Here is a 121,967-nt window from a genome sequence, read left to right as displayed (position 1 = left end):
GTAAAGCCGCCAGTGAGTAATGGGATTAGAGTCCAGATTAACACTGTGACTTCAGATGTCCTGTAAAGAACCTCTGTGATATACATGCAGATCTATTCTACGGAAAACCAACATGTAGTGGACCTGCATTCTTCAAATTAGCCAATTGAAATTAAAATATATTTAATATGTGTCAACTGTTATTGTAACTAGATCATACAAAACTAATCTTGCATAAATTATAGTTCCTTTGTTCCTATTTTTCTGGATTCACAAGGATATTATTGGTTCTGATTCCCAAATACTTTAAAAGTTAAAACCAGGAAAGCTGCGGAGAACCCCTCAAATTTTCCACGTGTCTATCCTGACATCTAGTGGCCATTGTTGGTTATTGCATTCACTATGCGGTTTCCATTTCAACATTCATCTAAATAATAAAAAAGAATGGTAGTAATAATTATTCGTGTTTTAAAAAACTGTTATTAAAACATAGTATTTTAAAAGAAATAACTGTTCACAAATAAAACTGGAAAGAAACAAAATTATACAGTCTTATATTAAATGATGGCTTCACAGCTTTCTTGATGAAATATATAAAAAACATGCTTTTACCTGTATTTGAACCTCAACGTTTTTTTTCTTGAATTAAATATTTTATGAACTGGGAATATGGAACGATGAACACACTTATTAAGCATCGTAGCAGCAGATGGTGCTAGGATGGCACTGGTTCAACCCACTTACTTAATCCTGGTTCTGCAGCTGACAGGCAGGCTTCTTTGCTTTTACACAAGGTCCAAATTTGTGTTCTAGTTAAGCAATGAAGAGAAAAGAATTTTAACATTTGTGCCAATTATCACCTGAATTAACACTTAACTCCTGTTAAAGTATGCGTGCAACAAATTTTATATTTCATCTTGTATTTCCAATTTAAGATGAAAAGAAAGGCTGATTTTTTTAAATTGACATGTATATTTCGTGTTTTTAAATGGGCATATCTTAAAAAGTGTTCCTTCCACTTACAGATTATTGATGACATAGGTTTAAATGAGAAAATGTATTTTTTTTTTTTACACATTTCTGTAGATAATTTACACCCAAGTTACTCAAATGTGTAGTTCGTAGTTTGGTTTTAGTGAGATCTGAATAATGAATTATCCAACACGTATGCAATTAATTACTGCATAACATCAGCTTATCACCAATTCATAATCTGTTAAATCATACTTGATTACATCAACCTGTCCAAAGACTACAGGTAGAAATTTAAATTTTTTGCTATAACCACCGATGTTTAACATTTAATATCCAGGATATTTAACATCCTTGATTTTTATTTAATCAAGGATAATGCTCAACATTGTCCTTGATGTTTAAAATTATTGCCAATGTTGATCAGATGTCAACCTTCATCTCCAGAAACGTTTCCTTTTGAGTTAAACATTAGAGATAAAGTAAAAAATGCCAGCTACAGTAAACATCAGATGTAACCTTAAACATCAAGGACAATGTTAAGCACTAGAATGAAATAAAAAGTTAGATAAATCTTTATTGTCATTGTCACAAGAACAAAATTTAAAAAGTGCCATCAGTCAGAGAATATGCTTAAAAACAAAAAATAACTGTCTCACAATTCACACACAATGGACAACATTAAACATCCTGGACAACTTTAAACATTGGAGATAACATTGGGGTTAACATTGTGCCCAATGTTTCATATTGTCTCTTTTTCTGTCATCTCAAAAGAATCTTCATGTCAAATCTCCACATTCAAAGACAAACTCCAAGGATTTTCTAGCTTCATTTTAGCAGACTGTGAGAAAATCCCTGTAAAGAAATCAAAATGGTCACATTTCTTCCGGTTATAGTATTAAATGTTCATTAGAATTTTAAGTTTGCTGATCTGTGAGAATGTGCTTTTGCACCATTATGCTATGGCCACTATATTATGGCAATAACGTCTGGGACAATTTATTGTCCAGCAAAATTTAGGTTGACAACTGCCACCAAGTTTTGCTGGATGATAAATTGTCCGAGAAGTTATTGCCGTAAACGGTAATGAGACCATTTTCAACTAATACAATGGCTATGGCATAATAATGCAAGAACACATTCCCAAAGATCAAACTTTAACACCCAACTGAGAAGAAAGACGATGCTGAGTGGAGGACCAAAGGAGTCCTATTCATTCTCAAACTTAAAATTCTAATGAACATTTAACACTGGAACTGGAAGACATTTCAAATACCCTAAATAAATAAACAGAAATTACAAAATAAAACAAAGTTTTTGATCTAAATTTTTTTTTTTAAAGAACAATTCTGTTTACAGAGCACCAGATTGAAGACTTTATTCATCCAGTTTTTGGTAGAAACAGAGAAACAAATCATGTAAATGGAAACTGAGGATGGGAAGACAACAACAGGACAGGTGCAGGCTCCAAGTTCAACCCTTTAATACCCTTTCATGCATAGTGGTCACTACAGTGGACAGCTATCTAAAAGCCATTTTCTTGTGCTTCCTGTGGATTTTTATGTTATAAATGCACACAGACCACTGAAGTGGACACTAATGCATCATAAAATATACCATCAACTACTGGCCATCAGCTGCAAATGCAAGAAATTATTTTTGTTAAATACAATATGGCCGACAGACAAAAAAGCATGAGAACCGACCCGGTCCCTCCTTCTACTGTAGACGACTCTTGCAAGTAAAAAAAATATTGTGACATCAGATAACCCCTAAGGAACAATACTACTGATGTATTTTTCAAATAACAACTTTGTATTTGGACAAAATTACAATTGATCACATAAAAATAAAAAATAAATTATTTTTACAAAAAAATTTTCCTACCTTTTTTATGCCTTAAGAAAAGAATTTTAAAAAATGGCAAAAAAATTCTGACACAAAGGATCATAATTCATGCATCAGAGGGTTAACAACTCAAGAATGAAATCACTTTTCAAAAACTCACTTTTAAATATTACTTAAATTAACAGCTAAATATCTGCAGCTTTGTTTAAGGCAGATTGCTAAGAAAGTTTCAAGTCAAAATGGTGAACAATCAGGAAGCGTCACCTGGGAACACTTCCAGGGTTTCCTCCAGGAAACCTGTTGAGCCCAGCGGAAGAGCTGCTGGGGTCGTCCCTCAGCAATCTGCTGCGTGTTTGGGTTAAGAAATGTTACAGAAAGTCAGAGGTGCAGGATCAGGAACCCCGTCTATATCGCCATCTCTAAACAGGAACAATCTATGTTTATATTTCTAAGCGATCTTTGGGCTGCTCTTGGTCCTATCCCTCACCTAGGACCTGATTGCCCTGGCGGACCCGACCCAAATAGAGGCACGAAACCTCCGACAGCTCCTAGGATCACTGGGACACTCAAACCCCTCCACCACGATAAGGTGGCAGCCCACGGAGGGGAAAAATAAAGACAGAAACAGTTCCATTCTCTGACCTGAACTGATCTGGAGAGAGGCCAGAAGGTGGCGCTCTGATGTTTCTAACTAAACACGGAGTTCAGTTAGAAACTAAAACTTTCCAAACAAAAACGTTTAGAAAGAAACTCAAGTTTTTGTTTTCTCAGTTATTTTTCTCTCCATAGAAGCTACACCTGGTCTGGCGTTGTGTAGTTCCTACCTGGAGGAGGGCATTGGCAGACATGATGCTGCCATCACCTAACCTTTGTCCCTCTCCTGCAGTTAACTTTTCACTTCCATGAACACGGAAAGTTCTCCTGATCAGTTGACCTCTTTCTGACCTCAGAAACTCAGTGTGGTCACCAACCTCCTCTGACCTCAACCCTATTGAGAACCTTTGGAGTTTCCTCAAGCAGAAGCTCTGAGGGTGGAATGCAGTTCATATCAGAACAGCAGCTCTGGGAAGGTTTTCTGACATCCTGCAAATAAATTCAAGCAGAAACTATCCACAAACTCACAAGTTCACTGGATGCAAGAATTGTGCAGGTGATATCAAAGAAGGGCTCCTATGTTAACATGCAACTCGGTCTGTTAAGATGTTTTTGATTGAAATAGCTTTTGATTTTAGTACATGTGACCACTTAATGCTGCACATTCAAAGAATTCTTTATAATCCATAAAATGTTTAGAAAATCTGCTGTGCATAATAATTTGGAACAGTGCATTTTGAGTTTTTTATTTTTGAAAAAAATGTTCTCATGGGGAGCTTTGTTCAGTAAAATTTGATCTATACTGTAATAGTTCATGACTTGAAAATTATACTAACCATCATTTGCATTGACCATTCCAGAAAATCTGAGAAAATATCACTTGCATAATAATTTGGAACACAGTGTACATGCATGCTCTGCATGAGGAATTGCTCTAAAGTCAACGACTCAACACAAGCGATTTGCTGTCACCCCTTATGGTCAGGAGGAGTGGATGCTGTAAGTAATGACTCCATTCAATCTACTGGGTTTCCTCTGGTACAAACTTTTGAAACAAATTTAATAAACCAAACCTAATGCATTGATAACTTAGATCAATAGTAATCTATGACTGAATTGAAACAACTTTTTGTAAAATGCCTCGACAACAACATTGCTGTGAACTAACATTATAATTATAAGTTTTGAACGTTTTTAGTATCTACTTTTGGGGTTTTGAACGTTTTTGGTATCTACTTTTGGGGTTTTGAATGTTTTTGGTATCTACTTTTGGGGTTTTGAACATTTTTGTTTGTTTTTTTTATATTGTTTGTTGGTTGGGCTCATTTGTTAGTTTGGAAGTTGAATTTTATATATTGCCAATTCACAACAAATGTCGTCTCAATGCATTTTGAAATATTTTTTAGTTCAATCACGTTTTCCAATTGCTATTAGTTAACAGTACAATAAGCTCAGTTGACTATTAAAGAAGTTTAAAAGGTTTGTACCAAACGAAACCCAGTAGATTGTGTGGAGTCATTACTTACAGCATTCACTCCTCATGACCAGCAGGAATCGACAGCAAGTCGCTTGTGTTGAGTCGTTGACTTTACAGCAATCCCTCATACAGAGAATGCATGTAGTGACAGTGGAGAAGAAGAACTCTCCTCTATCAGGAAGAAACTTCTAGCAGAACCAGAACCGGGCTCAGTACCAGCAGCCATCTACCATGACCAACTGGAGCTGAGAGAAGACCGAGCAGACACACAACCACAGGTCAACTGATCCAGGAGAACTTTCCAAGTTCATGAACTCATGACAGCCAATGCCCTCCTCCAGGAAAAATCGACAGCCAATAAGAAGTGTAGAATCTATGAAAAGAAAAATAACTGAGAAAACAAAAACAGTTTAAATAAATAATGCAGTACACACAGAAAATTACAAACAGCAGCATAAATACACAGATATATCACAATAAACCAGTCTAAGCCTTTTCATAATCAATGCCATAACCATGGTAATACCATAATAATGCCAGAACACATTCTCAAAGACCAATAAACATTAAAGTCTAACACTGAATTTGGAAGACATTTTAAATATCTAAAATAAACAAAACAACAAATAAAATTATGAAGTCTTTAAACAAAATTGTCCATAAAAAACAAAAAAGCAATGGATAGTTGAGGCCAAAGCACCAGACTGAAGACTTATCCAGGTTTTGGAGGAAAAAATAAAAAAAGAAACTGGGCTTGTTTTGATAAATGTTTTAAGTTCAGTCACTTTCCTCTGTTGGCCAATGAAGGGCAAAATCCAAAACAAAAACAAGATGATCCAGGAGGATTCCTGAAGGACAACAGGACAGGTGCAGGTTTAAGGTCAAGCCCTTTAACAACTCGGAATGAAATTTTCACTTTTCAGAAACACACGTAAATATCCCTTAAATAACAGCAAAATGCTTACAGCATTTCTTGAGGAAGACTGCTGCCAATGATAGGGTCACTAAGGTCATCCTTCAGCAGGGGGTGGGAGGGTGAAGACCTTTTCCGTCGTTGTCGGGGCGATGAGGGCCTTTTCCTTCGGTGGTTAGAGGTCCGATTTAGGGCGAAATTTAGGATGAAAACAAGATGATCCAGGAGGATTTCTGAAGGAGGACAGGAAGACAACAGGACGGGTGCAGGTTTAAGGTCAAACCCTTTAACAACTCTGATTGAAATCGTGACTTTACAAAAACTCAAAGTAGCTCTTTAACAGCAAAATACCTGCAGCATTTCTTGAGGAAGACTGCTGCCAATGATAGGGTCACTAAGGTCATCCTTCAGCAGGGGGTGGGAGGGTGAAGACCTTTTCCGTCGTTGTTGGAGCGATGAGGGCCTTTTCCTTCAGTGGTTAGGGGTCCGGTTTAGGGCGAAATTTAGGATGAAAACAAGATGAACCAGGAGGATTTCTGAAGGAGGACAACAACAGGATGAGTACAAGTTTAACCCTTTAACAAATCAGAATGAAATTGTCACTATTCAAAACCACACGCAACTATCACTAAAATAACAGCAAAACACTTACAGCATTTCTTGAGGAAGACTGCTGCCGATGGTAGGGTCACTAAGGTCATCCTTCAGCAAGGGGTGGAAGAGTGAAGACCTTTTCTGTCGTCGTCGGGGCGATGAGTGCCTTTCCTTCGGTGGATAGGGATCCAATGAAGGGCGAAATCCAGGATGAAAACAAGATGATCCAGGAGGATTTCTGGAGGAGGACAGGAAGACAACAGGACGGGTGCAGGTTTAAGGTCAAACCCTTTAACAACTCTGATTGAAATCGTGACTTTACAAAGACTCAAAGTACCTCTAACAGCAAAATACCTGCAGCATTTCTTGAGGAAAACTTCTGAGCCCGATGGTAGAGTCACTGACGTCATCCATGAGCCAGGGTGATGAGGGCCTTTTCTGTTGATCATCGTAAGGAGCAGTTGGGGAGTAGGTGGGTCATCTAAAGGACTTGTCGAAGTTTGTGGTCTCTGTGATATAATTTTTATCGTTACCTTCTTAATACCCTTTATAATAGATTTCATACACATATTTGACCAAAGAATCTAAGATTGGTTGGCTAGTTTTCACACCTTTACCCTTCGGTCGAGTTCATTTTCACTCAAACCAGACCGAAGGGCTGACTAACCCTTTACCCGTCGATTGGGTTCATTTTCACACAAACCCCACCGAAAGGTAACTAACCCTTGGTCCGTCGGTCAAATTCATTTTCACTCAAACCTGACCGAAGGGCTTACCAACCCTTTACCCGTCGATCTGGTTTGTTTTCACTCAAACCCCACCAAAGGGTAACCCAAACCCTTTACCAGTCAGTCAAGTTCGTTTTCACACAAACCACACCGAAGGGCTGACTAACCCTTTACCCGTCGATTGGGTTCATTTACACAAAACCCACCGAAGGGTAACTAACCCTTGGCCCGTCGGTTAAATTCATTTTCACTCAAACCTGACCGAAGGGCTGACCAACCCTTTACCCGTCGATCTGGTTTGTTTTAACTCAAACCCCACCGAAGGGTAACCCAAACCCTTTACCCGTCGGTCAAGTTAATTTTCACTCAAACCTGACCGAAGGGTGACCCAAACCCTTTACCCGTCAATTGGGTTTGTTCCACATAAACCCTACCGAAGGGCAATCGTAAGCCTTTACCCGTTGGTCAAGTTCATTTTCACTCAAACCCGACCAAAGGGCTGACTAACCCTTTACCCGTCGGTCAGGTTCGTTTTCACTCAAATCCCACCGAAGGGTGACCCAAACCCATTACCCATCGATCGGGTTCGTTTCCACACAAACCCCACCGAAGGGTAACCCTAAGCCTTTAACCGTCGGTAGGGTTCGTTGTCACTCAAACCCCACCGAAGGGTGACCAAACTCTTTACCTGTTGGTCAGGTAAAAGGTTTGGGCTTGCTAAAACCTTTGGTTGGGTTTTATCACAAACCCAATCAAAGGGTAACTCTAACCCTTTACCCGTCGGTCAAGTTCATTTTCACTCGAACCCGACCGAAGGGTGACCCAAACTCTTTATCCGTCGGTCAGGTTCGTTTTCACACAAACCCCACCGAAGGGTGACCCAAACTCTTTACCTGTCGGTCAGGTAAAAGGTTTGGCCTTGCTAAAACCTTTGGTCGGGTTTTATCACAAACCCGATCAAAGGGTAACTCTAACCCTTTACCCGTCGGTCAAGTTCATTTTCACTCAAAACCGACCGAAGGGTGACCCAAACTCTTTATCCGTCGGTCAGGTTTGTTTTCACACAAACTCCACCGAAGGGTGACCCAAACTCTTTACCTGTCGGTCAGGTAAAAGGTTTGGGCTTGCTAAAACCTTTGGTCGGGTTTTATCACAAACCCAATCAAAGGGTAACTCTAACCCTTTACCCTTTGGTCGGAGTGGCTACCGGAAGTTTGTTTTCACACAAACCCATCCAAAGGGTAGCCCTAACCGTTTGGTTCTGATTTTTTTTTTACACAAGATCAGAACTCCTTCCTTTCAAATGGCGTGTTTTTCTTGCGTGGAGCATTGTATGTGGAATGGATCGACCCCTTTGATGTACTCATTTGTTACCAATTTCCTTGAACTCATCCGATGACTTCATAGCCTTGAGGAGTGGCTACCAGAAGTAGCAAACCACATTTCCTGTCATTTGATTCACACTCCAGTGCATCTTAATATCCACATTCCCTGCTTGTCTGAGGCCATCTGGTGTCTTCGGAGTCTCCAACTTGACAAAAACTGTTGTTCGGCTTAGATATCTTCCCATTCCATAATCCATGTGGTGTCGACAAGGCCTTAAATTCTCAACCATGAGCTCAAAACTATTATCCATCACCACAGACGTACTAAGGATGCATGTGGCGACAGTAGAGAAAAGATTTCCCTTTAACAGGAAGACTTTCCCAAAAAAAAACAAAAACTGCAGTTATCAAACATTGATTAAAAGTTAAGTAAGCTAAAGCACCTGCTAATTGAGTATTCATGTGGTGACAATGGAGTTGAAAAAACTTCCCTTTAACAGGAAGAATTTCCAAATAAGGTTAACACTGCACCAATTTAAATTTCTTAAGTTATACAAGTAGGCTAAGGCAATGCCTCACAATGAACATGCATGTAGTGACAGCAGAAAGGGAAAAAAACTTCCCTTTAACAGGAAGACTTTCCAAAAAATAAAAACTGGTTATCAAACATTGGTTAAAAGTCAAAAAAGCTTGAGGAATGCCTCATGTTGAGGATCCATATGGCAACAGTGGAGGAAAAAAGATCCCTTTAACAGGAAGACTGTCCCAAAAAAAAACTGCAGTTATAAAACATTGGTTAAAAGATAAGTAAGCTATAGCAATAACTCGTACTGAGGATTCCTCTGTTGACAGTGGACAAAACAAACTTCCCTTAAAGAGGAAGATTTTCCACAAAAAAAAAGGGTTAACTGCACCAATTTTTAAAATTCATTAAAAGCAAAGTAAGCTTAAGCAATGCCTCCTACAGAGGATACAATTGATGACTGGAGAGGAAAACTTCCCTTTAACAGGAAGACTTTCCACAAAAAAAAAAACAAAAAAAAAAAACAGAAAAAAGGCCAAAACTGCACCAATTATTTAAATTGGTCAGCAGTTAAGTAAGCTAAATCAATGCCTCATATTGAGGATGTATGTAGTGACAGTAGAGAGGATAAACTTCCCTTTAACAGGAAGAACCCTCCAGCAGAACCAGAAGTCAGCTCAGTATGAAAGGCAATCTGTCACTACCCCCGGGGGATTTGAAAGGACAGAGTGAAGAGAGAGAGAAAAAGAAAAAGCTGCTGCTTGAAGTATTTCTATAGAAGAAAAGAGTTAGTTGCAGTAGAAGCTCCTTTGGTGGCTTTATCTATGAGGGGGAAAAAAGCAGTTATTTGCACCAAACGGCCCTCCAGCAGCTAACTCTAGGAGAGAAACTGGGTTAAAAACATAGACTTAAACAATGAAGGACAGTTCCCAGTCGAACGTCTCTTCAGCTGAAAACCTGCAAGAGCTGGTGGGTTAGTGTTAACATTACCTCTGTGGCCTCCGGCTTGCAGCTCCAGGAGATCTCTCTGTTGTCCGTCATCGTTGTCGTCCAGAAGAAATTAAATCGCATGACGAAATTCCACGAGAAATGGTTTCGACGCAAAAATTAATCGGTTTTCACGTTTAAATTGTTGAACGTAAATGAAATTCGTTTGACTTATTAAATTATTAAAGTATGGACCCTGTCTTTGAAATATTTAGATTAAATAAACTAAATATTAAGTAGGTACAAAAATAGGTATGTATGCATGTTGAAATGTAAAGACCTTATTTTCACCCAAAACATTTGATAATATTCATCAGAAAGACAAACATTATCTTAATGCAGCTATATTAATGTCAACATAGCCACTTTAAATTACCACTGATAAGTAGGCATGTTATCAAGGTTTACTAAGCCTAAGCTCTATCACTTTCTACAGCCTCTAAAGTGTATTTGCCAAATCTTTGGCAGCCATCTTTCTTTCATATCACAACAGATTTTAAGCCAGGAACTTCAGATTGTATACATATCAGATTCTAGTTACACCTAAACCTTCGCAGGTCACAGGACCACAGCAAATGCTTTAAACAACACTGAAAAACCCAAAGACTGAAGGGTTTACAACAGCATAATCCTTCTCAGCTCATTGACTCTCAAACCAAGAGGCCTAGCGTTGGCCTTCAGCAAACATTAGCATCAGCAGCGTAGCAAAACCCGCAACAGCTCCTACCCTGAGATGTCTTCTGGACCCGCCATTGGAACAGTTCTTTGACTTAACCAACCTTTGATGGGTTGGGCAGATCCGCCAGGCACCTTGTAGCGTTTCCTCAGCTTGACGGAAGCGATCCTCAGCTTGATTGAAGCGATCCTCAGCTTGATTGTAGTATATCCATAATCGATCAACTGCCAGCGATCCTCAGCTTGATTGTAGTATATTCATAATCAATCAACTGCTAGCTCCAAGTGCCATCATATCTCCTCAGACGTTTCACCCTAGTGAAAAAAAGCATATATACTTCAGTATATTTCAAATATACTTACATTTATAAAAGTACATTTTAAGTATGCTAAGTATTACTTAGCATACATAAATATATGTATGAATATATACAAAGTTTACTAAAAGCATGCTTGTACCAATTTTGACATTATAACTTTAAACACACTTAAATATAATTGTACCGAAATACATTTTTAAGAACTATATTAAATAAAAGTATACTTTAAGTCAAGAAAATATGTATTTGCTCAAGTGTACCAATGAAACAATATGCTTTTAAAGAAATTTTGCGTATATTTTAAAATCTATGCTCAAAATAGATTTTTTTTAAATTCACTTAACGCTTACTTGAGAAGTGAACTACTAAATATACTGAAATTTTAGTATGTTTTAAATTACATAAGAATATATACTTCAGGCTAATAAAGTATGCCGTTTTAGATGCCTTAATAATTTTTTACTATTTTTGTCAAAATGGGGAAGAATAAAAACATAATAATCATTTAGTGGAACTTAATGTAATGTTTAACAAAGTAAATAAGGTGTTCATGCCTCAAAATATCAAACATTGACACTTTAGTGACAGAGGTTCTACAACAAAAACAATACTTGTCCTTAACACTAAATGTTGCAGGTATCTTCAGTTTTACATATCTCCGAATATGATCTGTTGTTTTCAGTTTTTTAACTAAAACACAGAAGCTGTCTTTATCCAATCCATTTTCAGATGTATGATGTAAGATCTATTAGTGATCCGCATTAGCTCCAGTTCACACTCCAGTTGGCGGTAGCAATTAAAATACAAAAGTGTAATTGTAGCATACTGTAATCACACTAATATATAAAATAAGTAATGCCAATACATTTAAAATACAATCTAAATATATTTTAAATGTAATTCAATCCCAAAATTGTACACTCAAAATATAATAATCAAGCACGTTTATACTACGTAGATAAAAAGCAATACACTTAAAGTATACTAAATATAACTTAAATTGTTCCAAAAAAGTACGTGAAAGTACACTTAAAGTTGTGCTTATACATTTTAAATACTATTAAAATACACTAAGCACAAAATTAGCGTTTTTCCAAAATAGCACACTTTAAGTTAACTAATCCTAAGTGAACTTGAAGTATGCCCATGATTAGTTTGACTTAAAGTATGCTTAAGTATACTAAAATTTAACATACTTACTATATTTATTTTTCGCAGGGACGCCAGCAACCAAACACACCGCCGCTGAGAGGCCGTGGTCGGGTCTCTCCTTGTGTGCTGCTCTGTTTAGACACACAAAAATGACCTCACTAAGGTCATTGGTGGAAAAAGACAAACAGCTTGGAATAAGGTTTCCGAAAAACAACTTACCGAATAACCAACGCAGCGATTTCAAACACGGCGCTCCCGCGGCCTACTTGCCATCACTGCGGCCTACTCGTAGGTCAAGTACAAGGCGCAAGCTAGGCCTCGATAAACACTGACACGATTTCATTCGGGTCCACAGAAGTTTCAGGCATAAAGCTGGGCGTCCACTCGGATTCCGCGTCGTGGGAGTTCAGAGAATATCATTTGTAATCCAGGTCCCAAAGTTCTAAGTATCAGACCGACAGTTTCGTGTCTCCATGCGGCCAGGTGCTAGCAGGATCTTTTTTTTTTTTTTTCTAAAAACGCTCTCGTAGAAACTGCGTCATATTTCTATCCAGCATGGCGCATGCGCGTCACGCTCATTAATAACAAAATGGCGCCATTCGCCACAGTTGCCAGATTTGACATTTTCCAGTATAAAAACCTGTAAAACCTGCCCAAGTGCAAAGATACAGTAGGAATCTAAACCTTTAATAAAACTCATATTAATAGCACTATATGTTTTATTCATAATCTGTCCCTAATATATTTTTAGAATAATTTAAACAGCAAAATTTTATATTTATTTTTTATAATGCAGGACTGAAGATTTTTTTTCTTTTAAGTTTTCAAAATGTAAATTTTTCTAAGAATAAGCTAAGACAGTTTTAGAAAAAATAAAGAAAATTGTAGAAAAACAGTAAAAATGTATTTATATATAAATATAACTATATCCATAGTTTTTAACACTAAAATTATATGAGAGATAAACTTGCTTTTTATATTTCATGTAATATGAAAAGCAAGTTCATACCAAACTGCTGCTCCAGTATGTCCTGACTCTTACGGAGAGTGAAGAGTGTCCAATGACAATAAATAACTTATGTAATAATTATTTAAGTTTGTCATTAATTTATTAAAACTCTTCAGTCTCCATAGATTTGTGTCTTTTGATTCGTCTTTAAATAATATAAGTTTATTCATAAATTGCTTATTTAAAGATGTTCAATAAAGTTTTATAAAATAAATTTTTCTTTAAAGAAATGCGTACAATTAAAAGAAGCAAAAAATATCCAGGCGGAGATTTTAAATTTAGGACATAAAGGGTTAATGGGTACAAATACTTTTGTAAAGAACTGTCTTAGATTACCTCCTCAGTCCAGCATGACGTAATAAATAGATTTTTTTCTTCTTATGAAAGAGATTTTTATTCTTGGTACTTTCTTTGTCCTCCACTTTTCATCTTATTTTTAAGCTCTAAACAGAAGTTGGGTAGAAAAGCACCAAAAATAATAAAATAATCCACAAAAAAACGTACAGAAAAGATTGTAAAACTATTTACACAAAACATAACTGAAAGACTTGTATGCAGTACTGTGTGTTGTTTGTTGTTATGCAAACTGTTTTGCATTACAGAAATATGTTCTCTCCTACTTCTGGTATTTCCATCAAACCCAAGAGGAATGTTACAAGCTCCTGTTAAAGCCTGAACTAAAGGCAACAACCGCAGTGTGTAAGGAGATTCTTTTAAAAGGTTAAGCATTTTCCTAAAGAACAGAACAGTCCGTCTTCAGATGTAATGTTAATGTGTTCACTTGAAGATACATTGGTGTGGTTTAGTTTTGTCACTAATAAATGTATGATTAAAAAAACACACCATGGAGATGGAGTTTGGATTCCTGTACTGCAGGATTTCACAAAATCCAAAGCTTTTAAAAGGCTTACCACAGATTTCGACATAGATTGTCAAGGCAGCAGCCTTCCCCATGATTTTGAAGCCTAATGACTCAGACTGAGAGACCATTTAGAGGCTCAGGAAACCTGTATGTGTTTTGAGTGAATTAACTGACTATGGTGTTTCTACGAGTTTCCAATTTAAACTATTTCACCGTGTTCTAATTTTCCAAGAGACTCTATTCGGAGTTATGTGGAAGTTTAAATTTCTGAAATAAGTGGCATAAAACATTACATTTTTCAGAATTTTTTGGGGGGGGAGTTTAAAATTGTCTGCAGCTCTCGCTGGAGCGGTTCGCAGCCGAGTGTGAAGCGGCCGGGATGGGGATCAGTGCCTCCAAATCCGAGGCCATGGTCTTGAGCCGGAAAAGGGTAGAGTGCCTTCTCCGGGTCAAGGGGGGTGTCCTGCCCCAGGTGGAGGAGTTCAAGTATCTCGGGATCTTGTTCACGAATGAGGGAAGAAGGGAGCGGGAGATCGACAGGCGGATTGGCGCAGCGTCTGCTGTCAAGCGGGCGCTGTACCGGTCCGTCGTGGTGAAGAGAGAGCTGAGCCAAAAAGCGAAGCTCTCGATTTACCGGTCGATCTACGTTCCCACCCTCATCTATGGTCATGAGCTTTGGGTCGTGACCGAAAGAACGAGATCGCGGATTCAAGCGGCCGAAATGGGTTTTCTCCGTAGGGTGGCTGGGCTCTCCCTTAGAGATAGGGTGAGAAGCTCAGTCATCCGGGAGGGACTCAGAGTAGAGCCGCTGCTCCTTCACATCGAGAGGAGCCAGTTGAGGCTCGGGCATCTGGTCAGGATGCCTCCTGGACGCCTCCCTGGTGAGGTGTTCCGGGCACGTCCCACCGGGAGGAGGCCCCAGGGAAGACCCAGGACACGCTGGAGGGACTATGTCTCTCGGCTGGCCTGGGAACGCCTCGGGATTCCCCCGGAAGAGCTAGAAGAAGTGGCCGGGGAGAGGGAAGTCTGGGCCTCCCTTCTGAAGCTGCTACCCCCGCGACCCGACCTCGGATAAGTGGAAGAAGATGGATGGATGGATGGATGGATGGATGGATGGATGGAGTTTAAAAATTTTGTTCATTAAATACACCAATAAAAACAAACATCTGAAAAGCAAACAAGAAAGAATAAAAATGCAAGCCCTTAAAATAGCTGTATAAACAGCTCTGGAAAAATAAGAGACCACTTAAAGTGCTCAGTTTCTCTGATTTTACTTTTCTTAAGTGTATGTTTGAGTCAAATGAACATTGTTCTTTTATTCTATGAACTACTGACATTTCTCTGGAGTTGCAAGCAAAAATTTTGTATTTATTTGCAGAAAATGAGAAATGGTCAAAATAAGGAAAAGGATGCAGAGCTTTCAGACCTCAAATAATGCAAAGAAAACAAGTTCATGTTCATTTAGAAACAACAATACTAATGTTTTAACTCCGGAAGAGTTCAGACATCAATATTTGGTGGAATAACAGGGAGGTTTTCAATGGGGTTCAGTGCAGTGGGCTCTTAGTTTTTCCAGAACTGTATACCTAATTTTAATGGAGATTTTTTTTTTTAAATAGAGATTTATCTTGTAAAGGAAATATGCACATAATAAGAGATATATAGTTTAATTTTAAAGAAAGTTAAATGATTATTTACTTAACTGTTAAAAAAGTATTAAAACATTAAACATTAAAACAAAGTATTATTTTAAAAAGCATGCATAATTTTGCAAACATAAGAAACTATTCAAAGTGAGCAGTAACTGTTTATGACATCTTCATTGAGGGGCTGGCTCAGGCACTCACAAAAGTTTTGGGGTTGTACCTTTAACAGGTTTTCTATTGTTTACTGACATGGTCCTTCAGTCAAAACGGAGTGGGCGTCTTCTAATGTTGTGTACAGTTTAACCATTGCAAGAAAATATGGTTGTACACCAACTGGTTGATACTTTGTGAACATAATAATTAAAAGGAAATATTTTAAACGTTTTGTAATGAAGAAACCCTTAGACTGAGATAAACATGAAAAATATATTGTTTATATCCAATTATATAACCCGTGTTTGACCCTTTGCTTCCACCTCAGTAGCTTCCATCTCCTACATCAGGAGTGTCAAACTCATTTTCATTTTGGGCCAAATCCAGATCCTGAATGCTCTTAACGGGCCGGTTGTGCCAGAATGTATTGATAAAACCTGTTCACAAACTGTTAAAATATCAATGAATTCTTAAAATTAAATAATATTATTGAACATCTTTTCAGTCCTTCCAGGATTTCATGATTCTTTCTGTGATATTTTGCAATAAAAATCAAAGTGTTTGTGGAACTAATTTGGAAATATTTGCGCTTATTTATGACAGTAAATGTGACTTTTTATTCCTCGCTGTTCAGATCATGGACTGTAATCTGATACCAATTAAAGCTGGGGCAGCTATTTAGGACAAGTAAGAAAGTTTTTGACAATTTTTGAAAAGATTCTGCAATAAACTCCCAATTATGTATTGGTGTAACCTGGTTGTATTTCTCTTTTGTTATAATTACAGAAAATTGTTATTTTTTTCGGTTATTCGTATTATTTCTTACCTGCCTGAAACACCTCTTAAAAGTGTCATTGTTTTAACTATGGAAGCCCCTCCTTTTTATCTCTTCTTCTGTGGTATTGTCTTTAAATTGTTTGCGCCCTCCTCGTTTGTCATGTTGTCTGTAACGCGGTTGTTTTCTGTTCGTTGTTCTCGTCAGAATAAATCGAGAAGCCATCCATATTAAAGACAAACCGTGTCACGGCCCTGATCATTTAACAAAACCAGCACAACGCAGAAAGGATCCGGTTACATTGGCGCAAAAAAAGTTTGTTGATTTTGCGTGAATTTGCACAATAATTCTCAAGAAACTGGAGGGACTGATTGACATAATTTGGCAGTAAACGGATAAAAAAACTGCATTGATTTGATTGATAACATAATATTTAAGCTCACTTATGTGCTACGGATTTGGCCCCGGGCGCTTGAGTTTGACACAGGTGTTCTACGTCATGGATAAACAAGGTAAACAATGAACCATCTTGTCACATTCGGAGTTCTGTGGCTCATCCAGGACATGAACCGCCACTAAAGGTGAGTTTGATGATTTTACAGAAAAAGTCTGGCTTGCTGCTTTAAAACCCCGGTGGATTAATCTTGTGGGAAGTGTTTAACAATCCACTCATCCTAATGATTTAATTGGAATGCAGTTTGGTCATGCTGCGTGCCATTCATAAGATTCTGTGGAGTTTCTCGGCGCAACAGCAGAAGGAGGGGCTCTCCTCTCCTCTCCTCTCCTCTTCTCTCCATTCTTTCGCCTCACGCTGATTCGGTGATTCGGATTCGGTCGCAGTCTCTCCTCGCCAAAAGAAAACAGCCTCTACAGCAGCTACCAGCCTGCAGCCACGATGTTTTTGCCGGGAAGAGGAGAGGGGTTTGTGTTTTTGGTGGCGCACGCTGCGTCCCCCTGTGGATCGTGGACATTTCGCAGCCCGGTGTTGTTTTAGGTGCTCTGGATGTCAGGGAGCACCATCGTGCATGGCTTTCATTGACCTGCATTTTCTGCTATGCATCCCTAATGGGGGAAATGTGGGTCGGAAGCTGCAAGCTGAGGTTCACCTTGCGCTGTGATGACTGATTCTTTTTTATTTATTTATTTTTGCCCACGTTTTATTAACATATTTGCTGAGAAATTATTGGCTGCACGTATTTTCCTAGCTCTCGGTTCAGCAGTTAGGGTTTTTTTTTTTCACCGTAATTTCCGCGATCTGAACATGCTTTTGTAGTTCCAGTGGCCAGCATCTTCCAAAAATAATCATCTAGGATCTGTGCGTGGTCGAGATGGATGGCTGGAGCCGGGCAGCTACGGTGGGGGACGGTGCGGTGAATTTCACAGCCGCCCGCCTCTGGCTGGATCTCCTGAACGCATCGGGCCGGTGGGACAGCAGCAGCAGTCCGCCTGCAGACGGAACCGGGCTGCAGGAGCAGCAGGAGCGCCTGGTCCGAGAGCAAGCCTACCGGGACTTCACCACCACCGTCCAGGTTCTCATCCTGATCGGGTCGCTGCTCGGTACGTCCACTTATTGCATATTCAACCATCCACAAATGATGAGAAGTGAACATTTTTCTCAAATTTGGTCATTTTAACGCCTCTTTCTTAAGCTTCTTTCTGTTACCTTACCCTGAGTCTCAATAGCGCCGTTCAGACCAACTTGCCCTGCCTTGAGGGACCTCTATCACTCCATCTCTATCGTTTATGCTTCTGGCTTTGACGTACACGCTGTTAGACGAGCAGCCAGAAGCACAAACGTTCTGGCCAACATGAAAGCTGCAAATTAATGTGTCATTTGTCACGGATGTGGTCGTGACATCGTGATTCTCTGGAGCCGAAAACACACTTGCACCAGATTGCTTGTGTGTCGCAAGAAAAGGTATGAGATTCGTCAGAGGCTGGATGTTTTGGAGAGGCCACAAAGTTCCCATTTATTGTGATGAACGCTGGTTCCATTGACTTAAAAAAATGTTGCAAAACGGAATGAAATGACATGGCTTTGGCTCAAAACCACATCAAGGTCAAAGACAAATGAATAGCTGTTGGGTTGCGAACACACCAATAAGTCAAATATGCTTTTAATTGAAAAGAAGAATAAGCTTTTCCTTGACATGACAGAGGAAATGTTTTGCACAACCATTGTTGTAATAATGTGGGAGCTACATGAATAAAAATGATTTATTTCCACCATAAACTTGTACAGACAAGGTCGCCTTCAGTAAGAGACACATGCATATTGAGCATCAGATAAAATGACAACAGTATGTTTGACAGACCATTGACTTCATTAAAGAGCTGAAGGAAACAGGAAGGCTTTGTAGCGATGTGTGAATTAATAAACCAGGACTGGAATACTCCATCAGGTCCAAAATGGGAATATTCCTCATGCCTTTCCAGTTTCCACTAAATGAAGTTAATAACTTCCCCAATCTTTGCATATTTTAAGCATTATATATATATTTTGTATGACTAGCCATGCATATTTTAAAATATAATCTTCTCTGCAGCTTCCTCACATTTTCCTCATGAATATGGATCTTGTTTTCAGAGCTGCCGGCATATAAATGACGAATCTAATATTTTCTGTAGAAACCTTCTTTAGTTTGGGCCTTTTATTACTGCTCTTCAAGTAAATTCTCCAGACAAACGTATGTTATTTTAATGCAACACTGTATTACACAGTAGAGGTGAGAAAACATTTTGTGTTTTAAATTCAGTCTCACTGTGGTAATGGCCTTCGTTTATTAAAGCCCGTCAGAGAAATAGTCCTGTTGCTCACCTTTAAATTGTGCTATCCTTCTCACCAGTTACAGATATTACATCCCACGATTTTTATTTAAGATATTCCAGCTCATGTGATGACACATCTGAATCAAAGTTTTGCAGATGTTTAACCGGTGCGTTGCAAAAATGGGGACATGTTCGGCTCGGTCGGGATTTCCCCTTTTTCTGATCCTCTTAATGGAGAGCAGAGTGTCTGCTTTGGGAATCTCAGGGTCTCTGAGGTTGTATTGTCCTCTCACTGCTATGACCTTCAGCACGCATTGAAGAAATGTGCAGTCGGTGAAGCGGCCAGGATAAGAGAATCTGAGATTTTATTTTCTAGTGCTCATTTTGACTTCTTGTTTTTGATGCATTGTTTGAAGCAATGTGGTTTCTGCTCTGATCCATCAAAGTAGAAAAAGGCACATTTCCTGATTTACTGACTCACCTGCATTCCAGTCCTCACCTGCAGATATGAGATACGAATAATGCCTGAAAGAATGAGCTCCCAGATACGAGTGGCTAAAATCAGCTTTTCCCGTTCCACATCAGGTCGCTTTCGCCCACTTTAAATGGACCAGATTCACTTGGACACTTGTGAAAGATCATCTGAATTCAGATGTTGATCAAGAACAAGTGGACTCTTCCTTTCCTGAAAACACTGCAAATAAACAGCTGAACTTCCAGTGTTTATATTAACAATTTACAGACAAAAATGTCATCTAAAGTCTTAAATCTTTATTTAGCTTGTTGTCTCACTTTTTTACATATATTTCTGAACATGCAGACATCATAAGCAGATTCTCCTTAATGTGTAATTCATATAATGATTGAGTGAGTTGAATCTTTTTCGGTTGCTTCTTCTTTTAGGCGATCCTCTGACACGTGTCAAACTCAAGGCCCTTGGGCCAAATCCGGCCCGCCGTAGCTTTCTATATGGCCCTCTAGATTCTAGACTAAACACTAATTGAGCTTAAATATTATATTATCAATCAAATCAATGCAGTTTTCATCTGTTTACTGCCAAATTATATTAACCTGTCCCTCCAGTTTTTTGAGAATTATTGTGGAAAGTCGTGCAAAATCAACAAATCTCTGCACTTTGTTTTGCGCCAATACATAATTGGGAGTTTATAGCAGATTTTTCTCAGACATTGTTAAAAATGTTTTTACTTACAGTACTAAACAGCTGCCTCAGTTTTAATTGAGGTCAGAATATAGTCCATGATCTTTACAGTGAGTAATAAAAAGTCACATTTACCGTCATAAATAAGTCAAATTACAACCACAAACACTTTGACTTTTATTGCAAATGAACCACAAAAAGAATCATGAACTCCTAGAGGAACTGAAAAGATGCTCAATAATAATACTTAATTTTAAGGATTCATAGATATTTTAACAGTTTGTGAACAGGTTTTATTAATACATTCTGGCACAACCGGCCCTTTAAGAGCATTCAGGATTTGGATTTGGCCCAAAACGAAAATGAGTTTGATGCTCCTGCTCTATGAGGAAACACTAAATGCAGAATTAAAAATCAACTTATTTACAAAAAAATGAATTTTCCTTTTATTTTTCTTGTTTCGATTAGAAGATAACCGGTTCCTACTATTTCAGGCAAATGGCTTGAGGTGATTGGTGCACACTAGTTAAGCATTAATATTGTTTGCAGGAGGAAAGCTCTTGTGTGCTTTAAAGTCTGACAATAACATAGAATAATGTTTATTGTAGCTCACTGCTCCGCATAGGGTCTCATTCATAAATGGAAAACAAAATGAAAGCAATAAACAGCCGGGAAAATAGGAGCAGTTACGGCTTGAAATGCTCTCACCATCACACTGAAGATGAAGCTTAATTTTGTACTGTCTGCTTTTAGTATTACAGCAATAAATTCAGCAATGGCTGTTCTTTAATCAGGATATATTCTAAAAATTGTTTTTGTTAATCTGTTTACAATAAGTTCTGTTTTCCTAAGACTGGTTAAAATCTCAAGCTTTGATAGAAGGTGCAAAATATTACTGAAATATCAGTGGAAAGAGTAAAAATGACCAAATGACAAACCTAAATATACAACCAAACCTACAATGGGGTTACATTGGTCTAGTTCAATCATATTTATGTAGTAGAACACTCCAAGTAGTCCAGTTTTTACAATTCAGTAAAAACAGCAGTCATCCAAACAATTATTCAAGTCAGAAATTAGAATAAAAATGTATTTAATTAAACAGGTCATCTGGCTTTATTTGTCCAAAAATGATGCAAAAATCTAACGTTATGTACAAGTTGTTGTATTTTAAAGAATAAAACAAAATAGTTAGTGAAATTAATACCATCATCCAACCATTTTATTTGTAATCTGATGTTCTAATTGTATCACTTTTTTTTATTCTGAGAGTTAATGAAAAAAGTTGTTAAAAATAAACTTATAGCATCATTGCAAAATAATCCTATAAGCATCACAACAAAAAAGTCAAGTAATGTTATAACAGTTTCTAACATTACTTGATTATCAATAATTTTATTCACTTTTAATAAAGTTTCAAGTGCTTTGATTGTTATTCTGAGATTTTTGTTAATGAAAAGTGCATTACAAATTAAATTCATCATCATCATTATTATTATTATTATCGTGCCAAATGCTTTCAGTGATAATTTATGCTGTTTCAGCCTTCTCAACAAAATGTTAAACAATAAAGTTTGTGTAGAAACAAGAAGTCTCTTTTTAACATCTTGCATGTGTATCTTTCTTTGGTGCAATTTTCTGGTGAAGTGCAGCCAGAACAGCAGACAAAGCAGCAGCTTCATTCAGAACCAAGAGAAAAAATAGGTGTGTTAGCCATCTGCTGCTAATCATTCACAAAACATTTCTGCCATGGGAAATAGAGTCATTAAGCACCACTCGGATGCAATAATAATAAAAAAGGAGCTGTTAAATGTGTTGATAATGAGTCACACATTTGGTCTTAATAGCTTGTGCTGCTACCTTTAGACACATAGAAGCTTATTAAGTCTACACCCAGAGAAAACACAAACTGTCCTTTCTGCTGATGTTGCTCCCTCTGGCTGGACTGGCATTTGACGGGTTGAAAAAACAGTCGGTTTTAGTGTTTGGTCTTTATCTCTGTTGGTGGTTGTCACGGTATTTGCCAAGTAGCAGGTGAGTATTGTAAGGCAAAGATAAGAGAGCAGGATGAAGGTTAAATTGCTGTCTGTCTGCATCAAGACGTCATTTTTGTGAGCGAGTCACTGTTGCATCGGTGTTCAGGGAGCCCTTGATGTGAGCAACCTGCAGCTGTTTGGAGCCCGTGGGATGTTCGTGTTAACGCATCAGAACAACATGTTGCTGATCCCACACAGCACTTTGCTTTGCTGTCCAAGGATATGACTTCATGTATATCAACTGGTTGATGCCAGGTTATGATGTAGAACATGGTTAAAATGAACAGGCTAGTAATGTTAAATAATGTCTCAATGTAAAGGCATTTTATTGCCGTACCAAAATATAAAACAAAAAGAAATTAACAGTAAATGCTTTATCGTTTTAATTCATTCATTAAGAAATTATGAATGCTAATTCCTTTTTTTGCTTTCCTAACGATTTCCAGTGGTGGGTTTCAGATGACGTAGCACCGACGTCATGCAATGCAAATGATGTCAGGAAGTAAACGCAGCCCGTTTACTTCTGTTGATCCAGCTTCAAAATGCCTAAAGTCTGTGTAGTGTACGGTTGGTCCAACTGCTCTAGTAGAGAGAAAGATGGACGTTATTTTTGTTCGCCAAAGCTAGTCGGTCACAAAGGAGTTAATTTTTAAAAACTTACCAGAAAAAGATGAGAAAAGTGTGTCAACAATCTGCGGCTAAAAACAGGCGGTGTGGAAACTAACAATGCCAGAGTTTCCACTTTCTAACAGGTAACGATCGCATTGTTTAAATTGCATTTTCAGATATTTTATTGGACAGTTACTGAGAAAGAAAAGCAGTCATATGCAAGCCACAGTGAGCTGTGACATATTTCCCCACTCTCTCTGGCCACGAACCATGTTTTAGTGGGGTTTCTGTAGAACCGAGTGGTTGACCTATGACCTACACTGTAGAAATGCAGAACGACTCAACATTAACATACAACTCCAGCATGAATTTGGGTTTACAGAAGAGAAATAAATGATTTACAAGTAGATCCAAGCACATAGAAATAACATGGGTTGGCTTGTTGTTAGCATTAGCAATAGCATTGTTGTCATAGACTAATTACTTAAAATAGCACAACTCACTACTCACCTGAGCAGAAACAAGTCGACAGCCGTTTAATTCTTCTTGTGATCCTAAATAGTTGTCCCAACCCGAAACTAAATCATTTTAAAGCTTTCTTCTGGCTCATTGTACAATATGAGGTCTGCAGCACCAGATATGTAGATCGCCTCGACTCCGGTTAAATCCTCAAGATTATAATAAGTTGTTTTTTTTTACCGAGACAATATGGATCATATCCTAAATATGACCTACATATGGAGATACCTCGCCTGTTCAGCCCATTTAGGATATTGGCGCGAAATTCAGACCCCATTTGAATTTCGCGCGTCATCCGGGTCAAGTCTGACACCCAGCAAAAAAGTCTAAGAACCCGTTGTAAACAGACTTTTGCAATCTGCTAAACCACAAAAATATTCACATCAAACGCTTCGTTTAACACTGATTCAGCTTAATAAATCACTTCAGGCAAACAGGAAGTCTGGTCTTTGCTCTCAACCCCTTTCTCCTTTCCTCAGGTAATGCGACCGTGCTGTGGTGCACCTGCTGCACGACTGTCTTTAAATCAGTTACCAAACGATTCATCAAGAACCTGGCGTGCTCCGGTATCTGCGCCGGACTCGTGTGCGTCCCCTTCGACGTGGCGCTGGGGGCCAGTCCCCGCTGCTGCCTGTGGCTGCACACGCTGCTGCTCTGCAAGGTCGTCAAATTCCTGCATAAACTCTTCTGCTCCGTCACCGTGCTCAGCTTCAGCGCCATCGCACTCGACAGGTACACAAAATTATTCGTTTCTTTTTAGTTTTTGCATTTTAAGTAGTTGGATAAGAGCAGGAAGGCATTGCACAGTGCTGTGAAAGTAAGATTTGCCCTTGAGCAAATCTTAACTTGATTCAGAGTGAAAGAAAAATGGCTTCCCAACCCAATCTGCACCCTAAACCTAACTGGTTTTACTAACATCTGCAGCAACAACTCCGATCAGACATTTCCGATAACCTGCAATGAGTCTTGCTGTGGCGGAATTTTGCAGAATGGTTTTAATCAGTGGTGGAGAAAGTACTCATACAATGTACTTAAGTAAAAGTACAAATACACAGACAAAAATTTACTCAAGTAAAAGTCAAAGTACCACATTATTATTTTACTTAAGTAAAAGTAAGAAAGTACAAGCTTTTAAAACTACTTAAGTATTAAAAGTAAAAGTACTTGCCGACCATAATACCTAACGGCTTATATAATGTCATTAAGTGTACCTATCGTATTTAGTTTTAATAAATCAGTAATGTACCATTTTAATGAGCAATGCTGTTACTTGCAAGTTCATGCTAGCTTATAACAATATACAGTAATCGTATTTATTTACTGCAGTCGAGTTCAACAAAAAGCTTGCTAAGATTACATAAAACTTCACTAACACAAATTAATTTAACATCGATAGCGTTTAGCAACTTAACTTACCTCAATATGTTTTTTCAAATTTGATGGTGAATTTTTGAAAGATAGAATTTCATGCTTTTGGGGAAGGCAAAGGCGGCATTGGAATCTCCAGGAAGCGTTTTTTGACCCAGTTATTTCACAGAAATGTTTTAAATAAGGCCATGGGTGGGGCAGGTCTTCTGGAGGATGACTATCCTTGGACTCCATTCTGGGAGTTAATGATTCTGCAGGTCCTGCGTACTGTGCTGCTCTTCTTGAGGGAGGGCCTAATGGTTATTTCCCGCTTTGGATTGGTTCAGCGGACTGATTCTGCTCTCGCCATTGGATACTTTCAAACTAACGAACAAATCAAAAAACTGAAATGCGTCTTGGATGTAACGAGTAACGAAACGCTATATAGAAATGTAGTGAAGTAGAAAGTACAGATACTTACTGTTAAATGTAGTGGAGTAAAAGTAGAAAGTATCCATTATTAAATCTACTTAAGTAAAGTACAGATACACGAAAATTGTACTTAAGTACAGTAACGAAGTACTTGTACTTCGTTACTTCCCACCACTGGTTTTAATTCACATTAAAAATGGTCCTAAAACCTAAGAAATGTCATAAATGAACAGATAATTACTTTCTTTATTAATTTCTGCATTTCTTTAAGTTGCAGCATGGTATGTTGCTTCCTGAGATACTGTCATTTTGATAAAAAAAAAAAAAATCTTATTTAAAGTGGACCTAAAGTACATTTTATTCTTCCATTTGAGTTTCAACTGCTTTTTTAAAAATTGTTTTTTGGCAATTAGTTCATGTTTTTTGTTGTCTACAGTTTGCCGTTACCTAGCAACCCCAGCCAAGCCCAGCTCATCGCCTAGCAACCCAAAAGTAGCAACATTTGGTTATTGAGATATTACACTCAGATTTCTACAGAATGTAATAAATCACAGTTTTGGATAGTTTTGTCCCCTTGAGGTTGCTGTAGGTAACTTTTATTAAAAAATAGATTATTTTTGTTTTTACATATTTGTTAAAACTGTGTCACTATGTCCTGACAGATAATCTATGAAAACGTTAAGTAGTTTTACATTTGCCTTTTTAAAACTTGTTTCTGAAGTTTTAATAAATTAAGTCATAATTCTGAACTTTTTTTTGATTATCTAAACAAAAGCTGTCAAACTCATTTAGTTTTGGCTGAAATCAAGATCATGAACGTTCTTAAAGGGCCGCTTGTGCCAGAATGTATTAATAAAACCTGTTCAAAAGCTGTTAAAATATCAATAAATTCTGAAAATTGAATAATATTATTGGACATCTTTTCAGTCCCTCTTGGATTTCGTGATTCTTTTTGTGACTTTTTGCAATACAAATCAAAGTATTTGCGATACTTGAGCTTGTTTATGATGGTAAATGCAGCTGTTAAATACAATTAAGAAAGTTTTTGGCCATTTTTAAGAAAAATCAGCAAAATGTTCGCAATTTGTTGATTTTGCGTGAAATTCAGTCAAAGTGTTTGTGGTTCTAGTTTGGCTTATTTATGATGGTAAATGTGACTATTACTCACTGTATAGCTCATGCACTATAATCTTACATCAATTAAAGCTGAGGCAGCTGTTTAGTACAAGTAAAAAAGTTTTTGACTATTTTTGAGAAAAAACTCCCAATTATTTATTAGCGCAAAAACGTGCTTCGATTTGTTTATTTTGTGTGAATTTCCACAATAAGTCTCAAGAACCTGGACGGACTGATTGATATAATTTGGCAGTAAACAAATAGAAACTGCATTGATTTGATTGATAACATAATATTTAATCACAGTTAGTGTTTAGTCTAGAATCTATAGGGCCACATAAAAAGCTACGGCGGGCTGGATTTGCCCCACGGGCCTTGAGTTTGACAAGTGATCTAAAATAATTAAATGTGACAAAAATGTAAAAAAAAAAAAAAAAAAAAAGGCAAAATCTGTATGGGGGCAAATGTGTCTTTACAGCATTTCTACTTACAATAAATTGTGTTTGTTCTTAAAATAAAAGCTTCTTCCTGGAGTTTCCAGCCATAACAACCTAAATGTCAACGCATAGTTGAAAAATAATGAAGGGCACCCCCTGCTTACTTCACCAAATTTGATTTGAGCTCTTCACTTTGTCCACACATGAGGCTAACATTCCCAGAGTGAATATTTTTTTGTACAATTGCAGAAGGTTAGCTGCATATTATAATGGAGTCTCAAATAAGAGCTAAAATTGTTTTTCAGGTTGTCAGAATAGTCCTTTAAGTCTCTCTCTGCACCCTGGGATTGATTCTGCATGTGTCCCAGCTTCCCTGCAGCGTTAAGTGCTGCAACCAAAAGCTGCCAAAGATAGCAGCTTCTGCCCACATAAAGTCACACACACTGTCTTTAAAATGTAACTGTGTTCTATCTCATCTGGAAAATGGAATCGCATTTGTCCTTGTTGTTGTCAGAATTGGTTACTCGAGCATCCACTTTGTTCAGCTAAATAAATAATGGTGCAGTAAACAGTTGGTCAGACCAGAAGAGGGACAGTGCAAAAAGCAAAGAAAAAGAAGTATTTTCTTGATACAAATTGATTCATGAAGGCGCATCTGTGTCATGTTTTCACTTAAGGGTTGAACCGTGATGAAAATAAAATTAAATACACGTCTAAAATTTTGATAAGTGGCCAACATATCTTTTTTATTTGCATATTGATCTGGGTTGTAAAAACACTCCTGTAACATTTGGAAAATGATGTGGAAGGACAGAATTTAGCCTGTAATGGACCTTTTTTATTTTTAGTATTCACAAAGACATGTATTTTGTTTGTTTCAGTGGAAATATGCTAAAATGTGCTGCTGAGTTTTGTGGGAACACCTCCAAAATGTTCTTCTGGTGTCGACTGCGATTTTAGATCAAGGATGTGCCACAAATCTGTGTTAAGCAGATAAACATGCTGTGAGCATATTACCTGCAGGCATAAACAAAACGTCCTGGTATCCCAGGATCAAAAATTAAGTAGGAACAGACAAAAGGGAGAGACAAGGAGCTTCATTAGCAGCAAAAACTGTTCTGCGCTCTTTTCTGCTGTTGTTAACAGCTTTTTAAAGCCTTATTATAATAAATTAACAAATGACAATAATCATTTTCAGCCCATTCATGTTACATTATAGTAATGAAGGAAAGAGTTAAGGAGCTTGCACCAACTGTGGGAAACGTCGCTAAGATGCTTACCTTACATTAGCATGCACCTATGAAAAAAAATAATCAGTTAAAACAAACTTGCACACAGTTTGCCCAAAAAAAAAATCCTTGCAGTATCCTGGCTATAGTTCTCCTCCTTTAATCACAGAAATGTATTTTTGCTGTCTTCGTCCCACTACGTTGCCCCCTGCTGGCAACCTTAGGCAAGTGTTTTGAATTCTTAAATGATTTTTTAAATCTATTCTGTGAAAACCAGTGAAAAGACTGTGTAACAATTTATTGAATTGAAGTTACTGAATTTAACATTCAATTAAATGTGAATGCAATAAAATAATGTTAATTTTAAAAGTATTAAATGTCTTTAAATCATTAAAATGCAAGCGTAGCTGATGCAAATAATATGTGTATTTGATTATTTCATGGTTCCAGTAGCATCACCATGAAAGACTGTCACGATTTTCAGAAATACACGAAGCACTAAAAATAGGTGCATAGTGGGGAGATAATGCCTTTAATAATCACAACAATAAATGTGACACATTACAGGCATGTATTAACCCATACTATTCTATTTTTATGTAAATGTAAATGTGTCAAACCTTTCAAGAGTTACTAATTTTCCTAACCTATCACTGAAAGTGTGTGACAGAGAAGCGAGAAAGAGGATTTTCACACTAACTGCTGAGGAACCAAATAAAATTGCATTTAAATCTTTTTCTTTATTCAGAAAAACAGGTTATAAAGAATCCCTGCTTTACAAAAGATAATAATTTACTCTCTTCTTTTACGTTCTAAATTCTCTGTTGAACTGAATTAGTGTTGGCTTACTTTCTGCATTGGGGTTGCAGTCAGCTGCTATATTGTTGTGCCATCGTCTCAACCTGGATTTTACTGCTTTAAAGATTGTGTTGGCTCCATAGCAACCGCAGTCAGAAAAATATCAAATACTTGATTATTTATTCTTTTGAAGGGTAATCAAGGCTACAGATATACAGCCAAGTTGAGAGTGCTGCACAGTTACTGGCTCGTTTACACATCGATGCAGGAAAATACCGAATAAAATCTACATTTGTTTTTTTCTTTTTTTCTGCTTGTGAATATTATTGGTTGTGGGACGACAGAAGAAAAGGCCTGGCCAAGCCACCAATCATGCAGGAAACAATAAAAGTTTAATTACAGATACAAGTACCTTTAAGAAAACTGCAAACTCAAGCACTTTTTGCATGAAATTAGAAAAATACAGCTTAAATCCTTCAGATATTCCTATTGGCCATCCCCTTGCAAATTAGCTGTGGCAAATCAACTCCCTCTAATAGAGCAACAACATAAATATTTCACAGAGAAATTCACCTCTTAGCCATTTTTCTAAATATTTGCAGCAAATATAATGGATTCATTCATGTTGGAGTTGTTCTGTCTTTCCTGTAAAACCACTTGAAGCTCATATATCAGTAGGAGATTGTGTGAATTTCCGCTGTGCTTGCCTAACTTCACATCAACAGGATGCATGTTGTTTCTGTTATTGATGTGGATATTTTTTAAATAGATTCACTCTTTGAAATTCCACTCTGCTTATCTGTATTTCCACATAAATCCTCTTAAGAGAGATTTTCATAAGCCGTTTTAGGCGTGACTGCAGTCAGACGACACTCGGCTCAATGAAAAGGCCTTTTTTTTCCACAGTAGAAAATGGTTTAAACCACATCAGAACCCTCAAACTACCTTCAGTTTTTAAAAAATTGGCTACACCTTTGGGACATGAAGAGACAAATCACAGTTTCTCTTAGATCATATGTGTCAAACTCGAGGCCCAGCGGCCAAATCTGGCCCAATGTAGCTTATACTTTGGGCCTCTAGACTCCAGAACACATAAATATAACCTTCAAGATAACAATTGTGTGCTTAAATATTATTTTATCAATCAAATCAAAGCAGTTTTATTTGCATACTTCCATGGACAATCAGTTTTTTGTGGAAATTCATGCAAAATCAACGCTAATACATAATTGTGACTTTATTGCACATTTTCTGCTAAAATGATCAAACCCGTTTGAGACTACTAACACCCACCTGCAGGTGGCAGTATGTCTTTCTTCTACCACATTTCTGCCACAGCGTTTTCAAGATTTAGAGACAAAAAAAACATATTTGACATCAGACATAAGTGCAAGTATTTCAAAATTCTTTGAAAAATATTTTTAAATTAGCACGACAAAATCTGTGATTTTGATTACAAAAAAATACAAAACAAACATGAAATTTTGGTTCGAAAAGATGTTTGATATTTAATTTCAGGCAGTACTTATTGAATGCAGAGACACTATTTATTAATATTTTTAACAGTTTCATCAATCCATTCTTGCATAACTGACACTTGAGGACATTTATTATCAAAATGAAAACGGAGTTTGACACTATGTGACACTACATGCAAGCTGACTCTTTGTCGTTGTGTCTGCAGGTACTACTCAGTTCTGTACCCGCTAGAGAGGAAAATCTCCGATTCCAGATCTCGAGACTTGGTCATCTACATCTGGGTCCATGCAATCGTGGCCAGCCTCCCCGTGTTTGCCGTGACCAACGTTACCGACGTCTACGTCACCTCCTCCTGCTCAGATGACCACGCCCGCTCCCTGGGTCACGTGGTCTTCGTGTTGATCTACAACGTCACCACGGTGATCTTCCCCCTGGCCCTGGTCTTCCTGTTCATGCTCCTGATCCGCAGAGCGCTCAGTGCCAGCCAGAAGAAGAAGGTGATCATCGCAGCGCTGCGGACCCCGCAGAACAGCATCTCCATCCCGTACGTGTCGCAGAGAGAGGCAGAGCTTCACGCCACCCTGCTGGCCGCCGTGCTGGCTTTCTCAGCCTGCAGCGCCCCTTACGGAGCCTTGGTGGTTTATCGTACTGTTTTTGCAGACACTGAAGAGTTACCCGTCTCACTTTATCTCACAGCCCTTTGGCTCCCCAAGGTTTCGCTTCTTACCAACCCAATCCTGCTCCTGACGGTTAACCGCTCGGCCCGTCACAGCTGCATGGATCTGCTGTTCAGGATTCACAGGCGTTACAGCCGCCGAAACGCGGTCACCACCGGCAGATTGGCGTCTATTGCGGGCGAGGGGCCAGTTGGGGAGCCAGTGGGCCTTGATACAGCTGGTCGCTCTGGGAGCCAGCTTTTGGAGATGTTTAACATTGGCCAACAGCAGATCTTTAGACCTTCTGGAGAGGAGGAAGATGAAGAGGATGTGAAGAATGAGATTCCTTCTGAAGCATCAGGAGGCAACTCGGAGCGCAAGGAAAACCAGAAGGATGGGTCAAGGCTGGGAAGCTTAAAGGGTGAAGTGAACATACCAAAGGATCCTGTTGGAGGGGTGATCATCACTAAAGAAGCCCCTGCTTCAGCTAAAGTGGCTCGGGCCTCTCCCGTTCACGCATGCGCATACACTTCCTCGTCGCAGGTGGCGCCCGCTACGCCCACAGAAGCGGAGGACTCTCCACAGTTCGGTTTTGGACCTTTTGAGCTGCCACCTCAGTGGCTTCCTGAGACCAGAAACAGCAAGAAGAGGCTGCTGCCTCCGCTGGGTAACACGCCAGAGGAGCTGATCCAGACCAAACTGCCCAGGCAGCGGTCCGAGCGGCGGATCAGCAGGAACAACAAGGTCAGCACGATTCCTGTCGTGGATCCGTGAACTGAGTCTGCACCACTGGATACAACTCAGTGCAGGCATTTAACAACAATGGCTTCATATGGTTGGCTCGAACTCTAATTTTTGACAAGATTTTTCCTTTCTTTACTCGAACTCAGACTTTCCAGTTTACTAAACCAGAGGCACTGTGGAGGAAAAACGGTTTGATATGACTTATTTGTAATGTTTTAGTCAAGTTGACAATTTTACCACAGCTTTGACTAATCCTGGTTTATAATTATAGAACATAATAAAATGTTTGAGACGACAGATGCCTTTGCAGAAATACTCATAGCACTTGAGCTTTTGAAAGATTTTTTACATTACATTCATAAACTTGACTTTATTTGACTTTTTTAATGTATCTGATGGACCAACACTAAGTAAGTACTTAATTGTTAAGTGGAATAAAAATGCTGCATGATTTTCTGTAATCTTAGGCCATCCTACTATGCAAAATTCACATTTTGCACATTTTTGTTCTTTGATTTGAGTTTTTATTGCTTCTGGTGTTTGGCAATAAGTAAACCGTTTTTGGTGTCTGGAAAGTAAGCCGTTTCAAAAACCTTCTGAAAGTAGCATGACAAATCAGCAGGCACTGCCCCGTTACTCCACAACCCTAGTGAAGTTAGTCCGTCACCTGGCAACCCCAGCGGATCTCCAGCAGATTTGGTCAGCAGTACTCTGTGCTATGGCTGCTGGAAAAGACATGTGTTTGGTTCTTGACTTACCATCCATCAACCACTGGCTGCATTATTGCTGGTTGTGCAGGAGGCTCTGCTTATGCTTTTCAAAGATGTACGGTTGTACAATTGTGCAACTGTTTGCAGCCATTTTCACATCTGAGTGTAAACGTTCAGGCTCAAATCTCAATATCTAAGAATGATTTTGTACCAAAAAATGTAATGAAAATGTTTTATATCCCATAAACCTATTCTGACACGATCAAGGAAGTATAATAGGTCACCTTTAAAGAAACAACTTGCATCTGAAAGACTTTTGATGATACATCATGTCTCATTTTCTTTGCAAGATAATTCATGCTCTCAGATTGGGTAGAGACTGAAGGTGAACAGCAGTTTTGAAGTTTTGCCACAAATTCCAAGTTGGATTTGGGCTATGACTTTGACTACGCCATTCTAACACATTAAGCCTCTCCCTGCTGGAAGGCAGAGTTGTATCATGTGGAAAGTTGTGTCTTGGTATGTTTATTGTGCCATACTGTTTCCATTTTTGGATGACTGAGTGGAACATCTGAGATGTTCAAAGACCCCTGATGGGATTTTATTTAAAGCCATTCATCATTTTCTTATGTCATGAGTTACTTTGTGTTGGTCTTTCACATAAAAAAAACAATATAGTCCTTTGAAGATTGTGGTTGTAACAGGAAAAAATGTGCAAAAGTTCAAGTGTGAGCAAGTTTGCAAGCTACTGCATAGCTGTCTGCGATTAAAAACAAGAAATCCAATCATAATGACGGATATGTAAAAATTTTGCATATCTTTCCACAAGCTATTGCAATAAAGACTCTTAAGTCTTGTAGAAAACTCTCCTGGTTTCACAGTTTGATGAGATTGTTCTCTATTTCTGAACACATCTCGAACCATTTGTAACAATTTGTCTTTTCAGTCTTCGCTGAAATATTTGAAATCTGCAATCTGATTTCTACTCTATGTTTTCTGCAGGTTCCTAATTGGAAATGTTCTCTGTCTCTACTAATATTTTACACATTATTATTGTTCATTCTTTTACTGTATGTGAGTTTTATATGCTGAAAAGTGCAGATGTGGATTATCCAAATACAGGTTTTGAATGACTCAAACCGATTCCATTTTTATTGTAGTCGCATTGGGTAAAAAGTAAGATTTATAGAAACAAGAGTGATTTAAATGCCCTGAATGTGTTCTACTGACTTCTTTTAGGTTTGCAACAATCCTCTTCTAAAAAAAAAATCAAGCAAGCAGAGACACACAAGCATCAAAAGCTCCAACTGACTCTTCTAGCTCCGTCTTCTTCGTGATGCATAATTCAATAGTATTATGCTATTATACTCAACCTTAACCTTTGTCTGAGGCAAACAGAGCTGGGCTGCACCTCAAATATTTGCAGATCAGTATCCTCTGTTGAGGATACCCACAATGCTTTGCTATGTCCACAAAGAACCTGAACGTCTGATTCATACCACCTCCAGTGGTATCAGGAAAAATGTGTCACGCCTTGCTTAAAAGAATATTGACAGCTATATGTTTTAAGCACAAAAATATGAAATTCTGATATTTATTTGGCACTTTTAGCATTGCAATAATAAAATACCTAGAAAGCAGGTTGTTGGTTTACAGTGACATAAAAACCAGTGTCATTGATTTCTCCCAGAATTTTATTCTGGGTTTGACCTAAAATTTGCCACCTGATTTCACAGATGGCTTATTCAAACATGACAACCTTTTAGTTGTGCAGTCATAAAGTGCTGAAAGAACACAAATATGTTTTCGTTTCTTAACGGCAAAGAAAACGGTTGCATTTATTCCATATTTTGTAGGAAGGAAATATTTTATGGGGACAGTCCTGATGATTTTCAACAAGATCATTGGGGCTTGACGTTTCTGTCATTGTTGTTGTTTGTCTTAAACCATGGACAAGTTTTCTAGGCTGAATTAATTTAAGTTGGTTGGCTTCCTCTTGCACAAAACACAAGAAATGGTGCAATCAAGTTGCACATGAGGGGGACATTTCTGTAAGCATTTCTGCTCTGCCAGACTCTGCAGGAAAGCAATAGCTTTTGGTTAAGAGTTTAGAGCTTACTGCCTGTGAAAAGCAGAAATCCAATGTGAATGCTGACTTTTCCCTTAATTTCATCATTTAAAAGCATCTTCTCCTTTTGGCCTGGAAGAGTGTCTCCTAATCTACTATGCAAAGAAACTCTAGAGGAAATCAGCAAAGAGGTTTGCTACAGACTCTTAGAGCGCAGGAAATTACATGGGCTGCAATCCAGACTGTGTAAGCACAGTTTAATCTTCTTTGCAGGCAGCATAAGAAAAAGCACATGAAGAATTATTGAGTAACAGAAGCACAAATCTGTATTTTGTGATCAGCATTAGGTTTTTGTAACCAAAGTAGGAATTGTTGTAGCTGGTATTCAGGTCGTGACTGTTTTTCCCTTCCATGTATTTGTTTCTATGGAAAGTCGTTGTAGTCAAGTAAGATTGTGTTTGTATTGTGGTTGCTGTCGGTGCAAAAAAAATCAATTCGGTGGTGTTATTAAACTATAAAATAAGTGACAGGGAGAGAAACTTTTTAAAAAGAATGTACCACTTGCTACTAATAAGTTTTAACGCTGATGCATTATGTCCATTTAGACTATACTGTCACCGTCTGGTAATCTTTCTTCTTTTTGCTGGAGCGTTTGTCAACTTAAAGTAGAAACGTTCTCGTTTAACACAATAAATGAACACACAGCTACGTTTTTCAAAACCATTTCTGCTTTCTACTTCTCAGCTTCTACTGCCAGGATTTGTCAGTTAGTTGGAAATATTGTTACACTGGATTACATTTGATTGTTTCATATGAATGCATAACAAAGATGCGTGTTTATTATATCTCCTCTTGTCAGAGCTCATTTTGAAGTAGATAAATCCTAATGTTATCAGGGAAATCTATTTTCAGCCGTCACTCAGGAACAGATGCAACACACACTCATGACCACTTCCCTTTTCTCTCTTTTTTTTTAAAGTAGCTATTACTCTGAATAACTGGAAGCTGGGCCTGATTTAAACAGGGTGGTTGCTAGACAACAGGTAACCCAGATGCTGTGGAGCAGCTCCTGGTGCAAACAGCTCCAGTGTTTCCCGCTGTGCTCACGTAAAGTGTCAGGGACAAAAACACAGAGTGATGGTATTGCAAATGGCAGTTTGATGGCAGATGGGAGCGGACACTTCAGCTTAGTTTTCATTTCTCCAGAGAAAGTGAAGGAAAGGGTAATTTCTGGTCCAGTTTTCTGATCTATGCAGCTGAAACTTGTGAAACGTAAAATCAAAATGTGCTTTCATTGTATCAAAATTGCTAAAATAAATCTTAAAATATGCCAATATAAAGTTGATGTGTTTATGCAGATGAATTAAGAGTTTGCTTGATGGCAGTAAAGTATTCCCATATAACCACTGCTTATGCAAAGGTAACTGACTCAAACCCTAGATGGTTTAAGAAACTCTTACAGATCGTCAGATAGTAGCTAAGCTCCAACATTTGCTGAATGTTTGTCCCCTCTGCATTGTGTTACACTGTAAAAAGAAATTAATTGAACCAACTTAAATGAATTGCTTCAATTGGTAACAAGTAGTTAAATTAAGTTTATCCAACTAAATTGATTAAGTTTTGTTTTTACTGAATTCATTAAGTGTGTTTAAAAATGACAAATTTAAGTTAGTCCTACTTTAAAAACTTTTTTTAAAAAGGTCCTTTATTAGTTTACTCCTTCAAAAAAAGAAGTAAACTAATAAAGGATCTTTTTTAAAGTTTTTTTTTGGCTTGGGTGGCCTTTATTTGAGAGTAATTAGACAGGAAAGTGGGAAATGACAAATGGGGAAAGGTCATCAGGCCAGGAATCGAACCTGCGACGGCTGCACTCTAACAAGTGTTTTTGGCTGTAGTTCATTTTATTGATTATAGAATGACTGTAGTCATATTATTGGCTACAGTAGCATAGTTTCAACACTTCTGACTTTCAGTTTCCCCAAAATTCAAGCTACTTTATGGTTCTGTTCCTTACTAGCAGATACTTAAAACACATAAACACAAAAATCAGTTTGTCTGCTTTTTTCCTGATGGCTCTGAGTGAATGCAAACCGGGACTTCAGGCTGGATGTGGTCTGCAGATGTTGCATGACTCTGCCAAGAAGTCTTTAAAGGGGAAAAAAACAGAAGAAAAACATATTGGGCGAAAGTATAATAGAAAACATCACAGCGCCTCAGACTGAAGAGCTCTTTCTCTTTGAGTGTCGGTACTTCAGCAGCAACCAGTGTGACAACTCTCAGGTCATTTTGACCCATTTTCCACCACATTTAAGAGATTTTCAATACGCTCCATTATGGAAGAAATATTTCCATCAAAATGCAATTTTGCATTCTTTTTTGCACAATGGGGATAAACAGTTGCTCAAGGTAAAATCGACATAATTTGGACACGCCAGGGCCTCAAAATTCAACTTGATGCCCCCTCACCTCATCTCTTACCAGTGATGTATTTTTACAGACACATAAAAGCAGGTTCTGATGGGCTCCTGCAGAGGTGAGGCTGAATCACTCGGTCTTACATGCCTCTCAGAAACACCTTGTTCTTTCCTCTATGCGCCCTTTAAGATTTCTCCCAATACAGCTGATTACAAGCAGGCTGTTCATGTTTGCTACCCCCCTTCAAGATATGCTCTGGATAAAAATATATAAGTACATACTTTACAAAGTTGGCTCATTTTACCTTAGGAAAACATGTCTTGCAACTGTATAAAACTGTTTTGCTTCCTGGATGAATAATGATGGTGAAATCATTTCAGAAAATGACTGAAGGTCAGGAAGACTCTCATGTTGCTCCTTTAACAGAGGAGCAACTCTAGAGGCTTTGATTGAGTTGAATTACTTTCCTTTTAATAAATATGATCAAAAATTATTTAAAAATGCGTTTCAGTTGACTGGAGGATTTTGACAAATGAGTAATTTCTTCAGCTAAAAACAAAAACAGACTTCGGACAAAGCGAGAGGATGGGTTAGCTTTTTGTCAGGAATGTCTCTTCACCTGCTTGCATCCAAAGTTTCCATGGTAACCAACCGGCTTTGACCTTACGGAGCCCCCTAATGGGTCATGGGGAGACATTTCTCTTTTGCATTCCCTTGCAATAAGCAAATACACCCAGGTCTGTTTTGTATACAGTCACAAATGTCAAGTTAAAATTTCAAATATATACACATTTAAAGAGCCTGAGTGAAAATGTGTTTATATATTCTTAACTCTGATGGAAAATCAATTTATTCACTGCATGTTTATGGCTGTTTGTGTAAGGTCGAGATGGTCCTGCACATGAAAACAGTCCTTTATTAACCATTCAGACTACCAACACAAAAAATACAATAAAAGCTGTCAGATATGACTTTATTACACCGGGAAAATAACTCAGAAATAATCCAAATAGTTTGGATGTGATGTTTCTTTCTTTCATTCTTAAGGAAAGTTTGTTTACATCTTAGAAGGGAGATGGAAATCCCATGTTTGGCCTATTTTGCTTTTGCATTTTGCACATGGGTTTGTGGTGCATTTCTGTCCTAAAAAAAGATGTAAAACTTCAGATATCTCGCAATCGAGATGGAAAAACCTCACAAAAACCTTACAATATAGCAGAAAGTACAGTCACCATAGGATAGACGTTCAGTATACAATTATGTCGCATGAACTGATCAGTACATTTTTGCGAGAGATCTCAGAAGAAGAAAAAATCCTCCATGTCCCCAATGGGGCTCCGCATCACCTCCTTGGTCAGAGTTTCTCCACAGAAACTTTATGCAGCAGAATCACAGCTTTATCCCTGCTATATTTTTTGCTCAAAAACAAAAATACAGCAGTCTCCTACTTGAGTGTGCCTGTATCCTTTTAGCTGAAATAATTCATCCCCTCATTCACTGGATGATCAACAAGTTAAAAATACCAGTTAACAGCCTCTTAGTATCTTCCAGGCATCAAAGGTGCATCAAATACAAAGCAGTGCCCAGGAATAAATATATTTTTTGCAGGACGAGAAGAAACAGAAAAATCTGGATCAACCAGATTTCTCATTCTCACAGCTTTTGTCAAAGTAGGAATGAAAAACTAATATATTTGTGGAGGAGTTCTGCTTTTCATGGAAGTGATGAGGAATGAAAGGTATGAGAAGAGCCTATACAAAACCTTCAAATCAACATGTTCTGTTTAGAGAACCACTGTGATTTACAAACTTCAGCGTGAAGCATTTGCAGCAACTATAAACAAAGCGATTCAGATAAAAACAAGTTTCTGGAAGGTTAATAGCAGAAGTTTGCTATGGCAGAGTGAGAACATGTTAAACAGAACAACTTATTGACATTTCTTGTGCTCTGCAACTTCAGCTGAGGGATTGATTTTCTCCATCTATGCTGCTGCATATGAATCCGACAAAATTCAATCTATTCGTCACCTCATATCTTTGAAAACACTTGAGGATATAATGACAAAATACTAAAAAGAAAGAAAAGAAATGCCTGTAGGGATCATAAATTGATGATTTGGAAATTGCCATGACTCATGCAGATACTTTACAGTTTGTAGAAAAACATATTCTTACCACTTGTTTCCAAGCTTTGCAACGTAAATCCGTTTTCTGTTTTAATAGGAAAATCTTTGACAGACAGTAAAGTGGTGAATGGAGAAGCAGAAAGACATACAAACAATTACCCATAATGGTGAACCAAAGAATATCCCCATGGAAACCTTTCTCTCAATTCTCAAAATGATGATGATGATGATGATAATGATGGCAGAAGCAGGAGTGGGTTGAACTCTTATGTAACTGAAAGAACATTACACTGAAAGAAATAATAATAAAAAAGTTAAAATAATTTTTTCTGCCCAGATGTAATGATGGAGAATTAATCATTTGCACAAATGAAGCTCTAAATATCTGCAGTTATGACCACATCTCTTGTTTAGAGGCTGAAACCTGACAGACTAAAACAAAAGGGCTTTTCCTCACCTGTCAGGGATATTTAGGTGACTGAGCCTCCACCTACTGGGAGGTCAGCGACCGCCTGGAGCGTCTCCTGCTCTCGGCTTCTCATGCCGGGTTTGTGGCAGAGTCGAGCAGCGGCAGCAGAATTACACATCCAGACATCAGCAGTAGGAAAAGGGCTTTGGAGAAACACAATCACACTGTTTCTGTTGTGATTGATTAGGAGTAATTTAAAGGTTGAAATCAATCAGTACCTCCAAGTATCGCCATTGTTTAGATCAGTGGTTCTCAAATGGGGGTACGCATACCCCTGGGGGTACGTGGAGGTACTGCAGGGGGTACGTGAAGCTTTTCAAAATATCTTTAAAAAATCAGTAGGCTCCTCATAATAAGTCTTGGGAAAAATTATTTTGTAAAAAGTTTGATAAAATATAAATGTGTGTTCATGCATTGAATTTTATATTCAGTATTTAGTTTCAATATCCTTTAAAATAAAACGGACCCCCCCACCAAGTTAGTTTGACCCACGGACCCAGGGCACTCGTCAACGACCTGTCGTTATCATGATTACACTGTAACTATGGAGACGTGGCTAAAGCGTAGCAGCAATGCTGCTGAAAGTACAGATAAAGTGAAAAAGAAGGCAAAACCAGAGCCGACAAAGTACAGAACGTACATGGAAAAATATGTTTTAATGGGATTTACGTCCACAATCTCTGTACCTCTTTTTTATTCCAAAAATGTTTTGCCCATGTCAGGGGGTACTTGACTAAAAATATATTTTTAAGGGGGTACATCACTGAAAAAAGTTTGAGAACCACTGGTTTAGATCACGTGTGTCAAACTCAAGGCTCGTGGGCCAAATCTGGCCCGCCGTTGCTTTTTATATTTAAATATAAAAAAATATAAAAGCTAATTATTTACTTTTACCCTCAATTTAAACGTTTTGCCGCAAATTAAGCATTTAGTTACTGAGCTGAATATTTAGTTTGAAACTGTTACATTTATACGTCAATGAATATTGTGGGGAAAACATGACTTTGATGTTAGAGAGAAAAAAATGAGTTCATTGTTCTGTTGGGTTCTATGCATCTAATTTGTGCTTTCATTCAAAAAAGCTCTGTTAATGCGCAGGTATTAACAAGTACCAAAAAAAGAAAACAAAGAAGCCTTGGCTTTTTCTTTTTTTTTTTAAATCGCAATCATCTATTTAAAAAGCTGCAGATTTTCCCGTCTTATTTACCAGAGCAGACATTTAGCCCTGAAACATGGCGGTAATTCAAATTCTTTTGCACACATGAGACTGATAGGCTTTGACATTTCATTTTCTAAATTTATCCACAGAAGAACCAGACATGAAGATAAATACTCAAGGTGTTGTATCTCTCTAAATGATTTACTGTATCTATATTTACCCACATTTGACATTATGATGAAGAAACCCCATGATAAAGGGAACTACAACGCCGTTTTGCGTTTATGTTTTTGAGCAGCCTATCACAAAAACAGACTATATTTTTATTTTCTTCAGCTGAATTTATGAAAAAATGTTTGATAATCTAAGTTTCACAGGGATTAAACTGTATTTACTGTCAAACAGTGCAATTCCCTGAGAGTCAATTGTAAAAAAAACTCAGCATTAAGCAGCTGGTAACTAAAATCCTGCATGTTTTTATACGTTTCCCTGCTTTAACACACCTGATTCAGATAATTGTAGTTCAGCAACAGACTGTTAAACAGCCAGTAATTGAAATCCTTGCAGAAGCAGGCAAACGCCTAAAATATGCATAGCATTAAGTCTAGAAGATCATTTAACTAAATTATAAAGCATCTCAAAGCTTTAACAAAATCCAGCCCTAAAAATTACTATCATGAGTCGCGATTTCTTTGTTTTCCCCCCCAGGATTGGTTACCTACAGAAGAAATACTGATCGATCAACAGGGGGCAGCAGTTACCCATAAGTAAGACCTTCCCATGCTTTAAAATGCAAAGCTTTTAAATCTTTTAATAAATATTACACTGGGCAGAAAAAGGAGGAATCTATTATATGGACTCGTATAGTACTCAAACAGAAAGGAGAGTTTTAATTTAGGTGACAACATAAGTGTTAAAAGTTCACGGATCTGATGAACATCTCCTCCTCCAGGTGCATTTCTGATCATTAAACTTACATAACTGTCATCACATGCCATATTTTTCTGTTTTTCATGTTTCCGTGACAGCTGCTATCAAAGCATCGGCGTTTTGAGGGGGTTTAAAGCAGATTCATGCGAGAAATTTGAGTGGGAGCATTGTGACTCAGAGATCAACCACCAAGCTGACAGATGCCTATCGATCTTTTTTAGCAGCCAGGCCCTCACGGACTCACTGCCAGGCATTTGATGTGTGCAGGCAGGCAGAGGCTGATGTAAGCTGCATGTTAACATGGCAGGTGGTTTTAAAATGTATTGATATAATGGGGAAATTACAGTGAAAAGTCAGTTTATGCAGAAGAAACTGACATTCAAAGTAAAATTGATGAAATCTAAAGGAAAATATTGTGGATATTAAGATTTTTTTTAAATTAAGCTTTCATATATGTGGCTCATGTTTGAAATAGACTCAAAACAAATTGATTAACCTGTATGGAAAGATGTTAGTGACAATAATTAAGCTCTCTAACGTCAACAAATCATGACAGAAGCCTAATAAAGTATTTCTGCCACACAAATTAGAGCCAAGAGATGATTTGTTGCACAAAAAGCAGGACTTTTCAGTGAAAAGAGAAATAAACAACATCCTTATCATGCATAACCTCTTTAAAAAATCCACCTGGATAATTAACTTCTGTACCAACTCATTTATTATGCTTGATTTAGCTACAGAGTCACATTGAGCATCCTCTTGCATATTAACCTCATATTAAGGGAATAAATTATGGTCTTCTTCATTAGCAAAGTCTCCTGGTCTGCAGTCATTATCACTTCACAGTGAAAACCCTGAAGGTTGTCTACAAATCTGTTTTACCAGGCAGTTAAACAGTTGAAGCTCAAGACAGTTATAGACTCTTTGCTGTAAAGGGAGGGAAAAAATAAAAGGAAGAAGAAGGTGAATAGATAAAAAGAGCAGGTCAAAAGATCAGGGCTGGACCTCTGACATGGAAACATCTTTCTGAGCCATAAAAATTGTTGCATTTCCATTAAACCAGCAATTGGCTAAATTTTTAACTTGTTACCACAGGTATCAAGTCAAAAGGTCACCCTCACCCTTAACATAATGAGCCAAAAAGCAAACTAACGCTTTCCAAAAAGATTATTTTTAAGATGAAGTAAACGTCCAGTATCTCCAAAGACAAGATGCCAAGAAGTCCAAGGGGTTTGCAAACTTTTGCAAGGCCTTACATTTACAAAAAGATTAGACAGTTTCTGTGCTGAGTCAGCCCACATGAGCATGGACATCATTTGATCCATTTCCGATGTGACCCAGAAAACAGAGCTGGCTTTGCTTTGGGCCTTGTGCATTTTTCCAAGCTCAGAAACATGGTGAGGAAATTGTGTTGTGGAAAGCAAATTCTCTTCAGAATTTAATTAGGATTTGTGGCCACACTGTAAAAAAACACATAAATTTACCAAGTTTTGTTTTCTTGTTGCTAGTGCAAACATCTCAGCACACTTTCTGCAAGAAAGAGTTTGTTTTAAGTAAATAATTTCTTAATATTGATGCAGATTATTTCACTTATAACAAAACATTTTCCCCACATTATAAGTGAAATATTCTACCAGTGGTACTAATACTTTTTCAGCAATATTAATTAATTATTGAGTTAAAACAAAGTATTATATCTTTCTTAACTTGTAAGTTAGTTTTGTTTTATTTTAAGTTAAAACTAGACAAAAAAAATACTTGTGTACTGTTTGGAAAGACTACATTTGCATTCAAAAGGAGTTTTGTCTTCATTCTATAAGTTTCCCTAATGATGCAACATTGTGCTCTAAAGAGACGGATTAAAAGTAAGATTACTTTTAACCTCTATTTTGGAGTTTTATCCCCATCTGCTGGATATAACAGCAAAACAGTGCGCTTGAAACATTGCACAGGATGACACACAGAATAGCATAGATGAGAATAGCTGGAAAATGCTGACTCAGAAAAATGCATGATGCTGATAAAAGCATAGTAAAATATTACTGATGTTTTACTTTGGGATCCAGGGTTAAAACACAGTTTGGGTATTTATAACGTTAAAAAACGGGATTCTAATACAAGTCCTGGATGCCAAAACAGAACCTTGAACTTCCGGTAAGCTTAGATTAAGAAAAATAATCACTTACTCTGCAAAATATAACCTAGACATCAACTCTATTACTATTTTAAAATATTTCAGAACTACGTTGTAAATGTGCCTCAAAACAGGTTTATTTAGATCCTGTGAGTTACACACTGCCATAAAATCAAAATAATATGGTTTATTTATATATACCAATCTCTATTTAATCTTTGCTTGTTTGCTAGAACCATAATAACACCGGTGTGATGTACTCTGCAAAAAAGTTTTACCAAGTATTTTTGGTCTAGTTTCTAGTGTAAATGTCTTAGTTTTGTCTTATTTCAAGTGTACTAACTTAAAAATAGCTCTTCAGCAAGGTATAGGAGCTTGTTTAAAGTCAATAATTCCTTAATACTGATTAATATTCCTAAGTATTGGTTCCACTAATATGAGGAAAAAATACGAAGGTATTTTCTCACACTATAAGTGAAGAAATGTCTCAATTATAAAAGACATTTCCTATTACAAATGAAAAGTCTCTTCATCTGCATTAAGGAATTATTGACTTAAAACAAGCTCCTTTATCTTGCCAAAAAGTTGCTTGTAATCTAATTTTGTCTTATTTCAAGTGCAGTAAGATATTTCTCTAGAAACTAGACTAAAAATACTTGGTAAGATTTTGTGTTTTTGCAGTATGAGCTAATAATAGTAGGTTCTGTACATGCATAACGTGGTCTAGGAATAATGAAGTATTTAGTTAGAAACATTGATACAAACGGCCTTTACTGTCCGTCAAAAGGAGAAATCAGGTGTAACATCGGATTGAAATAAGTTCTTTATCTGGCTCAACACACCTGCATGGTTCATTACTAGGTTTCTGCAGAATTTCAAGTCATGTTGAGGAGATAATTGGAACATTTGAATCAGCTGTGATGGAATAGCCCTTCAGGACATGGACCTGGACACACATGCTTTGGCATAAGGAAGTCAAAATAAACCACATACAGTAAATAGACTTAATGTATTTACTGATACAGGAGCCTTTTGTATGGATGCCCTGTGTGTGTATTCCTCATTTTAAATCTTTTCCATCAACTCCCTCTGCTCCTGGCTCCACTGCCAGTGTTCTCTTGGTTTCCTTGTAATTTTTTGGGATGCTTTCGGGTTTACAAGCATTCTCCAATCCCCAAAGTGACTCAGACCTTGTGTTCCTTCTTTGATGTTTCCAATAGTCACCTCATTGTGGAGCAAACCAGTTTTACTGTGGTCCACATAAAAAAATTAAAAAAAATCCACAATGATTCTAACAGTCTGCTTTTGTTTTGTTTTGTTGTTGTTGTTTTTTTAGTTCTGGCCGTTGCTATTGCTAACGTGCAAATTTAACTGCAAGGAACTTTGTGTCAACTTTTAAAAACAAGACAGTAGTGATACTTAAAATGGTTTTAGCATTAATTGTCTGGGTATTTACTTATTTCACATAAAAAAAAAGCAGCTTAATAGTTCTGAACCAGACTTGCAATAAAATTACTAAGTATATAAAATCCTTGAGATCAGGTCCAACCCGTCACAGAGCTAAACAGAGACACACAGGTGAAATAACCAGAGCTCATCTGGTTGATTTCTATTTTTCCATCCCTCCCTCTGTATTAAAACTCTTGGTTTTTATAGTTTTTTTTTATTATTAGGCCTTTCTCTTGTGGCTGTCTTCATCTTGGCTCTGCTCCAACCAAATAAAACGTTACGCAATGACAGAAAAATTACACTGGAATAGTTTATTCCCCCTTAACTCTAATAAGATTATTCAATTCAAAAATACTTTATTGAATTCCCACAGGGACATTAAATGTTGTAGCTCATTTAATATGTCATTGTAAATGGTGATGGCTGTGGGCAGGAAAAGTCTTCTGTAGCAGTCTGTGTTACACAAGGAGTCTCTGACTGAAGCTTTTCTGCTTTTCTCTGACAGTTTGATGAAGATGGACAGTTTTGTCCATAATTCTCTTGATTTTATGTAAAATCCTTCTTTGCACCATCATCTCTTTATTAAGTTGTTGATCCTTTTTTTCTTATAGATATAAGATTTCTATGTTAGCTCCACAAAATCATGTTTTTCTGAAGGTAATCGTGGTGTGAAAGTCAGAACCAACCCAATCCATACCAAATAAAACATGTTTTTCATTATTTAACTGAAGAAAACTTAGACTCATCCAAATGTTAATTTGTTTAATGCATTTGCTGAGTAGATGCACATGACAAAACTTAAAAAACAAATAAAAATCTTTGTGTTCGCTGCAGGAACACTCCTACATTAAAGTTTTTTTAAAAACATTTTTATTTGCTGCTGTCTACTCTTAACCCTGGCTTATTATTATTATTATTTTATTTTTTGACTATTAACTTGTTGGTTTGATGTGTTGTATCTTTATGTACTTTGAATTGCCTTTCGCTAAAAGATGCTTTAAATCACATGAGTCAAACTCGAGGCCCGGGGGCCAAATCTGGCCCGCTGTAGCTTTTTATGTGGCCCTTTAGACTCTAAATTACATCAATAATTTCCTCCAGTTTTTCACAAATCTGCAAAATTTACACAAAGTCAACAAATCTCCACTTTTTTTTTCCTGATTTCACTGCAACTTTTCTCAAAACCATTGAGTTTAAGTGACTGCAGCCTAACTTGATGTCGAGTTATAGTTCATAATTGATATAGGAAGTAATAAAAAGTCACATTTAACATCTTACATTAGCGAAAATACCATAAAATTTCCTTACAAACATTTCTAAATTGGCTAAATTGCAGATGAAAAAATCTGAAATTTAGCTTGAAAAAACTAAACCAAACACTAAAACAATCACAAAATCCTGGAGGAACAGCTATTTATTGATATTTTAACAATTTACTTGGTTTTATCAATGTATTCTGGCACAACCGGCCCTTTAAGGACATTCAGGTTTTGGACATGGCCCAAAATGAAAATGAGTTTGATGCCCTGCTATAAATAAATGAAGCTGCCTTTCCTTACACTGAATAAAAATAATGTTTTTTAAAAAACCGCTATTGATATATTCATATTCATTTGATTTATGTCCAATTTTGTAGCTTCTTGTATTTTGGTTTTCTTTGCAACAATTGCTGTGCACACAAACATTTGTTGTGTGTTTAATGGAGCTGCATCCTGCAGACACAGGAGACCGGCTGCTTCACCATGCAGCACAGACAAACCCAGGATGATTTTGGAAACGTTGACTCATGAGTTATTTCATGTTTAGATCAACACCACCTTATTTTGAAGCTTCTGCGGTTTGGAAAAACTCACCTTATTCTGTGTCAGACCTGATCATGTGAAAATGTTTGAGGGATGAAGGTCAGATTATGCCTCTTTCCACTTCTTTGTGTTTAAATTTGGCTCAGCCAAACTCGCGTGCGGGGAGAGGAATGGGTCTTCTCTCGGTTGGAAGTGTTTCGTAACACCAATAACCTATGCTTGGGCACATAAACAGGGGACAAACAAAGAGCGTCTCATGTGAAAGTGGTTTCCTGAAAGACCAGGGAGAGTCCTTGTTCTAATTAGCAGGAGCGACTTGCAGCTGGAAAATCTGAGCTCAAGCCGGCGGGCCGGCCTCACTCTGCCCGGTGAGCAGAGTGAGGTGAAGCAGCAGTAGCCACACACACGTGCAGCAACACTCAGGAAGCCAACAGGGGGGCTTCCTGCAGCACCAAATTGAAAGCAGCTGATCAGTTGCTGACACAGGACAGGTGGGTCAGATTTTAAAACAATGGTTTGGTTGAGCAAATGTTAGGTTACACTTTAGCTTAAAAAAAGAGTCAAATTAAGGTTCAGTGAAGGCACGAGTGCACCACAGGGATGTTACACTGATGCCTCCACCTGTGGATGATGTAGGACCTACAAACCTAGGACACGTTTCTGGGCCGCAGAATGTCCCAATGCACCCACTGTATGCCACACTTTCTCTGGAAGTATTTTATGAAAATATCTATTACTGTATCGACTTTAAAGCTCTGGAAAGGGCTTCAGCGCTGACGGTGGTCTCACCTCCTGCAGGAGACAGGAGTGTGTGGCGGGCCGAGCAGAGCTGTGCTAAAAGTCAGTTGTTTCTAGGCTAGTGAATTATTTTTGGTCAGCAAACCAGACTTCCTCTGCTGTGTTGCTGTTTTTAATAATAACGAAGTAAAAAAAAAATTGCATTTCTGTATCTTCCATGATAAATTGATTAAAATTTAGGCTGCCAAAATATACAAAGTTCCCACTATCCAAGTTGTAGTTTACATTTCAGTCATTTGCACTTTACAAATACAACACAACTGTGAAAACTTGCTAAGCCCGGTGGTTGGGCTCTTGGGCAGTCATTCGTCCAGCGACCTGCCATGTTTTTGAGTTAAAAAAATGTTTAAAGTTGACAGGAAATTTTAAAATATCACTTGAATATTATGTGTTATTGAAAGATTGGACGATTATTATCTCAACACCAGCTCTAAAGTCCTAAAAAATGCAAACATAAAAAACCCAGAAATAAATAAGCAATGCTAAGCCTGGTGGGGGCACGGATAAAGCCTGGTGGCCCGCCAGGCTTATAATACACGGGGGGAAACCCTGAAACTGATGTGGTTTATGTAAGTGTCTTCAAGAGTTGAACTTGCAAATAATAAATCTCGTTTGTGTTTAACATAATATAGGTGCAGCATTTTAAAAACCAAACCTTAAAAATAATTCATATATATATATCTGTGAAAAGTCAAGATCCAAAATCACAAAAAGAGCAGAATTTATTGAGTTATCTTTTTAATATTATGAAAATTGTTTGACCTTTACTGGTTAAAATAAAACATTTTATTGACTTGTAATAATAATTTTATTCAGACTAAGAGCATGCTGCATATTGTGGAATATATTTTAAAGATATTATGTTTAATGAAACCTTAAAGTTGAATTCTAAAGTTAAGGTATTATTTCCCATTTTTTTTATAGAATCTGATTTTATGTAATATTCATCTACATGTATCTGTGGAGTTTAAAGAGAATTAGTATTTTCACGATATAATGTTCTAGTGCGTAGATTTAATTTTTGATGTTGTTTAGTGGAGTTTTTTTTTTTTTTTGTGCTTCCAGTTTCACCTTCCTAACTTTATTTTGAAGAGACTTTTCCAGGAAGTCAGTTTTAGGCCTCACAGTTTGGCACACCTGATCATTGTTGCTCATCAGTGTTGTCTTTAGTTTCTGAAAACAAGTAAACTGTCATCTTCATGGGAAAGAAGCTCATATTTCTTCATTGCATTGTTTAAATAAAACCTTTTTTCTGCTAAATCTTTTACTGAAAAATGTACTCTACCTCATCTGTGTGCAGCTTAATATCAGAACAAAGTGTTCTTGCATTTACTTAAATAAACCTGTAATTTCAAAGTGCGATCCTTGGCGTACTCTGTGCCCATAGTCACAAAACCACACATTGTAAATTTCCCTTGCTTTTCTGGAGAAATGCTCTATGAAAACATAATCCTAAAAAATAAATTAACATCTTTAACTCAACATGCTTTTTCTCCACTGTGGTCATCACGCGGCCAAACTTCAAGATCAAAAACATGTAACCGATCATTTTTATGCCCTTGTTTTATTGGTTTTCCCTGCAATTTTCAGGTGTGACCCTCTGTTAATTTTGTGATTTTCTGCATCACTTGCATCCTAGTGAGCGTTTGTAAAAGGCAGTGGATTTTTTTTTGTTGCTCTCTCTGGAAGCGCAAAGTGGGTTTTCCATGATCCTAAGCAGGAAGTGCAGGAAACGTCTAGGTACAGCTGGTGAAACAACACAGCGCTGATTGTGACCTTTGACCTGCAGGATGGCAGGAATGGCTGTTTTTTTGAACTCCGCTCCACATGCATGTTGTACATGCCATTAAGTTCTCATTTGTGCTCTCTGTGCAAAAACACGTCTATTAAAGATAAATCAAGCAGGTGATAAATCTGAGACTTTGTTCCTTTTGGAAACAAAAACAGAATTTTCTATATGAATATGTGTTTCTGTGCAGTATATCCATATAAACTAGGACGTTTCTTGCAGGTATGTACAGTAGCCGGTTTTACCAGTAACAAAAACGCAGTTGACCCAGTTGACTTTAGTTTAGAACTCTCCAGATTTCATGTACTGAGCCAAGAAATAATTTCCCTGCTGGGATGAATAAACTAATTCTATTCTATTCTATTTTGAGAAAACAGTAAAGATTATTTTGACTTTAATTAAGATTTTCAACCCATCTCTATTGTGAATGCAAAGAAAATATAAAATTATTTCAAAGTGAAGCTCACAGCTTGAATATTTGTGGCAACATCCTGCAAAATCCTATTTAAAACTTACTAATAAGTGTCAGAAAAGGCATTTAGACAAACACAGAATACAAATGAAACTTGTTAAGTATGTTCTTAAGTCCTGCTTTTTATTCTAGAAAACATAAGCCAGTCTGCCTTATCTAAAGACAACTTATTTATTTTTTTAGGAATTTGCTAAATAGTTAATATCACTATTTAAAAAAAATATTTAAGCTCCGGACATGGATTAAAAAGAGAATTGGACAAAATGCTATGCAGAAATGTAAGGTGTTTAATCTGCATGCTTGAACAAAAGAAATAATGGCAACTACAAATATAAAGTCAGCAGAAATCTGAGGAAAACTTTCTATAACTGAGTAGCAAAATCTACATTTTTCATAAAAAATATTACTTGTTTTTGAACTAATGAATCCCATTTGATTCTTAAAAATAAGACATTTTTTAAAATTTCTCTACTATGTGGAACATTTTTGGACTTTAATTCTGTTCTGAGCTTTGCATCTTGCCTCCTCTACCTTCAAATACATCGAATTTGGTTAAGTTTAGGAAGATGCATGACTCAAGACCCCCTGGAAAACAGAACCAGAAAAACTGAATCCATTCATCGACTCAACCAGTTGTATGTTGATTACAACTGGTTGAAAAATGAGGTTCCACTGAAAATGATGCAAAAAATTCACTTCAATGCGTATACTTTTCGAGCTGTTAACTGTTTGGTAGCTGAGGGAAACGGTAACTCTTTGAGCAGAACTTGACCTCGGTCACCTGGGAGCCTTTTCATCACTGGGAGTCTCTCTCCAGCAGGGGGATGATAATGGGCAGCTTACAGAATGACCTGATCCCAGCGGTCATCAGCTGCTGATTAGTTAGCAGTTCTCTGTTGACCTTGGACACGTAGAGATGAAGAGCGTCTTTGCAGATCTTTGACATGTAAAGAACGGCAGAGCTGTTTGGGATTCTTATCTGCTTGTCAATGTACAAAACAAGAGCATTTATATTTTTAAATATGTCAGTCAGCTTGTTTCTATTTCTCTACTTTTATATTTTTGTTTTACATAAAAATTTATTTTTGAAATATTCCTTCTATGGATATTAAATGGGGCAATTATTTTGTTATTATTTCTGCAATAATATTTTTTTTCAAATCTCAAGCTATGTATGGATAGGGCCAGTATAAAACAAAAAAAAAAAAAAAAGAAAAACATTTCCACCAAAATAACTCAGAAATGTTCTAGAAAAAAACAAGAAAATTTCCGAATTTGATGAGTTGAAAATTTGCTTGAAAAAATTCAAAGTTTGAGATCACAGAAGTTTTCTAGAGAAAAAATTGTGGAGTTTTCAAAAGTTAAACATGTTTTTATTTTTCTGAAAATTTCTGAGATTAATCTAAAAAATCTTTTAAGTTTTTCTAGCAAAGCTTTGACTTTTTAGAATCAGAAAATTCCTTGCATTTTGTACAAAAGGTCTGAAATTAATCTAAAAATTTCTAAGTTTTTCTAGCAAAGAAAAACTTAGAAATTCCTTGTATTTTGCAATACAAATTCCTTGCATTTTGTAGAAAAGGTCTGAGATTAATCCATTTTTTTTGGTAGATATTTACTCTATTTTTCTTCGATCTGCCATGGCCCTAATACTGCCTGGAAACTGTCTGTATTTTCTTATGTTGATAGAGAAAACGTTTATTGTTTAGACACCTTGAATCAGCTGTAATAGTCACGCCACACCACTAGATGGCACTTTGCTTTTACCATATGCCATCCGACGCGAATGCACTTTAGCCGCTTAGCGTTGAGATTACTGTAAACAACGACTAATTTTTGTCTTTCCTGAAAGAAGTGCTCATGTAACACACATATTCCTTGTCATGAATTAAAGGTAAGGAGTTAAACTAAACAGGTTAAGTCGAACAACTGATGTGACGTCGGCTTCGCCCTCAAGCGGAAGTAGAGCAAACCTCCAACAAACAGCGTTATAACGGCAGAGGTAGTGGATATTTTTTCCTTATAAACTGCCACAGAGGCAGTAAGAAAATTCTCTAACAAGTCCTACATCCGGTCTGAAAAGTTATTTGAAGGAAACAACGGATAATTCAGCGCTAAAGCCCAAGTATTTTCCAGCCACAGGAAGAATGAAGGGATGTGTCGCTGGATGTGAAAGCTGCGTCGACGCATTTTGCACGTACCAAACTGGTGAGTAATGACTTAAACTATACCGGCTTTTTAAAATCTGCGTTTGGAAAATGGTTTAAAATAAACAGTGGCATTAAAAGGTGCTCAGCAGTTACTCCCGCACGTGTTTTCATGCTGCCATACAGCTACCATTGGAATTTACACACATAAAATCAAGCATAACTACCTTCACTTATTCACCTTTGTTTTGACTATCAAAATGTCATTATGGCAAAAAGTTGATGCTTACTGCCATTTACCTCTGTGCAGACGAACATAGGTAGATGTTGATCACAGTTTTAATCAACTGGACATGAAGTCGGTCGCAGGCCCTCATCCAGTTCTTGCATTATTCCACACTCCGTATGGGTTTTAAGAAATATGATAAATTAAGTTTTCTGCGTTCTATAAGTTCTGGGTAATTGCTGTTGGGGTTTCATGTTAACCACTGACAACGTTGGACCATGACTTCCTATTATTTTCCTAGAAATCTGTTACCGCAGCCATTAGCAATGATGAACCACAGCAATGTTGGTTGTTGTGACCCTGACTGGTCAGTCGCAGACAAACCTAGAATGATTGGCAGGTGGTATCATGTCAATTGTTTATGTTGCTATCTGTCTGTGCATACATAGAGTAAACCTTGGCTGTACTTTCTGCACATGTGCATCTTGACACATCCAGTGGTGTTAAAGAAAAGTTTCACTCTGAACCCTGGTTTCAAAAAATGCCGATGTGAGAGGCTCCAGTCACTGGTATTGTGTAATTTCAACAAAAACGTTACGGTTGAACTGAAGAGCTGCTGTGGGCCTTGATCTCAATTTACAATATGTATCTGGATTTCTTGACATGGTCCAGATAGCAAATGTTTGTCGCCATTTGTTTCTCAACTTTCTGCATCAATCATCTTTGACTTTTTAACATACCAGACGTTTATTGGTGATTAAATTTCATAATGGAGAGACTTTTTCAGAGGCGGAGAGAAAATGAAATGCCATATGATGCAAACCACTAAAACCACATCTGTTTCTGCAGAACCGCTGTTCAGATGTAATCATATCGCGTTGAGTGGGTCAAGGGTTTTGTTCTGCTCCTGGGACTTGCCTTGGACTCCAGGTTTGGCACAGGCAGTTTTAGATTTCCGTGTCTTGTTTCTGTAAATACTACATTTCCCATAAACAGGATTTTCTTTGGTAATAAAAATATTCTAGCCACCACTCATAAATCACATCTACAGTACAGTATGAGGAGACGTCTCACCATGCTCTCTGTTACTAGATGGTTGAGAATCAGCAAAAAAAAAAAAACTTTAAATAACAGGCAGCAACACAGAAATGTAGCTCTTGTTTAACTTAACCTATGGATGTTCAAAATCTAATTTAAAAAATCTGAATTGAACTTCGCTCTTTTGTTCAGTAGAGATCTCATCTATTGAAACACATTTGTGCAACATTTTCCAATGGGAGGATCATCATAGTGTTGGACTTTTCATCTCAATCTTCTTCTATCCTATTACTCAGCTTGTCTTGTTCACATCTATCATTGTGTGGTTTGGCTCAGCCATAAGACATGTGAGGGCCAGACTGCAACAAACAATCAGGTCTGCAGAGAGTGTTACCTACAGCTAGAACTAGCAAAAAACTCTGCAGACTCCACACATCCTGGGCACAAACTGTTGAGACTTTTACCTTTTCTTCCCTCATGCGTTCACTCGATGAACACTTAAGATCGATAGTTGCACACAGTCCATGGAGATAATGCTGTTGTTTTCTCTAATGTCTCCTGGTGTAGCTAATTAGCTTAGCTAAGGTTTCCCCTTCATGATTCATATTAAAGATGCAGGTCTTTAATTAAGGATAATTGCAGTTCTTTCATTCATAATAATATCTAAAACACACAATTTGGGATGTTTTCACACTGGATTTGCTTTTCAGACTCGCTTTGTTTGGGAACCAAAACTGCAACATTTGCTACATTCTCAGCCGGTGCGGTCCGCTTTTGCACTGCACTGCGTTAAATGAACTGCCTGCTTTCTCCCTTGCCTGTGGTGGCGCTACACCTAGAACAATTAAGTGAAACGACATAAAAAACATCTGAAGAAGACAGGAGTGCAAATTCCTTCTTCTCTAAATGAAAGCAAAAATTGAGTGGCGTCAGATTTAATTGGACTTTTTCTTAACGTTAAGATGTGATTTTTGTTTTTTGTGTGTGTTAATCATGAATTGATTTGGGTTAAATTTGTGCCATTAAAAACAACACTAGATTATTTGTAAATGAAATGTAATGAAGGCTTGATACAGCTTAATGCATACAATAAATATTGACAAAATGTTTTTATCTATCAGTGGATGGGTCTTAAGTATCGCCTCTTGGTGTTTTAATAATGTATTGCGTCCAGCTGTGTTTGAGCTTCCCCAGATCAGTACCATCCACGCCCCATAGCTAACCCTGGCCTGTAATCCTGACTCCGGTAACCTGGCCATCTGCGCCTTATTTAATGCTCCTATTTGTAACAGTAAAATCCCACTGTGACCTATGCAGACAGTACACCCTATTATTCAGCTCTCCTCACAGTAACTGTGTTTACATCCTCAAAGAGTGTGTTGTGATGTTTATGTAGCAGTACAGCTCTTGTTCAGGTCTGATTGTTAGGATAAAGTCAATGCTAACACAGCTGAAACCAAGCGTTACTGTTTATGTACAAGCTAGTGTTAGCACAGCAGCACAAGTAGAAGGTATAGGACTTGAGAAAAGCAGTTTGTAATTCTTGTTTGTTTCAAAACAATGACTCAACTGACTATTTGTACTCTCTCATGTGATTCAGGTAATTTCGCAACTATGTAGTCGCAGAGGATTATCGAAGTGGGCCTGCGAAAAGTTGTTCCAGCAATGGGGTGAGTGCTCGCGTTGTTTCCATTGGCAGTGCTGAAAAAAACTAAAAGCAGCACTAAAATAAGCTGCAGTCAAACTTGCAGCATAACAAATAAAATAACCAAAGATAAATCGAATACATTGGTCAACAGTCAAAACATTTTCTGGGGTATTTCAACTGTTTTAGGGTCATTTTGATGTGCCGAATCCAAAAATCACATTGGTTTTGCTCCAGCAACTTTCTGAAGTATGGAGCAACATGAGCATCAAAATGCATGACTTGGTCTCACATATGGATCAGTTTCCTGATAATCTGGGATCAATGAGTGATGAGCTGCAAGAAAGATGAGGATGTAATGTTCAATTTACATGTACTTGTTTACTACTCAATTTGCAGAAATCCACATTTGTAACATTTAATTAATAGACTCTGTTAGAAAACAAGTTTTTTTCTCCTAAAACCGTTTTTGGATGAGAAATATTAATGGAAATGAAATGATATGTCATCAATTTAGTCAGAAGATCGGATTTCTCTAAAACAAATTGGAATAAAAACCTGACTGAGATTGCGAAGTGATTGAGAAAATGGATGTCATTTTTGGATTCAACAGCACAAAATAGTACTAATTCAGTTGAAAAAACATAGACAACTTCCAAAAAATATTTATTTGTAACCCAGTGTAATTACAATGGATAAATGAACAAAACTTGACATGTGAATCATCTGGAAAGAAGATGATGTAGTGTGAGATCAGTTTTGGGCCAAATTCAGATCATGAATATTCTTAAAGGGCCAGTTGTGCCAGAATGTATTGATAAAACCTGTTCACAAATTGTTAAAATATCAGTGAATCCTTAAAATTAAATAATATTACTCTACATCTTTTCAGTCCCTCCAGGATTTTGTGATTTTTTTTCTAATAAAAATCAAAGTGTTTGTGGCACTAATTTGGAAATATTAGCACTTATTTATGACTTTTTATTACTCGCTATATAGATCATGGGCAATAATCTGACATCAGTTAAAGCTGACGCAGCTGTTTAGTACAAGTAAGAAAGTTTTTGACAATTTTTGAGAAAAATCTGCAATAAATTCCCAGGTTTTAGCGCAAAAATGCGCAGGGATTTGTTGAGTTTGCCTGAATTTCCACGATAATTCTCAAGGGACTGATATAATTTGGCAGCAAACAGATAAAATCTGCACTGATTTGATTGATAACATAATATTTAAGCACACTTGGTGTTTAGTCTAGAAGCTACAACGGGCCAGATTTGGCCCACGGGTCTTGAGTTTGACACGTGTACTTTAAATGTACTCCCTCTATAAACATATTTTCTGCTACAGACTTTTATTTTTCCCTGATTTGATTTACCTTGATGAGATACAAGAGGAAAGTGTGACCAGATCCAACTTGGACTCCTTAATAATTACAGTTTAATTAAACATCAGTTGAAAACGATCATGAAACTCTCCTAACATTAAGCATTTAAAGATTAATGTGGAAAAAATACCAATGTTTATAGTACAGCTATAGAAGCCTTTTAAATCTCTCATCTAATCCTGTCTGACTTTAAAACGAGCCCATATTGATTTGTCACCACTTGTCTCCTCTTATTCTATTGCTACCTTTGCAAGTTCTGGAACATATTTTTCCAAAATTATGTTTTATAAACTGACCGTTCTGTCTAGACTGACAGTAAAAGCTAAACTGTATACCAAGACGAGAAAACATTTAAATGGAAGTGGTTTTTTTTTTTTAGAAATGAATCAACAATAATTAGTTGCAGACAGACTACTAAAACATTTTCTCCTAAGAGCTACAGTGCCCTGTTTTTTTTTTTCTTCTTTTTTTTTTGACATGGTCCCCTTGCAGAACAAAGACTGGGGAAATAGTCATCTTTGGGGAATTATAGTTAATGTCTGGTATTTTTTGGCTTGGGTATTTGGCCGTTTCAGTAATAGGACTGAGTTATCCTCAAGGGCGCTGGACTTGAATTTTGTGCACATTTGGTTCTGGTTGTTCCAAAAACAATGGAAACCAGAATTTAAAATCATGATTAAAAGTGAGTAACTGATCAGCACCACATACACACACACACATAATATAATTTCTGTGATCCATTTCTGCTTTGGAAAAATATAACGACAAACAAAAACATAATTTTCATTTGTGATAAACACAGATACAGTTTCTGACCTACTTGCGTATGACCTGAATCTGTATTTGTTCTCAAAATACTCAACTTTCATCTGTTTTCATGATGGTTCTGGCATTCACTGTCGACTTTAATGAACTCTTTGCTGTTTGCATTTGTGTGGTCTTTCATGACAACAATTTGTCTGCGTTACTGGCAGCGACGACTCCAGGGACGGCGGTGGATCCCTGTCAAACATTTTGAACCACTTGGAGTTGAAATTACGACTCGAGTGTTTCACTCTGCAGTGTGTGCTGCGGTATCCCATCTGAAGCACAATGGTAATCTGTTTTTTCATGATTTCATCGGCAGAATATGATACTGAAAGATTGGCTTGTGTAGTTCTTAACAGATTAGAAAAATTTATCATAACGTTGTCCTTGTATGGTCTACTTTGGAAACTTTGTGGTCACGCAAACGGCCTCTTCTTGGAGCAGAAGCTGCCGGATATAAAGGCTTTAGTGGCATGTTTGAAAATATAGCTTTTCTTTTTTATGTAAGTTTGTGTCAAGACTGGAGGTAAAGCTTAGCTGGTAGACCTGTGATGTTTTGGTGTAAGAGGCCTTTAGATCTAGAACCCTGTTTAGTTGGCTTTAATCAAACTCTTAATTCATTTGCCTAGAAAGTCTAGAACTCTGATGTGGACCAAAACAGCGATCTCCATAAAAACCAGGTTTTGGTTCGGTTTAAGTGAACTCTGGTGCTGTTCGAATGCATATATGAATACTAAGTGGACCGGAGATTGCTCCAGAGGGAAGAAGTGGACTACAGAGCAGGGCATTCTGGTTAAATACAAACAAAACAAAGGCGCAAGTCTAGCTAGCAGGAGAAATGTTTCATGGTCGTTTGCCATAGTCTAAAAAGAAATCCTACAAAAGCCAAAATTTGATGCCACTTTAGTTTTGCGGAGACAGAACTAACGTGGAAGTGCGCTCACTGTCTTCTTCAGAGATTTTGATGTTGTTTCCTTCAGTGGTTCTTGGTACAGCGCCCCCACAGGCGAGGAGGGGAACAGGTTGTTCAAATGTTTTGGTTCATTTGACGCAATGCAGTGTGAAAGCAAACCACACCAACTGAAATGTAGCAATTGAACCAATTCTACCGGAAAATCAAGTGTGAAGACACCCTCAATCAAGCTTGCAATCTCCAATTTTCATAGAACTCTTTCTACCACAATCCAAAGTTTTTATTTTAGTTTACCTCACTGACTGGATTCAACAGGATCTGAATATATCAAAGATAAAGCTCTGTACGTTCAGCACATTAGCATCATTTGCAAAGTTTAAATTTGAACAAGTATCAAGAAATGGCACCGTCTTTATGTACTTACTCAAATTATTGTCATTCTGTGTGTGATAAATTTGACATAATGCTTTCCTAGTGGTCTACTGAGCCACAGTGCGATTTTAGATTGTGTCTTCATCTGGCTGGTGTTTTTTTGTAAAACAACAATGATCCAATTCATATTCTTGACTGACTGTCAGTACAGTCAGTGATGACACGTTTATGACCGTTTTTACCGCAAATCTGCAGAGCACTTGTCAGTCAGAACATTATGATATTGGCAACCAATATCATACTGAAGCTGCTCAAACCACTGCCTCAGTCTTCACTCATGTGCTGCAGTATTTGCAAAAACGCACAACTCTGCTTATCCAAAAGTTTTGCTGTCCTGAATCTACATACAACATTTTAAATCCTGATTGGTGTCCCTCGCTTTAAAAAACAAAAAAAATATATTTTCTTTCCAGACTGCTTCAATTTCAAAAAGGATACATAACATTTGTTGTATGGCTTTCATTTGAACTATGTGAGACTTTAAATAAATCTTTGTCTTTCGCAAGACGTTGGCCGTGTTGCCTTAAAGATGATTGTGATATTAAACTTTTTGGACAAGCATTAAAACTTAACTACAAGGCGTCTTGCGTTAAAGTTCGGCATGCCTTAGCAGAACCATTTGTTATCCATTTAAATTATAGCACATGCAAAGCACAGATATATTCAATTATAACTGTTGCCAGTGCACGCAACATCTTCTGTCTGATTTTAATTAGTTCTGTGTTGGTTTTAGTATTATTTTTTAAATTCAGTTTCAATTTACTGTGGTGTGTTTTTAGTGCTCATCTTTTCTGCTCTTTTAGATAATTGATTCTCCACTCTTCACTTCTAAGTGAAGCATCTACATAAATTTCATTGTTTACTTCCAAATTATTCAAAGTACTGGGTGCCCTTGTGCCTCTAAATTTAAAGCTTAAGACATCCCCCAAACTAATTCTCTGTTTGCTAAATGCCAGAATAATGAGAGATGGTGTTTTAATTAAGATTGTATTGATTTAAAATGATCAAGGTCATGTTTATGCAAGACATCAGGCCATCATTCGGGAGGTTACAGCTTTTCAAGACTGTTTCTTCTAAATAGAAAAACCAGATTAGGCTACATTCACACTGCAGAGAAAATGTTGACCTTTAGTCCCATGGAAAAGGGTACAACTGAAAAGGTCAAATAATGTAGATCTAGTGCTCTAAGTAGTGTAGTTGGTATCAATCCGATGAGAGAATATTTGATTTTATCCCATATGGGAAGAAAATACTTATAATAACTATCAAAGAAGAAGCAAAGAGCCACTTGGACCTGATGTACATCTCTTTCTACAACCTGTCAATTGATTTCTGACAAATTGGTCCCAATTAAACATGTCAAACGTAGCAGAACTAAATGACTTAAAATTAAGCTATATTACTTTAGAGTGATCTTTCTTTGGTGACATTTAAGAAAAACACTGCTATTTTGTACAATCTGTAAACAATTATCAGCTTCAGTAACAACATATGGCTCCCCAAATCCCCAGATGTACACCTGGCCTGTTTCAGGTTGTGTTGCCAGACTTTGGCTGAACAGACATGGTGCTAATGTGGCGTACCTCCCTGCAGCGCCTTGTTCTTTGTGTCTGCTCTGCTTCCTGCGCCTAGTTTGTCCTGTCCTGTTGTTCAGATTCCTTGCTGCGCTTGTTTCCTTTTCTAAGATTCGAACCCCAGGGTGTGATCTCTGCAGGGATCACCCAGGGATAAGCAGCATTTGGAAGTGTGGTTGTGGTTGGTGGTGAGTGAAGAGATGCTAATGAAAAGCAGGAACCCACTCACTTCCATTCACTTGACTTGGTTAGCATGGACAAGACTTTTATTCTCCAGACCGTTTGGGAAGTGTATTTTTTCCTGTGCCGTTGATTCTTAATGTTCTGCACCCAGAGATCATGCTTTGAATACATTGAGTGTCACAGGAAGACAGGAAAGTTGTTGTTAATGTCATTGCATGTATGACGACACCACAAAAGTACTGAGACTTCTCTGTTTAGTGAAGCCTTTGCAAGCTTCACACAGTGTTGCTTTCTGCTCAGGAGTGTGCACTGTACTCTATTGGACACAAATCTTTCCTATGCACGTGACAAAACCACAACCAGCAGCTGACAGTATGTAGCCACAGGGCAACACAGTGATTTCCTGCAGAATGCAGGGCCACTGCCCACTCGCTAAGTTGTTGAAATATTCTTCGTCTCAGTTCACATACGTCTCCAGGCGGAAGGCTCTGAAAGGTGAGCAGGTGTTTCTGCAACATGTACATGAAGCTGTTTAGTGGAGGAGGTCACTGGGCAAAGGAAAACGAAGGATTTATACCGATTCTACATATTTACAGAGTGTAAAGATTTATAGCTTTGACCACCTAAAAGCAGATATAGGCCCAGAATTGAGAAACACTGATGAATATGTTACAGACACACACCACTTACATAAGCAATGTTGCAGACGCTTTACACTATTTTATGGAACTAGTGTTCCTAAACACACCCTATTGCAAAGCAAAAATGGTTAAGAAATGGATTTAGGTGCATATTGTTGATTTTGAGTTGTTGATTTGTCATGAGGTTTGTAACTGGGTCTATATTAATAGATGTATATTTACACAAAATGTTTTCTTTAATGTATTTGTCCTCTTATACTTGACTGTTCTTGTGTTTTTCTGTGTCTGCTATAAGGGGTTTGGTCCTCCAGCTCCACCTTACTTTCTTCTTCTTTTGTTCAGGGTCTTCCAGGACTATTATAAATATTAAGTTATTAATTTCCTTTTCCCTTTTGTTACTTGTTCCACTGGGGAGAGGCAAGTTTTATAATCCATTGTAATCCTTTCATTTATATTGTTCAAATGTTTATTTTTCTTCTGTATTAATAGTTATTTGGATATTTTCATTTGAGTTGCTGTTACACCTTTATAACATTTGATGCATGCTAACACTATTATTTTGTATAGATCGGGTTGGAGAACTGGAGCACATGCTATGTGCTAATGCTAATATCTTCCGATTGACAGATTAAATAAATGGAGACCGCCTCCTAACACAGACTTGGTGTCTTGTGGTTTGTCCGATCACCACATAACACACACAATGCAGAAGTCCACCGGTCACACATTCACACCAAATGCGCTTTGAGCATCAGGCGTGTCTGGTTTACATTCGAAGTCTATGTGGAGGCGCGTCACAGGTCTAGCTTTGCGCGATTTGAAGCATTTTGAGCATTTGAATTTATTTAGATGAAATATGCAGGAGATGGCGGAAGAGTTTGAAGGATACGTATGCCAAGTAGTCTCCTCCTAAGGCCTGACTAGAGCGATTTTGGCACGTCCGACACATGTGTGAACAGCACACATGCACATGCTTCAAGCGACTCATCGCCCTGAGGGAAAACGTCGGGTTCATCTCGTTAGGTGACCACCGCATGGTGTATTTATGTCTCTATTTATTTATCTTTGTTAATCTGCTCTGCACACCTTCTGAAAAAAACAAACAAACAAACAGTGGTTTGGATTTGGGGAGATTGAAGGTCTTGCACTAAATGTAGCGAAACAAGCCGAGCGAAATGATCCAAAATGCCAACATGCAGTGACTGGCTGCTGACAGGAAGACACAGGAAGATGTAATTTTATATTTTGTAGATTTGTTCTAAAGAAGTATGTTTTGTTTTTTTTTCATTTTCTTGAAACCTCAGAGCTTCATTTCATTCCAGCAGTAAATCCAAATGATGCAAGTTGGTCACCCGTGTATGACTTAAAGTGCAAACACGTCTGGAGTGAACGTACCATAAGTCCAATCAAGTATCTGTGGGATGTGTGGGACAAACTTGTTCAAAGCAGGAGTTTTCCAATTCGTCATTAAAAGAAACTGTCTTGAAACTTTTAGATCCTCAGTCCAATACATATGAATCAAATGGTTAAATTTTTTTTCAACATGCCGCAATGTTCTGCAGAGCAGCGACTCAAACATTTGATTCCTTCATGTTGAAAATGAGATTCATGCCACCACACGCAGAAATCTTAATCCGTTTACAACTTTTGAATTAATTTAAGGGCTTGTTGTTAATTAATTTTTTAGATTCAAGCTTGATCAAATGCATTTCTACCTCCACAGAACCAGAACCAAACATGGAGAACTGAACATCTGGAGCAAACTTCCAGAGTTTCTTTAAACTCAAAACCCAGCTGCTTAGAGTTGCTTTTAAAACATCATAAATGAAACATTAATCAGTAATCTGACGTGTAACGTTGGCACTTGACAATTGGTGACTACTATGTATTTTTATGGTTTTATGATGTAAAGCACTCTGAACTGCCTTGTAGCTGAAATGTGCTGTACAAATAAACTTGATTGATTGATTGGATAGGGTTTGCATTGCTAGATGGAAAACTCTTACCAGCAATAGTAGATTTTTAAATGTTCTCATTTCATTCATAATCTAAATTTTACACATTTGCGTAGACATGTCTCCTAGCATTAAGAAATTACACATTCACTTCATCTCTACCACAATCTCCTTTTGTATAAGCAAATATTGTAAAAAAAAAAATGAGATGACAAGATGTCATTGTTCTGGTTTATGGATTCGCAGAGGAGGTAAAATATCATTGCAGTCTAGAGGGAAGATAAAAAGAAATAGTCTCAGTTCCAGCAGGAGCCAAGTTTGACTGTTCCCATCCTTTTCACATAGACAGTGGAGATCTGCATCGTATTAAATCCCCAGTGTAGCCTTTGTAGTTGTGCATCAGTAAGCTGCAGAGCTGGCTTGGTGTTTCCAATTTTATTTGGAAAGAAACATCTTTTGGCCATTTGAAGTGTAGATATGAAAATTTTTAGCACATGTTCTTTTAAAGCAAAAGTGTTTTTATAAGAATTAAATATATAAAAAAGAAATACAAACCAGCCACATCCTCATCTAGCTGTACTCTTTTCTAATATTCTTGTTTATGGTGTTTTTATAAGAAAAACGAGGGCACTCAAAATGCTTTGATCCATCCTTGAGGACTTATGGGGCATTACAATGTAATGTCCAAATAGTCATTTAATCCTTCATTTAAAAAACCACTAAAAGAAAACAAATTAAAAATGGAACTGTGCAACATTCAAACAAAGGCAACTTGTGGCAGAAAACTTGTTTTTTTTTTTTTTGCATAATGTTGAGTTGAAAAACTAAGGACACAAACTTTTTTTAGCTTATTGTTATTAACATGAAAGCAGCACAACATCTTACCAAGTGGTTTAGTTTCTAATCCAAATAAGACAAAACTTTTCAGCAAAATATAGGAGCTTTTCTAAGAACGTAATTCTTTAATATTGATTAAAAAAAATACTAGTTCCACTGGCACATTTTTTCACTTATAAACAATACATTTTTACCATGTCATAAGTGAAATAACCTAGAGGAAATAGCACTTTTTCTCCAATATTAAGGGATTATTTACTTAAAACAAGCTCCTATATGTTGCTGAAAAGTAGCTTGTAAGTGAATTTGGTTTTAGTTAAGCCTACTAGAAATTAGACCAAAATACTTGGTAACATTTTCAGTGTAGCACAGGTATATCAAAAACTGTATACTAATATAGCAATGTTCATTGTGGCAAATAGTTTGCTCAAGTTTACAGTATGTAAAAAGTATGTAAAATGTGCTGTTTGTTTTTTTTACATTTAAAGTGGCAAATTAATGTAACAATCAGTGCACATGAAAACTTCACACAGAAAGATCCTTACTGGGATTCGAACCTAGAACCTTCCTGCAAACCTGACAGTGCTGAAAACCACTTGAAGTTACAGAAGTTTGTTTTTATATACACACAATGTGTCATGGCCAGTTCTAAACATAGAAAGAGAGTCAGGACAAAGACTTAAAGCATAAATAACTTTAAAAAAAGAAACAACCTCAAACTAAAACTGTTATGATGCGAAAATCCAGTTTCCCTCTCTGAACTCAAATGAGCCTGAGCTGATTGAGCATTTTTGCTTGAAACAGCAGGTCCAGGTGTGAGCATTTACAGCAATATCTTCACAGATTGAAGAGCCAGTCTTATGGCGCGTTCACACCAAATGTGTTTTGAACGTGAGGCGCGTCTGGTTTACATTCAAAGTCTATCAGGTCGAGGGCCTGAACTTTCGCCGCTCGACGCAGAGTGTCAATCAGCAAGAAGTGGTGCATTTTTCAACGTGATCTCAGAAAAATAATAACTATGGAGGATAAACTAATTGTCACTGTTTGCTCTCAGGAGCACCTGCGGCTATACGCACGGTGCATACCTTGAGATTTTCCTTTAAATAAAATAAAAAAGAATAATTTTTGGAGTTTTTATATACTACTAACAAAATTGTGGAGAAAAAAAAGATATTTTATGTCAAAACACCTTGTATGTAGCGCACATCTCTATGATGTTAGCCGGCCGTGACATCTGCCGCGCTCTTTCTGAGCGTCGCGCTAAGATTGCAGGTTAAACAGTTAAATCTAGTTGAAACGTTTGCCAAAGAGGAGAAATTAAGCAAACATTTTGGCTTTAGATTCTCCTCCTTCAGAAATTTCAAACACACCATCTGAACCTGGGAATGCTTGTTCTGGTTTTGTGTGACACACACACGATGCGTGTTGGAGGTGTGGTTGTGCTCCTGTGGGTCAGGTACAGTGATAGTTTTGTGCATACCCTCCGAAAATAACCTGCAGATGCGCCTATTTGCTGTTGTCCTAAAATTTACGACTAATCAAGTTATGACAACAGAGACAGGAATAGAAATGTCGAGTAAGTGTAGTGGGTTGAGAAAAAAAGGTAAAAAAAAATCAATAAATAAATAGAAAATACACCCCCTATTTTTCTATCGGAGTTGTTCTTGTCTTTGTTTTTCTCCTGTGTGTGTAGACGTGTTTGTTGTGTGCGTGTGTCTTCTTGCCAGTGGGGGCGCTCTCGCGCCGCCGTGGGTCTAGCGAGGAGAATGAGTTTCCTGGCTCTGGGCATGCGCGGCTCAGAATAAACGAGCTCTGCCAGAGTAACATTGTTTCAACTCGCCTCCTCTGTGATCCACAGGTAAGATAGAAGGCCACTCTCATAAGCCATGTAAAATGATCTGTACATATATAAAGATTAATTTCGGAGTCTATTGTATAACTTACATGTATAATTGCAAAGTTTTGTATTGATCTGTGTCGGCGTGTAGCTTGCTTTTTGTTGTTGGAGCCTTGGGGATTTTTAAATTTATTTATATCACTTGATCGGTCAGTATTTTTTGGGTAGCATTATAATATTTTTGTTTCTTATAACAGTGTATTTATTTGTGGTGGGCTTGATCTCTTTTGTGGCCGCTGTAACAGTTACAACTGACAAACGTTAAAAAAACACAGTTGTAACTGACAAACGTTGGTGTGTCAGTTTACTGTGTGTTGTAGATGGAACGTTTTGTTCAGTTGGGTTATGTTAATTTAGGATTAGATTTTCTTAATTTCTTTTGCTATTATGTTATTTTATTTGAGGATTTTATTTTATTTTATTTCTTTGTGGAAACTCCGGATGTTGTAGACTGCATTTGAATTGTATTGTGGTTGTGTTTGTTTAATTGAAAATGTGCGGCTCAGAATAAACGAGCTCTGCCAGAGTAACATTGTTTCAACTCGCTTCCTCTGTGATCCACAGAAATTGGTTGCAAAGGATTCATGTGCCTTTGCACCGCTTGATACTGGCTCAGATTCCCCTAGGTCTGGTGCCAGTAACATAAGTTATAACTTTTACTATTTGAAAAATATTTTCACACATTCACAAATGTTTGCAGCAGTTTTTTTTTTTTTTTTTACATGTTAAACCAAGAACGTATTGTTCTTGTTAGATTAATCTTTTCATTATTATTTATTGACTGTTTTACTCCTAATTATAATGGCGGAACAAATTAAAGTTGTTTTTTACATGTTTGACCAAGCTTGTGAAGCTATTGGTGTATTTAAGTGTGCTGTACTGGTGTAGAGTTATCAAATAAACTTGTAATTCACTATGTTTATGTCTGTGTTTTTAAAAAAATAAAGCGTTTTAAATCATTTCAGCTATGTTTTTCTGTATCGTATTGGAATTGGCCGATAGTAAACCTCAGATATCGGTTTAGTTTAGCATTGAAAGTGAAAAAAGAGGATCGGTGCACCTTTAGTTTAGGCTGTAGTTACTGTGTTAATGGGAGAAACTGTAAATAAAATAAAAATACCATTAACAGATATGAATAAGAGAGTTATTCTTATCTTATGAATTCTCAATTAGTTTATATATAAAATTATTGCAGCATTGAAATTTGAAGATACCAAACAAAATATTCCAAAATATGACACATCTGCATCTGTATATCTTACTGTATAAGTATTTTTGTTGTAAATTATTAATTTTTGTGTATTTGCTTGTCCTGAACTGTACAAGGAATTTAGTGTAAATGCTAACACCTTGTATAGCCAGTCCTCAGAAGTTAAGGTTACATAAACATTGGTGTTTTCTTTGCAATGTTTTATGCCTCCTTTAAATTTTTATTTTTATTTTACTTGCACCACTTTATTGAACTTGTAAAGCTTGATGCTCCCCAAGCCTCCCTTGGCTCATGCACTGCAGTAGATCCGTCACTGCGGTTCACTTACTATCATCTCTTGTATTGCATTACGCTAATGTTGGCGTTTGTGGTAAATATTTTCACTTTGGCTTCCTTAATAACCCAAAAGAGCCAAGTTGACATAATTATTTGTCTGGGGTGTGTTTGCGTTGTGAATTGCTGCTGTGGTGTAAATCAACAAGCAGCTGGCTGCCAGTGGGACAGCTTGAAGCCACATGAAAAGGACAAGGGCGGCTTTCCCTGTGTCGACCACATTCGCTACTCAGCCGCTTCCCATTGTTTTTCCTCTAGGATTTCAGCTGCAGACTGAAACCTGGCAAAGAAAGCTGTTTTTTATTTGTTTTTTTGTACATGTATGCTGCTGCTCAGGTAGATACTGACCCCCAAAAGCTGCAATCCTTTATTGTTGAGAAGATGCTATAAAGCAGGGGTATCAAACTACAAATAAAGATCATGAATGTTCTTCATGATCTTGATTATCAATACCAGTTTTTGAACACTTATTGACAAAACCTGCTCAAAAACTGTTAAAATGTCAATGAATTGTTTAAATTAAATAATATTATTGAACATCTTTTCAGTCCCTCCAGGATTTCATGATTCTTTCTGTGATTTTTTGCAATAAAAATCAAAGTCTTCGTGGTTCTAATTTGGAAATATTTCCACTTATTTATGACGTTAAATGTGCCTTTTTATTACTCGTTGTATAGATCATGGACTATAATCTGACATCAATTAAAGCTGAGGCAGCTGGTTAGTACAAGTAAGAAAGTTGTTGCAATGAACTTCCAATTATTACCAAAATTTGTTGATTTTGCGTGAATTTCCACAATAATTCTCAAGAAACTGGAGGGACTGATTGATATAATTTGGCAGGTTGATTGATAACATAATATTTAATCACACTTAATGTTTAGTCTAGGATCTAGAGGGCCACATAAAAAGCTGTGGTGGGCCGGATTGGATCCACAGGTCTTGAGTTTGACACGTGCTATAATTGCTTCTGTTTAGCATGTGCAGCTAAATAACTGAATATTTATAAAGATTCAGGAAAGAATGAATATGTAAAGCTGATTAGAAAGAATAAACATAGTTCCTTTTGCTCATATAAGACAGAACCACAGCCATGGAGCCAGACTGTCTGAGCAGGCCTACTTTTAGGAAAAGGGAAACTCTCAGCACGTGCAGAAACAGTTCACTTTACAGGTCAACAAGCCTGAGAGAGCAAAATTGCTGGAAACATGTTAAATAGAGACGGGGAACATGAACTGCGGCTGTCAGGACACAGCTCTCTCCCAGAGGAGATATTTATACAACACTCCCAAGGCTATAATCGTGGTCTCTTAACTATGTCTTCGAGACTGCAGAATGGAAGTGTTTATCCGAACCCTGTGGAGAAGTGACAGGAATAGCCACTAGCAGTTTAACATGAAACAGCCTTTCTGCTGGCTAGCTAAACTATGCTCTAGCTATTTTTAATCAGGAAACTACTGCTTATTTTGGGTTTTTCAGCAGACTATGTCTCTAATGAAAGGATCTGAACTGTTTTGGAAATGAAATGGGCAATTATAGTACCAAACAGACAAAAATGATATCTAAGACCTCAGCAGAAAGTCATGCCGGTTTGTTGACTACGTCAAATTTTCAACTCGGCTATTTAGAAAACCTGCTGAGCATTGACCTTTAAAATATATCCTGTGACCCACGAAAGATATGAAGCAACACAAAAGCATAAAAAGTGAACTCGTACTTAAAATGTTCATTTTAAAAGTACAACACAGCCACTATTTTCTTATTCATGTATAAGGATATTAGCTATTAGCACTGCTAGCTCATTCAGAGAGGGCACTTTGGAATAGAGATGTGCGATATGGCATAAAATTCATATCACGATATATATATTGTGATGGGTGCAATATATAGCGATATGATTTGTGCAAAACTTACTATAGAAACGAAAAAAGATCACACATTAATTGAGTGGAGTGTATATATTTGTATGTGTTAAAATTATTAACGTTATAAACGTTGCATGTTATTTGTATGCAATGTTTGTAACTGTTTTACTTTGTGCTGCTATTATAAAATATACAAAGTTACTATTATCCTGTAAATTTTGATCAGACCTTTAAATGAACACACAACCACAAGTTTATTATTGACCCATTTTCCAACACAAATGCAAAATCCCGGCGTTACCTGCAAGTATTCCCCCGGATTAAGCTTGGATTTGGAATATTGTTGTCATTCTGGTTTCCATTTTCCTTTTAATTCAGAGGTTGTTTCAACACAAGAGCTGCTTGGTCCCCTTTAAATGGACCAGAACAAAACAATCCTTGGATTGTCTGCTTTGTTTCAGCAGATGTGAAGCTAATGTGAACTCCAGACCAAGCAAGTAAACTCTGGTCCGACTAAAAACGGGTCTGGACTTGCTTATATGTGAGCCCTTAATGCTTCCATTAAGAGAAAACAAACAGTCCATGTTGGACAGAATAGAGCAGCGGTGTCAAACTCATTTTTGTTTTGGGCCAAATTCAGATCATGAATGTTCTTAAAGGGCCGGTTGTTCCAGAATGTATTGATAAAACCTGTTCACAAACTGTAAAAATATCTATGAATCCTTAAAATTAAATATTATTATTGAGCATCTTTTCAGTCCTTCCAGGATTTTGTGATTCTTTTTGTGATTTTTTCCAATAAAAATCAAAGTGTTTGCCGTACTAATTTGGAAATATTTGCGCTTATTTATGACGGTTAATATGACTTTTTATTACGCGCTGTATAGATTATGGACTATAATCTGACATCAGTTAAAGCTGAGGCAGCTGGTTAGTACAAGTAAGAAAGTTGTTGACAATTTTTGAGAAAAATCTACAATAAACTCCCAATTATGCATTAGTGCAAAAAAGTGCAGGGATTTGTTGGTTTTGCCTGAATTTCCACAGTAATTCTCAGGAAACTGGAGGGACTGATTGATATAATTTGGCAGCAAACAGATAAAAACTGCATTGATTTGATTGATAACATAATATTTAAGCTCACTTAGTGTTTAGTCTAGAATTTAGAGGGCCATAGAAAACGCTATGGCGGGCCGGAGTTGGCCCACGGGCCTTGATTTTGTTTGACACACGTACAATAGAGGTACATGTGATCAGAAAACTAAAATCCTCACTTAGTGTTTGTGAAGCATGGCATAGCTGAAGGCACGCTTGCTTGTGGAGAGAAATGGAGGATTTTTACACCAAATATCCATAAAACAGTTATTTCTATTGACAAATATACTTAGACATACAAAAATATAAATATTTATATACAAAATGAACATTTCATCTAGGTCAGCTGTCATTTTTCCAAGAACAAATGACTCAATTTTTTTAGTTTGTACCTCTCCATAAATACAGTCTTCCTGAAAGTGATATATTTCTAGGAGAAAGCTCACCTTAATGTAGAAATCTAACAGAAATTAGAAATCGGTGCATTTTTTTTGGATTAAGTAATAAATGAGCTTGCCATACAGGCCTTCTGCTCATGCAGGGCAGATTAAATCAAAAGTAGCGACCCGGATTTTCCTGATGTGGATGCGACCTTAGACCTTAGTTATTTCCAGTGTTTACATTCTGACCTAAACTGTCTTATAGGTCTGAAGAATCTGCACTTTAAAGTACTTATAAAATACCCGTAAAAGTATTAAAATGTAGATTGGAAATTTAACAACTCAAAAGGTGAAACACTGAAAAGCTGCATCTATCTGCAATTGGTTTGTGTTATGCTATGGCTAAAACAAAAATGCCATAGTTTGCATCTTTTGGTAATTCTTGTTTGAAAGAAAATAACTTCAAATCTGCCAAAAGTGTGAAAAATTTGTAATCTTGTATGTCAGCATTAGAAAATATGTGCAATGTTTTGTCAACATGAAGGAGAAATTATTTATTTTCATTCTAATCTTTACAATAACGCATTTATTATTGAATATGTTGTCCTTTAATTTAACAATGCTTTATGAAGGATATCTAAGACTTTTATTTGTGCCAAAATAGAAAAGCTTCTTGACATCCACAAACTTGAATCTGAAGACCAAAAGAATGAATGGTTGGACCAAAGAATGGATTCTGGTTCAGCATTGTCATTCTACCCCGTAGATACGTCTTTCAGCTGTCAGTTTCGCCTCAGACTGGATGAAAAAAGCGCTCGAGTTCATTAATCAAACTTGTTACCTTGTTTTGATATTCAGCAGAATCACCATGTTTGAGTCTTTGGCACATAAACACGGTCCGCAGGCGGTCAGCCCCGCCCTGAGAAGCACTAAACTCCGCGACACGGCTGTCAAACTAAATCCCCGTCTTTCCTTAAGTCCCGGTTGCTGGGAGCGGACATCAGGAATGTTGCTGGGTGACAAAAGACGATTAGTGGCCTGTTTTCTGTGTACGCTGACATTTGTGAGTCGTGTGTGTTGTATGGAAATTCTTGGCATTGAGGTTGGATTGGATACCACAAAGGCTCTAAAAGGTTTTCTTTCACACTCTGCTCTGAAAGCACGTTGTTGAGACATTTTTAAACAGAAAGAAAATGGTCTTAATCTGACAAATAATAGAAAGTGGCTTGATAACAGTGTCAGCATTCATCACCTAAATTCATGGTGGAAAAAATAAGATATACGCCACTATAAATTCCAAAGTTTTGCATATTTTACATCGGAAATTATTTTAAATTTTGGACTTCTTATTTAATTAATAACATGTGGATATAGCTTAGTATGTATGTTTAGAAATAGATCAATTGCTTCTATGATGTTATTTTTATTATAATGAAATGTTTAAGTGACAATTATGAGATGCACATGTTTGGATTTCTTCTTTGGTTTTATGACACAAAATTTCAGTAGATGCTAGCTCGATGTATTCATGAGAAAACCACTTTAGATTTTGGGGTCACTGACTATTTGGAAAATCCATCTGTGGGGAATTTCCTGGTCAACTTTCAGTGTCTTTCCGCAGCGAATCAAGTTTTACTTCACCATAAACTGAGAGGAGACTCACCAAAAAACGACAACAAAAAAACAAAACATAAATTATTGCCTCTCTAAAATTGTCACCTTCAAGCTTGACTAAACTTTGCAGCTTCCCACACGGATAATGTCTTCTGGTGGGAAGTTTTAAAGTCACACAGGACACATTTGAAAAAACACAAACCTTTCAATTATGGGCTTTAGTTGGTATATTTAGACAGACAAAAATGAACTACAATAATTTGGGTTATTTAGCGTCTTACAACAAAATGCGGGTCCATATTTTCACCATTTTTTCTTTTATTTATAAATGGAAAAAAAATATATATATATATATTTTTTGTAAACCCGAATCTACATATTTAGTTTTATAACTAAATATTCCATTTGGAAGCTAAATATGTAGCTAGCAATCAAAACTAGTTAACTTCCAAATTAAATATTTAGCTCAGAGCTGCATATATTCCTTTCACAATAACAAATTTTACTGGATGATAATTTGTCCCAGAAGTTATCGCGATAGACGATAATATTGTTGCTTTGAGACACATTTCAAGCAACATAACGGTAAAGGCTTAATAATGAAAGAACACATTCTCAAAGATTTATAAAGTTTAAATTTTAGTGAACATATAACACTGAAGCAGAGAGAATTTTTAAATATCCACAATAAAACATCTTTGTAAAGAAAATAGTCCTTCAAGACTTAGACTTAGACTGACTTTATTGTCATTTTGCATGCACAGGGTGTATACAGAATGAAATTTCGTTGCATACAGCTCAGGACAGTGTTTTGAGCTTCCAATGTTGTGAGGTTACTCCAGAATAAAATAAAATACAGTATAAAATATGAATATAAATCTAAATATAAAATATAAAAAAGGAATAGTTAAGACCAAAACACCAGATTTTGGTCTTACCTACTAGCTTGCTGAATAAATGTTTAGTTTGAAGCTAAATAATTAGTTTGCTAACTATATTTTAGTTTGGAGCAAATTTTTTACTTTGTAAACTAAATATCTAGCTTGATTTAGTTTGAAACATGACGTTTATAAAGGAAAAAAAAAATTGCAATTACAGGCTAAATGGCCCAAATTATTGCTGTTGATGTGCAACTTTACAAAACACTTTGTTGAATGTGTTGCCAGGGTTGTTTTTTCATTGCAAATGTTGGCATAAAATCTCCAGCTTCAGCACAATTGAGACGGTGTGAGCTATGCTTCAAAAAGAGATGCTTGCCAGGAAATTTACCAGTTTAAATAAACCTGATATGTCAAACTCAAGGCCTGTGGGCCAAATCCGGCTCGCCATAGCTTTTTATGTGGCCCTCTAGATGCTAGACTAAGCACTAAGTGAGCTTGAATTTAATTTTATCAATCAAATCAATACAGTTTTTATATGTTTACTGCCAAATGATATCAATCAGTCACAGAATTATTGTGGAAATTCACGCAAAATCAACACATTGAGTTAAAAACTAGGAGTTTATTGCAGATTTTCTCTTACTTATACTAAACAGCTGCCTCAGCTTTAATTGATGTCAGATTATAGTGATAAAAAGTCACATTTAGACTTTCTAAATGTGACACCCGTGTTATAAGCTATGCAACACCTTCAGTTGACCTTGAACTCTATGTTAAAAGAGGACTGGTAGATATCGGACTCCCTTTGCATGCCGAAATCAACTCAGAGTTGTGTGTTTTTGTTTTTTTATCTGAAGTTTACAGAAAAATGTGTCTGCTTCAGGGTTTATTCCAAGAGAGCACAACAAACAACATCTAATTGCCCCTCCTAGATACCATATCGGAGGATCAGATTGAGACCAATGACTTCAACCGCAAATTGCATACGTCGCTTCATTGCTCAGACTCAAAGCCCCGTGCGGTGATTTCCTCTTTGCCAGGAAACCCCAAAACGACTAAGTTGAATACAGGGCTTTATAAGACCAAATGGCCTTTTTTGCTAATGGATAATTACTGTGGAAACCAGTAAATCAAATTGGCTGTGTTAGCATTTTGAAGTACAATTTCTACAACTGTATCCTTGTAAACAAGATACTTGGGATACGCACTAAACGAATTGGTAATTGAAGAAAAGACTTCAGATTATTATGTAATAAACTCAGAGCCATAGCAGAAAAGACAAGGTAAACCATCAACCAGTTCATATTGGCATACACTCATTATGGGCATTAAGGTCAAATAAAAATTGTTTTTTTATGATTCATTTAAAGCTTCTTCATCCTCTAGGACAGTGGTTCTCAAACTTTTTTCAGTGATGTACCCCCGTAAAAATATATTTTTAGTCAAGTACCCCCTGACCTGGGCAAAACATTTTTGGAATAAAATAGAGGTGCAGTGCTGTAAATACCCTGTAAATACTGAATATAAAATTCAGTGCATGAACACACATTTATATTTTATTGAACTTTTTACAAAATAATTTTTCCCAAGACTTATTATGAGGAGCCTACTGATTTTTTAAAGATATTTTGATAAGCTTCACGTACCCCCTGCAGTACCTCCACGTACCCCCAGGGGTACGCGTACCTCCATTTGAGAACCACTGCTCTAGGAGCTTCACTGATTTTTATAAAACAACTGGGTGCTAACATTTCAATTTACTGTCAGCTATATCTAATCTACTTACATGCAAGCTCAAATAAATTCATATACCTCCACTAATATTTCAATAAATACCTGACCACATTTTACTTTCTTCAGATTTGGTAGCGTTTATTTCAGCGGTGTCAAACTAATTTTTGTTTTGGGCCAAATTGAGATCACGAATGCTCTTAAAGGGTCGTGCCAGAATGTATTAATAAAATCTGTTCACAAACTGTTAAAATATCAGTGAATTCTTAAAATTAAATAATGTTATTGAACATCTTTTCAGTTCCTCCAGGATTTTCTGATTCTTTTTGTGATTTCTTTGATTTTTTTTCCCAATAAAAATCAAAGTGTTTGTGGTAATAATTTGAAAATACTGTATTTACAATATTTGCACTTATTTATGACATTAAATGTGACTTTTCATTACTCGCTGTACAGATCAAGGACTATAATCTGACATCTGCTAAAGCTGAGGCAGCTGTTTAGGACAAGTAAGAAAGTTTTTGACATTTTTTGAGAAAAATCTTCAATAAACTCCCAGTTTTTGGTGCAATTTGTTGATTTTGTGTGAATTTCCACTTTAATTCTCAAGAAACTGTAGGAACTGATTGACATAATTTGGCAGTAAACTGATGAAAACTACATTCATTTGATTGATGAAATAATATTTAAGGACAGTTAGTGTTTAATGTAGAATCTAGAGGGCCACATAGAAAGCTGTGGCGGGCTGAATTTGGCCCACGGGCCTTGAGTTTGACATGTGGCTTTTAAGGTTCCAGTAATTTCAAAATCTGAAATTGAGAAAAATGTTTTGGTTAACTGAAATAAATAAAACCTGTATTTAATGGGGGAACTATATTATATGTGCTGTACACAGCACAATAATTCTGCACCTAAAAATGAGCTAAGTACGAAAAAACTAAAACTTCTTCCCTCAGCTAAAACTAAACAATATATAACTAATAATGACTAATTAAAACTAGCAAACACACTCTAAGAACTAAGTAAAACCAACTGGACAAGACAAGAGTGTCCATCACACCCATATCAGTGACCGACCCTGTTAATATGCATTATGAATTAAGTCCTGCTCCACCATTGAGACAATACTGAGTCTACAGGTTTGTTCTGCTTAGACTAACCTTTGTGTTTTATTGGGGTGTGGTGTCTGGGTTTTCCCACTGCAAGCTTTCACCACTTGGAACACCCTGCAGCTGTGGCATTCGCCAGCAATCATTAGCCAGGCAATTTGTGGCAGAGCCAGAGCGAACTGAGCACAGTCGCATCTGGCTAGTGCAGCCACAGTCTGGTCAAAATGGGCATTTCTGACATTCCTACCACCTTTTGCCTCTCAGATTGGACTCTAATTGCATCCAGCCGAAGGAGAGGAACTTTCTCTTCTTTTTATTTAACTAAACCCACCAGGGAGAACAGATTCTTATTCCTCTTTAGGTGTTCAAAATAAACACACACACATATTGTTTTGACTAAGAATTGATTAGTTCATGAATAAAGAAACAGACAGTGATTCCCAGATATTTTATTCTTCAATTTCCTCCCTTATTTTTAAAAATTAAACTTGAATTGCAAAGATCCTCATCATGGTTTACCCCACCTGTGTCAAACTGAAGGCCCTTGATCCAAATCCAGCCCACCATAACTTTTCATGTGGCGCTCTAGATTCTAGACTAAATACTTAAGTGTGCTTAAATATTATGCTATCAATCAAATTAATGCAGTTTTTTCTGTTTATTGCCTAATTATATTAATCAAATTCCCGCAAAATCAGCAAATTGCTCTAAAACTGGGAGTTTATTGCAGATTTTTCTCAAAAATTGTCAAAAACTTTACTTGTACTAGACAGCTTATATTATATTGCTTGAAAGTTGTCTCAGAGCAACAATATTATCATTTATCGCGATAACGTCAGGGACAATTTATCGTACAGTATCGTACAAATCGTACAAATTTGTTAGGCCTGTGGATTGCATGTATTTAATGTTTTGCATTGTTTGTCAAATTGTTTTGAACACAGCAGTTTCAAAATAAAAGCACCTCTGTTGGAGTATTGAACGATACGGAAGCATTTAGGGTAATTTTTAGAAAACAGTTTTAATATCTGGATGAACCATTCTTTATCCACAAGCAAAACTGCATTGGGACACAGTTATTGGTGTCCCTCACAATGTTCTATAAAAAACTTTATAATAAATAAATATTTCATTGCAACAGTGTAAACACAAGAAATACAAGTTTTAATTGTGGGCGGAAATTAAAAATGTTTTGTTTTTAACCTCGCAGTAAAACAGAAAATGTTGCATCTCCAGAAATTAAATGCATTTACTTTACTGAGTGTTTCATTTAGTTGAACTTTGGCTGTAAATTACTTGAATAAAGATCTCTCTTTTCGCCTGTTTTGTTGCTAATGCCACTCAAGCTGTTGTTGGGAGGGGAAAAACTGGGAGAAGTTCAGCGCTTTCTTGTGGCCGTCATTTTAAAACGATTTGATTCCTTAATTGCCATGTCGATAATAACATTTATGGTTGAAAACCATAAATGCTACACTATAATTACAAAGGCATTTGGAATTTTAAGAAAAGACAAATATGAAAATACGTGAAGTGACATCAGTCGAGCAATCATTGTAAAGGGAGTTGAAGTTTTTGAAAAGTTAATAAATCTACTGAATGACCTGAAATGGCATGGATTTCAGATGTGATATTTTTTAAAAAGTGCATCTTAATTCCAATTATGTCAATACTTTGGGTATTCAGTGGAATAATAAACACTACCAGCCTCTTTTGACACCTCAGCTGCCTTATTCACACCACTCCCGCTTGTGGTTGCAGGTTTTTAGAAAATCCATGTAATTACGAAGGATGTTCTGCTCCAGCTAACAACTTCTAATGCGTCTTTCAAATTAGGGTAATAATTTCTTCACACTAAAGTAAGTATACAGTAGATGAAAGAAACTGGCCCAGATTGCGCCATTACATCCGTCCTTGCTTGTGGTTGTGAGCCTGTCATTTTCATACCAACAAGCATGAATCAGGTCACTGTGTCTGCTGTCTGACTCAAAAGCGGTGTGTTTAACCAGGGCTAAAAAGGCGTTTTCCAAAACTCATTCATAAAGTAACTAGAAAAGGTTAACAGAGGGAAAACACACATATAGCAACTGTTGTGTTTTTTCCATCTGTAATACTTTTATTTTTAGTGCTATTGATAATTTTGAGGCCTATTTCTAATGATCTCTGTTAATCAGAATGCTGATTAGTACAAGCCTCGAAACTTTGTTAAATTAAGTTTATTACTCGGCGCACACCCGCCGTGTTCCGGGCAGGTGATTACTTGCATTGCACAGTGCTCTTATTTCCGCCTCTGAGTTGTTGACAAAAGCGAAGTGTTAGCAGCATAACGTAAAATTTTCAAGTTCAGTTCGGGGGCATTTCATTGATTGATGATGATGTCCGAGTTTTTATAGTTTTGCGGGGAACCAATAGATATCCTTAAACTGACTAGTGCGATGCCTGGAGTTTGGCAGCCTTTCTCCTCCCAGAGCTGGCGGCGGTGAAGAGCGCGGCGGGTGTTTCTGTACAGGTAAACGGATAGACTGAACACTGCGGGTGGCTCTGCCGTAGTTGATGCTTAACATGAGCGTAGCTTTACGGACGAACCAGAAAATAAATATTTCATCCCGGTCGCAACAAATGGGTGGCGGAGCGCACGGCGGCAGTACATAGCTGTCATTTTTTGTGCTTCTGTGTGACGAAGGAACCAAATCCCTTCACCAACGTGGACATAGAAGCTACAAATGACTGTGCAAAGTTAGAGTTCATCTATCAAATGGATCGAAAATGAATACATAAACTAAAGAGTGAAGAATCAAAAAATTTTTCCAAGTGTCTTTGTGAGCCTGCCTCTTTATTTTCAAATTGAATAAAACTTCAGATTTTTGTAAACTTTTTGTCCAGGTTAAAAAGTGAGCTATTATTGTTACTGGTTAGCTTTTAAAACAACAGAAAAGTTATGGTAGTGATGTAAAAATATGAAATTTGAGCTGATCTTCATATCCGATTGTAATACTGCTGTTATGGTAAAATTGACCAGTTTTGTATTTTAGCTAATTTTTATTCGATTACATTACTCAATTAATTGTCAGAATAATCAATAGAATACTTGATTACTAAAATAATCGTTTAAAAGACTAATCTTTTATAGTTTGTACCCAGCAAAGTTTGCAGTATGTATTCAGTGCCTGAGCTCAATGTCGGTGTCAAAGTTACCTGATATTCCATTTGGAAGATGATCACCAAAGCAGCTCAGTGTTTTGATGCAGGTAGGCATATATGCCTTACCTGAAAAAGGTTTTTATCTGCAACATTATTTTATATCCAATGCATGGTTCACCTCCTTGTTGAGGAACAGAACAACATGTTGTTTGTCTGCTACAGTGGCATATAAGGAGCCTACTGTTCTCCTAAGCTGCCACGTTTAGAGCTGAAGTCTGTAAGTTTCTGAAGGAATGCCAGTAATTAGCTCCATAATCTTAAGATTTGGGAAGTCTGCAAGAACACAGACTTTATCATTGTGTGATATGTCACACTACTTTGGCTTTATTGAGAAAAAAGGGTTTTCTAATTATCAACAGGTTGCAATTTTTATGGGTAGAAGCTGAATAGCTAAATTAAAATTGGGCGTCCTCTGAACTTACTGCACAATACAAGCACAAGCCATTCACCACTTACCATTTAGAGGCCGTTTACTGCTGAATTTTCACAACAATAAAAAGTTTATCTCTTTTTGGACCAATAAAGAAACACAGGGAGGTGCTCAAGTGGAAAAGATTGGCACCTTTTGTGGCGCATGGAACTGCCAACTGCCTTAGTAACATGAGATTTATTACAAACACAGCTTAGACATCAATTCAAATCAACAACCATATGCTGTCTGATGCAAATGTTTAAGAATTTCAAAATATTCATATCACTTTTCAGACATAGTCTCCAGATAAGTGGTGTATTTACGTGTAATTGTAAATACACTTAGGAATATGTAAGCACTACATTGTGTTTTTTCCTTTGGTGAAATGTCTTAAGAAAATTCAATTAGATTCAGTTTAGCTGACTTCAATGTTCACCTGGAGAAAAAAGTTAACACAAAACAAAAATGCTTTGTAATTCATTTAATTCTTGGAATTATAAACTGATCAAAAGGTAGCGTACTGACTCACAACCTGTCTTCAAGTTAAACTTTCTGAATCGAATTTGGAACTTACGTTACCCTGTTTTTAATTTTTACATACTGAGAACAATGTGTTTGTCTTGACTGCATAATGCTGCACTTTTAGTACAAAATATCTTCTCCACCATAACTTTAGGTTGGAACAGAAAGTTTCAATCTGAAGTTATGGTACAAATCTACCAGGTAGATTACAGCAAGAGAGTTGTCTTCATAAACTTGACTTTTCTACACCTTAAATCGACTATCTAAAATCTTTGACTGTGAGTGCAACACAAGTTTATATGCACTCACTATGGATAAAAGATATTTGAGAAACTTATGTAACTAGTTCTATTACTAAATAAACTACAATTACTTTGTTATAACAAAGTAGTTAAGTCTTCCTGTATCTTAGCGTGTACAAACCTCCATGTAGCTTCAAAATAAAACCAAACAGGACAGAATGTAAAGGTCTGGCAGAAAGAACCTGAGGGAGATTCAAACCTAAAACCATCTTGCGGAGACGCAACAGTGATACAGACAGTGTCAGTGTGCAGCAAAGTTATAAAAAAACAGTATGAAAGAACTAATTTTCATCTTTTTGTTCTGGAGAAGGCATAGACCTTATGGCATCATTCAGACATTTTGCAGAACATTTTCTTGGCCATGAGAACAACACCTTGCTGGCTTCTTCTATAAACATCTCTGCACTTCATTGTCAGGTTGTGTGAAAGAAGCACTGAAACAAGTCGGGTCTCAATAGCTGCATGCACTCAGAGCGGTGTATATGTGTCAGCACGACACCCACTGTCTCTGAAATTACAAAAAGCGGTGATGAAAAGTCCTTTTTTTCCCACAAAAAGCCTGCTGTATCAGATGAGACAAAGACGACAGATCCCCTCACAGTCTGAACTTTCGCCAAACTAACGTGATTGTCGTGACTCAGCAAGTAGATGAATTCTCGCCAATACAAAGTCCTTGAACGCCACACTGCCTTTTTTAAGAGTCTAGAAGGAAAAGATGAGTCTGAACGGGATGTGTGTGTGGGTGTGGGTGTCCTTTATCAAAGACAACCCATCTCCCTTTAGCGCTGAGTGCTTCTCTGAGGTGTACAGTACAGCTAACCAGGATGAACAGAGAAAGGACTCCTTTCTTCTAGCCTTCCTCACTCACAGTAAAAGTGCAGTTCTACCTCAAGCTCTGGTTTCTGTGCTCCTTTTGTCCAAGGCCACCGATTGAGGACACAAAATGGGTCTGAAGGGAACCCAATACAGCGCCATCACATGTCTCATTGCCCCCTGTCAGTGCTGCTGTCACAAACATGAAAAAATCGGGATTTGTTTAGCAGTGTTGAATTATGCACTTGCTCTCTCAGTGTACAGTAATTCTCCATTTTTATCTGGAACTTGACAATAAAAACAGCAATACCCCCTTCCTGTAACCTTTAAAGTGGTATTTTGAGCTAACACTTGAAGCTTTCCCTGGTGGGCTACATAGTAAAGCAATGCCGCTGACCCGGTAATGTGAGCAGAATGCCTTCCTCTGAGTAGCTCTGCTCTGCAGGCACTCCACCAGAGTTTTACAGAGGGCCTATCCAGCAACAGCTTGAAACATGAGCTTTTTATTGGTGAAGGAATGTTGCCGGTAAACAGATTTGCCATCAGATATGTGTGGTACCAATCCTGACCTTCACTATCAAAGGTACGGGCTGCCTGTAAGAAGTCTCATGCGGACAGCTTTATGTGGATCTGGCTGTGAGCTAAATTTTTCTTTATTCAATATTTTCTCTGAAAATAACTAAAAAAATAGACAACAATGTGACTTTTTGTCTTTGCCAACAAAACAGCAAACTTTAGGCAGTGACTTATGGTTACATACGCAACTTTTTGAAACCTTGAATGGATCTGAGACACTTAAATGTTTCTTGTGGTGTGGTTTAGATCCCAATACTGTTTGTTGTAGCTACGGAAAATATTGTAGTTCGATTTTGAAAAAGCATCATGTGTTCAGCTTTTGGGGCTGTTGAAAACAAATATTTTAGTAATTGAGTATTCTATCGATTACTCTTACAATTAATTGAGTAATCGGATTAAAAAAATGTTTATAACTCTCACCTTGAACTATTTATAGCTTTTGTGTCCATGTTAGTGACAGAATTTGACACCTTTGTCGTCTCACGCAGAAGCACATCTACTAGCTATGTACCGCCACGATGCGCTCCGCCACCCATTTGTTGAGACCGAGATGATATGAAATTAATTTTCCGGTTCGTCAGTAAAGCTACACTTATGCTAAGCATCAACTACAGAGCAGTAGGCCGTTGTGTTCAGTTTATCCTCTCACCTGTATAAATGCACCCGCCGCGCTCTTGTCCGCCACCAGGAAGCAGCTCCAGGAGGAGAAAGTTTGTTGTACTCAACTTAAAGATGCTTATTGATTCCCTGAAGAACAATAAAACCAAGACATTATCATCAATCAATAAAATTCTCCCAGACCAAACTTGAAAATTGGACGTTATGCTGCTGGCACTTAGAACTAAGCAACAACTCAGAGGCGGAAGTGAGAGTGCTGCGCAATGCAAATAATGATAAAACATAATTTAACAATGCATCGAAGCAAATGATTTACCTCGAGGAATTTTAATAATCAAGGTACTCGAGTCGTTCGAGGAATCATTACAGCTTTAGATTATTTACATCCCATATTGTGTTGTAGGAATTGCTTTTAATAGAATCAAATTTGTGTGGATTGTATAAAACATGCATGCATTGACTCTTGAATAAAACACAGTGCTTCAAGGGTCACCTGGATGTTAAATGGAGTATGGACTTTTTTCACTTCTGATATGGTAGCAGTATTGTCGATTTGAATTTGATACCATACATACTTTATTACTTTTTTGGTAGAGTGTAATGTTAGAAAAGACTTGATCAAATTATGTTATTCAGAGAACAATAGTGAACAACAATATGAGTGGAGTGCTTCTAACGCTACGCTTATTATATCAGAGATTTTAGATGCAGGCTGGCAGAATCCAATACTTGTTTTGTTTTTGTTTTTTACCTTTGGTGATTTTTAAAGTAGTTTTTGAACTTAATACTTTCAAAAAATGGACAGCTAAAAGATCCAGTAAGAAGAGCTTCGATCAAAGCAGCAGCTCCAGAGATTCACAGTTTTGTTGGAAGAATCAGATGACAACATTCTTCTTCCTTTTTCACTCAACTAATCTTGACTTTAGGGATCAGTCACAAGAAAAAAGCCATTATTCTACCAATATGCATTAAACCTTTATCTAACAGTAAAAAAGTACAGTTCAGAAAATGTCAAACTTCAGCTAATTTACAAAGATTAGCAACGATATTCTCTGTAGATGTGTAAGGATTGTTTTATTTACCCATGTTCAAAACCATTTGTTAGCTGTGCCACTAAAATGTTACTTTGTGTTGATCAATTACATAAAATCTAGACACATTATCTAGATTTTTGAGGTTGTAAAGTGTGGAAAAGTGGGTCACTGTAGAAGAAAGTGTAATTTATACATGGTAGTCCAATGACAAAAAAAAATCCCTCAATCCTACTTCTTCAACAAGCAGAGAGAAAGAAAAAAGCTTTCCCAGAAATGTTATAACTTTGGCAGCAAACAGGAATAGCAGATCCACAGCGTGTTGCTCCACATCTTGGACTTAAACCATATTCCTGATATTTTGTCTTATGCTGGTGCCCCAATGTCTCTAATCTGTATAACAAATCTATGGAGTGATGCGTAGTCATCCACAAAAAATATATAAACATATTTTTGGTTTGCAAAAATGTCCAATGCTTTACTATGCTGTTTATGTTTTGTCCTGGAATAAAATTCAAAACATGTTCAGTACCACAAGTGATTCTGTACCCTGTGTCCACCCAAATCACACTCATGTCCTCTGTGATCTGTTTATGAAGGTCTTTTGGCTCAAAGGTGTCACCAAAGTGTTCGTAGTGAGATGCAACTTGGTTCAAATTTGTTTTATATTCCTTCTTGACGTACCAGCAGTTGGAAAAGAGTTACCCTTCAAAACAGACATAAACAGATGAACTAATATTGGAACAGGATGTTCCTGGTCGTACATGTTCTTGCAAAGTGAATCCAGTCTTACAATTGATTTTTTTGTGTCAATGGGTCCGCCAATTTCTTGCGAATAAGAACAATTTGATACTGGCAAACACAAAAATGGGTTTCTGGGTCATTCGTGACTCCGTCGACCTACTTTCAGCGTAGCCAGTTCTTGTACAAGCTTCCAAATCCAAACCATCCTGTGGCAGTTCATTGAAATGTCAACATCAACTTACATTAGGCTCTATTCAGCGAGGGACAGAAGGGACACAGGTGTTTGTCTTAACTGTTCACATCTGATGAAATCCCCTCGTCTTATGAAACACCATTCTGCAGAAAACACATGTAGTGTGTGTGGACATCTGTCTACCACAACTTTCCCTAATATTTCACACCTTTGTGTTGAGAGTGAAATGTGGAAGATTTCACTTCAAATACACAGAGGATATTATACATCCTGTAGTGTAGACACATTCATTGTATGAAAATCAAACTTTAAATCAAGACAGAGTTGACGCAAACCTTCAGTCACATTAGTTTTCGCAGCTCACTTCTATTTTTGTTTTCATCCTAACTATACAATCTTTATTGGACTACCCATTGTTCCACTTTATTAAAGTTAGTCATGTTGTGTTTATAGTGAGGAACGAGTTATCACAGATGTTTAAACGTGATTTATTTTGCGTAGCCTACGCTTTTAACAGCTTAGGCTAGATTTGTGGGCTATGTGCAAAACATTTTTCGCACAAAATCATTCTTAGTGAGATTTCAGTCCGTTCAGTTCTGCCTACTGTGAGCTCTTTTCAGAACAAGAGCTTTTAGGGTGTCTTGTCAATTTAAATCAAAATAAGCTGCTGCTGCTGGCCACGCCCCCAACGCAACATTTACACTCACAGGTCAAAATGGCTGCAAACAGATGTGCAATTATGCAACTGTACATCTTTGAAAAGCAGAAGTAGAACCTCCCAACCAGCAAGTGGTTTCTGAATGGTAAGTCAACAACAAAACACTTCTGTTTTCCAGCAGCCATTGTACAGCGCATAGAGCGGTAAAACCAGTTGTCTAAACGTGCTGGAGCTCTGCTGGTGTTTCTAGCTAACTGGCTGGGCTTTGGTTGCTAGGTGAGGGGCAATGTCTGCTGATTTGTGACGTTACATAAGGAAGTTCTTTGAAATGGCTCATTTTCCAGACACCAAAAATCATTAACTTATTGCCAAAAAACGATAGATAGGCTGCTGTAGTATAATCATCAGATCTTCTGTTGGATTTGTTAATGATGGCAAGCAGGGAAATAAAAAATGTTTTAGACCAGGGTCGACCTCTCTTAGAGGTTAAGGGTTGGTGAGTCTCTAAAAGGTTTGTTTTGCAGAGGTTTATCAAACCAGGAAAGATGAGACAATGAATCCCAATGTAGCTAAAATGGGAGTCCGTCTGGTTTCTGTATACAATAGTTTGATGATTGCACCATTAGCCTTTTTATTTTTACTCTTCTCTATGCATGTGAAATGAAGAAGAAGTGAATTTGAAGGATTTAGGGGTGGAGTGGTTGAACATTTAAAGGTTCTTGAGCATTTTGTCGTGAATGCAGGTATCTCTGAGATCTGAGTTTGTTATTTCGGGTCCTTGGGGCAACTAAGTCCGGCAGCCTTGCCTTTTGTACATCGGATAAATTTTAATGTTATTTGTGGTCTCTGAGGGATCTTTTCTTTGTCCAATGTTTTAATTTAGAACAAATGGTACCGTCTGATTTAGACCAAATAGTGTCAAAATTACAACTTTATTCTCGTACAACTTTACCTGTATTTAAAACACAAACCAAAAAACTCTTTGAGTTCCATTGCAAACAAATAATTGTAGCTTTCAGAAAAAGGCCAGAAACAAATAAATATTAGCAATATGGCTGCACATTTTGCACAATAAAAGTTAAACTATATAACAACCTTATTGTTTTTACAGTTTTTACAGTTGTAAGAATGCATATCCCAGTGAATCATTTGCACTTTTTTTCTTTCAGACTGGGTAGTCTTGATTAACTTAATGACTTAATAAACTGAACTTGGACATTATTTTGAGACCGTTTTGATAATCAGGTCACACAATGCTGGATCCAGTGTTTTATTTGTACAGATAAATTATTCAATATGATCAGATTCCCAAGAGTATTTCAATTTGGAGGGCGTGAAAAAATTTATGACAAAAGATAACTGAGAAACACTGGATTAAGAGAATGTTACGTTCACATTGGCAAATATGTTTTACAAGTTTGCTGATAAAAATAACTCACAATAGGATTAACATCCCCAGAAATACGCACCGCTAACGTAGCCGTCTAAAATCATTGTAAACCACTTGCAGCTGGCCGGCCAGCTCCTGCAGTCATTAGTAGACCTGTGGTTTCACAGTGATGTTAATGCATGGTTGTGTTGCACTTGCTCACGGAGGTGAGGCATACGGAGTGGCACACAGTGACTTTGCTGTGGCAGGCGCGCTCTTTTTGAAGCCAAGTTTGTAACTCGACACAAGAGCGGGGCCAGAAGGAATTACAGGTTGGCAGATAAACAGAGCAGCAGCAGCAGCAGGGCGTGATCCCTTCGTGAAATTAAAAGCCACTGCTTCTCTCATCAGCTGCCAGCTCAGCTAATGAATAGCAAACTAACAGGATTTTGGGCCATTCCTCTCAGCTGTTGTCTCAGTTGAACACTGTGCTTTACCATAGAACATGCTGTTTGCTATTCTTTTAAAGTGCACTAACAACAAATGTAGACAATATAAATAAGTTTATTCAGGTTAAGACCATAGCACCTTCCTAACTTACTAAAATGAAAAGAAATTTAAACTTCTGCTAGAAAAAAGTATGTAATTTCTTTGTTTACTTTGTATAATTCACTCATTGTACCACATTTGACATATTGTGTGGAAATCTATTATAAGCCTGGCGGGCCACCGGGCTTCATTTGTGCCCCTACCAGGCTTAGCATTGTTAATTTATTAGTTCTTTTAATGATTGCATTTTTTTTAGACTTTATAGTTGGCTGTTTAGGTATTAATCTTCAAGTCTTCCAAAAATGCATAACTATCAAATTATATTTTCAAATTTCCTGTCAACTTTAAACTCAAAAACAAGGCGGGCAGCTGGATGAGCACCGGCCTTAGCAGGTTTTCAGGAGAAACCCTGAATTTTTGTACTTCATACAAAAAAAAATGAGGTAACATTTTATTTAAATGCGTGTGCATAATACTGTCATAAACATGACAAAACATCTCTGAGGATGAAGGAGTCTTTATAAATGTTTACAGCTGTGGTCATGAAGTGTTATTCAGTATAAAATGACACTTTTAATGCAAAGTTGTACTAAAGGTTGCATTAAAAGTCCATTATAATGGCCAACTGTGCATTATTTGGTAAATAATAAAACTTTTAATGCAAAGTTGAAATAAAACTTCCATTAAAAGTGTCAACTTTGCACTAAAAGTGTCATTTACCGAATGACATGTCATGACAACGATCAAACATTCATGAAGACTCCATGTTCATAACATCTATTATGTCATGTTCATGACAGTATTATGCCAATCTTATGCACACCTCTTCAAATAAAGTATTAACAAAAATGAATTCGAACCTACAAACCCATAATTTTTTTCATAAAATGTACTGAAATTCTGGGACCTTCTAACATTTAAAACTGTGCAATTCATGTTTAAAGTAAGAAACCATTAACTTCCATACAATATACTAAACCTATTTTGTGACAGAGAGGGCAGTTATAATTTAAGAGAAGGAAATAAAAAGCAACGTATTAGAACAATAAGAGTTTTTGTTTATTAGTGTGGAAATATGTTGTATGAGATGAATGTTTCAAAGACCAAAAATGCTATTGATGATATTTTTAAAAATGCATAAATAATTGTACATTTAAGAACGAGAATGTGAGATTTAAGTGTCATGTAATGTGAAAATAATTTATGTATATCTGGTGTTTGGAGATTTAAATGTATAAAAGTTTATGATTATGAGAGGGGCAGGAAATCATAAGATCTTGTATCATATGATGTGAAATTGCATTGGGCATGATAAATTGTTTTAATTTGTTTTTCTTGTTTTTACTATTTGTCTTTTTGAAATAAAAAAAAAAGTTTCAATGTAAGGGTTGGATAAAACATTTTCACTGACCCAACCACATTTTTTCCTTCCACTCAACATTTCATTAATTAAAAGAATGACTGTATTTAATTCAACAAGGTTATTTTTAACTGATAGATACTTATAGTTCACAGGAAAGATCAACTTGGATAACTTAAAGTCACATTTCTGCTTATGTAAATCTTATTTTTTGCTCACTTGTTGCCAAAACGTAATAAAGAAATCGGAACACAAACAAGACATTTAAGAAATTAATAGGTTGAAATATTTAAAAAAACATCCCCTTCTAAATAATTACCTTTTTTCTGTCATTTATTTTATATTTTTACTCACAATGCATTGAAAAATAAAGAACCAAGAAAACCATTTATAGGTCCAACTTTCTGTTGCGTCACTGGTCAGTTTTTTATTATTGTTTCACAAAAATAATATTATCTTCTTGGTTGAGGTGTTCAGGATCAGGCAGCGCCAGGGTCAAAGGTCAGAGCACATACTTGTCAGGAATCCCGACGCTCCTGCCAACAATCACAGGAACTGTTTTGTTCTCTTGGGGGATTTACAGTTTTTCATGACAGATTACGGAAAGCAACTACAGAGAAGTAGCCAAGGTGTTTATGCGATTATGTGGTAATTATGTCACACAATTAAAAGAGTAATGTCTTTGTTTTGTAAATGCAAAGATTGCAGTGATTTAGAAAAATAAAATAATTGGCCTGGGTTTGTGCTAAAGGTTGGATTTGGGACCTCTGATCTTAAAACTCACCTTTTTCTGTATATAATGCTTGAAAGGTGGATATTTTTATAAACGTTTTGCAAACCGACGTACCAGAATTTACAGAACCGACCCGTAAATCCAGGTTAGTAGAAAAACATCTACCAAACCACATTCTAGACTTATGCTGGTCACAGCTTTATTATCTTAGAAAATGTTATTCTTTTCTAATTCAAGTCTCAAAAACTGTATGGTCAGGTGTTACCCAAAAGCCCTTGTTTTTACAGAAGCAGGTTGCAGGAAAGTGTATTAATAAAACACTATTTTCAGTGGGATTCAGCATGAATCAGACCGTCGTTGGTTGGTGGAATATGAATCAAGTATTTCAGATTTTAATTGTGAGGTTTGAGGATATTTCGGCGTTTCCACCTGATGGTGCTCCACATGGTTTCTCCTGCAAGGATCAAATAAACGATTTCTGTTTTGCAAGTGTATAGTCATTGTGCACTAAACATTAGCCGCTGCTTTAGCAATTAAATTAAACAAAAAAAAAAAAATGCAATGGGATCCATGCATCGCTCCTTTTTAAAGATTAATGTGATGTTGTACGTTGTCTCTGCATAAATAAATAAGCAGTATAAACATAAAAAAAGATATCTTCTCACACTAAAATAAATATTTTTTATCGGTACATGTTTGAGTAAAATGAACATTGTTCTTTTATTCTATGAACTACTGATATGTCTCTGAAATTACACGCAAAAATGTTGTATTTTTTTGCAGAAAATGAGAAATGGTCAAAATAACAAAAAAGATGCAGGGCTTTCAGATTTCAAATAAAGCAAAGAAAACAAGTTCATATTAATTTAGAAGCAACAATACTAATGCTTTAACTCAGGAAGAGTTCAGGAATCGATGTTTGGTGGAATGACCAGGAGGTTCAGTGCAGTGGGCTGTTAGTTTTTTCCAGAGCTGTATATCTGTACATTCATTGGGATTCAGAAATTATTTTCTGAATAATTTCAGAAAATAAACACAGAGATGTTACCTTTTAAACGTTTTACAAAAACTGGAAGTAGCTGGTAAATACTATAAATCCACTAGTACTCTTTAGTCAATAACTTACTGATTAAAGAATACATCAAGAAATAGTTAACTGTTGTTTTGAATTCAAAAATACTTCTTTAGTCCCAAAGGGAAATTAAAACGGTCTTTTTGACTCATCTGGGATTTATTTCTTCAGCTTTTGTTAATCAGCTGCTTCCAGTTGTAAACAAATTTTTGCTATGCTTATGCATCATAAAACATAATAAGCACCATCTCCCTCCAGGCCCTGCAATGGATGGATGACTTTTATTACCAGTGCCACTTTTTCCGGAATATACGCTGTGAAATATTCAGCGTAATTGCTTTTTTTGTCCAGAAGAACACCATCTTCTGGCACTTCAACAATGTTCCCAAGGCCTTTGAATGAGACAGACAGCCACAGCACTACAGATCCTCCAAACTACTTAAATTTAAGTAGATGCTTTTTTTCATGTCTCCTCCTTGTGTTACTCCAATGCCTACATAGAAAGCAGCTGAAAAGATTAATGTTAGTCATGATTAAGTTGTAGTAAAGTTCAACAAATTTATGTTTGTGATGGTAGGACTACTAGATGCATATTTACTTAGGACTTTGGTTTGGTTGCATTCCCTTTGTATACGTATGTGATCTTAAGTTTTGCTGACAATATGGCCGTTGCTTTGACCAATAAGACCATCAGCTGCCAAAATGAAATGTATATTTGCTATTCTTCTGGTTCTGATTGATAAATTGTCAGCAGTTTTTTGGGATTATTGTGTAAGCTGAAATAGATGTTATTCTAACTCACTGGAAATCAACGGTGTCGTTTTAAAGATTTAGTTAATAGGCTGACATTCATTGAACCAATTATATGCTGTATGTACAGCTCTGGAAAAAAATAAAAAAACCTCCTTGTTATTCCACCAAATATTGATTTCTGAACTCTTCCTGAGTTAAAACATTAGTATTGTTGTTTCTAAATTAATATGAACTTGTTTCCTTTGCATTATTTGAGCTCTAAAAGCACTGCATTTCACAATTTCTGCAAATAAATAATTTTTTTTTTTTTTACCCCTCCAGGGGGTCTTTTTGTGGGCTCTAGTGTCCCTTATGTGATAGTAGGCTGACAGGAAACGGGGAAGGAGGGGAAGACATGCGGCAAATGTCGTCGGGTCCGGGAGTCGAACCCGCAACGGCCGCGTTGAGGACTTGAGGCCTCCAAATACGGGTCGCACTAACCGCTACGCCACCATGGCACGCCCCAAATACTAACATTTTGCTTGTAATTTCAGAAACATGTCAGTAGCTCATAGAATAACCTCCTAATTAACAATGTTAATTTTACTCAAATATAAACCTATAAAGAGTAAAATCAGAGAATCTGATTATTTTAGGTTGTTTCTTAATTTTTTCCAGGGGTGCATATGTTGTAGGTGAATATTTAATACCAAAACAAAACATAAGTCTTTAACATTTTAACAGCTATTTATTTTCTAAAGTTGGTAACAAAAAATTTGCAATGAATAAAAACAGCATTTTGCTTTATACAACTAAGAAAATGTTTACAGACAAAACTAATAGAAACAGGTACACAACAACAAAACAAAGTAAAACAATAAAGAACAGAACATCCTTGCGTCAGTGTGCAAACTGTTTATACAGACGGACATGTCACCTTTTACAAGACCTCACATCCTGATAAATTATTTAAATAGCATGTATCTATACGCACACACAAATCAAGCTCTCACAAACAGCTAAGACAAATAAAACAATAATTTATTTGCTAAAAATAGCACTGAAAATATGTGGCAAAGCAAATGTATAAAAAATCTCCCATTTCTACTGGGGTACACCATGGCCCTGGGAACTCTGCTCTGCTTCTTCGATACAAAAACTATTTACAGCTTATGCTAGCGCAGCACTAGAATGTCCAACATTTCAGAAGATTGTGAAAAAGCATTGTTTTGTTTTATCAGATTATAAACAGCAATGAGGTAATAATTGTACATTGAAAATGTCATCTCTCTCTACAGAAAAGGTACAAAAATCACACCAACTTCATTTTACAAAAAGTTCTGAGGAATACCCAATTCACCTTGGAAATCAGCTTTTACTAGAATAAAGAAACAGATATTAGGAGTTTTACTCATTTTAGTACTACTACTGTTCGCTGCCTACACTGTAGGCAAGAGTCGATAAGCTAGATGTATTTACATCATTTCATCTTGAAATCCTCAAAAGTTGAGGGACAGAAATCTCTTCAGTGACTAAATGGTAATTTTAGAATTGATCATGGCTTTTTGATAGAATCGATTTTTCTCATTGGTTTAATATCGGAAGATTGTTACTTTCATCTTATCCTGAGTCAAAAATTCAGACATCGGCTTGTGGTTCTTCTGTTTAAACTAGAACTAATCTAGACTTAATTTCTCTACTCAACAGAAATTCTTAGGTAGACAGGTGAAGGATTTTCTTTATCCATTCATTGCTAATCGTCCACGCACAATGTTCATGAATAAACACATACCTCCCGCAATTTAAATCATTTCAAGTCCTAAAATGTGCTGTGTTCATTCTTTGAATCCTCAAAAGTATCATTCACAAATCATACAAAGAGTAGTCTGGTAAGGAACAGAGAGTATATGTTTTTTCTTTCTTTGGGATGTCTATCCAAAAAGTGAGGCACACAGGCTGAAGATGAGAAACAGAGTACTGAAAAGGCATTGAAGTGAAGTGCATTTTTTTCTGAGGAACCTTTCCCAATGTTGGTGTCCATCTTGCAAAGTCAGAGTCTTTTCAGCTCCCCTTGACCTTTGACCCTCAACCGGAAGTTGGCTAGCTGGTGCTTTGCCCAAACCAACTTCAAGTTACCCTGAGGCTAACAGTACGCCCTTCGCCCCATCCGAGAGTGCATGCCACGAAAGAAAAGTAAGGCAGAAATAAATCAGCTTCTGGACTTCGTAGAAGAAAATATGTTCTTACTTTACAAATAAAAGGTGCATTCCTCAGAGAGTTTGACCATCAATTTATGCATCTGTTGAAAGATAGGAGACAATAACAGGACTTAGCATATACATTTGCGGTGTTTAGAGGAATGTTTACACTTTCTTCAATGTTACCCACCTCTGCATTCATACTTGAGGTCTGAGAAATAAACCATCTCTTGTGAGAAGACAAAAAGACCTAGCCTGCCACCTGCATACGTCTTGTCGTAGATGCTACCAGAATCTGCCATGATCTTCTTACCCTCATACATCACAACTCTGTGGAAAGACAAATACAACTGAATAAGTTCAAAGATTGGAGTTCATGAATAATAAAAAGCTGCGAAGCGTTTTATTGTTCCCACCTGATCAGTCCTGTTCTTGGCCTGTGAATCAGATGCCACCTGTAGGCAGTGAAGTCTTTCCAGCCGATATTTTTAGGGTCGTGCCAGAGAGTGCGGACCTAACAACCGAGAAGAAAGCATCTGCAGTTCAGTCTGCCTGACATCTAAATATAAGAATCTAAATCTAGCCTACCTGTCCTGCGGTGTTGCCCGTGTGCCAGAGAGCATTTCTAAGGTGCTCTCCTGGGCCGGTGGTGGAGTTAACTACTTTGATGGACAGGCCTGAGTATCCCTGGGCTTTGGTGGGTTTACTGGACCAGTAGGTCTGCGTAATCTGCTTCCACATCACAACGTAGAACCTGGAACTGGATTGGTAGCCGAACACAAAGCCAGCATAATCGTCATCTCTCTCTGTGTTTATGAAGAAAGTTCCACTGAAGTCCACGGCGTTGAACTCGTGGTAACCTGTTGAAGAAAAGGGGCCGGAGAAAACGTTTTCATGAAGTTGTGAATCAAAAAAGACAAATGCAATTACTGGAAGACTTTTTCTAATTCCATTTTTGGCCAGAAGAAGACTTAAGAGAAATAAAATAAAAAGTAAACTAACATACCAACTGCAATTCCAGGATCGCAGTTGACAGTCTGAACCAGCTCTTTGCCTTGATGCCGGACAACCCAGTTAGGATCAATCTGGGAGGTGCCCTTTGGATCCAGAGGAACCATCTGGAACTTGCGGAAGTCTGTCTCACTGATATCGAAGTTCTCAGGACAAACATCATAGATATCAGGAACGTTGTCCTGGTCAAAGTCGTCTTTGCAAGCATCTCCACGACCATCGCCTGAGAAATTTGGTTTAAGTTAAGAATGTTTTTCCAGAAGTACTTGCACATTGTGGGATATATTTCAGAATTTTCTTACCATCAGAATCCAGCTGGTCGGGGTTGAAGGCCAGTCTACAGTTGTCTTTGTCATCAGGGATGCCATCGTTGTCATCATCATGGTCACAGGCATCTCCCTTGCCATCCTTGTCGTGATCAGCCTGGTTGGCGTTGGGAATATATGGGCAATTGTCCAGGTTGTTCTGGTGTCCGTCCTCGTCGATGTCCTGGTTACTGTCACACTTGTCTCCCACTCTATCATCATCTGAATCCACCTGCATTCAGTTAATGTTAAGTAATCTATATTACAGCATAATACGGGTTTAGACTGGATAGAATAACATGAGCATTTCAACTGATTTGTCTTGTGTTTTTGTTGAGATTAATTAGAATTGACCTTCAATGGCATTGCTGATAGGGCTGAAATGATTAATTGGATTAATCATTGTGAATCGACTATTGAAATAATCGTCAGGTAAGTTAGTAATCGATTAAACATTAACTTGAATGTACAGACTCAAAAAAGGGCTATTTTTGAAAGACCATACTCAGAGCAATAATTAATCCAAACTTATACAAACAATATATCCATTTTGAATTTAAGATAATAAAAATCTTTGTCTGTAAAAATCTTCTACCCAAACCTAGCTAAAACTAGCTTCACCTGGAAGCTAGCTAAAACTAGCTAGTTAGGTAGCCAGCTAACTAGCTAGTTTTAGCTTTATATGTCTCCTGAAGCTGAAACTAGATTAAGCCGGTTCAAATTCTTTAAAAAATAATCTGTTCAGCAACTTTTGTATTATTAGTACTATTCCAAGTATTTTTTAGCTGCAGATGCGTCCTTTGCCCCAAACAATCAAGTGTACATCAAAGGAATGCTATCTTTTTGGATTAAAAAAAAGGAATTGAACTATTTATTTGCATCTTTTAAGAGATTTCTACTATTGCGTAAAAAAGGCTTAGCTGAAAAATGTGCAATATTTGCCCCTTTCTTTTTTTTTACCAATGAATCAATTAATCATCAGAATAATTTGATTGATTAATTGATAACTAAAATAATTATTAGTTGCAGCTCTACTTGTTTAATAAATTTGAAAATATTAGAACTAATGCGTCCAGTAGTGGTAAGCAAGTCTCTTCTAGTCGTTTAAAGCAGCGCGCAATTTGTTTGTAAAAAACACTTTGACACACCCTATCATTCCCCCAACCCTCTGCCCAATTCCTGCTGTTCAACACATTCCTATTTCTCAGTGTAGCATGGCACAGGTGGACTGAGCAGGCCTGTGCTGAATTGACATGGCATGCACATACCCCAATTCCTCCATAATATCCAGCCTAGGGCCTCTTCCCTCACATTAGCCAGCCAACGTCAATGGGCCATTGAAAAGGCCTCCTGCCCCCCCCCCCCCCCCCCCCCCCCCCCCCCACCACCACGCCTTATTGAACTAATGTGCCCTTGAGCTGCATGCGGGATTTGCTCCACCATTACATGGCGTGATAAAGCTTAGACAGCCACACAGGGCTAATCGCCGGGGCTCTCTCTCAATTGAAAGACAGATATAGAGAGAAAGGCTTGGATCTGAATGTGGATTATTGTTGGTGGCTGAGGCGGAAGGAAATGGGGAAGGGTGTTTGTGTCTGTGCCCACACACCTGATCGGGATTATGTTCCAGAGGACAGTTATCACACATGTCTCCCACTCCGTCCAGATCTGTGTCTCTCTGGTCAACGTTGTATATATAGGGACAGTTGTCCTTCTCATTCAGTATTCCTGGCAATCAACAATAAAACCTTAAAGATTAGAAACACCAAAGTAACGTTTTTAGGGTTTTTTATATGAAAAATGTGAAGGCCTACCATCTCCATCGATGTCCACAGCACAGGCGTCTCCCTCGCTGTTGTTGTCTGTGTCTGTCTGGTCTGGGTTGCTATTGTAAGGGCAGTTATCACAGCGATCCCCCACTTCATCGCGGTCATAATCATACTGCCTGGGATTGTACACAAACGGACAGTTGTCCTGTTTCACAAAGACAAAATGAAGAGCTGATGACAAGTTTTCAGTCGCAGTGCTTATCTTTTGCTGTCTGGACCTGTCTATGTACACGGCACAAGCAGAGCAGGATGAAAAGCTGCTTTATTTTCAGGCTCAGTTCTAATGTTGGGATTAGTGTCAAACAATGCAGGTGCCTTTGCTCGCTGCCTTAGCTTTGGTATTTATGGTTTTGGCTGAGAATCAGTGAAAAACATTTGCTTTCTTGCCCCACCTCAGCTTTTGAGGTGCATGACAATTAAGATACCAGAACACAAATACTAACCCTGTCATCAGGAATACCATCATTGTCATCATCATCGTCACATGCGTCTCCAGTTCCATCTTTATCATAATCTTCCTGCCCTGAGTTTGGAAGATTGGGACAGTTGTCCTGAATGACAAGAAATATGTTCAGACGGGCTGCTGGAAGGCAACATTACACCTAAGTTTATCGCTTCTTCCCAACTGTGACGAACCTTTTTACAATGGTAGGTGGCATTCTCCACACAGACCAGATCACCATTGGGCCATCCGTCCAAATCTGTGTCCTCTCCACAGATATGACCATTGCCAGCATATCCAGGCTTGCACTCGCAGCGGAACATGGGGTCGGAAAAGTGTCCGAGGTAGTTGCAGCGAGCGTTTTTGTTGCAGTCATGGCTTCCATCGAGGCAAGGATTACGGGGTGTGCACACCTGTAGATTGAAAGGTTTAAACACGAAGTAATCAGACAAATTATACCATTCTAAGTCATTACATTTTACATCACACTATTATATGTCCCACATAGTTCATTCACAACATAAATTAGCTTGTCACAATTTATTTAAACATTGAATAACTCATAATACATCTTGATATGCATTCTGATTAGGCTTATTTGTCAGATTAAATGAGCAATTATTAAACATACTTTCCACTGAGACCCAATTTATGTTTAGAAACATTCTCATTTTTAAAATCATATATTTTCATTAGCTGTAAGTGCAAAATCATCATTATTAACAACAGAGGTAAATGCTTGTAAACATCAGCCTGAGTGTACTTAATCTACATAATGTGTTACTGAAATAAATTGAGGACATGTGCTACTCAAAAGATGTAGAAATGACTGATCATTACTCAATTTCAGAATACATTATGCAGACATTCTGTCTGTACTGATGAAAATTGGCTTAAATTGGTTTCCCAATGCTCAACTTGTTTCAAACAGCAGTTTCAATCAGTTATTAATGATTTTGTCATCCATAGACTGATTAAGAAGTTTAGAAGAAAGAATGAAAGTGTCTTCATAGCAATTTAAGTTACTCTTGCCTGATGCAGCAGGACAATGTCAGGACGATCATTAACAATAACTAGAAAGAGTTTGTACAGGTTGATAAATATTCTGGACTCTCCTTGACAGAAACGCCAGGTGTGCACTTGCCTGTTTGTTAGCAACAGCTTGCTCAACACCTTTGCCAAATGGTTGGGGTCCTGAGTAGCGAGGAGGGCAGGGCAGACAGTTGTATCCTGGCTCTGTGTTCTCACAGCGGTGCACACCGTTAAACTCAAAGCACGCATCTGGTACCTCCTTGCACTGTTTTTGTGGTTAAATAAAAATCCTTATTGTTTTTCCAGGGTAATCATTTTTGCTCTGTAATCATGAACTCATACCTCGTCAACATCTTTGCACTTTATGCCATTTCCTGTGAAGCCAACTGGGCATTTCCCACACTTCCAGGAACCATCAGGGAAACTAGTGCACTTGGCTCCAGAAAAGCAAGGGTTGGACAAGCATCCATCTGAAAACAACAACAACAATAATATGTTTTTAATCTTAAGAATGCTTAAGTGAAAAATAAAAACTCAAGTGGGCTATAGTGGGCTTTAAAATGGGCTTTAAAATGACTCACCTATTGGGCAAGCTTTCTTATTGCACATCTGTCTGTCTATGGCATCGCCAACACACTCTTTACCACCATGCAGTGGGGCAGGATCATTGCACAGGCGCTCACGAGTTTGAACTCCACCCCCACAGGTGAGGGTGCACGTACCCCAAGGTGACCAGGGTCCCCAGTTCCCATTAACTGAAGAGAGGAAATCATGATCAGTTTCTACCCTTGCTGCAAAATCCAGGAGTGAAATCAAGAAGTCAGTAGCTGTGTTTCCATGAAGCATAACATTGCGCAAAATGAAATGACAAGAATAAATTTGCTTACATTTTTTAAAAACTCATGGGTTGTGATAAAAGAAAAAATTTGCACCAGGATGAGGTGTTTTTTCAGCCATATTGAAATAGATGTATTTTGCAAAACTGCAATGGAAATACTTTTTTTGCATCACAAAAGTCACATGACTAACAGCTGGATGTTACTTCTGAGGAAAACCACAAAGAAGATGACAGGAAGTTGGATGACGTTTTGTTTTTTTTCTGGTTCCACCATAGCTCTGACAGAATCGCACAGTTCATAAAAAGTTGTGTCATTCGAACGTGTTGAATCCATTACTCTTCTGTAAAATTGGCAACTACAGTTTCCCCAAAACGCTGCATATGTATAAGGCAGCGTTTTTTTGCTGTGGGCCAAATCAAGATCATGATTGCTCTTAAAGGGCCGGTTGTGCCAGAATGTATTGATAAAATCTGTTCACAAACTGTTAAAATATCAGTGAATTCTTAAAATTAAATAATGTTATTGAACATCTTTTCAGTTCCTCCAGGATTTTCTGATTCTTTTTGGGGGTTTTTGGAATAAAAATCTAAGTGTTTGTGGTTTTAATCTGAAAATATTTGCGCTTATTTATGACGATAAATGTGACCTATTATTATTCGCTGTATAGATCATGGACTATAAACTGACATCAATTAGAGCTGAGGCAGCTGTTTAGTACAAGAAAGAAAGTTTTTGACAATTTTTGAGAAAAATCTGCAATAAACTCCCAATTATGTATTACACATTTGTTGATTTTGCGTGAATTTCCACAATAGTTCTCAAGAATCCGGCAAGACGGATAGGTAGATCGGTTCCTCCAGGATTTTCTGATTCTTTTTGTGATTTCTTTGGAATAAAAATCAACATTTTTATGGTACTAATTTGGAAATATTTGAGCTTATCTATGACAGTAAATTTGACTTTTTATTACTTGCTGTATAGACCTTTGCTCTATGGTCTATAATCTGACATCAATTAAGGCTGAAACAGCTGTTTATTACAAGTAAGAAAGTTTTTGACAATTTTTGAGAAAAATCTGCAATAAACTCCCAATTATTAGTGCAAAAAAAAAGGGGATTTGTTGATTTTTTTTTTGTTGAATTTCCACGATAATTCTCAAGAAATTGCAGGGAATTAATTATATAATTTGTAAGTAAACAGATAAAAACTGCATTGATTTGATTGGTAACATAATATTTAATCACACTTAGTGTTTAGTCTAGAATCCAGAGGGCCACATAAAAAGCTATGGTGGACCAGATTTGGCCCACAGGCCTTAAGTTTGACATGTGGTATAAGGGGTTTGTCACTCCAGCGCCGAATAAGACGCCGACGTCTCCTTTGATGATTGATGGTGATGATGAACACTGACGCCATGACTGAATTATGAATATATCTCATGTAACCGTTTACATCCGTTGCTGCCGTTGACGAGGATTTGTGCACATTTGTCAGGAAAACGCGGCTAATGCAAGATGTTAAAGCTTACTGGGACATGGAGACTTCTCGCACTTCTCAGTTTGTCGGCCCTCTCCCACACAGTCCCTGCCTCCCAGCTGAGGGGTGGGGGAGTTGCAGAGGCGGATACGAGTGATGACACCAGAACCACAGGTGACGGAGCACGACGACCAGGGTGACCAATGACTCCAGTTTCCGTCCTGCTTGACTGAAGATTTGAAGAAAAAAAAGAGGTCATAGGTCAACAGGCAGCAAGTAATGGGTTGGATTAATAACTAAAGCCAATTATGTTTTACTCATGACAAAAAACCAAAGCTTCCAGTAAGTGATATATTTGTTACTCACAGCGCTTGTCACACTCCTGGAGGTAGCAGTCGCGGGTTTGCACCGAGGTGCCCTCGCAGATATTATTGATACGGTCGCAAGAGCGCCCACGCTGCTGGATGCCCCGCCCACATGACACAGAACAATGAGTCCATTCAGACCAGGGCGACCAGCCGTCCTCAGCATAGTCACTCGCTGCGCAAGGGAGGGAGTGGGAGAGAATACAAAAAAAGAGGGAAACAATTAAAATGGTATTCCAGAGAGGCAGCAAGCCTTTTTAAAACACCCCTGAGCATAAACAAAGAGGGCAAGCTCTTCAAGTGGAGGGCTAATAGAGAGGATTTAGCTGGGAATGAGAAGCAGAAAACGTTTTCTGTTTAGAGCGAAGGCAGATGACTAACACTGAGATAAGTCAGGGAAACAGAAAAGTTGACTGTACTCAGGATGAAATGACTGCAAAACATTGCAAAAACACAACATCTTACCAAGTTTTTTTGTCAGTTTTAGTGAAAATATCATGGTACAGTTGGAAAAAGACAAAACTAACTTACAAGGAAGTTTTCAGCAAGTAAATAAGTATGAAAATTGTCTTATTAAAAGTGAAATAACTTGTACTTTTTCGTCGATATTAAGGAATTATTTACTTAAAACAAACTCCTATTTCTTGCTGAAAAGTTTCTTCTAAGTTAATTTAGTCTTATTTCAAGTGTGCTAAGATATTTGCACCAGAGACTAGACCAAAAATACTTGGTAAGATTTTGTGCTTTTGGTGACATTGAATCTTTCAGTCCACCATTACCTCTGCAAAATGGTAAAATATTTTAGAGCTCAAAGTACCAAACCACATAAGCCCCTTTCTCACATCAACTGGTATTTCTTTTAGCAGTCAAATTATCTTAAAAGTTAGAAAGCCTTCTCTTAAAGATAAAGCGCTCCATCCTGGGCATTTTTGTGGTAAAGCAAACAAATGGGTCATTCAGTGAATGTGGCAGTGTTTGAATGCATCTTCTGTTAATTTAAAATGTATATATGCAAGCATATGGTGTCCATTTATTTATATACACAGAAAATATAAATTCTTACGTGTTCCACAACGAGGACAGCATTCGCCATCGGGGACGGTGGCGTTGGCACACGGGATCAGAGGGCAGGAGATTTTGCGGCACACGGTGGCTGAGTTCTGCACAAAGAAAGCTCATAATCAGATTAGTGGGTAGGAGATTAAGGGGAAAACTTTGACAAGAATTTGACTCTAAAAACTTGTATCTGCCCCCTAATGACTGACAAAGCCGTCATAACAGGCACCACACCATTAAATAAAAATGTGATTGGGAGTAACTTTCACTTAAGTGTTGAAATCTCTGCTTCAGCTTATCTGCTCTGGCACAGATCACTGTTCAGAGGTTGCATTGAGCTTAAGAAAACTGTCTTTTCACTCATATTGTGCTTGAGTAAAAAGTAAATTTACATGTTTGTTTGTGCAACCAACACATTACATCCCTAGGTCAAATCAACCATGCCAGAAAAGTTAAAACACAGAGCCCTGGCAGGGAGTTTATACCCCCTGCAGATAACCACCTGCCCTCTGGATCAGGAGAGGGTTGGCATAAGCTCAAAATCCTGAATAAAATCAGACTTACATTGGTGCTTTAAAGATCCAGGGGTACAAATAATTAAATATTGCCTTCTAGCACAACACCATAAGTGAGTCTGGGCTCACAACTGCTCTATAGGCTTGCACGCTAATGCTCACCCTCCTGGATTTGATTACTGGCAGGAAACAATGTGGAAATAGAGAGAAGTAGGAGAGAAAAAACTGCCTATAGGATTGAATTGTCTGTAGGATTCCTGCCAAGTATCCCCCCTTTGTCAGAGCCAAGGTCTTGTTCCTAATTATGGACATCACTTAAAGTCTGTTAGAGGCTACACTCATGCTGAATGTCTGACAAGAGACATGTCATTACTACACCAAAGACCGTCTACCTTCTGCAAAACCAACAAACTACTAATTACCAACACCAGTAGCTGAGGTGATGGTTAAGTGCTCCTCATGCAATCTGTATTGTCTTAGTTTAAGAGTTTGTGTACAGGTACAAACCCTTCATATCTGTGTGACAGTTTAACATGTAGCAGACTCAAATGGTAGGTATTGGGGGGAAGGGTTTCACCTGACAAGTGCACTCAGTGCAGTCATCGACGGTCCATTCGTCTTTGTTCTTGCGCACAATGCCGTTGTGGATGCAGACGCCACTATGTATGCCAATGCGGTTCTTAATAAGCTTGTTCTCATTTGTCTGGAAAAGAGAAAAATGCAACGATGTAATGGGTTTTGAGATTATATAAGTAGACTAAGTGCTGAAAAGCAAGAACATAGTTAGCGTGGGTAATCACAAATGTTTCATTTATAGAAACTGAACCAAATCTAGCAGAAAGACATAGTAACCCAACATGCATACCCTTCAATGGAATAGTGAATCCTGTGGATAAGACAGACTGTTTTTGCTTTATATTAATACTATATCATTTGTAAGTTCAAACTGTATGCAGATGATACTGCAATTTATATACACAAACACAGCATGACACAGGTTGTGAATTAACCATTTTAGACCTAAGTTTCAAATCTCCGCCTGCATATTTTTGCTTATTTTAACTGAATGCAGTTCTTTAAATATCCTGTGAGTAAATATATTTGCCCATTTATCCATAACAACTGGAACTTTCAATATCCAGCAAGTTATTTTCGTAATTTACCGTCTATTAAAAGAGTGTCCGTGCTACGGTGGGGGTGAAATTACTGTAATAACCGGATATTGGCTGGAAAGCGCAACGTCTCCCCTTTCAGAAACCGCTGGAATTTTTCAGAAAGCGCAAAAATATCGCAGAGTTACGGTACTGAAAATTTGGCTGTGTCGTCGCTGTTCGGTCTGGAAGGGTTAACAAACTCAATGAGTAATTTTACACAGGGTCTAAAACTGTCTTTATGTTATTCTAAAAGCCACTCAAGTGGTAGTGGATTAAACTGTTTGTAGCACATTTGAAAAACAACCGTTTGCCTCACTCTTATACATTTATAAATGCAAACTGCTCCTGTTAATTAAGCGAATAAACTAAAACGTTCATGTCTCATCCTTACCAGTTGGCGGAGCTCGTTGGACAGCTCCTTGACCACGACACCGAGGCCTTTCAGCTCCTTGAACATGCTGATCAGATCCTCACAGGAGAAGCCACACACCATCTGCAGGTCTTAAAAAACACCGTTTAGATAAGTCTGTTGCAGACAGGTAACAAGGTATATCTAAGTTCTTGCTTTAAAACTGTTGAAAATCTTCCACTTCTGTATGTAGCGTACAAGTTGATGTATATTTCTGGTCAGCTGGCTTAAAGTAATTTTCTAAACCTGTTCCCTTGCTTTTATGTAAGAAAAAAGGTCCATAAAAATACGGACAGCCATGGTGTAAAAGCTAAAGGAGCACCACCCATCACTATAAATAAATTTGCTATAAAATGCTGTTGGGAAGCTTCTGGCAGCATACCAACTGCTACCAGTGCATAATAATTGTCACACTTTTGTCATTTTAAGATCAGTCAGATCATGTCATACATTTTTCTTTCACATACTTCAGTAACTACTGATTAATCTCGTATCAACCCATGTCGTGCCAGTTTTAGAGCTTCACTTACAAAGATGATGAAGTCCAAGTATTACATAGTGTTTACCTTTAGTTTTGTGTCCAGTGTACTCTGTTCTGATGGCAGAGGAGCCGTTCAGGTTAGTCACAATCATTGTGTCACTTGAAGCAGCTGAAAGGCAAAAAGTCATAAAATCTCCAAGAGATCCCCATTTATCTCTATGTGCTTATTTAATGTCACAGCTAGTCACATTTTAAATTAATGTCAAATGTAATTAGATAAAACACAAGACGTCAGAGAGATTTGTACCCTGAAATTACGCAGAGACAAGTAAACCACTTTTAAGCTTTTACCAAGTAATTAGCGTGTAAATTACAACCAAAACAACAACTCCCCACTGACAGCAGCTTGCTTTGTGTTGGCACTGTCTGGCGGATAATGAAGAGCACTGCGCTTCTTGGACTCGACTACTTACCGCTCTGGCATCCTTTGTTGCGCAGGATCGCGTCCAGCGTTGTTCCAAACACAAACCGCACGTTTTGCAGCACTCCCTAAAAGCATCAATGTCAGAAAGGAAAAGTGGTTATCAATGCTGGATATTTGAGAAACGCTTAATTGCTCAGTCCATCGATCCTGAGTTGTGTGCGTAAATGCGCACGAATCCAATGTTTCAGGCGTTTTTTCTTCTAAAAACGTAAGAAAACACAAGGCGTTCCGGAGTAAGAATCAATCTTCTGCGCTCACCATGAACCTGTCGTTCACTGCTCCCTTCCCGACTCGGAGCTGCGCGCCGGCTGGAGTGCCTTGCGTCAGGATGTTCTGGATGGGCGCATCCAGCTCGGCGGTGTTCACCTCCTCGCATCCTGTGAACAGCTGCGCCCGGTCCTCCTGCACGAAGAGCGTGATATTCTTCCAGTTACCCGTGGCCAGATCCACCTCCTCGATGGAAACCACCTGTTGCTTGTTCTCGGTGGAGTAAACGATGTCCAGGGTGTTCGCCTTGCCGTTGGAGACGATCTCGAAGACGGCTCCGGAGCCGTCTCGCTTCTCCACTGTCAGGAGGCTGCCCCTGGTCCGTTTAAACTGCTTGAAGTTGAGCAGAAGTAGGAAGCCCCTTTCCGCGTGGACCGAGTCGATCAGGTCCCTGAAGGCGCTCTCGGGGACCGGGGGGATAAGGTCCGGGTTGAGGATCTTGTAGGCGGGGCTGTACGGGTCGTCTCCTTTCGCCAGGGTGACCCCGTGGTTCTTACTGGGGACTCGGATGAGCTCAAACAAATCAAACACACTATTGTCGTCTCGACTCTCTGCGGGTGAATAATAAGAAACAGTAAGCTTTTGTCTGCGTGAATACAACATGTTAAATCTTTTACGGCTTTTTGAAATCAACTAAATGTTGGGAAATTGGAATAATCTGGTATTTAAATAGTTGAGGCTCACCTGCGACTCTCGCACCTTCACAGGAACAAAGCATCAACAGCAAACATATTCCTGTCACCTTCATGGTGCAGCACAAACCTGCTGCCACAAGTACATTGAAATATCCGACAAATTAGGACTTCGGTCAAAGTTGAGCAAAGTGTGAAATATTTTTGACACTCACCTGCTCCCTTTAATGAAAGAAAAAGCTTACAAAAGTATAAAATCCCTTGGAAAATGTGTTAAAAAATTGCAATAATTCCAACGTCCTTATTTATAAAGTTAAAAATCCACAGTGAAAGGGGGAATTGTGAAATCTTGCTCGTCTTTTTCCTCTTTGCCTAATTGAAAATGTGCCTCTCCTGGTATCCACCGCTAAAAAACTCCCTTTTTAAGCCCAGGCAGCACAAAGTGTTATTTAAATAGTTTGATGCCTTTCCTAAGACGTGGCCTCGTCCAATCATGGTAAGGAGAGAAAAAGGGACGAGCTTATCCTTTTAGTGCGCAGAGGGAGACAGAGAGGAGGGGGACTGGACGAGGGACCTGCGTCTGTGCGCCGCAATCAGACCCTTAATGGTGCTGTGTTTCCTCTTCCAGCTCCCACACATCACATCTCTGAGGCACTTTCACCTCTTAGAGAGTGTTTCGGAATATTTCAGAACTCATATTTTCACAATTATTAGCAATTAAGCTTCTAAAAATCAGTCGGAGAACTCAGTGAGCTGAACAGAATCAGATTCAATAGATAAATATCTCAATAAAATATATTTTGTTAATCTTCTACCTTTGTACAAACAGATTTGTTATATATTTTGGGTATTTTTTTCTATTTTAATTTGGTGTTATGTTCTCTGATGGACTGGTGAGCTTCAGTTTCTGGGATTGCCTAGTTGCAGTTCCAGCTTTCACCAGTAGGAGCCGACGTGAGTTCACAGCAGAAATGCCTGAGGCTTTTCAAGGTGGAGCTGCTTAACACCTGGACTTATTATGGGGATTTCATTGATATTTTTGGTGCTTATTAAATACGCTACTGCACAGAGTGTTAGATTTGTAATATTGTATCCTTATTTAGTGGGAAAGGACACATCTCACACAAGCTGAATATATCCAGATCCATATTTTTTCTTTATTATCTATATAAATTTTGTTGGTATCCAACAGTCTTCTTTAGTTAAAACTGTTCCAAATCAACAGGTTTTTCTTATCTTTTAGACCAGGCTGATTTTGAACAATAGAGTTGTGTTTTATGTAGTTTATTGGGTCAAACGTTTTGGGTCTCCTTGTTATTGGAATGACCAATATTCCTAATGCATGAGGAGATTTGATTTGGTGTCTCAAAACATTCATCCCTTAGGGAAATAAAAATACGCAGATTTCTAAGGAAACCTTTATACATAACACTTAAGAAGCACGAATTAAAACACTGGACTAGAATAACAAAAGACAATTAGCAAACTCAAACCAAGACTTGTTTGAAAGCCCAGAACTCCAAACAATATTAGATATCGACCCTTTGCACGTGACGTCACACCATCCAGAACTCCGCCCACTCCGCCATGATGGACGTCAAAAAAAGGGGGGAAAAACCCAATAAGCTTCTTTAAAGCTAGTCTGAAAACAGGCATCTGTAACCTAATATCGCTTCTATTTAGTTGATTTCGCAGTAAAAATGGTCACATGGAGCTTCGCGGTACAAACAGACAAGGATGCAAACCAAACTTGTCATTTTATTTTAATAACTTTTAATGAGGAAAGACGCAGCGGCGATGGATTGCAGCCGTTAATCGCGACCGGCAGCCTTCGGTGTAATCGCGGATTTGCAGCAAACGCTTTTTATAAGGTAAGAATGTTAACGTTCATATCCTTTATAAGTAAGTGTGAAAGATATCATCGCATTAGGGAGAAGGTCGTCTGTAGCCGTTAGTAACCATGGAGACAGTGCCGCAGAGTCACGTGTTTGTACGTTTTCCATCCTGCTCCAGTGGAAGGGAAAACGCTGTTTATCTCGACTCGAACAAGTAGAAGCCATGAATAAACTTGACAAAAACATCTTTGGAAAACAATTTCATTCGCTCTTGTTCAACACTCCAGTCCTTCACTTCCGATGTCCATCATGGCGCCTCCAATGTTTTAGTGACGTGGTTGCAAAGGGTCAATATGGCATTCTCCTACATATGACAACCAGATTTAATTTGAATAAAAATGTTTAAGATATTTAGAAGAAAGTGACATAGATAAAAAGGATTAAAGAATATAAAGAACAAGAAAATGATGAGCACCATCCTTTCTGAGTGGCATCAAACATTGACAGATTCAGAAAGTGAAGTTCTTTGAGCTGCGTAGTTTTTCCTCTTGATTTGTAAGACCCACACATGTCAGTGTGCTGTAATAGGCTTCAGAGCTTTGTGCTTTAACAGATATGGAGGAACTGGATGATGCTGAAGGCCAGTTCAGATGTCCTGGGATGGCGCGGTACCCTGAGGTCAAAGTCAACCTGACTTCTTTGGTGCCAGAGAGTCTGTCTGGGATCAGGACTCTTCATTTAAGGTGCTTGTTTCAGCCTGTGGAGGAGAAAGTTTTACTCCTACAGGTATTTTGATAGTTAACTGGCCTGCTGTGTAATACAAAAGATTTATCACAATGGATTTAAGCAAAAAGGGCGATTTGAGTCTGGTTTATTTCTTAATCTGAGCTTCTGCCGATATCAGCTTTTTGGTCTGTAAACCCTGCAGGTGGAAATTAGCATGTTTTTTGTTATAATCTGGTATCTCTGCATCTCTCACTTTAAAAGGTTAATGAAATGTTGTACATTGTCTCTATAAACAGCATAAACAGTATTAAATTTATGCAAATGACAAACTGAATGCAAACTGGGGAAGAAGCGCTCACAACGAGAACAGTTTTAAAATGGAAAGCTGAGACCATAAAGTAAAATTAGAACATAAATTGTGCTTTAAATAGCAAAGAAAAACAACAACAAAAAGAAACATGAATGAAAATGAGCAAAAAGTAACCTGATCAAAATTTTAAAAAACAAGAAATGATAGAAAGGAAGTCTACAAAATACAACAACACATTTTAGGCAGAAAAAAGGAGGAGTAAACATCCACCAAAAAAAACAAATCCGCCAAAAATATTTTAAGTTAATAGAAAATATATATATAAATATATATTTCTGAGTCAAAAATTTGCTATAAAAAACACAGAAACTCTCTAGAAAAAACTTGAAAATGTATGAGTTTGAAAAACTGCAAATTTTCTAGAAAAAAACAGAAACTTTTAGACTAATATCAGAAATTTTCTAGAAAAAACTGGGGAAATTCTCAGCTGCAAAAGTTAACTTTTGAAACAGAAATTTCCTAAACTTTCTGAGATTAATGTCGAAATTTCTGAGTTCTTTGACCTCAAGAAATTGGTCAAAGAGGAAAGGTAGAAACAACGAGAAGAAAGAAAAAAACTGTGAAGTACAAGTGTCTACACGTTGTCACCCGAATGTCATTAAAATTTACGTACAGGAAATTGATGAGCTACATTTTATGACAGCTGAACAAAATTTTCCGTGACCTCCACCCTGCTCTCTTCCTCTACCCGGCCTCAGGATTCTTTCTGATTCTTGATCGTTTGACACGTCAGGAAGGCGTTTGACACCTGCAAGTCACCTTCTGGTGTCAAAAAGAGGATGAGCAAAGTTGAGTATTCACTGGAAAAACACTTAATGCCTGATTGGCTGTGTTCAAGCTAAAAGGAAGTGATAGCAGGTGGAGTAATTTGCTTGTTGACTGGGATGAATTCCAGCACCGCTCACAGAATACAGCGAAACTGGGTCGATGGCGCAACATCCAGATAAACCTATCAACATTAGTGTGTTCCTGTTTTACTCCACAGTCCCTCCTTGCAGTTTATCACAGATTAGATGTCCCTTTTTTTTGTCAGTTGCTCATTTTTACGCTAAATCTCTTAACGTTTCCTATCATCCTCATAAAAGAAAAAAACAGGAGAGTTTGTTTTAACAAAAAAAATTAGCAAAAATGGAGCAGAGAAGAGAAATACAGATATGGACACAATGAAAACAAACATAAAGCTGTTCTTTAAATAGATAACGTTATCTAGAATGTTCTCCCCAAAGCTTTAATCTGTATTTTAAAAAAAAAGTACAGACTGCAGATTTGATGTTGCACAAACTGGATGCAAAAGAAAGAAGGAGGACTTTTTCCAACTGTTTAAAATTTTAATAATTAATTCAGGGCTCTGCAGCCTGCAAGTCTGGAGCTGCAAGTTACTCTTTGGTCCGTTCACAACGACTGTTCATATGTTTGGCTTTTGATATAATAACAACTATGTGCAGGTCTGATATAAAAAAACAGAAATGCAATGTTTCACTGCAAAAAACCCCAAAATCTTACCACGTATTTTTTGTTTAGCTTATAGTGCAAATATCTTAGTACACTTGAACAAGACAAAGCAAATTTACAAGTAACTTTTCAGTAAGAAATGTGAGCTTGTTTTAAGGCAATAATTCCTTAATATTAACAAAAGAGTTTTAGTTATTAGTGGAATAATCAGCTAGAGGAACAAGACATTTTAATTTATGATACTGTAAAAATGTCTTGTACTACTTGCAGATTATTTTACTTATAACTAGTAATTTTTCATCAATTTTAAGGATTTATTGCCTTGAAACAAGTAAAGTTATTTGTAAATTTGTTTGGTCTTATGATATTTGCACTAAAATTAGACCAAAATACTTGGTAAGTTTTTGTGAATTTCTGGGAGTAGATGAAAAGTTGTCTTTTGTCAAAATTTAAATGAGTTGTTAGTGGTCAAAAATCCAACCATGACCTTGTTTTTTTGCATTAACCAAATTCTAATAGCGTAACCACATTACCTTCAAACTTTTACCCAAATCTTAATAATTTCCTATTTCTAAACTTCTGATATTCGCTGTGGCTGCACTTTTTAAATGTTCCACTTGAATTCATCATGTAAAAACAGAAACATTTGCGTCCAGCCTGTACTTGGGCTTCGCTCTTTTCACTCTGAAAATATTTTGAAAACAGCTTAAATCTTTAAAAAGAGCAAAGTTATTCTTTCCAGATGAGCTCGAAGAAAAAGAACTGACCTAGATTTCATCATCTCTCATTTTCATCACCAATGAGTTTCTGATAACGGCCAAACCTTTGACCACATGTGCTGACAAATCAATTACAGTATCCATAAGAGCGGGCTAAACGGGGATTCATGTTGCACGTCATGTTTTGGATCCGGTTTAAAAAGAAACTCAAACCTGGGCTTCATTTTCTTTTTGCAAAAATTTAATTTCTCCATTTTGAATGAGAATAAGAATGCCATAATTAAAAAAAAAAGCTCTCACATGATTTGAAATAAAATAAATATTTTAATTTGTGCCTGACTTGAACCAAACAGAAGCAAAAGCTAAATCAGCTGAACAGCTATAGCATTTTGGCGCTTAGTTTATGTCTAATTGAATTCCTGTTCTCACCTGTTTTGCGTCTTTTTATTTCCGGATTTTTGATTTGTCAAACCTCAAATATGCCAAAATAGCGCTGGATATTTAGCATACTGCACATTTAAAATTATTTATCTGGCACTGACCGGTTTCCACTTGAGGTACGACATGAAACGACTGCAGCGGTGTCAAACTCATTTTGGTTTTGGGCCAAATCAAGACCATGAATGCTCTAAAACGCCCGGTTGTTCCAGAATGTATTGATAAAATCTGTTCACAAACTGTTAAAATATTAATGAATTCTTAAAATTAAATAATGTTATTGAACATCTTTTCAGTTCCTCCAGGATTTTCTGATTCTTTTTGGGTTTTTTTTGGAATAAAAATCTAAGTGTTTGTGGTTTTAATCTGGAAATATTTGCGTTTATTTATGACGATAAATGTGACCTATTATTATTCGCTGTATAGATCATGGACTATAATCTGACATCAATTGAAACTGAGGCAGCTGTTTAGTACAAGAAAGAAAGTTTTTGACAATTTTTGAGAAAAATCTGCAATAAACTCCCAATTATGTATTACACATTTGTTGATTTTGCGTGAATTTCCACAATAGTTTTCAAGAATCCGGAGGGACGGATAGATATAATTTGGCACTAAGCAGGTAAAAACTACATTGATTTGATTGATAAATCAAGAGAGCCACATAAAAAGCTACGACGGGCCAGATTTGACCCACGGGAATTGAGTTTGACACGTGTACTCCTGTATTACTCAAATAACTTGAAACACATTTGTTTCAACACATCAGTGAAAATTGTAAGTAAATTGTATTTTTCTTTTCTGTGTAGTTGAACTTGTTTTTAAGTCAGAATGTTAAAATACTTCAAAATAAAAAGATGACCTTTGCTTTTCAGACTATTTATGACAAATGCAACTAGACATGATATTCTCTGTACCGCAAAATCTCTTTTCAGCGCTGTTTTCAGACAAGTTCCCATCCTCTCTTTTCTCCCATTAATTAAAATAAATTACTTAATCCTTGCAGTCTTTATCCATAACATTATAATAGGTCAGGGTCATTAGTTACTCAGGAAAAGACTCTGGCAGCAACAGGTTCAGCTGCTCAGTGAAATCTAAATATCTAACAATGTATAGGAATGCTACGTTGATGCAATTCCATCGTCACGGTCTTCGGCTGTTATGATGTGATCCAGCTTCTTTTCATGGATTTCTGTGGGCAGTGTAATTTGTATTTCTCAGGGTGGAGGAGGAAAAAAAGATGTTTGGATGTTCTGAATCATCTAATACTGGCTGTGAGCGTAACTGCAAAGTTTATTCTAATGGGGCTTCCAGTAAAATGCTTTCCCCAAATTTGGTCAGTTAACACAAAAAGCTGTTCAACAGCTGTTTGCTCCTAACTTCGGAGTTACACCACCAGTAGCCTTCAAATTAAAACTTTTAGTTTAGACTGCCTGTGATATTGCTCTTGTGTAGGGTATATTTATTACATTTGACAGCAGAAAACAAAAAATGTGACATTGAAGATCACAATTTGTGCATAAAACATAGAAATAAAGCTGTTTTGTTTGTGTTTTATTTAAATAGCCACATGGTATAGCATGGCTAATGCTAATGAAACTATTAGTTAGCAATTAGCAATGTCCAAATATCTGCAAGGAAAGTAGCTCCTGCCACATATTTTGTCAATAATGTCAGTTTTCCAAGAATAGCAGCTACGGTATTCACCAGCGTGCATTGAGTCTCCATGGCAACCAGTTCAGTACTGGTTCAGGACATTAGCTTAGCATTCTGTATTTATAGCCGTGAACAAATTCAGGGGCTGCATCCTTGGAAGGCCGGATTTGTAGGTCGATTACATCCAAATGCGTCCTTCTTTTCCCCAGATTTGAAGGACAGGTCCGGTGTATCCTTCACGGCCCACCGTATCCCATAATTCATTGCGAGTCGGCGGTGAAGAGTGGCAAATTATTTTGCTACACTACACTTTAAGATGACACCAGATGACTTTTACAAAGTTTTTAGGCGAGAATGTAGCTCTGTAAGTCTCAAATATCTGCTCGGTTCATCAATACATCACCTAATTGCAAGATTGCTGACATTTTCGGACATGTCTGCTCCCGCTGCTTTAACAGGCCGCTCCCCTCGCCAGCTGCCGGCTGGCCGGGCGGTCCAGGTTCGGCACATTGTTATAAAAACTCCCTCTAGCTTTCCCCGATGAGTGGAAGTTAAATATTCCAGTTCTAGTTGTAAAATGTTTGCTTCACTGAAGTAAACCAAACAGTAAAAACAAACTTCGGCTCTGTTCTTTTTTTTCCTCCGCTTCACGCTGTCATGGTTGCTAGGCAACATGTGTTACACTGATGCGCAGGCTATGCAGCTAGCTAGCTGAAGGCTATTCCTGTCCGAACTCACAGCTTTTCTTTTCCAGTCGTCATTTATTCACTGTCTTCAAATTTAATAGCCGAACAATTGGCTAGTAATATGTATTTTTTTGCCATTGTTGGTCATATTTTTCTGGATCTATTTCAGCTTTGGAAATGAATCTTTCCTTTTTGAGCAATTTGTCATTCTAGAAACTGTGCTACAACACAACCAAAGAAGAGCAAAGAAAGCACGAAGCTCCTGGAGCCCAAAATAATCCCCCCAGTTTAAGAAATGTGTGTGTGTGCATTCTCAAATCTACATTAAAATTTGTTGCTGTTCTGTTGACCCAATTAAATGTAACTGGATAACATTGAAGTCAGATCAGAGAACATCAACGGTATTAAGTGACAGGTTGATTGAGTTGAGGTTGTTTTAATAGATGTTAATGAAAACCCACTGGTCTGGATTTGGCCTAAACGATAAAGGGAGTTATTTGAATATTCAATTTCTTTCCTGGTTTTACTCTCCCAGAGCCTCACATGTTTGGACGTCATAAAACGAATCATGTTTGGAAGTTTAAAGAGTTTAGTTTTTGTTCTCGCAGACATAACTCTAGGAAAATGTCAAACAGTGGACAGCCTTTTCTGGCTCCACACTGCCAGAAACAAACAAACTGTATTGACTTTAGCAAGAAGAGCAACAGACATTGTCTACAACATTTTTCAGAACATAAAGTAGAGTAGGTCACTTTCTGCGTCAACATTCTTGACACACCTTGGCAATGCGCATAAATATTCCCCGGGGCTCCTTCCAAGCACCATGTCTTTTACTACTTTGTCAAATGTCAAATAATAAAACTAAAGTAGACAGCAGATTAAAAAATATTGTTTTCAAATGTTGAGCTAATTTGTTGAGCAAAAAAAATCTAAATCCACTTGGTCTTATGGTTGAACGATTATTAAACTGCGATTAATCACATTTATTATGGTTGTGTTCAGTTTTATTAGCCACACACAAAACTAATAATCTGTAAAAGCAACAATTCAACATTTATTGGTGGGTTTTAGATGACGTAGCAGATGGGGGTTGTAAACGCAGCCTGTTTACTTCTGTTGATCCAGCTTCAAAATGCCTAAAATCTGTGTCATGTATGGTTGTTCCAGCCGTTCTAATAGACAGAAAGATAAACGTTATTTTTGTGTTTCGAAGGTACTTGGCTACAAGGGAGTTCATTTTAAAAAACTTACTAAACAAAGACGAGAAAAGTAGGTCAACAATCTACGGCTGAAAGTAAGAGGTGTAGAAACTAACAATTCCAGAGTTTGCAAATAAATAAATATCAAATATCACTTTGACTATTTGATATTTCAAATTGTCAACTTTAAACATTTTTTAACTCAAAAACACGACGAGCCGCTGGATGAATGATTGCCCTATCCAAGAGGTGTTCACCTTTGAACACCTCTTGATGTTCAGAGGTGTCAATGTTTTTCTGTTTTTCTCTTCACCTTGACTAGATTTCAGTGCTGCCATTTTCCCCCAAGATAATTTCTAAGCTTATTTATAAATATATATTTAAAAAGCACGAGCATGAGCAGAAGTGTATCAGTCCAGACTTGCTGGGCCAAATAAAGCAACACAGTTAGATGAGTGTTGTCAGTTGCTTGGAGTTGGGCGTGGATCAAAAGTTGGCAGTGACACGCACAGTTAAAAATATATATAAAACCAGTGTCTTAATAAGAGTTATGTGTGCAGTGCTTGCAGGTACAGGCTCTTTAAAAGCTCGGGGAAGCAAAGGTTACTCATCCTGGTATCATAGAAGGTGTAATCATTTTGCTGAAAGATATTTAACGTGCTTCATTTACTCCTTGTGTCTGAGCCTGCTGTCGTTAGCCATGCTCTGCTTTGAAGGTTAATGCTTTGGCTGATCCTTAGTCTGAAGGGAACATTATGTTTTTGACCTGCAGCTGTTCAGATTGTTTTGTGCTTTATTAGATATTGGTTTTCTTTGCGTTACTTTTCTCACGTGTGAGATTTAGTGCACTATTATGAGTTTGTAATGAATTATTAGTGAACAATGAGGCACGAGTTAAGAGAGTCTCACACCTGCATTCATTCACATGAATCCAAGCAAAGAAACCAGATTTATTCTGTAATGTAGCACACAGTACTTTACGAAATTATTCACGCTCTTTATCTACTTTTTTCACATTTTGTCATCTTTCAACCTCAAAGTCTTTTTAGATGTGCCTACACATTATTTTGCACAATCTTAGAGTTTCCGTAAATATGCATTTTCAAGTTTTGTCATGTGGATTCCTAAAAAAACTAAAACTATGCATACATTTAAAACCAGGTGTTTAAAGAAATAATTTTGTTAATCTTACTTGATTTAAAACAGGGAGTTTAGTCTGATTTAATGTGAGACAATGGGGAAGAAAAGGTTTTTATTAAAAGTGTGAAAATCTGGTTTCAACTGAAGGTATACCTCCACAAAGCAATTATTTATCACTATGATGAGCCATTTGGGAACTACTAACTTTTATCTTTGATACTATAATAACCCGACTCAACAGGGGTTATTATACTATAATAACCTGACTCAACAGGGAAGGAAAATGAAATGTTTTTATTCTATGGTGAAAAATTATGGAGCCCCCTAAGGAACATGGGTAAAAATGTTTCCTTTGCGTTACCTCGCAATGCTTTTGAGTTCCCAGTTTATGTATACAGTCACAAATGTCAATTTGAAATTTCAAATATATAAATATTTATAGAGCCTCAGTGAAAACATGTTTCTATATTCTTAACTCTTTGGTGCAAAAACTGATTAAAAATCAATTTATTCACTGAATGTTTGTCTGTTTGTGTAAGGTTGACCATTAGTAAAGACTACCAACACAAACAAAACAATCAAAACTGTCAGATATAACTTTAGTATCCCATGAAAATAACTCAGAAATAGTTTGGATGTAGTTTTTCTTTCTTACAGAAAGTTTGCTTGCATCTTAGAAGGGATGGAAAGAGATGGAAATCCCATGTTTGGCCTATTTTGCTTTTGCATTTTGCACATAGGCTTGTGGTGCATTTCTGTCCTAAAGAAAAAGATATATATATCTTACGGCCCCTGGCCTCTTGAGGCTGTGCAGGCTCCTTTTTTTTTTTGTTATGCAGGTTCAGCGGTGAGGGCACACCTTTCTGATTGGCTGCCTCGAGGCTGCAGGAGAGCAGCCATCCCATTGGACCAGCAGAGAATTGCAAGCCAATCAGACCTTGATGAGCCTCACCTGCTCCCTATAAAAGGCTCCTGAAATAATTCCCCCAGTGGGGCAGCTAGTAGGAAGAGGTTTTGTTAAGCTGTCCCCCACCCTTGGTGTTTACAACTGCTTTGGGCAGTTTTGAACTATTTGTTCTTGCTTGTTCTGCTAAGTAGTTTGAATCTGCTTTAGATTGATTTTATACAAGCTAGAAGCTTGTGTTTGTGAGGTTTGGTGCTCCCTTTTTGTCCTTTATTTTGGGTTGTTTTGAGTTTACTTTATACTGACTTGTTTGAACATTTTGTAATTTAATTTGCACTTAACCATTCTTGAATTTGTTAGCCCTTTTCTTTTGTTTTAATTGGGTTAAGTTGTATTGTGTTTTGGTTTTGTGAAATCATCCTTTGTAATAAAAACCTTTACATTCCACTTATTTTCTCAGGACACATTTTATGGTACCGCCCCTGAACCTCTAGACCTTGGGGGCGTAACAATATAAAACTTCATATCTCACAAATGAGATGGAAAAACCTCATGAAAACCTTACAATATAGTAGAAAGTACGGTGGCCACCATAAGAAAGACTTTCAGTCTGATGTACTGATCAGTTCATACCACATGAACTGATCAGTTCATTATTGCGAGAGAACGTTAAGACAAGACAATTTTTTTCCCCATGTCCCCAAAGGGGGTTTGTAAAAACTAACTTACAGATAGAAAATGGGAAAAAAAACCCATAATGGATTGGTAATAAAGGTGTTTGTGGATGGATGTATGAACAATGTTTTGATGCATATTCCATGTTGGCAAAACCAACAAAAATATGGAGGCTACACATGCTAACAAACCTTCACAGCTTTGTGAAGTCCTTGTAATGTTTTTGTAAGTTGATTGAGCATCTTATTATGTTTGTTCATATGAACTGTACATGAAGATTCACTGATAAATTAGCAGTTACCTGCTCTGGAGTTCAGTTTCTTTACAAAAGGCTTATAAGAGGCCCGTGTTTTTAGGCCGAGAACCCCCTTTCAGAAGGTTTGGTCTCTGAAGAACAATTCCTTTGTTTACTAAATCTGTCTGACAAAACAGATGTTAGCATTTCTGTCACGCAGGCATTCATTTCAGTGTTTATTCAGAGCCTTTCTGTTTGCAGGTCCGTGTTTAACGTTTTATCCCCTGGCTTTAGCATGATAAACCCGGTTGAAGCAGACTGCCTCCTCCAAAATGTGTTGTTTTAGTCTCCATGAGAGCTATTCAGATACAAAAAGATAGATTCTGCCTTTTGTAATGTTGCTTTAAAACGTTTTACGGAGCTAATCTTTAATACATCTGTGTCTCTGAGTGAACACTGAAAGTCAAACAGAAGGATTTGTGCTGGCTAACGACCAGGCTTACAGAAAACGATTCATTTGCCTCTCATTCAATTTAAACTGCAGTTCTCAGCAGCTTCTGTTACTATATGATCCACCTGAATCAAATTAATGGCTCATTAGACACCTGCAGAGCTTCATATCAAAAACCGAGTAACTAATTAAACCATTCAGGCGCCTTTGAATAGGAATACATTTATAATCTGCATTGTAGTGGCTCTCAAAAACAGAGCTGGTGACTTCTAGTGTAGATATTGGGTTTTCAATAACCAGTGATTGGAAATAGAAAGTATGGGGTTGATTTTGATCTTTAGATTCAGATTAGTTTTGTTTGTTTTGAACCATTTGTCTTTGTCTTGATTACCGAAAACGACTCAATGTTGTCAAGATTGTTGAGGTTCAGCACTGACTCTTTGGCTTTTAAAGTTTTGTTTTTAGTAACTGGATGGATTTGATGAAATGTCAAATGTTTTTACACTTAACATTTCTTTATGTTATTAATCAAGCTTGTGGAAGTACAGAATTTTGTGATTTTTAAACCTTTTTTATTTCTTTTGTCTTCTTATGACTTGGCGATAAATCAAATTTTGGTTTTGAAAATGTTATTTTTGGAAAATATTTTGCCATTTATTTTTTACAACTGAGTATTAGCGTCACTGTACCAAAATAAAAATTCTTAAAGTGACTTCTATTACATCTGAATGTATTCAGTTTTATGTATGTATTGGTAATTTATTAAGCTTTTTGATTGACCCTGTATTTTAAAATAGCTTCTGCAAACTCTGAGTCAGCCTTTTAAACCGATTTAGTTTAAAACAAGTTGGTAAATGCATCATTTATTAAGATTATTCTGTTTCATTGCATAATTGAGTTGCAGGTGTCACTGAAATATAAGAAAATGTTTGATCATTTACATATGAACTTTTTAAGCAGTTCATGACAAACGCAGATCTCTCTGACTCAGGAAAACCCCTTTGGTAAACATTCCACCTTCAAATTTTTATACTTGGCTGCAAAAGTGCACAATTCTTATTTGGGGGGATTTTGACTAATTCTTCCTGCATAAGCTTCTTACTCCACCTGCACATGGCGCTTATTCTGTCTGGGTACACACCGAAATTTCCTTTGTGTACTTTGAGAAGTGTTTATCCCTTAGCCCACATTTGTCAAACTCAAGGCCCGAGGGCCAGATCTGGGCCGCCGTAGGTTTTATTTTGGCCCTCTAGATTCCAAATTACATTTACGCAAAATTAACAAATCCTCACATTTTCTCTGATTTTTTTCTCAAAATTGATCAAAAACATTGGGTTTCTTTCAAATATTTCTAAATTACCACAGCAAAATCTGTGATTTTGATTGCAAAAAAAACTCCCCACAAAAACAATCACAAAATCCTGAATGGATTGATCAGTGTGAAAAGATGTTCAATATTATTTAATTTCAAGAAACACTTATTGAAAGTTGAAACAAACAGCTATTTATTGATATTTTAACAGTTTAATTAGTGTAAAATTCATTTTCGTTTTGGGCCAAATAAAGGTCGTGAATGCTCTTAAAGGCCCGGTTGTGCCAGAATGCATTGATAAAACCTGTTCACAAACTGTTAAAATATCAATTAATTCTTAAAATAAAATAATATTTAACATCTTTTCAGTCCCTCCAGAATGTCATGATTCTTTTTGTGATTTTCTTTGCAATAAAAATAAAGGTGTTTGCGATACTAATTTGGAAATATTTGCCATATTTGAGCTTATCTATGACGGTAAATGTGACTTTTAATTACTCCCTATGTAGATTGTGGACTATAATCTGACATCAATTAAAGCTGAGGCAGCTGTTTAGTACAAGTAAGAAAGTTTTTGACAATTTTTGAGAAAATAAGCTCCCAATTATTAGCTCAAAAACGTGTGGGGTTTGTTGATTTTGCACAATCCTAAAGAAATTGGAGGGACTGATTGATATAATTTGACAGTAAACAGATAAAAACTGCATTGATTTGATTGATAACATAATATTTAAGCTCACTTAGTGTTTAGTCTGGAATCTATGGGGCCACATAGAAAGCTACGGCGGGCCAGATTTGGCCCACAGGCCTTGAGTTTGACACATGTGGTCTAGAGGAAAGGTTATCTTCTGACAACTCAGATAAATTCAAAATAATTTCTATTATAAAGAAAAGTGCAAGTTTAGTTAGTTTCATTTTCCGTCGTTGGCTTAAACGTAACCTCGACACCTGTAAGTATGTTCTTCCTGATTCCTGTTATTCATAAAAATATCTGACATGCTTGTGCATTTCCATGAGCTGCTATGAGATTTTCAGAGTCTAACTTTCAATAAGAATACCACACACAGCATTTATTCAAAAAAAGTAAAGCAAAAATGCCTCACAGGATTTAAATACTTAGTTATTGGCTGTTTGAGTAGTAAAGCTGTCTGGCCGGTTAACCACACTGCAATTAGCTGCAATTTTAAAACCATAGTTGTAACCTGAAGAGTGAAAGGTGGCTCTGGCTTGTTTTCTTCCCTGCTATCCAAGACTTTTGTTGCTAGAATAGCTTCAAAACAGCCAAGATTTCTATTCCCTAAAAGAAGGAATAGTAAATGAAAATTCTTTCAGTCTGATGAAAAACCTCTTGTTCTCGATAGAGGCAGAGAGTAAGCAAAAATTGTACTCAAGTAAGAGCAGCACCACTAAATACAGATTTTTACTCAATTAAAAAGTACTGTTTATGTTTTTCTACCGTGTTGCAGCACTGGCCTTTGTTCAACACATATTTCTTCTATTGACTCTTTGCAAATACGTCACTTAATCATTCCAGGCGCCATGATGGACGTCGGAAGTGAGGATCGGGAGTATTGAACAGAGCAACTGAAATTGTTTTCTAAAGTTGTTTTTGCCAGTTTATTCATGGCTTCTACTTGTTAGAGTCGAGCTAATTTGTCTGTGAAAGTAACTCACCTGGTTGAGGCTCGTAGACGGAGGCATTTATAAAAATTGGAAGCAGCTAGCTTAGAAACCGACCAATACCTCCTCCATCCTGACGTTTTGATCAAATTATCGACTCTGCCTGAATTCACTCCACATGATGTATGTCACTATGTCATAAACAGCTTTTCCCCTTAAACCGGAGCAGCCTTTGAAACGTACAGAAGACGAGGTGGTAACTAGTTTTAGTTTTTTTTCCCAAACATGCTGGGCTCCGTGACAGTGCGGCACTGTCTCCATGGTAACTAACGGGTAGTAGCGTACCTTCGCCATTTGATATCTTTCTAATCCTACTTACTTATGAAATAAATGGCCTTTAATCTTCTTGTACAAAGTGTTCGCTGCAAATCCGCGGTTACACCGAGGGCTGACAGTCATTATGATTAACGGCTGCTATCCATCGCCGCTGCATCTTTCCTCGTTAAAAGTTATAAAATAAGATGACAAGCTTAGTTTTCACCTTTGTCTATTTGTGCTACCGAACGCGCAGCACCCTGTGACCATTTCTAAAGTGAAATCAACTAAATTAAAGCAATATTACATTACCACATGTGTGTTTTTTTCACAGGCTTTACAGGAGCGCATTGGTTGTTTTGACATCCGCCATGGCGGAGCGGGAAGAGTTTCAGAGAGCGACGTCACATGCAAAGGGTCAATAGGAGACTAATAAAGTTACCTTGACAGAGTGGATCAAACATTTACATTCCAGAGTTTCTGGTTCTGCATCCCTTCGAGTGGAGATGGTTTCTCACTGGCTCGACAGTTTTAATGTGTTTTTTCTTCATCTTTTTCTTTTTTTTATTTAACCAGTAAAAGTCACATTGGGATACCAGTTTGTTCCAGACCGACAGTGCAGGTTAAGAGAGGGCGAGAAACAGCACAACAATCAAATCACACATAACAAAAAAGTTTTCCAAATGAATTAATTAATGAGAAACATTTACAGCTACATGCTTATTCCTAAAAAAATGATTGAGAAATCTTTTAAAAGTGTGTCAAGGACAATGTACTC

The 121,967-nt window shown here is 37.3% G+C and overlaps 2 protein-coding genes and 1 long non-coding RNA gene across 4 annotated transcripts; 2 read left to right on the top strand and 1 right to left on the bottom strand.

Annotated features, from left to right (window-relative positions):
- The first annotated feature begins 17,187 nt into the window (after positions 1-17,187).
- On the top strand, positions 17,188-33,987 carry gpr176 (G protein-coupled receptor 176). Its single transcript, XM_023348324.1, has 3 exons — positions 17,188-18,092; positions 24,107-24,359; positions 30,671-33,987. Exons 1-3 carry the CDS (start codon positions 17,864-17,866, stop codon positions 31,893-31,895), a joined length of 1,707 nt encoding a protein of 568 aa, XP_023204092.1. The 5' UTR covers positions 17,188-17,863; the 3' UTR covers positions 31,896-33,987.
- A 17,969-nt stretch (positions 33,988-51,956) lies between these two features.
- LOC111611389 lies at positions 51,957-121,640 on the top strand. The gene is made up of 4 exons (XR_002754034.1): positions 51,957-52,184; positions 52,266-52,390; positions 55,194-55,263; positions 121,524-121,640. It is a non-coding gene; the product is annotated as an uncharacterized LOC111611389 (long non-coding RNA).
- On the bottom strand, positions 91,714-105,934 carry LOC102222883 (thrombospondin-1-like). Of its 2 annotated transcripts, none has more exons than XM_023347971.1 (23): positions 105,672-105,934; positions 105,509-105,589; positions 104,816-105,375; positions 104,547-104,622; positions 104,159-104,242; positions 103,575-103,684; positions 102,607-102,732; positions 101,522-101,618; positions 100,460-100,633; positions 100,146-100,322; positions 98,360-98,533; positions 98,121-98,248; positions 97,891-98,043; positions 96,941-97,159; positions 96,748-96,855; positions 96,290-96,449; positions 96,085-96,203; positions 94,473-94,707; positions 94,166-94,393; positions 93,748-94,019; positions 93,576-93,673; positions 93,350-93,489; positions 91,714-93,260 (listed from the first exon to the last, which is right to left on the bottom strand). In XM_023347971.1, the coding sequence occupies exons 2-23, from the start codon at positions 105,570-105,572 to the stop codon at positions 93,253-93,255; spliced, it is 3,510 nt and encodes a 1,169-aa protein (XP_023203739.1). In that variant the 5' UTR covers positions 105,573-105,589; positions 105,672-105,934; the 3' UTR covers positions 91,714-93,252. The 2 variants fall into 2 exon arrangements, with proteins under 2 accessions (XP_023203739.1, XP_023203740.1); XM_023347972.1 differs by having other exon boundaries at positions 105,509-105,586.
- Positions 121,641-121,967: the final 327 nt, after the last annotated feature.

This window comes from Xiphophorus maculatus, chromosome 15, assembly GCF_002775205.1.
Source record: "Xiphophorus maculatus strain JP 163 A chromosome 15, X_maculatus-5.0-male, whole genome shotgun sequence".
In the NCBI taxonomy this organism is placed as follows: Eukaryota; Metazoa; Chordata; class Actinopteri; order Cyprinodontiformes; family Poeciliidae; genus Xiphophorus; species Xiphophorus maculatus.
This window is presented reverse-complemented; position numbering and strand designations above follow the sequence as displayed.

Bases quoted from the DNA above. Each gene is read 5' to 3' on its own strand.
- LOC102222883 (XM_023347971.1), bottom strand. From the start codon at position 105,572: ATGAAGGTGACAGGAATATGTTTGCTGTTGATGCTTTGTTCCTGTGAA. The intron at 100,323-100,459 runs GTGAGTAACAAA...TCAAATCTTCAG, and splicing joins CCAGGAGTGTGACAAGCGCT to TCAAGCAGGACGGAAACTGG. The intron at 98,044-98,120 runs GTATGAGTTCAT...CCACAAAAACAG, and splicing joins AGTGCAAAGATGTTGACGAG to TGCAAGGAGGTACCAGATGC.
- gpr176 (XM_023348324.1), top strand. From the start codon at position 17,864: ATGGATGGCTGGAGCCGGGCAGCTACGGTGGGGGACGGTGCGGTGAAT. The intron at 18,093-24,106 runs GTACGTCCACTT...TCCTTTCCTCAG, and splicing joins CCTGATCGGGTCGCTGCTCG to GTAATGCGACCGTGCTGTGG. The intron at 24,360-30,670 runs GTACACAAAATT...TTGTGTCTGCAG, and splicing joins AGCGCCATCGCACTCGACAG to GTACTACTCAGTTCTGTACC.